Source organism: Nothoprocta perdicaria, unplaced genomic scaffold, assembly GCF_003342845.1.
Source record: "Nothoprocta perdicaria isolate Ctin4 unplaced genomic scaffold, notPer1 scaffold_1, whole genome shotgun sequence".
NCBI lineage: Eukaryota > Metazoa > Chordata > Aves > Tinamiformes > Tinamidae > Nothoprocta > Nothoprocta perdicaria.
The window spans coordinates 2,780,876-2,925,054 of NW_020454093.1; the positions used below are offsets into that span (position 1 = coordinate 2,780,876).

At 41.5% G+C, this 144,179-nt stretch overlaps 3 protein-coding genes and 1 long non-coding RNA gene across 6 annotated transcripts; 3 read left to right on the forward strand and 1 right to left on the reverse strand.

Moving 5' to 3' along the window:
• The first annotated feature begins 2,850 nt into the window (after positions 1–2,850).
• Positions 2,851–58,823, forward strand: FCHO2 (FCH domain only 2). The gene is made up of 25 exons (XM_026036276.1): positions 2,851–2,936; positions 3,893–3,967; positions 5,357–5,498; positions 5,587–5,739; positions 8,707–8,811; positions 14,470–14,568; positions 15,628–15,724; positions 29,576–29,620; positions 31,107–31,179; positions 34,069–34,093; positions 39,275–39,329; positions 40,475–40,653; positions 41,214–41,225; positions 42,168–42,192; positions 42,966–43,008; positions 43,681–43,775; positions 48,248–48,351; positions 48,796–48,925; positions 52,309–52,420; positions 53,000–53,155; positions 54,765–54,897; positions 55,224–55,423; positions 56,177–56,241; positions 57,391–57,555; positions 57,757–58,823. The coding sequence occupies exons 1-25, from the start codon at positions 2,884–2,886 to the stop codon at positions 57,777–57,779; spliced, it is 2,364 nt and encodes a 787-aa protein (XP_025892061.1). The 5' UTR covers positions 2,851–2,883; the 3' UTR covers positions 57,780–58,823.
• Positions 55,042–74,422, reverse strand: LOC112944775. 2 transcript variants are annotated; one of them, XR_003248833.1, is made up of 3 exons: positions 74,314–74,422; positions 63,966–64,176; positions 55,042–55,413 (listed from the first exon to the last, which is right to left on the reverse strand). It is a non-coding gene; the product is annotated as an uncharacterized LOC112944775 (long non-coding RNA). The 2 variants fall into 2 exon arrangements; XR_003248834.1 differs by lacking the exon at positions 55,042–55,413 and adding an exon at positions 56,787–56,913.
• Positions 74,423–74,673: 251 nt separating this feature from the next.
• Positions 74,674–84,665, forward strand: TMEM171 (transmembrane protein 171). Of its 2 annotated transcripts, none has more exons than XM_026038727.1 (5): positions 74,674–74,697; positions 78,725–78,849; positions 79,354–80,056; positions 81,224–81,365; positions 84,376–84,665. In XM_026038727.1, exons 3-5 carry the CDS (start codon positions 79,426–79,428, stop codon positions 84,605–84,607), a joined length of 1,005 nt encoding a protein of 334 aa, XP_025894512.1. In that variant the 5' UTR covers positions 74,674–74,697; positions 78,725–78,849; positions 79,354–79,425; the 3' UTR covers positions 84,608–84,665. The 2 variants fall into 2 exon arrangements, with proteins under 2 accessions (XP_025894512.1, XP_025894520.1); XM_026038735.1 differs by lacking the exon at positions 74,674–74,697 and adding an exon at positions 77,344–77,394.
• Positions 84,666–91,508: 6,843 nt separating this feature from the next.
• Positions 91,509–93,235, forward strand: TMEM174 (transmembrane protein 174). Its single transcript, XM_026035356.1, has 2 exons — positions 91,509–92,167; positions 93,124–93,235. Exons 1-2 carry the CDS (start codon positions 91,536–91,538, stop codon positions 93,233–93,235), a joined length of 744 nt encoding a protein of 247 aa, XP_025891141.1. The 5' UTR covers positions 91,509–91,535.
• The last annotated feature ends 50,944 nt before the right edge of the window (positions 93,236–144,179 follow it).

The following is a 144,179-nucleotide window of genomic DNA, read 5'->3' on the forward strand; positions in this document are numbered from 1 at the left end:
TGATTTGTAGAATTGTCCTCAAGTTAGTTATCAGAACTCTTGATCATGTAACGTGCAAATAACTGCACAGTTAACGGGCAGTTTTGAGGTCTAGACATGTGTGTTTATAGGTGGAGCTTGATAGTGGTAAAATAGTCTGACACTTGGCATTGTATTAGTAAATGAAAACAGGTTTTATGGCTGTGCTGAATTTAAACCACATCGTGTTTCGGTTATGGGAGTCTTGCTGCTTTGTTTAAATATTAATGCATCTTTCATGTAATTTCTTGTATTAATAAATATTGAAAATGGATAAAAGATGTGGCTTTCAGAGGATTTTTTTTTTAATTTGGAAAATATCTGTTCTGTTTCTCTGCTATGTTTTTTCCTGTTGACAAGAGGTCAAGAATGAGTAGGACTGACTAAAAAACTTCACTTAAGTGGAAAAAAAATAGTTTATTTGCAGTAAATTTCACTTAAAGTTAGGGAACAAGAAAAGTTAGGAAACAGGAAGAAGACAGAAGTTTGCTGTGCTGAATTGTGTCATTTTGTCAAGCTTTGCAAAGTTAACGATTGTGGCAGATTATCAGTTCTCAGGAAGACCGCAGCCAGACATAGGGTCATGGCTACGCTTCCCTTTCTGTATTTCTCACCAGGCAGGAAATTTATGGTGCTCCCGTATAGAAAAGAATAAAAGCTACTCTGTTATGAAAAGTCACTTTCAAAGTTTATAAGCAGTCTCTGTTCAGCACATTGTGTGCAATGTATTGGCTGAGGTAGAAGAAACAGGGAAAGAGAGAACAACTCATAAAGGAGCATTTTATTGTATTTTTCTGGAAGAAATGCTTAACACTTGATGGTAAATGTTTATCTCTGGATTTGGACACAGTAATAACTTCAGAGTGGCTAAAGAGGTATTTAGATTTATATCATAATTGAAAATATCCATAAGGATTAGAGTCCTTCTGACGTTTCAGTAATGTGATGCATTCATTGGGGTTCATATAGAGTAAATACAAAAAGTTAATATGTACCTGTTACTACAACAGTAACGAAAAGTATTGTGTGCCTCAAACTGTGTGGAAGGATAGTTAGATAACCCAGAAAGGGTGTTGAAACCGTTTTATTTTTGCAGAGATCTTACTCATAATAAAAATATATATGGTTACCCCAGACATAATTTATTACTAGTTCTTGGTTATATTCCCTGCATGCCCAGTATGAGCATTGGATTTGGTATCGTCAGTTGCTCCGAACAGTTTATTGAACTTTTTCAGGTATATTAGTACCTGAAATACTAAGACTACATAACATAAATAAAAGCACAATTTATATATTTCCTGCTAGTTTGTGTTCTTATCCTTTGTTAAACTGTAAAATCCATATTCTGTAGATAGCTTTCCTTTTTGTAAGTATAAACAGTATAGCTCTGCTAATATTGTAGTTTTTACAGATCTTTCTGTGTTTGCAGTTATGCTAAACTGGCCTGCATTTTGATGAACTTTCTCAGGTTACAGCTTCCTGCAACCTTAGAAACATTTATTTTAAAATTCCTTTGCTGCTGTTTTGTTTTTTAATGCTTGGAACAAATAAAGCTAATATTCTCATTTCTGGATAGCAATCTGAATCCGTTTACCTTCATTGACCTGTTAATTGCGAATTTGCTTGTATATATTCATGGTATCCTTTAAGGGAGCTTCTTATATTAATGATGTGACTTCTGTATTACCTAATATTCTTCACATCTAACATAAGTTGCAAGATCTTCCATTCACTTGTAGCTGCTTTCGCTTAGGTTGCAGATTGCTGCCTGTCCCGAGCTTTCTGCCCCTGTCTCTTCTGCTTTAGCAGTACAGCTGTTTATGTCCTCATAGTGATTTGGATCACTGAGCTTTATTTGCCAGCTTTGTTCTTCAACTGTGTAAGTTCCCTAATGATGTTGGTTGCATAAACATGTTGTTTTAGAACAAAAGGACATAAATGATTGGCGGGATGTATGACTGTATCATCAAGCTCCCCTCATTGCAAACATCCCATCTTTCCTTCCTTTCCTCTCTAAACATATGTACAGTTTTCCCAAAGACAGTATTCCTGTAACATCTGAAGATGTTGTAAGGGAGGAGGGAAATGGACTCCCTGGTAGCAGCAGTGCTGCTGTGCCTTGCCTTCCTTTAGTCCCCATTGGTGCTTTCTCTTTTCTGGGAGAAGTACAGCCTGGTGTCGAAGCGATAACCTGGCTGAGTTTGTTAGCTGGTGGTTAGGACAGTGTCTTAGTTTTACTGGTGCTTTGCCTTGCTAACTGGAATGTGTTGTAAGTTTTAAAAACAAATTTAAGAACAAAGTTACCTGTTGGAAAGAAGAGATTAGTGGTTTCACAAATTTTCCAGAAAAAAGCAGAATAGCAGTGAAGTATGAAGAACGGGGGAGGTGTTTTATCAGATGGTCCCAAAATTTGAATTCCACTGTATTGTGAATAAGGAAAGATTTGACAGAATAGAAAAGGTAGGGAGTATTAGATGTTTTCAGTAAGGTAGGGAGTAAAAGAAAAAAAGGAGCCGAAGAAATAAAGAAGATAAGTGGTTGTGAATATAGCCTAGAAGTATATGAGAGGAGCTGTCATTAGGTTTGGCAGAGAGGGTAATACTGGCTACTTAGGTTTTGGTTCCAGTATTTTTATGTAAGAGACTTTTGTGACTAAGGGAGCTATTGGAGGTGGAAGGAAGGTTGAGGAATTAGGCATAACCATTCTGTTCCTGACGCGTGAAACTTAATCAGTTGTTAAAGGACATATGTTTTATACTTTGTTCTGTAATTGCTTTAACATGTTGTGTTTGATGGTTCTACTTTCTTTTAATTATACTTTAGGGGGAAAGGAACAATGGCTTTGACGTCCTGTATCACAACATGAAACATGGACACTTGTCAACAAAAGATTTAGCGGAATTTATTAGAGAAAGGTAAATATTTATCTTTGTTAGTCCTGGCTCTAACATGCAGTTTGTGATTTCTGTTTAAAGTTTATTGTTATGTGTTGCAATAACATGCAAAATAGATATAGAAAGCAGTATGAAGTATCTCATACTAGAGTATCTAGGCTTATTGCATTCACTTATAACTAAATAGGAACTATTAATTATCAATTAATAACCAACTTCTAATTTAAAGGGTGATCTAAATCATAAATGTAGAAAGATGGAAATGTCAGATTAAGTGTTGAGCTGTTATGTTTAAATTGATCTCAGTTTTTCTTCATGTTTGGAAGAAAACGAATAATTTTTCAAGTAGTAAAAATTATCTCATTCCTTCATGGGTTTTGACCAGAGATACAGAATTAAAATATTAACAATAGTCAGTAAAATCTTAAAAATGATGCCATTGGATTAAGAAGGGAGAAAGTTATTTGCACATGATGTGGAACTTTATAAAAAGTGTGAGTTTAATGTGTAATTAAGTTACTGTGTTATACAACTTCCTTTGGTTAACATTTAAAAATAACATGCCTAATGCCCTTCTTCAAAAACTGACTGTCTGTTGTGGTGAAAGTTCAGTAGATTTAGATATGTGCTCCTCTGTCAAAGTTTCAGGTGACACTACGACTTCATTTCCTGTTTCAAAAGGAAATTCTTTGTGCTTGAGAAGTGTACTAATTATTGCTAAGAATTGTTAAAAATAGAGGCAAAATAACAGGGAAGAGAGGAAACATTTTATGCAAATTCTAAGCTCTTGGATTTTTTATATTTATATAAATATTTTAAAATCATATTAATGTGCTTTTGCATATAGCTTTTGTGAAGTTATTAATATGTTGCTGTTTTCAGCTAAAGTAAAAGTCCTATGCTCTGATCTTTTAAAATGCGTATCCATCTGTCTTCACAATTGCATTGATTATGCTCTTGATTACTTTCATTGACAGGGCTACAATAGAGGAGGCGTACTCGAGGTCAATGACAAAACTAGCCAAATCAGCAAGCAATTACACACAACTTGGGTAAGTAAATGTGTAAAAGCGGAATAATTCATTGCATGAGTGTTAGGAATCCAGTTTGATTCTCACTTTTTTATTGATGATGTTGAAGGATAAATGGGTACCATAACTTTACCTCTTTAAAAGCAATGCACCATGCAACTCTGACCAAAAAAAACAAGAAAAAAAAAGGAAAGAATGGACAGTACAGGTCTAAACTTGTGGTTATAAAAAGACATGTAGGAACTGTGAAAGAACAGAGTGATATAGAACATGACTTTCTATTCCGTTTACCCAAGCATGTGAGGAGAGAGCATATGGTCAGCAAGTGTGGCAGTAAATTTATTTCCATTATTGCTCTATTAATGCTGTAATAAGAGATTTTAAGAATGAGACTTTTCAATGATATTGAAAGACCTATTCCATAGTTAAAATTTTTTAATTCCTGAAAATCTTATACACAAGGTATGAATTTAAAAATTAGAATGATTAATGGATTTTTTTCATTAGAAAGATCATGCCAGCAGCTTAGTCTTCTTAGATGATGCTAAATATTTTTTTTATTATTATTATTTGTGATAATTCCTTCTGGAAATTTACAGAACCTTCGTCAGTGGGTAGTTTGATATGAGTTATTGCTGCTCTTCAAAAGTTCATTATCCGCATGTAAGCAGATAATGCTATAATATAATAACTATCAGTGCTGTAAAGACTATCCATGGTACTTATTTTTTAGCAGCATTGGTGAAGAAGCTATTGTAGGAGCATATCTGCAGAATTGTTGATGTAGTTCATTCAGTAGAGAAATTGGTATGTGAGGCATGACCTGACCTCACTGTCCTTTACCATATGATTAATTTCTCTTATTTAGTAAGTCACTTTTAGACACAAACCATCTTTGTCAATTTTTTTTCCTGCTTCTTGCTGCTGTGATGATTTAGAACAACTGGAAATCAACTAGCAATTTTGTCTGTGTGTCTTTGTGTATGCGTTATTCAAGTATATACATGGAAATATTTTTCCAGATTCAAAGTTTTATTTATATATGTGTGTGTGTGTGTGTGTGTGTATATATATATTTAGCTGATCTTGCATCATCTTGCCATTCACGTGTACTGAAGATAGGGAGGACTGCGTGAACTTCCCTGTTTCATTTGTACTGATTCCAACATGGCTAATGAGTGAGAAACAGCACAAACTAGTTGGAAAAAAAGCATAGTTGGAACTTATTCAGTAATGTAATTTATAGAAGTTTGGGATTGTGTCTTTTTTCAGTTTTAGGAATGGGCCTGAACTTCTGTAAAAATGTTGCTGAACCTGTAGCACTATTAAAAAAAAAAAAAAAAAAAAATGAAACTAATCAAAGCGAAAAGATCCAGATGAGCATTAAATGTATATGTTATTTTCCCCTAGGACATTTGCACCTGTTTGGGATGTTTTCAAAACCTCAACAGAAAAACTAGCAAGCTGTCACTTGGATCTTGTACGAAGATTACAAGAGCTAATAAAAGAAGTTCACAAGTATGGCGATGAGCAACTCAAAGCTTATAAGAAGGTTGTTGATTCTTCATATGCATGTACAGTCCCTTGTTAACAGTGGAATTAAAAATGTTTGGTTTTGACATCTGTGTGATATTTTACAGACTAAAGAAGAAGTTTCAGGAACATTGGAAGCAGTGCAGAATATTCAAAGTATCACTCAGGCCTTACAAAAGTCAAAGGAAAACTACAACACAAAGTGTGTCGAGCAGGAAAGATTGAAAAAAGAAGGCGCAACCCAGAGAGAGGTTGATAAGGTATCAATGCAATAATTGTACATCATACAATAATTGTGTTTTATGACTTCTACAGATATTATCTATAATTGTTTCAGAATTATTCAGTTTTTGGATAATTTTGCTGTAAGTACATATGCAAACACTTGATGCTCTTGTTTTTGAATTAAGGAAAAAAAAATGTTCTTTCCCTTCAGCTGGGCCAGTGTAGCTAATTATAGGAGTATTTGATGTCTGTCCCATTAAGGAGGAAAAAAAAGTTAATGTTATTTTTTGTTCTAATTTAAGATGTTCCTATTATATGCACCAAAATCCAGATTTTGTATTTAGAATTTTCCTTGGTTCACTGGGCAAATTTAATCCATCCAAGCAACATAGGTAGTAGGGGGAAGTGGTCTTGTTTCCCTGTCCCTGATTATAACTTATCTTTCTTTTTGAAACTTGATACCTCTGTATATCTCATTTTGATTTATCTAATCTGTCTGGAGACTCTGCCCCTGTTAGAATGGTTTAGTGCTTTTTTTACTGCTGTGTTCAGTAAGTTGATAAAACAGTTGATTATTATCTTTTCACTCATACTAAAAGTGATCCTTTTGAGCTTGTTCTAATTGTTTTCTTTAATGTAAACCTACCTTTTTTCCTATCTTCTGTCTCAGCTTACAGTGTTGGGTTTTAAGAATGAGACAGAAATGTGTAGGATGACAGTATTTTCTGGTAAACTATTCAAAATATATTTTTTCAGAATTCTTGTAAAAAGATTTTAAACTTTTCAGTTAAGAAAGGTTCAATTTACGGAAGACTTGTTTTTAATACAGAGTGCTATAATCTTTTGTCCATTAGAAAACAAAAATTGTTCAGTTTGGGTTGTCTACCTACTGCAGATAAAAAGAGGAAACATTGTAGGGTGACATACATGAAGGCTTTTATCTGCTCTTTCGTGTCTGTTCCCTCAATACTTTTGTCAGAACAATTAGGCCATAGTTGAGTGCTCAGCTGGTACTTCAAAAAGCTGTTTCCAGTGGAAGCTGTTGGCTTTGGCAATCTCTTTCTTTCCAGTTACGTTTTTACTGAAATTCATCCTCGTCGTTTCAGGGAGCCGGTAGCAGGTTGTGTCCTTCAATTTTCCTCAGCCTAGGATAGGGTTATTACTTTCAGCAGACCGTGAAGAATGGTTGTTTCAAAATCACAAGATAGCTACTTTATCACAAAGCATGGAATAAAATGATACAGTAGCAAATGCCTTTTAAGAGCTTATTGTAAGGCCAAATATTTGGAGAAATACTTTATTGTAGTCTGAGGAGGAATCTTACAGAAAGATATGACATTACATTAAACTAACTGAAGCTGAAATTTAGTGTTAGCTTGCATAATAATTTCCTGTTGTTTCCTGACGTGTCAACTTCTCTGTTTATAATGATTGCCAAAAAACTGTTGTGTGATGCTCACGTATTCAGTTACTGTAAGTCTGCTACAGAGAGTTCTGGCAATTGCTACACCTGAGAATACACACATCCTGTTTTCAGAAGAGATTATTGGTTACTCATGTGGCTTTCACATGTTTGACCATTTTGTGTGTCCTGCTGAATAATCACTTTCCGATAAATGCTCTTCAGCACATACCCTGATCATTCTGCTTATAGTTAGACACAGTTACAAGAGGTAGAAAATGTTCCAGTTTTGTGTCAAAATGTCTTGTATATGTGGTTTCAGTTCCATGACGCTTAACAAAAAAATCTGATTTTTAAGTCTTGTAACTTTGCGTTTCCTTTCTTTTCAGTGATTAAATTTAGAATCATCTTAACTGCAAATCAACCTATATTCTTTTTGAAACCAGATGGTTAATAAAGCTCTTTGTACTTTTGCTATAGTAAGTGGTATCTGGGAAACAAGACGGGACCCTTTTCTTCCCTAGGAATTCTTCTATGAGGAGGTGCAAGAGTGGAAATAAAGTTCAGGGGAAGTAATGGATGATTGTTACATCCTGCCATGCCATCCTTAATGGCTAAAGGATCCTTATGCACAATCTTTATATGGGGTAGTATTTTCAAGTTGCCTCTGTTGTTATGTGTTTACAAGGCTACATGAGTAAGCTTTGCTTAAGCAGTCTCTGTAACGGGGAATTTGCTTATGAAACTGCAGCTTCAGTTTTCTTTTGAAAGCCTGGTTGCTGTTTTCCTAGTTGAATGTCTGTTAGCCATGTACTATTTTTTTATGATTTTCAGTTATTTTTCTCTTTAAAACTCCAAAGAAAAATATCTCTTTCCCGAGGGCATCTTCATTTTAATTTCTCTCGGTATTTAATTTCTTACTGCAAGTGACAAATAGTTGCCTTTTTTACTATGGGACTGATAATATTCATTTGAAAGAGGGGGGAAGAGCTATTTAAAAACAGAACAAATAGAAAATATGTATTATACAACAATCTCTAGTCATGTCTTCTAAAACTTCTAAAAATGATCATTTAATTCAGTTTTGCTGTTAGTATAATTTTTTCCTGTATTTATTTTTGTCTTTTAAGAATGTTAAGCCCACAAAAAGATATTTTTGCTTTAATGTACAAAATTGTAGTAGTGCACTGTTTGTACTGTATTCCAACCCTGCTTTCTTCATTCTGTTTTCTGCATCTTAGACAAAGGAGCTAATTGGTTAAATTCAGCAGTGGCAGTTTTAAAATGTTGATACCAAAATATGTTATAAAACAGTCATTGCTGAAAAGCAGCCGGGATTTAAGTGGGATAACTAATTATTATACATAGCTATTATTTTTAGAAGTGGTTATATGTTTCATGAATAGATATCTTTCGAGGCTTGAACCTGAGTTACTTGGTTGTAAAATCTTGTTACAACATTTCACTGTTTTGATATGCGCCTAATTTTTTTAATATAAGTCATTATAGGCTAATTACTGATCATGACTTTACAAGTGCTGGAACAGAGTGGATGTGTAACAGGTGACAGTTTTTTCTTTTGTTTATTTTAATTCTATAGGCAGCAGTTAAATTGAAAAAAGCTACAGATACCTATAAACTATATGTGGAGAAATATGCTGGGATTAAATCTGATTTTGAACAGAAAATGACAGAAACTGCACAGGTAAGTGTGCTTTTAAAAGGTGCCCTTTAAAGTGAGTAATTTCATTGCCTCGCATTCAGAGTTGATCTGAAATCAAAGCTTTTGGAAAATCAATTCAAGATAGAATGTCCTTTGAAAACTGATGTGAATTACAATGTTAAAAGTACTAGTAGGCAAATATTAACTGACCATATATATTGTGTGGTGCAACTGTTGACATTGCTGTATAATTCATATAGGTTCATATAGGCATTCTAGAAAGTCTTTATGGAGTTTTTTTAAGAAGAAAGCAAAATGAACTTCTGGAAGTATTTTGAATTCGTGGTAATAATGTGGGAAAATATGTGGGTTGCTGGTGTAGCAGAATTCAGATAGGAGTTTTAGTACTGGGATCTGTCATCCTTTTTCGTTATTTTTCCAGTCAAGCCCTTCAGTTACAGCTTGCTAAAGCACCTTCCAAGTTGGTTAGGCGTTTTGATGAGAAATTCCTTTTTGAAAATTCTTCGTGTTTTTCCTTATTTTCAAAGGGTTATTTTTAGGTATGGAAAAATTATGGGGGAGATTCCAATGTATTTTTATTACTAAAGTAGAAGTGGAAAAGTGTTACAGTATTTTGTATGGCTATGGGAATGAAGACTTTGCAGCATGGAGATTGTGTAGGCTGGCATGTGAAAAGCCACCCTATCCTGAACTATAAACTGCCTTCCTGCTTCCAAAATCTCACAGAAAAAGATCTAGTTCATCCCTGAATAGACCTTCAAAACAGCTGTCATGAAGAGGATACCAAACATGTCACATACCAAACCCCCACCCCAGGCATTTGTACCAAGAAAGACGTCTAGCATATCGCTGCAAAATTCTTCCTTTAGATGACTTACATGAGCTCTTGTAAAACCTTTCATTGAAGGCTGTCAGTAGGCATCTTTTTCCAATATTCTGACTAGGATCTCATTGGAAGATTTGTGCCCCTTATGTTTCCCCTTTCCATTTGAGTTAAATTTGTGAAGTACATTATTTTTCTCTCATTTAAAAAAATGATTGTTTTTTTAAGTACTCTGTGAGTGTAGTATGTAATTGTGCCTTCTTTGCATAAGTTAGTGATGATTGAAGTTCTTCACTAGTATTGGAAGGCTTTATAGAGAAAAATTCACCAAGGAAAACTCATAGGTACCATGGTGGTCTAGGCTATATGGTTTGTTGTACTTCTTTCTCTCCTCTCTGATGTGTGAGACTGCTTTTTCTATTATATATTTTAAGTGAGTTTTACTGTCAAAAGCAACAGTTGACCTTGTGGTATAGTCCTGTCTTTGTCAAGTATGTGGAGTTGCGTCGGAGAACTACTGCTGATAAACATAATGTAGTAAGAAAAGTTTGCTGTAGCGCAGGGCACTTCTTGGATTCGGTTTAAAAGGTCACACAGTGTTTACGGTGACATAGAGGAATCGGCAACGTGGACTTGCATCTCTAAGCATTCGTGCTGGCTTCCAGTATGTGACATTGCGTCCTGTATACGCTTGAATAGGTGTCATCATTACACATCTGTTGCCGTAGGACTGTGTATGTGAAAGGTGATGTATTTGTGGATTGGTTATTGTAGGCAGTTTGAGACAGGCTGGCATTGGCATGTGTGATTGTGATCATCTGAGAACTTTGAGACTAGGCTGCGTTTTAAAATAACAAAAATACCTGCACGTATTTTAAAATCGTGATTGTTGGAAACAAGCCTAAATTAAGTTAACAAAAGAATCTCTACTACTGCAGTGTAACATCGCTTCTGGAAAGTTTCCTCAGTAAGAATAGGTGGAAGCACCCTGACATGTGAGCACATACTGCTGTTATCCAGAGTGGTGACTTTTTGTTAGTGTTCCTGATAGCCTGGCTATTGTAATCACTCAATAAACATTCCAGTAACTGCAGCAGTGTGCAGAATGTATACATTACAGTGCAGCCTGACTTTTGCTGTAGCTCCCCCTTCTAATACTAAGAGATAAAGTAGGAGCAGAAAAATACTGAGCTGTTCTGGTGGAATATTTTTCCAAATCCCCACTGAAATAGATCCTGGAAAGGCTTCTGATCCATTTCAAGTTCAGCCAGGTTGTCCATCAGTAATCTTCTAGTCTCACATAAACTGTCTGCTGTCATGTGTGTGCCCTGCATTGCAAGAGACTCTTTGTAGCAGTTGATTTTATTGCTCTCTGAAACAATAAGAAAATACTTAAGTAATACAACTTTAATAAACTAGCCTTGCTAAACTGCGCTGTAAACTTGTCTCCATTGAGCAAGAGCGCTTTGAGTAATGTGAAAGAAGTTCTTGTTTCGAACTGATGCAAGATAAACATGAAGAGTATTTGAAATGGCTTTCACTGTCAGTGAGTTACTGAAGGAAAATACAGGGGCTTTCAGCAAGCAAACCAGCTGGGTGTTCTTGGTGTGCTAAAAAAAAAATCCATTTGAACATCCACTACCACAAAAGTGATAGAGTTTATTTTGTACTTAGAGACAGAATATGAAGGTGCTTTTTGCTATTTTTTCTTACTTGTGCTATTAGGAGTGTATTATGTATTAAGTATATAAAACTAACTGGAAAAATAAGATTATGCTATTAGGTTTTTTTTTTTTTTTTTTGAAAAAGGAGTACAAATTACTTCTCATTACAATCCATATTTGTCTTATCTACTTAGTTCCTTGTCTACAACACCCTTTTACTCTAAATTAAAAATTTTAAATTAATGGACAACTAGAGTCTTTAATTTCCTGTCTTCCACACCTACTCATACAGGAAAATAAAATCAGAATTATGTCAATGAAAGCCCTGCCTACCATTATATTTTTGCAATGTAGGGATGTAGCTGCATTTGCAGTTTGGTGGAAGGATTGCCACTTAATGTACAATGTCATAGGAAAAATAGCAAAGCTCATGGAAATGTGGAAGCCCTCTTTAAATCAAATATACCATAGGTTATCTTAGTTTAGAGCTTGTTTCACTTCAAATTAGTAGCTCTGAAACAAAATAAATGAATGTGCTCATTCTTAGCTGTTTCAGTACAAAATCCTTTGGCTAAAATTCAATCTGTCTTAGGCTGTTCAGATAAAATTCTTCAAAGGACACTCACTAGCACCTTGAGCTGCTGTGTTCTGAGTAAAAATTTGCTAAAAAATGCGCTAAGGACACTTAGCTGTCCTTTCTTTGACTCTTCAGCCCTTTTGCTTCTGCTTTTTTTTCTTTTTTCTTCTTTTTTTGGTCAAAACTATCTTGTTTGCTGTTATCAAGAGGGAAGTGACTTGTGATGCATGAACTTGAAAAGTTGAATTGTGAAGCATGATCCTGCTAATCTTGAGCTAAATTGTAGTTTACGTTGCAATAAACATGGAATGTTTTTGTTTGATAATGTGCAAAAACATAGTTCGTTTTCTCTTCTTCAGAAATTGATACGACATTCTTCCCGATGAAAGATTTTATGAGAAAAGTTATAATGGTTATATAATTGTAAAGAAAATATAATGTTAAGGATTTTTTTTATGCCAGTTATCCCACGTGGCTAGAAGCTTTGTAATTTGTTTCTAATCATGTAGTACAATCAGTCACTGGAAAAGATCAAATAGCAGAAAGTGTTAAAATATTCTTTCAAAATGTTTCTGTTAACTGGACATATGCAGTCTGCATATTAAAAAAAAGTACAAGAAAGTAAGAACTCTCCATACTATATGTTTTAGAAGTCACAGGAAAATGTGTTTAGTAAAACAGCACGTTTGCTGAGTTGAACAACTAAAGATACTGCTTATGACTTTTTTTTCATTTTTATTATAGCTTAAAATACTAAAAAGTGACTTAAAATTGTGCTGGGTCATTGATATCAAGATCCATTTCAATACATCTTTTTTAACATGGACTGATTTTTCAAAAATTAATCTCGGATATGCTGTTCATATATGCAAGTAAACCATAATGATGATGTCCGTGGTTTTAATAATGTTCACATTATAGTTCTAGATACCTTTAGCCTTAGATCAGAGCCCTTTTGTGTTATGCACAGTACGAGGTCAGGTGGCTTCTACTTCTAAGTCTGTTAGCATAAAATGAGAAATCAGGAAATAACAGTGTGGGAACTACAGAAAAATCTGTGAGTGGCCGGCAGTGTAGGCCTTCTGACACACCTAAGGGAGAAGAGGTGGAGGGAAGATGGCATGTCGGTTTTGCAGGCTTTTACAGAGAGCTTGAACCAAACGTAAAGGAAGCAGCACTGGCATAATCTCTAAAGTTCAGTTGGAGTTTGAAATTCACGTAATGCAATGTGGATGGTGACTTGCGTGCAAGTGTTGATGGTGAATGAGATGATTTTATAGAGATGTGCCGGAGGAAGCTTTGAAAGCAAAATGCTTTATGTGATCACACAACTAGTAAAAGCAAGGTCAAAAAAGAAACTATAAAATTATGAGGGTGATTATAAGCTCTGTAGTCAAGGTAAGGGTACTGGAGAGGAATTTAGATCTCCTTGTTGAGGGCTACGGAGTCGTATAAGTATGGCAAGAAAAAAAAAACAACTGAGTTCAGGAGATAGGCATGAGAGAGAGACATTTAGTGTGTTTGTACAGAGCTGTTCTTGTGTTCGTGGATCAGAGTGCGAGGAGGTGAGAAAGATAGAAGATCCTCAGAGAAACCTCTGAAGGCAGAAGAAAGGATTAGTGGTGCTGTGAGGGAGACGCTTGGAGGGCATTTACTCAAGTAGGAAGAAAGCTAGGAGAGCAAGATTTCAATAAGATTATGGTTGCCTGTTAAGGAAGGTGAGGAGAGTATTAGTGCTGGTCTTTGTCCGGGAAGGGGTCTTTCGATTTTAAAATGGGTGTCAGATGAAAGTCTGGGAAAGATAGAGCTGGAGGACAAATTCCAGACAGTGTCTGCAAAGACTATTTACAGCAAGTGTGAAGATCAAACAGATGGATCATATTTAAAGATGCAAATGATGTAGATTGCTGAAGAAGACCAAGCATGTGTGTATCACGAGTGGGAGGAGGAAGCCTTCAGGAGAAGGTGCAAAGGAGATCTAGAAATAGGATTATGGGGATTAGATGAGAAAAGGAGATGAAAATCTTCAGTGATCGGGAAATTAGATTTTAAAACACCCTTCATCTCTATTTTCTTTTGAAAGAAATAGATGAGATTTTGTATAAGGAGGAAAAAATCAAGATAAGTAAAAGATTAAACAAGTAATAAAATTACAGCTATGATGGCTTATGGTATCCTCTGCTACACACAAGCAGAAACACTTTTCATTGGAAGTAAAATGCTCTATAGTATAACATTGTATATGCAAGGTATTGGAAATCTGTACTTTTAATATAGTTTACTTGCTCTTTACCTATTTGCTCATATTTGAATTAGCTATCTGCTGATATTTATGATTTTTAAACACAGCAGAATTTAGATTACTCTTTAGAACCCCAACAGTTGAACAGATTCTGTTCTAAAAGGAATTTTATTAGAATTGCAAATGGATGTTGTGTTTTTAAGTAACTAATTTAGTAACTTCATGAATTCCAAACCTCCCTTTCTTAATCACTGCTTGCCATGGCCAAGGTCTGAAAATGTAATTGATTATTTGCTTAGTATATTTCATAATTAAGATACTCTATTTCAAGGGTTGTTTTAATTATAAATAATGATTTGTATCTGATTTACAGAAATTTCAAGACATTGAAGAAACACATCTTCTTCATATGAAAGAGATAATAGAATCATTGTCAAATACCATAAAAGAAATTCATTTACAAATAGGAGAGGTAATTTTATATGAATATTTTTATTTAACTATAATATGTATTTTTCTGAAATATATGTTGAAACATTTCTTACTGTATTGACAGTATTGCACCTTTCACATGATAGTAACTTTTTAAAGCAGAGGGAGTTGAAGGAGATGAACAGAATTAGTCTAGGGGTTCAAGCAAGGTTTTGAAAAAGATATGGGTCTTTTTGCCAGGAACATCAAAGATTATATGGGTTTGGACGATATTTGGAGGACCTTTCAGTTTCTACTAAATTCATTTAATTAAATATCTGAATTAATAACGATGCCTGTATGTGCATCCAAACAAATTTCTGAAAGTTCTTGTGCTTTTCTTTAACCAAAAACTTAAATCACATCAGTTGAAAAGTTTCGAAGTTTTAAATATGCTATTTTGGGGAAAAAAAGTTATTCAAAACAGTATTTTTAAAAGCTTTTAGAGTATCATTTCTTCAGATGCAATCCTTTTTTTTTAAGTAATAATTCTTAAAAGTATTCTTTTCTGATATGTTGAAACATAGTTGTATTTGTGAATGTTCAAAATTGGAGTCACCATGCCGCTCACTTAATTTTGAGATTTTCTCCTGGCATGTGGTGATCACAAGGGTAATGCTGTTTATTTCTAAACCATATCTCTACCACACTGTTGGAAAGGCTTTGTGGTGTTAGCCTGTGTTTCCTTCCTTGCCAGATCAAATACGCTCCAGCAGGAATGCTTTTACTCAGGCAGGTGGGCAGGGTGATAATGCAGTGGTGAATGTGCACACCACGGTCACACCCATGCTGGACTGACTTAGGAGACTGTCTCTCTTTCTGACACTGGAGTGGGACATGGTACTGTCAGAAACTCAGAAAACTGTACATACAAAAGTGGTTTAGAGTCAAGAAATGGAAGTGTCCTAGACCAGCCACCTTTTAATATATTCTACAGGGCAATATTTTGAAGATTAAACCTAGAGAAAAGCATGTTTTAAAGCTAATCACCTTCTTTCAATTGCTGCATTTTACCTTCCTTTTTTTTCCTTTTTCCTTTTTTTTTTTTTTTTTTTTGAAGGTGCATGAAGAGTTTATTAATAACATGACAAACACTACAGTTGAGAGTTTAATACAGAAATTTGCTGAATCAAAAGGAACTGGCAAGGAACGACCTGGTAAGAGATTAAAAGAACAGGAAATGTTAATTTTGAAACTGCTCGTTTCCACTCCTAGTGCAAGTTCAAATCCTGTGTTACACATTTGCAATGTATTTACCAGCTGAAGTTCCCATAGTTTGTTTAGCTTTGATATTAAATGATTCATAAAAATTCAACAATATATAATTTATTGCATATGTGTAGAATGTGTGTTCATTAGGAGGGCAGTGGTTTGTAGAGCTGACTCCCTGTATATAAGCCTTCAAAGAAACTCTTAAAACTGCAGTGTTGGATAGTTCACCATAAGTTCCTTTCACAGACTTACTCTGCTATGTGCGTAGTATGGACTTTACTATGTATTACTCTACTGTACACAAAAATTACCTCCACATTTTATTTAAGAAGTTTATAATCAGGATATATTCAGATCAGATGACTATAAAGCTGTTCACACAACTCCTGGAACAGTTGCATCATTTTATTTTGTTAATACTCAAAATCCAGTATTTTAATACATTATACATAGATTACTCATTTTCTCTTTACTAAGAAGTAAATTCATAGCACTTGCTGAAAGTTTTGTTTATTGGCATGGTATATAAAACTTCCCCAGATTGGTATCAGAAGGGAATCTGATAGTACATCTGTCTATCCTTTCAGGAAAAACACATGATTCACTTTAATATCTGGACATGAGTACCTTGTTATCTAAGTATGCGATTACAGAAATTAGGTAGTACCACTTTTAAAGTTGGAAGTCCTGATTAGCATCTCTGCTTTCTAACACAGAAGCTCATAGGTTTTCTTCAGAGCAAGGGTAACATAACAAGGTAGATCTTGAGCATTAATGCTAAAGTGGTAAATAAGGGTAGTGGCTATCTTATTATGCCTCTCTGCTACAGTAGCTAACAGAGGACCTCTGTTGGGTTCTATAACCTGGCATTGTTTCTGTTCTCTCTGAAACCTGATAATGCCCATACAAGAGTAGGCTGAGGTAAGATTGTACACGACACTACTTTTTTAGTATTTACTGTAAATTTACCTTTTTTTTCCAATGAAGCATAAGAAAGAAAAAACATGAACTTTAGGGATTCAAGCTTACTTGAACCAATGACAGGACAGATATGAAAATTCATTATTCACTACTTTCGTAGTAGCTGTTAAATATGTTGCGATTGTGTACACAAGTACTTGCTGCTTCACAGAGTTCATCAAATCATATTTGTATTCTCTGCGGTCAAATTAAAGCTTTTTTCATGCCAAATTTAGTTTTTTTCAGCCATACAGCTATTTTGACTGCAAAGCATTTTAAGTAGAGTTTACATTTTCGTTGTGCAAATGTGCACACTTTTTTTTCTAGACAGTAACATTATTGTATTTGCATAAACATACAATAGCCGTGGTACAGAGGGAAAATATGGGTGAGTTCTGCAGAAAAAGAATATGTTCAAAGATAGGAGGTAAAAATACTCTAATGCTAATTTTGGTTGCTACTTCTTATTGTATTCACTTGATTCACTTAAAATCAGATCTACGCTTCAGACGATTACAAAGAATTAGAAGGCAAAATGAGATCCCGGTCCTCCAAGAAACAGAATACTGGTCCCTCTAAACAGAAACATGCAGTGTGGGAGAGACTGCCTTTTTTAATTCAATCTGCAATTAACAACTGTTGTTAATAGCAGGTTATTCTAACTCATGAAGCATCCACAAGGAGGCTTTCTGGGATGCAAATTAACCCATTAGGATGGAGAAGGAAGGGGCTTTTCTGTTAAATCTTAAAATACTCAGTGTGTAAAAATGCTGAGGTCTAGTTGATTTGCTACGTAGTGGGGAAAAAAAATCTTCTGACTGTCACAGTTGCTAAAAATTCAAGTCTTGAATCTTTTTACTATACAGGCATTCTTCCTTCAGCTTCCTAGATCTCTTTTTTCCTACCATATAATTTGTGGGCTAAAATACTGCATCAGTTGGTGGGTGGCATTCTGAAATACAGAATTTGGAGAACAAATTAGTAAACTAGAAGAATAATGGAAAAGAAAGTATATTTTATTTTTAGTACATTTTAGCTGTATTTATAATACTTTAAACCGGAGTTCACTTATTTTCATGTGTAAAAATAAGAATGAATCTGAGGGAAGGTACCGTAGGGGGGTTGTGATGTTGTGTGGATTGTGAGCAATTAACAGCAAAGCTCTCTGGATATAGGCAGCTCTTATCTGCATCTATGAAACCTCTCTGTTGTATGGTTGTAGTCTTTGTCCTTTACATTATATGGGCTCCCTCTGGTGGCTGATCTGTTGCCCGAAGATTTAAAAAAACACATGGGCTTTCAGAGTTTAATGCACTATTTTCTAGTACAAATAATGGTTTAGTTGACACCTTCAAGTCAGGCATCAGGTCAGAATTTAATATGTTTTCTGAGCAATTTGTAAAGATACACCTACTTGTTGGTCTATGCCATTTGGAAGATGTTTTTATCACTAATAAGGTGCTACAGAGTTGCCAGCAAACCACTTAGCCCCAGGTCTGAGTCATTTCAGATAAGTGAATTTTCTGTTTGTTCCAAGTTACTTCTCCATGCTCCTTGGAATATCCCACTGACAGTATGGTGCAAAGTGTCCATTTCTTCCATCTAGCATGTTTGTTTAAACAGAGGCAGAGCTGATTAATATTCCAGATGAGTGACAGACTGATGGCTTCTAGCTTTATTTACTGAATCTTCTAATCATCCATGAAGCATTTGGTTTCCCTGTTATTCCAGAATAAAAAGTTGATGGTGCATAAAATACACACACAGTGCTCCAAAGTGTGACCTCTTGTTCTTCTAAGATCTTCTCTCAGAAGTTGGCAGGATGTTCTATCATACACTGATGGTGTTTGCAAATACCCATGTAGCTGTGGCAGAGTTATGAATGATTTTCCATGTTTAGCTCTGGCATTACTGTGCTCTCCTCTCATGCGTGAGTCAGCTGTGCTTGCGTGTCCCTATGTAAGGTTTTGCCCACTGCAGTGTACCCAGAAGCCAACGTTAAGGCTGAATGTGGAGCCTCAGCTGTGCTGCGTTGTCTTGTCTCTGCTGCTTGCTCTTGTCCAAAAAAAAAAAAAAACCACCTTTAACCCAAAAGTTTAAGGTCATGGGTGTAAGTTTAAGGTTATGAGTGTTAAATGGATATACTGACTCAGGAAAAACTTTTTTTTTTTTTTTTTTTTTTTTTTTTTTTNTTTTTTTTTTTTGTCATTCTGAATTTCTTCTCTTGGGAAGACTATTTAGTATTTTAGGATTGAGAAATTAATCTGTGACCTAGGACAGCTATTGTCAAGATCTACAGTGCTTCACAGGAGAGGTCATATTAAAGAAAAATATACCACTTGGCATCTTTGTCACTGCACTAGTGATCCTGGTTTGTTCTTGGGGACATGTTGGGAACCTCTGTTTCTGGAGTGCTAGCACAGTTTGTGTTTTAAACTCATAAAACACAGCTTTTTTTAGTCCCAGCATTCATACTGAAAACAGTGTCCTGTTTTCACAGGCCCCCAAACTCTTGATAAACCATTATGTTTATCATTTGTATAACAGTCAAAACTAATCTAGATTCATTAACAAGTTCATTAATGCTGCCAGCATTTCCTGTAGCCAAAGTCATAAAGCAGCAAAGCTTCAATTCAGTAAGCATATAATAAACAAATTCTCCACTTTAATGCCACTGATTTCTCATTCATTTAATTCAATTGTGTTATGGTTTATTTAGTTAGGATAATGGATTATATGCTTGTAAGTCGTAGGGGTGTGCAAGGTTGAGGTGTGAATTTATGGCATCTTTTCAGGCACGCTCAGGCTGTTGGCATGAGCATTTCAGTCTCCTGAGTGCCTGGGCAGCCCGGCTTAGGTGTTTCTCCAAAGGGAACGCCGGAGCGCAGAGAAGGGCGGCAGCGCTGCTGGGAAGCTGGAGCTGGCAGCCACTGGCCTGCACCAAATTCACAGTTACTCTGTGTTAACGCCCCCATTTAAATTAGTATATGGTGTTAAACTCTATCTTCTAATGAGGAAGTTTAAAAGATGACTCGAACAGCAGAAGAGAAACAAAAAGGGTCAATTACTCCTGAGAGATTTTAGAAGCAATTTTGTCCTTTTCCCAGGGCTTGAGAAACAAAATAAGGGCCACTGAGTATCGGAACTTGCTTTGATTAAAGCTACTAGCTTTTCATGTGCTTGAATAATAAACTGTGTTTAGAGAGAGGGAGACTTGAAACGGAGCTGGGTGTGGTATATGTTCTTCTGTGGGTTAGTTTGATAACATAATAGTTTATGGGGTTTATGAAAACGTTTTTCAAAGAAGTTAAACAGCAACAAAGTAGTTAGAAATAAACACCAAAAACAATTAGTACGAGTTTTTGAACAGCTCTGCACGATATCTTTGAGCTTCTTTTCCTCAAGGAAGTATAACAAAGCAAGTATTTTATGTTCTTATAAATAATTTTCTTCATATTCTCTGTAAATATTTTGAATATTTTGATGCTGCCGTCACTTATGAATGGGCGCTTAGATAGCCGAAAGTCTCTCAGTTTCTCAAGAAGGAACAGTCCCCATAGTGGTTGATCTGGAAAGATGGGGGAAACTTACCTTTTAAGCATCTGTACTGTAGTTCGTTCAAGTTCTAGACTTGAATGTTGGAGTCAGAGTAGAGTAGCAGGCGGAATCCTTTAACACGAAAGCTTTTTAAGGAAAAATGTCTTAAAATAGAGCACTTTGTACAGGATAGGGAGGTTGGAGTTTATGTCCCACCCGTCTAAAAAATGAAGTAAATTTTGAACTATGTATGTAGTTACACTTCTTACACTTGTCATTAAGTTGCACGTGCTGAATTCGACTTCTAATTAACATCTGATTAATAATTTAATTGCCTGTAGTACTTTCTACCAGGACAAACTACCACTGGCCAATTTCTGCAGCAGATTGAGCATGGGGTAGAGTTAGATCTGTATGCCATTCTCCTTGTTGTTGTTTGGCTTTTTCCCTTGCTCTTGAACAAGAACCTCTGGCATTTTAAAACAAATTCCCACTGGAATTATTTTGACTCTCTGCATCCCTGATGGTTTTCAAAGTGCCGAATCTCGTTGGCTTTGTCTTCAGTATCTTTTTGATGTCTTCCTAATTGTCACAGATCAGCTGGGTGGCCTCCTGCGTACAGTGGCCTTCTGCATCAGTAATTCTGTCTTAAGTGATGGATATTGATTTTTCAGCCTTTTTGCAATTGAAGGTGCAGTGGAGCACCCCTTGACCTATTGCCTGAGTAGTATGAGGGCTAGAAAAGAAGGAAATGTCTAATCAGAAATAATGAGCTAGCTGCACAGAAATTTTCCCCTCTTCTTTTACTATTAAGGTAATTTGTGTGAGAAATTAAGTGTTAAATATTACAAAAAATCCCGGAATTAACATTTCCTGTTAACCATTTCTGTTCTGTTCTGTTTAAATTAACATTTCTATGTTAAACACAAGTATTCTCCCATCTAGAGCTTGAATTAAGTGATTTTTAGGCTTACATTCTTCATTCCTAAACTGATATTCAAGTTTAACAATGAAATTTCAAATTCTGATATTAATAGCAATTTTCACCTTTTTTTCTTTAATTTGAAATGGATTTGTTTTTAAGGTTTTTTTTCAGGAGAAAGGGAAGGCTTTTAGCATAGAAGTGTAGGAAATTTTTGATTACTTAAAGTCTCTATATCCTCTCGTATTTCAAGATTGAATTCCTTTGGCTTTAAACTAAAGGTGCTCTTTGGGAAAATTTGTTGCATTTTAAACCATTTTTTCCAAATTTAGTCTGGAGATGTATTAAATTTAAGTACATTGAAAATAATTCTTCAGTTGTCCTGTGTATAAGAACACAGTGATGGCGGCTCAACATGTTCTTGAAACAGTTGATACTACCATTAAACTTCTTTCTAAGTCTTGGAAATTTAGTTTTCCGAATGCCTCTGTTTTCATGTCCTAGCAGGTACAGCCCTTCAGAGGATCTTGGGTTAAATTTGGTACCATTTTGATAGCCCTTATTTGGTACAGGGAGATTAGACAAAATGGAAAATTTGGATCTTGTCTCACATACTTTAGCTTTTTTATAGCCCCTGACACATTTGCCTGCTACTGTTCAAATATTTTCAAAGTCCAATGCAGGGATCAAAAAAACTAATATGATGTGTTTTGTGCTTGTCTTAAAACTGCACGACTTAGGTTAAAAATCTTCCAAAGAAGACTTTGTGTCTATCCGAAAAACAGTCTTCTGGATTTATGGATACCATAAAATATATTAGCCTTTTTTTTTCCTTTCCTTCTCTTTTGGGAATGGATAACATAGAAAGTTTTAACCTCCTTAGATTTCATGGTTTTTATTCAAGAGTTCAGTAAGAAACCATATCCTTTGTGGTTTACAGTGGCAATGTGCAATTGCTGCAAAGATGTGTTTCCAAAGAGGGATATAATTTAATGTATTTATAACAGAGTTTTGCAAAAACTTACCGAGTATTCTTTAAGAAGCAAAGTACCTGAATGTCTCTGGGTGTTTCTTTACCCCTGCATTCTTGCACGATCTGCATTAGTAGGTGAGTTATGTTATGCAGTCCAGCAGAACTGCCACGGATGCTTCTATTTATGGGGTAGGTTTGTGCTGTCCTGCCGTTTCTCAGTGTTTCCCCTGCCCCACCTTCCTAGATAGATTTTACATGAACTGTCTACCTGCGACCCAGTTGGATGGAGAAGTAAATGTTACAAAGATATTATAAAAAAAATGAGATAAGCAGAGAAGAGCAATAGAGGAGTTAGTGCTGCCATTTAAGTGAGGCAGCGGACAGCTGAGCCGTGTACGTATGTGTGCATATGGCCAACCACTCAGCCTGTGGACAGTTTCAGATGAGCTATATCTACCATGATAAAATGAACTATATCCCCAGCTCATCTCCAAAGGAAATGTAGGTTGATGTTTAAGTGTAAAGCAGGAGCAGAAAAGGATGAGGAACATTTGAAAGAGACGTGGGAGTGCTGTGGAGGAAGGGACTTGCGGAGCATGGTGCTCTGCAGACTGCCCTAGTTCATATTAGTTTTGCTGTTCACAGACCGTTTGCTGTATAATCATGTATTACAGGCTAGTTGGATCTCTGTCCGTTAAGATTTGCCTTGTGTGTTTTTGTTGGGTTTTTTTTTTGGGCGGGGGGGGGGAATAAAATTATTTCCATTGTAACTTAAAGTGCTTATCTTTTCCTTTTACTCTACAAAAAGGAATCTGCTATGTCCTTGCTGCTGGTAAACATCCTAGTGGGTCATAATTAATTAATTTTTCAGATAGAAACGACTGGGGTTTTGATTCTTTCCTGCTTTGCCACTGCTCTGCAAGCTGTGGGGATGGCTGCCCCTGGAGAGCAGTGTGCCTGCTGCATCCATGGCCCTTGCATCCGGAAGATGCTGAGATGAATAACGGTTCTGTCATCTGCTCAGCTCACCACAGGACTGGAAGCTGAGGAACAAAAGCAGAGTTAGATCTTAGGACTTCTTTAGTGTATACGGTCCAAGTACAATTTACTTACATGTTGATTTATTCATCCAAAAAAGACCTCTCAAAAGTGCCACACATTGCTACTCACACCTGTAATTATTTATGCTACTAATATCACCTCTGTCTCTTCTTTTTGAAAGAATTGCAATACTCTATATTTTTCAACATGAATTGAAAAAAAGATTCAGTTGAGTGTTACGTATCTGTGTTAGGCTGCATATATAGGCATGAGGTTGTAACTAAGAGTGATCAAATTCACTGACAGCAGAACTATGTGAAAGTCTTTTTTATAGAATGGGATTTAAGGATGTAATTTTATCAATATTATTTTGATATTTTCTCTCGGATCGGCCTGTTATCAGGCTAATTGTGTTTTATTTCCTCTCCCTCCTCCTCTTTGTGGTGAAGTAGAGCTGACTGAATCCACAATTAACATTTGCCTGAGGCAGTCTGGTACTAGCATGGTAAATAGATTGCAAGTATGTGTTATTTATCTCTAAGGTGCTAATAACTATTCAGCTTTGTACTGCATTCCTACAAAAACAAGTTATGCTTGGATTTGATGTTTTCATTTTTTTAAATTTATTCTAGAATAAGAATTTCTGGACAAAAGGCTTTTATTCTGTGTCTTTTGTAAAAAAAAAAAAAAAAAAAAACACTGTTCTTCATTGGCGAAGCAATAAAAATGAGAAGTTGCTGTTAGAAAAATAATGCTGAAATTTTGGGTTCCAGATTTTTCCATTTGAGATTTAATTTTTTCTTTTTTTGATAAACATGAGACGGAATCGTATGATAGCAAGGAAAAGATTGCTTATATGTTTGTGTACACACAGAATTGACCTTTGTGATGCAGCTTAACATCTAAACACCAAGAGCAGTCATTTGTTATGACAGCAGAATTAATTGAGGCTAAAACAGTTGAAATTCCACTTGTATCAAGCTGTTCATTAGGAATTGCTCTCTGGCTTTAGTGCTGTCAGAAAAATAACCTGTTCTGCTATGATTAAATAGCAGAATGATGGTCGGTCCAGTGCATTTGAGAGAGAGGTTGAATAAACTTTCTACTGCGAAAACAATTCAGAAGTGACATGCTGCAAGGGGGGTCAGCATGTGCATTGATATCCAGCTGAGCTGTCAACTGGCGCTGAGCCAGGCACGCAAAGCTCTGCCATTTGAAGCAGCCTGTGAAGCATATGCAGTGGAAAAAAGCTGTCCTCCTTTCATGCGTGATTTCCTATCAAAGAGAGAAAAAAAAGCATTTTATTAAAAACCAGATATTGTTTGTTATCTTATTTGTAACTGCAAGTACATATTTACCTTTTTATTGTATTAAGCTTTTGGGTTGAAACAGATACTTTAGTGTTTGTGTGCGTGTGTGTGTGTAAGCTGATTCCTTGCCATGCAGGGGGAAGGGCAACATTTTCTTTTTTGAGTTCCTGAGTATTTCCAGTTACTGAAAGAGACACAGTGAAACATAATAAAAATAAAAATATATGCTTGGGAGGATAACACTTCTTTGTCTGTCATGCATGCTCCCTTTAAACTAGGAGACAGTTTCTAAAAGTAGATTTAAATGTAAAACAGATTATAGTGTGAAATTAGTTTGTGGAATTGATTTGTTTACCTTTTTAGCTGGGCAGGATTTTTCAGTCCATTGATGTATTTACAGGTGACTGATTTTCACAGTATGACATAATATCATGTTTTCTTTCCTAGGAATAGTAACTGGCTTTTGCATTTGCTTTCCTTCTTTTTTCAAAAATCCAGGCAAAAAAACTCCCTGTTTTGAGAAGGCCAAATGATTTTATTCTTGTCCTAGCTAAAATTGGTTTTAGAGGTTTTGTAGCTATTTTTAGGGTTATCGACAGAGCACTTGACTGTTTTCAAGAAAATTACTGTCACTTTGTAGATCAACTAAGTAGCATGTGTAATGTTGTTACTTACAAACCTTCTTTTCTCTGCAAGTCCTCTGAAATATTTTTTCCATAGACAGCAGCTAATAATCTGCTGGATCCTTTTTTATATTTAACAGCACCATTGTATCAATATAATTACATTTCTTGTCACCAGTCTTTGATTAAGATCAATATCTGCTTTTTGTCCCCTGTTCTGTTTCAGTGTCACAGCAGCCTTCATGTCCACATCCCTCCTGTACCAAGCAGCCCATGCGCCTGTTGCCCTTCTGAGCAGTCTAGGAGGCAGGGCTCACAAGCCACAGGTTCCCTCTGGGCTCGCTTATGCCAGTGCCATGGAAATAGAGGAACTAAAGTCAGAGTTGTCCATTTATTTATTACTTTTCCTTGTTACTATTCTGAGAAATTAAGGTTTGCTTAGTTCATTTCTGAAGATTTTGAATCTACTCTTGAATTGCTTGCTTTGGTCTGTAGCCAGATAGCAGCTTCCGTTTCTGGATGTCTGTAGCATCATCCCTTTCCTTTTTCTGCCGTTATCCCCATTGGTTCCTGCTGGTGGAATGCTGTTAACTACAGCAACTTGTCTTGTAAAGTGTTTTAGGATGTCACTTGGAGGAAATGTTTGTATACGATTAGAGGAGCTGGTTGATTTTAAGACCCTCTCCCTTTGTAGAATACCGAACATCCTAGTAGGCAGGATGTGCACTCTTCAGTGACAGAAATCTAGATCTTCCTACTGCCTTCAATTGCAAAGCCTACCTTCACTCACACACTACGCTGTATTTTTGCTATTCTCTGTGTATAGAGTATTATACATAACTTTCAAGTTTACATACAGGCATTGAGATGTTTCAGCCATTTATAGTTCACTATAAAAATAGGTAAGCAGGTTTTAAGAACGGTATCTTGAACCTGAAACTACTCATGTTTGGTCTGACAGAGTGTTAGTTCAGATATTTTTTTCCAGGAATCGAACTCTTGGTTATTGCTTTTTACTTTCTTAGGTAAAGGTTTTAATTTTCATAAAGATTTTTACTATCCTGCTTTAGTTTTGATATTTAAAAAAAAAAAAATGTTGATATGAATGCTTGTTTCCTTCCCAATTCTGCATTTCTTGTCTTTTAATGGGAGGAAGAATAAAGGAAATGCCAATGCTCTGACAGTAGTACTGCACATTTTTGCTGCTGTTTTTGCAGTGTGGCAATATCTAGATGGTCCTGCTCAGTGCTTGAGGCTACCGCGTTGCAAGGGCTTTAGCAACTTTGGCAAGAATGTGCTCTTCGGGGGATGGCTGTGGTCCCTATCATCAGCAATGTACCTTAAATGTGAAACAGCTCCCCTTCCCTGGGTACTGCAATGGATGGTGAATCTGTGGTGATCAGGACTTGCTTCAGAAATTTCAGAGGTCAGGCTGTGCAGCCTTAGGTTCTATAAACAAAATTATCAGTGCAGTTGAGATGATAATCTTCTAGATTTTTGGACTGAAATCCTCATTGGAGTTAACTCTTTGCCTACGCTTTAGTCTCTGGTCAAGTCTGTGACTTGTTAAGAAAACCCATTTGCCCCATAATGAATTGGGAATATATCCACATTAAAATGTCCACACAAGTGCTGCACATGCCAGCCCATGACCCCGAGTGCTTGGACCCACATCCAGTGTTACCCATGGGTAGCAGGCTGCAGTGGTGCTGCCAGCCCAGTGCGTGGGTTTGAGTAGATCACCTAATGACTAAGGAAGCGGGAGTCCTGGAGATGGATATCCAGGTTCTTCAGAGGAGAAGGCGCTTGGGGGCATTTTGGCGGTGAGGGCGCAGAGGCTGGTGCTCTGGACGGTGCAGGAGGACTTCCCTGGAACAGTGCTTGGTGGCCCTGGCTGCTCCCCAGGCCTGTGGGTCTGGCTGTGGGGGGCCCGTGAGGCCCCCAGCACGCCACTGCCTGCACCACTGGTTAGTACCTCCGTGCACACAAAACCATATCCCCTCAGGAAGCTCCAGCATTATGTGGGCTACCAAGAGCTCATCAAAGCAAGCCTGTTCTGTAAACCAGCTCACCGTGGAGTGCAACATAAAATGTCTATTTGTGGAGTGTTATTTTGGTTTCGAAGTATCGCTCCTCGGGCAAGGAGTGGTCCTCAGCACGGTAGGCACCTAGGAAGCAGCGCCGCTGTGTGCTCTTGTAACGGAGCAGAATGAAGCGCTCTGGAACATTCGGAACTGCTGAATTTCATCCTGCTCTGCTCAGAAGGATATGATTCCAGATGGTAGGAATCTGCCCTTGCTTCATTAGTACAAGCAGATAACACAGCATATAGCACGAGCAGGGGCAAGGCGGGTAAACACAAATTTAGAAAAAAATACTAGATTTACGGGGGAATTGAATGGTAACATTCATTTTCATGGAATTGCTAGTGACAGCTGTTACTGTCTTAAATTTATGAGATTTCAAAGCATTAAAGTCTATATAAAAATTTGAATTTATTATCCTATTGAAAAATAGGATAGGAATATGCTTTAGAAAATAAACTAATTCACAGATTAGAAGTGAAAGTAAAAAGGAAAAGTTAGATATTGATCTGAAATAAGGATTACTGTGAGTTATACCTGAATCTTGAATATTTATATATTGCGATGAGGAGTGTAGGACACTTAAAGGTCTGGATTCACTCTTAGTAGCTGCAAAGGCTGAAAAAAAAAAAAAAAAAAAAAAAAAAGGCTGGTATTCTGAGAAAGCAGGCATATTGCATTGCTCTAAAAATGTGCTTGACTGTATATTGTTTACAATATTTTCCTTCTGTTTTTGTTTTGGGGTGAGTTTGTGGTTGATTTGACTTTTGCTGTTTCCTTTGTTTTTCTTTTTTCCTGGCCAAATGCGAGTATGTATAGAAGCAAGGCACAGAAGTAGCTGAATCAACAAAGTGATGAAAAATGTATTGTGTGAAGTGCAGTGCCAAAAAAGTAATGGATTTGTCCTTCAGTCCCTGTTTTATGGTATTCTGAATTTCTTGCCCAATATGTCTTGAACAATAGAGTTTAAATACCTAAAGCAAAATGTCAATGAAATCAGTGCTGGAATGTAGATGTCTACAGTTCTCCAGTGTTTTGTTTTGTGTTGTGTGTTTGTTTTGTGACATGACCAGATTTGCTGGCTTGGGAGCACACTGACTTTGTTTCTTTGTGAGTTTAATGGAGAGCAAATGGTATTGGGAGAGCTGCCTAAAGAGCTTCTGATGAATTTACAGTATATAGTAGACTGATCTGTTTAAAATTTGTACTTGGTCTTACCATTTTGAATAATTGGAAATTGGAAAATTTGATTTTATTTAAAATGGACAAAATTTTGCAGATTTTTTTTATTGCAGTTAATACAAATCTTGCTTTGCGCACATTATTTTCATTAAATGCAAAATTTCACAAATGCATGTAAATGTTATGTAACATGAAAATTTGTTTAACATTAATGAGAATGAGCATGGAATTATATTGTCAGTTTTTTAGTTGTCTTTTTGGTGTAAGTGTAATGTCTCATTTGCAATTCAGAAAATTGCAAATGTCTCCACATTTCTTGTAGTTAAGATCTGTTACTGTTGGTCAGTTATTTTAAGACTGAGACTATGGTCCTCATTTTGAAAAGAATGAGTGAAGACCCTGGAAGATGCCTTCAAGTACACTTTGTTTTGTGTGAAGACACCCTGCAAACTGTGCAGCTCTTGTTTATAGTGGATGCTCTATGATAACCATAACTTCAAAACTAATAAAAAAGAGAAAAAGACGTTGCTTATGTGCAGATGTTTTTGGGGCAGGAATGAACGTAAGTTCTTTATTTGAGGTGTACACAATTACTTGGCTTTAAGTTGACTGTCATTGAGATAATCCAGATTCAAATCTTTCAAATCTTTCTTCACATCACTGTTAGCTGCCCAAATAAATGGCTATGATGATGATAAACAGGGGAGCTAACAATATAGAAGTAGCAAAAGTGGGAACTTCTAAGACCGGTAGCTTTGCTCTCTTGCTTTTTGATGTTTCTATTAATAGTTCTTTTCTTAAAAGCACATAAATCTAAAACCTCATACTGAAACTGCTATAGATGCAGTTTTGAAGGAGAAGAGGAAACTGTAATTAGATATGCTTCATGAAGTCGAAATAACAGGCAGTTAGATTGTACTTAGACAGCACTGGTATTTTTGTTGTTGTTATGAATGCGTGGAAACGTGATAATTTGCTGTGCGTCTGTGTGTTTGCCAGCTGACCACTTACAGAGCAACTATGGTTTTCACAGTTACCTAAGTTTTATATTAGATTATCTAGTCTCTTTAGGAAATATTGATAGTGTTTAAAACATCTTAATGAATGACCTTCATTTGAGATTAAGATTAGCCTAATATTTGCCTTAATTGTAATTTCTTTAAGGGCCTATTGAATTTGAGGAATGTAACACATCTAGTGCAGTTGAAGGTAAGTAGCTATCGTATAGTTATTTACATAAAAATGCTATGGATGAAATCTGGAGCTGAGGAATGAATGGTACATGAAATTGCATGAATTTGCAGTATTCTGATAGGCTCACAAGCAATTATTCCTTTTAAATATGCAATGTTTGAACTTCTACCAAAATAAGATTTACAATATAGTATTAACCTAGCTCACAGTTGTCGGAAAATTTTAATATTTTTTATAAATATACCTTGACTAGACCCTCTCACTGGATCTGGTTCACTGATGACTGTAACTGAATTTACAAGTGTACAAATATGGCTCAGACTGTGTCCATTGTTGCCATGTTGCTTATACCAATTTCTAACATAGAGTTCTGCTCATAAGGCATCTTTTATTGATGTTGCTGTTTTTCTTAAGGGGTTGTCATAAGTGGTTAAGAGCCACTTTATTACTATAAGCTGTGTATTTACTTTGGGACAAAGGAGTTGACAGTATAGCTGGAGCAGCTGACAACTCTTCAAGTTGCCAAGATTGCAGCTGAGGGACTTAAAATCATTTCTGACTGAAACAGAAAAGTTCCATCTTCAGAACTACTCCCATACTCCATTTGTCACTGATTTTGGCTGGATAAAGCACAGAAAGGAAATAAATGCCAGGCTCTGCATTTAAAAATAATTTTGGAGCAATGATTTCTGTCTCTATTAAAATACAAAATGTGCCTGAGTTTACAGCTACCTAAGAAATGTTTAGTTATTTCACACAGAAATTTTCTAACATTTTATACTAATTTCCACTTATATGTCCTGTGTAATGAAACCCTGTGCTGAGAGAGCCTGATGCAGACTTATTTTCAATGCCTTAAATGGGCATGAAAGAAAACTTTTGTTGTTGTTTTCTGCATTATAGCTATATGTATCCAGTGCTAAAAATGGGGAAGAAAATAGAGAGGGAAGGCATGTTCCAGGCTCAGTAGGAGCTAGTCTTGTGCCAGCTGTAGCACTGGGGTTTAATAAGCCCAGTGTCAATGGGAAAACCTAGAAAAGTTCACTTGTCCACAGGACCCAGGCCCTGCTTCTTGGGAGAGGCTGCAGCTCGCGGCGCCAGCGCCTCTCGAGGCACTGAGACCAGCGCGAGAGGGGCAACCCCTGAGCCCGGAGCACGGGCTGTAGCTCAGCAGCCTCCTCCTGACTTTGTGAGCGGAGTTTCTTCCCTCAAAACTGGCAATGCACCCGCCTTCTGCTAAAGAAGCTGCAGTCTCACATTATCAAAGTATTACTTTAACTTTTTTTAAATTAAATTAGTTCTTTGGGGGGTTGCTTGCAGCATAGGGCAACAGATATCATGTGCTCCCTTAATTGGGCCCCGTGTCTACCCCAATGTTAGACTCTTGTCATTCATAATACCAACATTTAGAAGGTATTTACATTGGTATGTTCTAGTGTGTTGCACTTTGCTAAGTGTTTGCTCATCTCTGATTTTTACGTGAAAAATGTTTGTTCCCTAGGGATAAAACCACGGAAGAGAAAAGCTTTTGGTTTATCAGGAATAATGAAAAAAGAAAAGGATACTGAATCTGTGTAAGTATATTTCTAGCTTGAAGCTTTCAGTCATGTGTAGAAAGGAATAAACACCTGGAGATAAGCTTTAGCAAATGATTAACACAAGTAGTGATTTTTATAATGCATGTTTAAAGGAGTGCTATCAATATGAAAACATTATAAATGTTTAAGATTTTTGTAACAAAAGATGTTGAGTATTCTTACTAGTTTACTGATATGTTTCCTTGTTTCCTCTGCATACGTAAGTAGTTCTCCCTTGTGCAGAGATTTAAACACTGTATAAAATATGATTCAAAAAATAGCTTATAATTAAAAAGAAACTTATATATTAAGAAATATTTTCAAAATGGCAATATTTAAAAACATTCTTTTTTTAAATACTCTTAATTTTTAAATAGCATGCTTAGGAATTTGTGATCTAAGAACAGCACACTGTGTATTTACACATAAAAAGTGCAAAAGCCCTATGGCTGGTGTTCTTTTGTTATTTGATTATACCAGTTACACTTCTTAACAATACCTTCCTCCTCTCTGTTTTGATGTTCTTAGGGCTCAGAGGTCCTCTCCACACGCTCTACCTTGCATACTTTAATATGCTCAAGTAATAATATGAGCAATAATCTGAGAATACTTTCCTGTTGCAAGGCCTTATTTCTTCTGATAATGATTTAGTTGAAATATTTTTAAAATGAGAGTGGTGTACAGATTGGAGGATTTTGGTGTTTTAAATGCTTTTACTGCACTACTTTAATCCTTTCTCTCTTGAAATGTAATTGGTAAAGTTTTTTTTATGTAATGCAGATATTTCCTATATCAAATAGCACACAAAAAGAGTATTTCAAATGTTCATTTGTTAGCTTTTTGATTTTTTCATTTAATTATTTGGAAAGCAGGCTCTTTGATAAGATTGAGCATTAAAAAACAAGCGATCTGCTTTTCTTGTCCAACAGAAAAATTGTTTTTGCCACAAAGTGGGGTGCTACTCACACTGATTTCATATCGTATATTAACTTGTTTGCAATCTGGGTGTTACCTTCTACACATTCTTTGAGAGATGATAAAATATTATCTGGCCCCAGCAAAGATATAGGGCAGCTAATATTATTTTTCTGGAGCCAGTAGAGGCCAGGAAGTTTCCAGTTTGACTTTTCCAGGTGTATCAGATAGCATATCTAGACTCAGAGATTGTTTTTCCTCTACTTGTATGAAAAGAATTTTGGGGGATACTGAGGGTTGCAGATTCATCTGTACAGTGTGAAACACTTCATATCTGTATATGGTGCTCCATGACATCTGGATATTTTCCCCAAAACTGCCTTTTTCCAAATAAATTTTATTTAATGATGAAAGGGAATATGGGAGGCTCTTTCTAGGAGAAATTGTCTCTCATGGTGCAATGATGTTGTCAATCAATATCGGTCAGTTCAGCTGTTCTGAAATGCGTAGAGAGTTGCCTGACTTTCTATGACTTGAGCTAGAACTTGATTTATATTATACTGTTTGTATCTGTGTGTGTATATATGTATGTGTATATATATATGTGTGTGTGTATATATACACACACACATATATATATGTGTATACACACACACACACACAATATAGAATCAAATGGGTACTAAGGTCAGAAAGAAAGCAGTATGGCTGCCTAATACTGATCTCCTATATAACACAAGCTATAGATTTTTACAAATTCTCACTTTGATCCCTCTCTAACTTAACAAGAATGTCACATATTTAATGTTAATTTTTTGAATAGTTGATGGTACATTTTATACCTAATTATAATAGGAATATAAGTATACCTCAGTATAATATATCCTAGTATAATAGTTATTTATCATCACCTTAAAAAGTTTTATTGCAAGTCTGCTTTTTTCTGACCTCATCTTCTAGTTAATAATGTTGTTATAGGCTCTATTACCAGAAATCTCCTCTGTGGGAGAAAAAACCTTCCTGTCTTAGTTGTAAGCTACAATTCTTGAATTCCCTTAGAGAGTCCCCACTTTATGGATATATCACCTTGTACTGGAAGTGTGAACTTGCTCTTTCACCTTGAAAGACAGGTCGTGCAGCCAGCAAGGTAAAAGCACTCCCACTTAAACCTCAGTGTCCTCCTTTCCCACCTCTCCAGCCTTTCTCTTTTGCACACATCAAGTCAGTTTTTCCAGCAGCGCCCCTCTTCAAGCTGTAAACGAGCTCTTGAAGCAGCTCTCTGCCCGGCTCTGAGTTTCTCGGAGCCAGCAGGGGGAGGTAGGACTCCAGCGGAGCAGAGCACCCTTCTCTCGCTGCCAGCTCCCTTGCAGTCTACGCAGTTCCACACTCATATTTCCACGTGTGCAAATTCTCATACCTGTTTTTAAAGACATTGGGCTTTGTTCGTTTAACCCATTTTGGCTCTCCCAGAAGATAGTTTAGCTTGCTTGAAAATGAATTGCAACTGCATGTGGACAGTTTTGTTCAGATTACTGACTGTGGTTTATTATACACATCATCCAAGGACTTGGCTCTTAATTATATTCATCTTCACAAAGTTGTTGACTATATTTGCCAGAAAAGGAAAGCATGATGGGTATTCACTAACAGAATTTGAAATACAGCCTGGTACCCCTGTCTTCCCTCGATTCCTCCCGTCCTCCAACCCCTCTTCTAGGACAGGTCAGGGCCATTTTGCAACTTCAGATTTTCAATATTTATTGTGCAGTTTTCTTCTATGGTGGTTTCAGCTTCTTTTATTTAATTCTCATGCTGTTGAATGTGTGTATATACTGTAAATTTTAAAAGTTTGAGACACAAATGAGCCAAATGTGATGTTTCAAATTGTTTGAAATTATTAAAGGAAGTACAAAACTAAAGAAATTAATTTTTGTGTTTTATAATTGTAAATTTTCTTTTTTCTTTTAATAGGGAATGTCCAGATGCAGACTCAGTTGTAAGTAGACTTATTTCCAACTTAAACACATAAGCTAAACTTGTCAACCATTAAGTCTAACTAAACTTGGCTTACATCCAGGTTTCGCAGAGAATTAGTATTATGATAAAGGGTTTACTATTTTGAGGACATAGTTGAAGCGATGGTTTTGCTCAGAACATGCAGCATGCACAAGTGTTTCCCTAATGCATTTATATTTCCCAGCAGATTTAGGTTTTAAAGAACATGTTTTTACTGCAATTATTTGCTATTTTATTTTAAAGGTTCACAGAGTTTGAAGTAACTAACTAATAGGTTCTAAGTGAGTTCATCTTTCACATTACTTTCTTGTGCATCTAACTTTGCCTCCTCATTTTCCTTGCTTTATTACCATCTCTTTGGAAAATTCCTCCAATATTAATGGAGCTCTGCATGATTGCTGACAATAGAATGTAGGAACACACATACTTAAATAGTGCCTTAAATGAAGAATTGCTAGATAGACTTTATTCATGGTCTGTTTTTTATTGCTATTTTTAGTCTGCAGTACATTTTACAGTTTTACTTATTGACTTCAAAGAGGAGGCAGTTGCAAATGAAATTAATATGTTAATGTGTTTTATTTTTGAATTGAGCCTCTTGTGTTTTCTTTAAGCATATATGTCATCTTAAATTATATGTACACTGAGTGTGACTCCATATGGCGACAGCAGAGAAATGTTTACAGAATGATCCAAGTGTTTTTCTGGAGACTGATTCATTTTTCAGTTGTCTTATGTAGATGTCAATTATATTAAACAGTTTAATTTTCCAAGTTCACTGGTTACTTGGGTTTTCTTCTTTGCATTCAATATCTGTGATTTTTAGGACCTAATATTAAAAGAAAAAAATAGAAATTTGGTTTAAAAAGATCTAGTATAACCATTTTTTTCCTTAAGAAGGAAGAATCTTAATAAGCAAGATTAACCAAATAATCAAGCATATGTATATAAAGAGCTTTGTAAAGATAATTTGAGACAAGCTTTTTATCCTGTACAGAGACAGACTAATTTCAAAGCAGAATTCTTTTCTTGGGACATTTAAAGAAAAGTACCTTAGAACTGTCAAGCCCTTAATGTCTTTGGACAGTTCAGGTTGAATCACTGGAGAAAAACAGCAGGCTTTGATTTGTAGTGTTTATTTTCTTATTTGCTTGTTTTGATTTTTTTTTTCATGATTAATTCAACAGTATTCAACAGTAAACATGTCTGATGTTGTTTGTGGCTGCGTGAGGCACACTGTATGAACATATAAATAAATTGTATTGTACAGTCTAGATGTAATTTATACATGGTAAAAACAAATGTAAAAAAGTTCTTTCATAGTGCCTAACAACAAAAGTGATACTTGCGCTCTCATTTGTTTTGTGCCCGGCATTTTATGGGTGCTTTTGGGCTGCAGAATATGGTCTATCGCTTCTTCTTGCTTTTCACAAGCAGCAGTATTATTCCAAATGGGAGAATCCTTTAATAACAGAAGCCATTAAAGTCACTCCCGTGAAAAACTGTGGCTGAGATTCATTCACCCTTTATGATCAGTTCGTCCCCAGAGTGCTAGTATATTTTAAGGCTGGCAGCCTTCTCTGGAAGGTCCCACCTCAGATACTTCTCATTTCCTTGTCTTTTACTTAAAGATTTCATTCCCATTTCAGTTTTCAAACTTAATGCCCATAGTTGCAGCTCGCGGTGTCAGTATCTCTATTATGATTTGCTTTGCATACATCTTTTAAATAGATGTACATTTCAGAAATTTGACCTTGGAAAAGTGTTCAAACTTGGAAACAGAAGTAGTGTCGTTAGGGCCTTCTCACTAGTTGACAATGTTTATTGCAGTGTATTCTAGCTCCTGCTGCTTCTCTGTTTTTACAAGCAAAACAGTGAGGTGGTCCTAGGATGTCTTTTTTAGCACATCTTAGGACCATCTTAAGAACTTCCATTTAAACTTAACTTCCACTTAAAGTGGAAGTTTTGGGGGTTATCTCTTGGAAACGGCCTACTTGTACTCATCCTGATTTATAGCTGCCAGATTATATGCATTGGAAAACAAAATTTTAATGCATATGAGTAAATTACTAATTCCTATCTGGAAATTTTGTAACAGCTGTGAGAGGTTTTTATTTGATCATGAGTAGGCACAAAGCAGTCGTGGTACAAGACGGGAGCATGTTGAGTACCTGCTTTTCTTGCTTCCTGCATCCCAGGCAGCGTGAGAGAGTAACTGGCCCCTCTCTTCTGTGTCTTTGGGGTTTACGCAGCCTACAGAGAGGAGGTTAAAAATATGTCACATCTCTGCCACAACCTAAGGAGGTACTGACATAAATTTACATGCCATGGATGTCTGAAGTTGAGAGGCCTTTTATCTCCCGTTCCAGGCCATCTTCATGTGCTTACCTTGAGGCAGCTTTGCTCCTCCGCTGGTTGCACAGGAAGTCTAATCTGGTTCAGCAAAATGGTAGCAAGTTAATCTTGTTTACAGAGAGCTGTTCAGCTCGGGAAGGGGGAGGGGAAATCTTGGAAGCACTGTCAGTATCCCAGAGAAGAGAAAATAAGCAAAAATCAAGGTGAAGTCCAGCTCAGGTTTCTCTCTCCTTGACCCTGGGACGGCCTTGAACCTGGGAGCTGTGTTAGCATTGCTGCTGAGGCAGTGGGAGGCTCCAAGTGCTGCCCTGCAGCTCTTGGTGTGTTCCTCCCAGGCATCAGCAACCTGCTCCCCCTGTGGCTTTGCTGGTGTTTGGACAGGGCAAAGAGTCTGACCCAAAGCATTGACTGGAATTCTAAAGTTTTGGGAACAGAAAGTTTAGTCCTCCAGCTTTTTGTGTAGGCAGTTTTATTTTGTATCTGTTTTGTCCCAGTGAATATATGCCTCAGCCAAATGGCTGTCTTCAACTGCTATTACGTGATGAATTAGTAAATAAAATTCTGATGTTTCACAAAGTAATGAGAACTCTTTCTCCCCCCCAAAAAAAATATTTTGAAATTCCTGCTTAATTTGCAAGTAAGTTTTTGAGGTACCATTTTGCTGGTATGACAGATTTGTCAATGCAAAGTTATAGATCTTTTCTACCCTTTCATGCTAGTAGTATACATGTAAATTCAGAAAATTGCCAGTTACTGTCATTTTTCCTGCATGTCCTCAGTAATGATATCCTTTACATATCTGACCTGGCTGGAAGAAAAAGTAAATGTGCTATATTTAAAGATTTTTTGTTGTTTTTTTTTCAATTCCTCTTAACCATGAGTGATCCTTAAGTATTGAAAATTGCCCATTGTGACAGCTAGAATTGGTGTAGAATTAAGAAGCTGTTCTATTGTAGGAACATGTCCCTACCCTCCAGCTATATGTTTTTGTTCTGTTTACTTTGATGTCAAGTTTCATTAGTATTTTTGGGTACATAAACAAGGTTAGCCTGAGGTCAAGCACAGATAAGAACTCTGATTCGAGCAAGTGGAGCTAAGGTACTGGACCGTGTGATCCTACTCTTAGTACTTTTTTGTGCGTTTGCTTTTTCTCTTTGTTTGTTTTTGTTTTTTTACTTACTTACTGATGAAGACCAGATCATCCTTTTTTTTTTTTTTCCCTCTCTCTCTCCCAAAAAAAGGAAATTGAATTGAAATGCTCCATATTTTAGGGCTTGCAATTAACAATATTTTTGTGTAGCTGAATTATACAATATTGTACTCTTGCTCCGCTTAGCAGAATACTTTGTCTGTATTTCAGTCTGCATTTCAATTTAGTTCAATTGATCTGTGTTTCAATTTAATTCACAAGTGCCACATTTAGAGAGTTATATGGGGAAAATCTCAGTAAAGTATGAGACATCCAATTTGTGGTATCTATAAAGAAGGCCAAGCATACTATTTGTTCTCTTTCTCAGTAATTCAAATATTATTCGGTGTGGACATTTCTTTAAATTTTGCTTCAAAATTTAGGTTAAGTGTCTGCTTCCTAGCTGAAATACCCTGTATAAGTCATTTTCTGTTCCATTCCCCTCTCTAAAATGTTTCTGTTCCCCGTTCTAAAATGTTTTAGACATTTTATGTATTTCAGTCAAACTGCCTCCTAGTGCTTACTTTCTAATAGAGTAAGGATAAACTGACATTTTAGAATAAATGACTTTTTATATAAATCTTGCCATTTTTAATGAGAAACTTATAGCTGGTAAGATCACTACATTCTGAAGAGATCTGATTTTGTGTTTTTTGTAATCCATTCCATACCAGCAGTTCATGTAGAGTGACTAAGGATACAGAGATATTAGTGGGCTCTTATTCTTCTCTTGCATGAGGGAAGCTTTCTGTGTATTCGTGCCTATCCATTTATAGGTGATGAGGGAGGCATGCTTTACATTTTTGAAGTATCATGTTAGAGAATTAGCTTATCATTATTAGAGACGGATTTTCTTTCTCCCCAAACACTTTTATGAATCTAAGTGCTTAGCCAAAATCTGCAAATGATTTGTAATGTAATTATCTTCAGTCTACCTTTAATTGCCCACAAGAGTGGAACAGCTGAACTCAATGGAAATTCCTGGCTGCTTAAGTCTGAAAATCCAGGACAGTGCTGGTCATGTGTAAGATCCAAATTTTCCTAAAGGCTTTTAACCTCATTTGAATGTTCTTTGCTAAAGCAATGGTACAAATGTTGCTGCCTTTTCAAGGGAGAAAGAGCAAGTTTTGTCCCACGTAACTTGGAATGCCTTTGCTCACATGTTGAAGTATTGGCTTCATAAGGTTTGTGCTCCTGCATCCCCAAAGCCGCCACGGGTTTAGCTGAAAGAATTAAAAGTAGAAACGAGGAAAATATTTGGGGCCAAGAGAATGATAGGCTTAATTAACATTTAAAAGTAAAGCCTAAAACATTTAAAATTGAAAATATAACATTTTAAAATATTAAGCAATATTTATATTTTGTATGGTATAATTAAAATGTATAATATCAATATTAAATGTTTTTTAGTCATGCTCTGTTCTGAATTATAGAGGATAATGTTCTGAATTACAGAGGATAATGTGCGATAACCATGAATTAAACTGTGGATTAATAATGAATAACCTGTTGTAGTCAAATTTTAAATTGTAAGTGATATAAAATATGATACAATTTAAGAATAGCAAATTTTTAAGTTATTTGTCAATGCCATATCTTTTTTTTTCCCCTTTCTAGAATATTCCTGATGTGGATGATGAAGGATACAGCATTAAACCAGAAGCAACACAGAATATCCTTTTGATTTTTCTTCTGTCTAGTTATTTTTTAGTTTTTACAATTCTCTGGAGAGGTGAACAAGTACTGATGAAAGTGTTAAGTAGAGAAATATGACTTCCATGCTTATGTTGCAACTTGGTCTGTTCGTAGCTTCCAGAAAAAGTGTCAAGTTTTGTCTAGGCTAGATCTTGTGAGTTTGTGTAAATACTGGAGAGACTTTTGGAAAGAATGTTAGGCTAAATGTCTTGGGAACTTTTAAGGGGAATTTTTTTTAACCTGAAGTAAAAGTAAAAAAAAAAAAAAAAAAAAAAAGCCTGAAGAAAAAATTAAGATGATCCTGCAGATGTTCCTCCATGAAAAGCATCCACAGAATTTGTAAAATAGAATTCCCTTTTAAGCATGCTGAGGCACTGCATGTTTTATAGCTGCACCCTCCTTTTTTTTTTTTTTCATGTTGTAAAAAAGATTGGAAGCTCCAACATCTAAGAATGGAGTTTCTGTCGTTTAATGAAGTTGTTCCACCACATGCTGATTCTAATTGGTGCTTTTATTGGATTTTTAATTTAATTGGTGCATAGAATAAGCTTTTATTATAGGCTGTTTTGTTTAATGGAGGCTCATGGTTTTCACTGCCCTTCCTTTGAAGGGTGAGATTCAAGGGTAAAATTTGTAGTGCCATCCTGCAAAATAGTGGTGGCCGCTGCTCCCTCTACTTCATGTCTATGAGCTGCCAGTGGCATCGCAGCGTGGTTCCAAAAGGTCAGTACTTCACCTCACTTCATTTAAAAATTGGTACAAAGCTTGCCTCTTCCCTAAGTGCAGTACAGTGCTTAGCTGAGCATTGCAAATCATAAAATACAAAATTATTGTTACTGTAAGACCCTTCTTTTATGCTGTTGCCTTCATCTATGTAATCCTTTGGTTATGTAATAGTGCGTCCCATAACAAGTACCATTATGAAGATGAATGGAATGTAAAGGCCAGAGTAGGTATAAAAATTGACCAGTGGTTATAGATGTAGATGTCTATAAAGGACACAAAGAGCTATGGCAGTAGTATTTTATCTGGGATGTTTACTTAATATGTGAATTTTCTAGATATGCAAGAAATGGATTAAGCAGATGAATTTGAAATACTTCTACCTTAACTGAGAAAAACATACCAAAGAGAACCACTTCTATTCATCCAGTGATTCTGACTCTGAAGATGATGAGCCCAGGAGGTTCCATGTAGAAATAAAACCTGTACAGCCAAATCATAGCTCTCAGTGCACAATGGCTTCTTTGGATGAATTAAAAGTATCTATAGGGAACATTGCTCTTTCTCCAGCAATATCTGTAAGTAATTCTGTTTCTCATATTTCTAATTAATATAGAACAGTGTTAAGGAATCTTTTGTGAGGATGTCCATTTTAATATTCAGAATTTATTCTAGGTTCAGGTTTGGTGATTATTTTTCTTGTTCACTAGGCTGTCTTTAGTGTACTCTATCATGATGTAGTGTTAAAAAATTCTGTCTTTTCTGATTGTAGTTTTCCTTTTGAGGAAAGCTGCTCAGTCCTTGTCTTTCTGCTCTTGCCTCTGCAATAGATTTGAATACATGTGGAATTAGCTGAACATTGTTTCTAACATAGTTTAATAATCAGTATTAAGTAAAACACAGGCCTTAAAATAGATCATATTCAGATTCCATGATTTTTACAGCACATTTTTATTGTAGGTATTTACAATAAGCCATAGAATGATTCTTTAAACTAAGCAATGATATTATAAACAAACAGTTTTAAAATATGTTAGTACAATAAGGATGGCTTAAAGATGTTTTAAAGGAAAAAATGCATACTATATTAAAATATTAATCATGATTTTCTCATTTTTTCCTCTTGTTTTGAAAGCAGAGACACAGTCCTGTAAGTACAGAATGACTTTTTATTGTTATTCGTAAATTAAATTAGAGTAAGTGCAGTCTGTAAGGGAATTACTGGGGAAAACTTGGGAATGTTCCTGTTCCTATCTGTCAGATATGCTATATGGTAGGAAAGCTGTCAGCTTTTAATGACATGTCCTGTAAAGAAATTTAGTAATACCTACTAAAGCCTTGTTTATACAATTTTACATTAATCTTTCTAAAGAACATGAAGATTCCAGCAAGAAGGCACTGTAGAAAGGTACAGAATTACATTATGTTTTGAATCCCATCTGAATAGAATTGTGTCAAATTCAAGGTCCGTAAGGGCTTCAGTAGCACTTCTGCCTCTATTTTCTGTACCTGTCTGCTTATTTCCATAGTGATATCTCAGGTATACCGGTACAATTAGTCAACTAAGATGCATATAAAAAATGAGCACAGGATACCTTTACTTTTGGCTAACCATTTGGGGTTTGACAGGAATAAAAAAGTCCAAAATGACTGAAAGTGGAGTGTAGCAGTCCCTAGCCACTAGGTCTGCAGAGCCTGTTGTGGTATTAAAATAGATAAGCCCAGGGATGATGGCTGAGAAGTGACCTAACACTTGCAGGGATATTGGCTGTTTCTCTGTTTGTTTCCCCCAACATTCCAGTTGGGGGAAGCACCCAGTGGCTGCCTGCAGTTGCCCAGGAATATTTGCATTTCCTGCTCCCTTCTAATGCTGCTGGCAGTCTCTGTTCCTGCCTTTCCTACCCCGGTGCGGGCTGCACTGCTTGCTCTGCCCTAGTTCCTGTTCTGGCCTTGCTTCTGCAAGTGCCAGAGGGTTCTCCCTGGCACCGAAAGCAAAATAGCTAATGGGAAAGTAAAGTAGAAGCATGAACTTTGCAACTATTAAACGTTCTAACTGACTAAAATTAATTTCTACTTCTTTTGTCTATTTCAGGCACAAATGAATCGAAATTCATCAAGTAAGTGTGAATCTTTAACTGTTAGTCTGGTTATGCTGGTCTTTTTGACTTAGCATAAATACATATATTGCTATTAGAGAATAACATTGATTTAAATGGTAGTATTTTAAATAGAAGAATTATCTATCAGTTCTAGGTCTCTTAATGATACCTGCCTTTGAACTACTCACAGAAAATCCAAAGGAAAAAAGTAAATTCTTTGGTGAAAGCTTCAGTGAGCTGTTAGAAGTTGTGAACAGGTCTCGCTGTATTCTGCACACTCAGGTGTTCTAGACAGTGATGAGGAACAGACCCAAAGGGGAGACCTCATGGAAATGATTGTTGTGGTGGTTCTTAAATTCCTGCATCCTCCCAAGTGTAGTATGATCCACAGACCAGTAAAGCTCACTCACTCACTCACTCACTCACTCAACTTTATGATAGAGCATTAGGCTCTATCCTTTCTTTGTTTTCCTTCCCAGGCCAGGTCAAGCAGTGGTTTATTGAGGAATAAAACTGATGAGAGCTATATAAGTTAAGGGAGAACCTTCAAGTCACCAATGTTTCCTCACAAAATGCATTACTTTGTGTAGTCCTCTGCTTTTAGAAAATATATCTGGAGCACCTGAATTTGTATCATCAGAAAGAATACAATTTTTTCCTTTCCATTTTAGTTATCCATGATTAATTTTAGTCTGCAACTGTTAATTTTTAGTAACTTTTTATAATGAAGCTAAATGCTTTTATTAAACAAATGGCTCATCTTTAATCATAATTCTGTATCTTTTGCTTAGGTGAAGAGTTAACGAAATCAAAGCTTTCTGCTCCAACTAATGAGTGAGTTGATTTTTTTTTAACTTTACCAAATGCACTTTGAAGGGAATTTGCTCTTATTTTAATCCAAGACTTAGAAATTCAGTATCGGCTGCCTGGGTTGGGTGTTTACTGGGCATTGTATATCTGTTGCCTTGTGAGAGTTAATGAGGAATTATATAGCAATGGAAAATTTTATTCTTCAACTTTTTTTTCCTCTATATTTTTTTCCTCTTCTTATGTATTTGCTTTATTCTCATTTGTCTTGATTGGTAATTACATGATTACTAATTATTGGTTTTAGTTCAAAATCTCAAGTTTTAAGTAAAACAGATACAGGTCTATCAACAATTTTACAGTGTTCCTTAAGATAATAAGCCCAAAATGTGGACAGATCTGTGTACAAGTCTCATACACTGGAAAAAAAAATTCATTTGCATACATATGCTTTGTTGATGTGAAAATGGACATTATGAAATACGTTTACACATGAACTTGTACCAAGGTAATAGAAGATAACAATTCAGATAGATTAATTATGTATAAATAGTTCCTAGACCTGCAATCTGTAAGTAGTTTTTATTTTTAGATATAAAGGCTGTTATTAACACAAGAGATGACTTACCAAAGTTGTCATTTGATTTTTATGAATATATCCATCTTTCATCTGTATTCCAATTGCAACTCTTTCTATAGAAAGGGGAACAGTGACCTACTGGCATGGGATCCACTCTTTAGCAGTTCTCTTGAATCTTCTTCTTCAGCCTCCTTGGCGTCCTCATCCTCCTCAGGTAAAATATTTGATAGCTGACCATGTTCCTGTGTGCCCTTGGGGCTGCTCTCTCCTTGTTGCTTTTTTTAAGCCATTGCAAAGGGATGTGCTCTGATTAGGAGGGTCTGGGAGTTAAATGGGGCTTCTCAGCAGCCGTGAGGTGGGATGAGCTTGCCCCGCGGGCAGGGATGGAAGTGTTTCCTTCTTCCAGGAAAACCTGTTAAGCCATGAACTGTCGAGTGCAAGGCTGCCATGGAGCTTGGCTGCAAGCCACTTGTTTCCTATAGGAAAACATGATTCTGTTGGGAAATGTTTTGGCTGGATCCAGGGGTGTGGGAGAAAACCTGGAATATGGGGAAGTTCCTGGCTAGGTGGAAGTTGGGGAGAGATTACAACAATGGAGTGGGGAGGGAGAAGGGAGCAAGAGGAAGATGCCATATGGGAATCCTGGTTGCAGGATTTTGTAGGATACTCGTGTGGGCAGTATAAATGTAAATGTTTGTGTATAAACCACTTGATGGAGAAGCCGATATTGGTTTTTGCGCTCAGAAGGGAGCAAGGGAGAGCGATGCCACTGAGCTCATGGGCAGGGGGATGTGTGTTGGAGAGGTTGGAAAGCCCTTTAGAAAAAAAGGAAGAGGAAGCCCGAACAAAAACACATCTTACTGCAATGTTAGGTCCCCTTTACTAAAAATAGTTACTTACGTTATTTGCCTTGATTGTCTTAGGGGACATAAGGTGGCCTACAGTACTGGCTAACAGCAACAGCTGTGCTGCTTCTGCAGTTCCTTACAGCTGCCTACTGCAGCTCTTTATTCCAAGTGCTGCACTTTGTGTAGAGAGCTTCTTTTGCTCTATGTCTGAGAAAGGAAGTATTTGCAATTTATTTTAGCTAGATATTCCTATCACAAAAAATATAAAATCAGTCTCATTTCTTAGTTAGTGACCTTGATTTTCCAACTCTTTTCCTCTGTAGCCAATCTTACAATCTTCAATCTGTAAGAGCAGTAAGAAAGAGTGCATGTAAAAATGGGGAATTCTGCACAGGAAATAATGCTTTTTCTCAAGCATCTCTTTAGCAATGATCAGTGTGACTATGCAGTCACTGGGATTTAAGTGGAAGTTATTCTTCCACTTACGAGTTCATGTTCCCTAAACGTTATGTTTTATAATAACAAATCTAGCTTACTTGAATCAATAGATCATCTCTTCCTCCCTTTGGTAGCCAATCAGAATATTGGCTAGGGGGACTAAATTTGTAAGGTATTTACATATATGTTAATGGAATATGTTGGGAAAAAAAAATAAAGGAGAGGAGGAAATGCTCATGCCAGCAAATGCCCCCTGCCAGCAGAGCCGTGGAGAGAGTATCCTCCAGGTGACAGGTAGCAACAGGTAATGGGAGCCAGTGACAGGGAGTTGGGGTCAGGGACAGATAGTTGGGGCCAGGGACACGCTCTCCAGTCAGATCAAGTTATGGCCTGTGCCTCAGAGCTGGAGGTCACTCATATGCACAGAACTTCATATTTCAATGAAAGTGTAAAAATAATCATAGTAAAAATATTTTTATAAGAATAAAAAATAGCTGAATAGTAAAAAATGTTGTTCTAGGACTTAACCAAGCCATCTACATTTGTAAAATCATCCATTGAGTTGAGTAGAGAGTGAGTTTTTTAAGGTCTGGCAAATTAGTAACGTGCGTTTTGGAAAATTATTGACTAAATCAGAAGTAGTTCACAGGGTTAAGTCAGGTTAGCTTCTAATGCTCAATAATCTGTAGCTCAGTTCTCAAGACTTCAAAAATACTCAGTTCTGATCTGGTGCTATTTACCTTGAAATCAAGGGGTTTTTTCTTCAGCTCAAAGGTGAATAAAGGTAAACTGCTTAAAACTTTTTCAAAAGTCAACCCAAAACATAAGTTGTTTATACAAAGAATAAATAACTTGATACAGATTATATATGTCATAGATTAGCATGTCCCACAGCTGTCCCACAGCTACTGTTTTTCTTCTCACTGTTAACACATTTCTTCAGATACTGTTTTGTAATTCTGCATTAATCACTGAGCACACAAACTGCATTGGTATTTGAGCAGCTTTTTATGGAACATAGACGTAAATTTTCTTTATCTGTGAATAGTCCCGCCTTATTAGAACCTTAAGCTAACTTTATTATCTTGAACAAACACAGCAAAATTTTTAGATGGTTATTGATATTGTACACATGCTTTTTTGTTTGTTTTTTTTTTTTATCTGGAAGAAAATATCTGGAAGAAACAGAGTAGGTGTGATTAAATGGAGAAGTTAAACCACGCTAGGAAAGAAGTTAAAAGAGTAAGCAAAGGAAGTAGGGCTTTAAGGGAAGAAATAGAGTAAGTGACATTTTGACTTAAGGAGTGGAAGGGGTCACAGCTGACAGTGTGAGTGCAGGGCGTGGGGGCTGTGGCCCGTGTTCTCCTTTCCTTGCAAGCGGCTTCAGCCTGGCAGAGCCGTTCGCTTTCCTGGTGGCTGCTGGGCATCCTGCAGTAGGTCATTCCGAGGGCGTTTTTGGAGACACCCTCCTGACATGGGTGCTGTGCTGGGTTTCACCGTCTCCCTCTTCCTGCAGCGACGCTGACGGAGCAGGACGCAGGCGGCGGCTCCGCGCCGCGGCCGCACAGCCGCTGGGTCTCTTTTGCCGAGGAGCTCCTCGCAGTCACACACACAGGCGCACACACCAAGGAGCCCCAGCAGTCGCATTCAAATGCCGGGAGCGCCTGCCTTGCCTCTCCTGCTTTGCTCGGGAATCCTTCCGACTGCTCTGCTTCTGAGGATCCGAGTGACCTTTGCAGTAACGCTGTGTGCCCTGACAAGTTATTCATTGAAGAAGCTGGCTCTGCTGCTGAGATCTCTTCCCCATCACCTTCAGCGCTGCTGGACTGTAGCTTAGTGCCTTCCTGTGCTCACACACGTACGGGTACGGCCAGGGTGCGTGGCGTGCGCTCCTCCCTAACCGCTCACCTCCGCAGCGAGCGCTGCCCGTCACGCTCTTGTTGCTCACCTCACCTTAATTAACTCATCTTTTCCTATAAACTGCACTAAGCTGCTTACCAGCACTGGCTTTTTTTCTTAGTTAGCCATTGAAATAAGTAATTAGCTTGAAAGAAAAAGGAAAAATCAAATTACTTAGCTAAAGGCATTGTTTTTTTAACAGCATGGAGCTTTGCTTTTCTAGAAGTAAAATACATTTTGTTGTGGAATGTCAGAGCAGTGCGAGATCTCAAGGATTAAATGACTGGATAAGTAGAAACGAATGCATTCTTAACTGGCTTTGTATAGATACTTTCAGATTAAATACAGTGAAATAGTTTGGAATAAAAACTGCCTTTTATCATTCAGTACTTTTCAATATCATTCAGAAAAAATCAGAGTTTTGATGATACTGTAGTAATACCACATACTAATAAAGCAAAGAAAATAAAAACATCTTTAGGGCAAGTGCACCGTGATTCCTGTAGCCGGTGCCCTGCAGTGGGAACCACTGTGGAGCCTGCCCCTCCACCTGCGTGTAACAAGGCAGGTCTTGAAGGGACAGCTGATATTGCGGCACCGAATGTGCCTCTGGTCTTAGCTTTGCAGCTCTGAGGGGGATGTGGTCAGGCTGGCCAAATCTGTTCCTACCCAAGTCAGGGGCCAAAGTCCCTTCCTTCAGCGAGAGCACAGTGGGGCTGAACGGCTGTGACAAGAGCAGCACTGTGCTTGATAGTGCTGCCACTGTCACCGTGTGTTCGGGTGTAAGCCTCTCTGAAGTGTAGGTTGGGCACACTCATCGGGTGGCATCTAACAGTTATTTTGAGGTACATTTCCAGTCAGAAAAGTGACCATGTGGAAGTGGCATTGTTCCGCTGCTCGCATCACCGTCTGTCCTCTGCTTTTGCGAGGCTGGGGAGGGCAGAGGGGCGGCGGCGTCTGCCTTCTCCAACCCCTCATAGCTCGGCTAGGAGGTAATGAGGAGTCGCTGTGTTCTTGTAATCAGCAGAATCATTTCTTAAGTTCTCTCCGGTGCCTACCTGTTGAAGGCAACAGGATTTTTGTGGGCATAGCTTCACATAAACAGTGTTGCCATGTCAGCCAAGACCAAGTAGTCCTCTGAATTGCCCATTTATGGTGAGACATGAAGGACTACCCCACATTCTGAATCTACACAGATTATGCAGAAAAGGGAGCTGAGCTAAAACTGTTATTTAGCACACAAACCTGTGAGGGAAGTTCACACAAAATCGTTTGAGAGCAACGAGAAAGCCCATGGTGCCACTTTTAGAGTCACTTTTCAGGTATCACAGGACCCCATTTTAAGAACAATTTTGTTTTCGTGGTGGATCTACAAAACAGGGCTTATAAAACAGGAGCTTTAACAGAAGCACAGTTTCCAGCGATTCTGTTCCAGTGAGTATATATTCACGTTCCATGTGACTTTTCTAACGTTGGTTTCCTTAAATTTGCTGTCTTGCAGCGAGGCCCACGACTCCTCTTTCAGTGGGCACAATCGTACCCCCTCCAAGGCCTGCGTCGAGACCAAAGTTGGCTGCGGCAAAACTCAGCGGCATTACAGAAATAGTACGTGTGGGCGTCCACTACGGAGGCGGCCTGCGCCAGCACCTCGGCCTCCCTGCAGCCCTGTGCGAGGCCTGGCCTCCCTGCGTTTCAGCAGTGTGGGGCGGGCTGTGGGGCGCCCCATTTCGGGCCGTCAGGGCTCTCCCTAAGCGCTCTCAAATGCCCTGGGCACACAGGGCTTCGCATTCAGCCTCACACAGCCACTGACCGGCTGCGGCGGAGCCACATGAGCTCAGCCTGAGTCCCGGCCTTGATTCCAGGGCGGGGGAACGTTCCCTGCTTTGCACTCAGAACTGGCTTAGATAAAGCACTAGAAGTAGTAATGCTACAGAAATGCTGTGGTGTTGAGTGGGGAATTAAATAGTCTTCTGTAAATTTTCAGTCTTTTGTTCATCCTTTAAGATCTCTTTCTGTCTGCCTAATGCTCTTGTGATGTCTTGTGTTAAGCCCAGGCCGTTCAGCCCTCCCCTGACGTCCAACTCGAGCCCGCCGCCCGCGGCTCCCTTGGCACGAGCAGAGAGCATCTCCTCCATATCCTCCTCCGCGTCCCTCAGTGCAGCAAACACCCCCACAGTGGGTAAGTTGCCTTCACCATTTTAACTTCCTTCCAAAGGAGTGTGAATCCGCGCCAGCTTCCAGCAGAAAGTTAGGGAAAACTTCCTGTTGGAGGAGGCAGCTGCAGCGCGGGTCTGGCACAAGCATCCCTTGGCGCAGCCACCTCCAGCAGACCCGGGGCAGGTGGCAGATTTGCCTCGTCTGCTGATGCCATTAGAGCACGTTCCTAGTGAAGGGACTCCCAAACTGACCCGCAGTGTGGGTCTTACCTGGCGTGCCACGCTCGTGTTCATCAACCACAGCATGTTGTCGTGTGTTTTTTCTGAGAGATGTTGTTGTACTCGGTTTATGCTAGCTCTGCTGCACGTGGGTGACGGGCAGCCCTGCGTGTCTCTGTATGTGTGTGTGTGTGTCCATGTGCACGTGTATATGTGCGTGTACCTGTGTGTGTGCATGTATGTGCATGTGCACACACTCAGCACCGCAGAGGAGCCCGGCAGCCCCGGTAGCGCCTGCCCTGGGGCAGGAGAAGCAGGATGGGGCTGTGCAGGCGGAACTGCACCCACAGAGACCTGGAAAGGGCAGGAATGGGGCCAGCAGCCATACAGGGCTGCACGAGGGAACCTTGGGACACTGGGCAGGGTGAGGACATGCCCTGCACACAGGTCTGTGCTGCTTGGTTGGTTGGTTGGCTGGTTTTAACACTCCCAACATTTTCCTTGCCCCACTAGTTCTGAATAATGGGGAGGTGACTATAATTATCTTGTGTGCGTATATACAGATAAATATATATATATATCCACACACACACACACATATCTGCAAGACTATAATTGTCCTGTAGACTTGTACAATTATATTTCTGAGAATATGTCCTTATGCTTTAGTCTTATTTTCATTTGCATATTATTTTTATATATATGAAATGGTTTGACATCTGTTATTGCTTGAAGTATTTTGTTTTCTTGCAATGTTTTGTTTGATTTAAATGTAATAGAGGATGATCTTTTGGTTGGAACTCTTCCTACCATGGAAAAGCTTTGTGAGACATCAGCAGGTATGGTACCAGAAGCAGACTTACATGTCAACTAATCATCCTAATGCACTACACCCAATAACTCTGTATTTCTTTTGATCCAATATTCCAGATGTTTCTGGTGTGGGACAGATATAAGTAGCTTTCAAGTTCACTTAACAATGTTAATGTTGCTGTAATCATCAAAAGTAGCTAGAGCCAATGTTACAGAACAAAGTCTGCATCCGCCACCACCAAAACAAGGTGAAACTTGGTCTCGTGTCCTCAGTTTTATCACGCCTTTCATTCAAGAAAGAAGAATATATTGAGGTTACTTTAACGGTCTTTGTTCTTGTAAGACAAGTAGGTAAAACCTCATTATTCTTACATCTAATTCAAAGCTGAATTGAAGATTTCTTTTATACTTTTTATTTTCAGCTGCTCAACAATTTTGCTATTTTTAAAACTACCTGAGTCTTTGCTCCTCAACTAAACTGAAACAGTTCAACCCGTTTATTGAGTTCCCCTTTCTGCCTTCGACGTGACCAGCAGTGGGTTTGTTCTGCCCTTGAACTGCCCTGTCAGCTGGAGCGGTGGCTCTGTGGGCCCGGCTGGCACATCCCGGCTCCGGCAGCCCGAGCCGGAGCAAATCCAGCTGCGCGGCTGCGGAGTGGTGGGAGCAGCGGTTGCTGCCCCGCACGGCTGCGCGCGTGTCCCCAGCGCCAGCACAGCAGGGTGGCGGCGCCGCTGCAGCTCCCCTGAGGGGCAGAGTCGCGTTGGTTCAAGCTGCTGGTTTGTAGAGCTTGGGTCTTTCTGGAGCACGAAGGGCCGGGCAGGAAGCGGGGCTGCCGCGTCGGGACGGCGCCCGGGCTGCACCTTGGGGCGACGCGCGCGCCTGCCGATTCTGGCGCTCGACAGCCCTGTTCCGGGCACGCTCGCTCCGAGGCAGCCCAGCAGCCCCTGCCGGTGTCCTGCCCGTGGCGATGCCGCTGCTCGGGGTGTTACTGTGCTGCTGTGTTAGCGCTGCCGCGACGGCAGGCAGAGCCTTCCTGCAGTTCCCTGCTTCTCTGAACAGAGCGCAGTGAACACGCGGATCGTTATCAAAGCTCAGTTTCATCACATCCTTGTTCTTTGAAATCCCGATTTCTGACATCATTGAGAATCACAGCTTCTACTGCTTGTTTCCCAGGAAGACTTTGGAAACAAGACCCACGAGTGCTCTGAAAGAGCACACGAGAATGAGCTGCTGCTCTTAAGTCAGTGCTTTGTGGCCAGTGCTGCAGTACTTCTCCCATCTCGCGTTTTCTGATTTTGAACACATGTGGCTAGGGAGTCCAGTGCATCTAAGAAGGCCTAAATGTTCTTTCAAGGTGCTGAGAAATGCTTAAACATTTTACTGCGTGAAACAAGAAAAGAGGAGCGGAAAGTAAAGGATGGTAGTAGCAGGTGGGACCAGGTCCCCTTTTTATCCCTCACTTTGTTACTTCTACCACTTAGCCATGACTTCAAGCATGAAGTCTATTAGACCCTGAAGAGCAAACGAGGTCTCAGCTTCCTCTGTGCTTCTGAAAGAGCTCAGAAGAGGGCCCAGCCACTGCTCTGGAGTAATCTGACACTGGCAGTCCTGTGCTTCGTTTCTCCTTGATGGTGCCAGCTAATATATCTTAATTTTGCCCATGGAAAGGTTCTGCCTGCTTTGGGATAGATGCGTGGCGCGACACGGGGCAGTTCAGCAGCAGCATAAGACGAGTGTAGGATGCTCTGCCCATGGCTGCTGTGCTGCGGGGACCGGGAAGAGGGGCCAGGAGGCGCCGGGTGAGGCGGCTCCTCTGCGGCCGGCGCCGCGGGGCCTCCCTCCCGCTGCGAGCGTGGCGGGGTGCGAGGCGGCGCCGCGGGAAGGGCGCCCTCTGCTCCGGCGCCGTCATCCCTGCCGCTGGCTGGAGCAGTTAGCCAGTGCTCGGTATTTCACTGGGGAGCAGCGGTGCTGCTGTGCTTGCATTGCCGTTCATCCATGCCATAGTGAGTTCCTTGGTGCTTCCCTGACCACTTTGTCATGTCTGTCCACACAATAAGCATACAGTAGGGATTTTATTTAAGTAATACAGTTAACATCTAATTTCCTTTGGACCTGTTGACAGCCTCCTGTGCATTCCCTTGTGTCTGTCCGTTTTCCAAACGTCCCGCCGATGCTTCCGTTTTCTTAGGCTGCTGAGCAGCGTTGTCAGGCAGTGCCTGTACTGGGCTGCCTTGCTCCTTCTCTGCACACACTCCGAGTGATGCTTCAGGCTCTCCGTGCTGGTAGAAACCTTCCAAAATGACGGCGTGAAGCACTTGGAGTCTCCTGCTCAGCTGCTTGAACATTAAACCTGTGACCTGTGTGTGTATTCTAGGTGTCTCGCGTGGCCCCAGCCCCGTCAGCCTCGGAAGCCAGGACACCCTGCCTGTTGCAGTAGCGCTCACTGAATCTGTGAACGCCTACTTCAAAGGAGCAGACCCCACCAAGTTAGTTACAGAGTGAATTGTTTTGAGTGTAACAAGTTTCAATGAGAAAATACTCCGTTTATACTTCATATACTTGGGGGGGGTGTATATGTATGTATACATATACATCTGTATATATACATACATATGGGGAAGGGGGCTTCCCTGCTTGTGTCGGTGCTCACACCCCAAGGCTTTGGGATAGCCCTGCTCTACAAGAATGCACCGAGTTCGCAGAAATAAAACTGGGATTTTGGTGTGGTTCAGTAGGTGCTGTATGTAAACTCAGGCCTCTGAAGGCACCTCATTCCCTTTCTCCCATCCCTGCTCTGCGAGTTAGGCCTGGCCTACACGCGGTCGTGCCATGTTTTCAAAGCCTAAAAAGCATCCCCTCCCCACTACTGTATGCTTAACCAACTCGTTCCATGTGCAACTCATCTGACTTCGAGTTGAAAGTCATAGTACATTATCACAGTGCCATATTACCCCATCTAAAGTTAAAATTCGTGTTTTAAGTTCAGATTCTGGAAGTGCAGTAATTTGCTTTAAAGTTACTATTAAAAGTTGGCAGTTAAAACTGATGTCCTTGTACTCTTGTAGGTGTATTGTGAAGATCACTGGTGATATGACAGTGTCATTCCCAAGTGGAATTATTAAAGTCTTCACCAGCAACCCGTCTCCAGCCGTACTTTGCTTCAGGGTAAAGAACACAAGCAAACTGGAGCAGATTCTTCCAAACGCACAACTTGTGTACAGGTTTAGTATCTCTTGTTTTATATATATATATATATTTATTTATTTATATTTATATTTAACTGTAACCCACATGAGCTGCTAAATGTGACTTGCTGTGCACTTCAGTCAGACTGCTCTGCAGGCTCTGCTGTGTGTAACCAGCAGCTTGAGTCCACGCATCTTTTTTAGCTCAGTTTCTCTCCACTACCAGTTTTGGAAAATCTCAATCATGACTGGACTTGAAACTACAACTGACTATAACAGGAGATAAAAAATAGTTTGCAAATGCAGCACTATCACATGCATTTCATAAATGAAATGGTTTTTATAAACAACTTGTTTAAACCATTTTTTTTTCTTCACAAACAAACTATAGGAACAAGCAGCCTAACTAATTACAGATTCAGAGGAAAACTACATGTCACAACTAGGACACTCTTAGGTTGGCCTATAGATTTCTTTAAAGAGCAGTAATGACAGTAAGATTAAATGATGAAAAAGCCTTAAATGGAAGACAAGTAATAGGAGCAGGGCCTGTTCGTGTTCGCACTTCCTGGGGAATTTTTTTGGAAGCTACTGGATCGTTTTTATGGTAGGGGGGACTGTTGTGTAACTGAGTCTCTGGTGGATCCCAGCAAGCCTTGCAGACTCGTCAGAAGCAAAGAGATTCTACTGCAACATTTGGACACCTTTTCAAAACCTGAGCCACATGCATCTGTTCCTCTACATTTTTATTTCATTTTGATCACTGATACTTCATGTTTCATCGTGCAAAACTATTCATCACTTTTTTTGACATAACGGTTTAGCAGAACCTTATGTGTGACTTATGTTGAAAAAGCTAATTGTGGAGAAAATGTGAAAATGTCCACTATTATTGTCAAAATGTGACATTTCACCTTTAATTAGGAAATGCCATGGATAAGCAGCTAAACCCGTATTGTAATAATTTAACTTTTCATCAAATACTGCAAAGCTTCACCCGTGTACATCTGATGCACCAGTACAGCTCAAAACCCAGATTCTTCATGAACAGTCTTAAATACACACAGAAATAGGAAAATATGTAACTAACTTGGAATGCAGCTATCACTAATTTGATATTCATAATAAATTGAAAATAACTTTCAGTTGGAAAGTAACATAGAAAAAAAAAAAGAAGCCTAATATGTAAAGAGATGGCAATGCATACAGCACCGGTCTTAATTAATGTTATGCCATAATCAAAGCAGATAATGATTTTTTTTACAGCTTACTGCAAATTGGCTAATGCTCCTTTTCAAACACTCCTTTCATCCTCCCCTCTCACACATCCTCACAACACCGGTTTGTACTAAAAAAAAAAAAAAAAAAAAAAAAAAAATCAGTTTTAGTGACTGTAAAGCCAAAGGCAGCAGTAACTGTGTGGGCTGAGGCAGGAGAGCGCCCCGCGCCCTGGCGGGAAGCTCCTCTCACACACGGCAGCCCTTAGGGTGCCTCGGTGTGGAGGCAGGTGCAGTTAGGTGGGGCAGAGCATTAGAACAAAGCCTTACTTGAAATAGTGAAGAACTGGAAGAGCTAAGATTAATGTTAGGCATTTAAATTAATGAAATTCAATGTTGCAGTCTGACTCCTGTCTTTTTCTCCGCAGTGATCAATCACAAAGTGACTCCAGCACTAAGGATTTCTGGATGAACATGCAAGCTATAACTGTCTACCTCAAGAAATTGTCAGAGCAGAATCCAGCTGCATCCTATTATAATGTGGATGTTTTAAAGTATCAGGTAAATACATGGGTGGTTGTGAGTTTTTTGGGTTTTTTTTTTTTTTTTTTCAGCTTTATTTAGCAAAGCAAGGACAGGAAACAGCCTCAAGCACCAGAAAGATGTTAATTTTATTAATTTTATTAATTTTATTAATTTAAAACAAAAAAAAAGGCTCCATTTTAGCCTTTATCAGTTTTTAGAATTCTGAGATAAAGGCCTCAGAAGCTGGTTGTTCCCTTGATCTTGTGTCTCTGTTTGGCGTTACACTTGTTACCATAATTCTGCCCAGAAGGACAGAGAGTTTTAATTAATAAAGTTGCTTTTAATGGTTTACTCTTTTACAGGTATCTTCCAATGGCATCCAGTCCACGCCGCTGAATCTTGCCACGTACTGGAAATGTAACGCCAGCACTACGGACGTGAGGGTGGACTACAAATACAACCCCGAGTCCATGACCGTGCCCAGCGTGCTGTCCAACGTGCAGGTTGTGGTGCCCGTGGACGGAGGAGTAACCAACATGCAGTCACTGCCACCTGCAAAATGGTATCATCAGTACTTTTATTTTATTACTTCTGGTCATGTTAGTGAATTTGTTTTCGTTATAGAGAGCCTGAAAAAATCTCACTAGAAGAAAGAGCTAATACTTTATTCTCCTGCTAGAATATATAGTAGCTGATGTTTGAGACATTGCTTTGGTCCCAAACAGATCACATACAGTCAACACATACAAACCAAAATAAGTCTGTATGCACATGTACCAACTTGTATAATAACACAAGCCCTTACGAAGTTCTCAAGGTTTATTTGATCTAATAGACAGAATAGGTATTTTTAATAACACGATTTGAAATCAAAATTTCTTAACAGTCAAAAAGTATGTGTGTGTCTGTATGGCTTGTCAGAGAAAGACATGCAGGTCGTAGACCCACTTCCCGATGATTTTAACTTAAATCCCAGCCGCTAACTGAACTTGTTTTGTACAAAACGCGCGTGAGCGACGAGCTCCTTGCGAGCAGCGTCACCGAGGCCTCGGGCGCCTGCGGGTCCACGGGGCGCCGCTGCGGCCTGTGCCCAGCCGCGCTGCAGACCGCAGGGCCCCTCATGTGGTCAGTTTTCCACAGACTGCTTAAAATTGCTTTTAAAAGATATTAAGAAGTTAAAATGATAAAGTGTTTTCGTAAACCTTCATTTAGAGCATGTAACTTGTGCATACACGGTCTGTAAGGTGTAAATCTAGGGAATTAATAAAGCGGCCCTTACCAACCCAATAATAACCAGCCCAGCTTTCCCTTACAGGAGTGCAGACCAGATGAAAGCTTACTGGAAAATATCCAGCATTTCAGAGAAGTCCGAGAATGGAGGCAAGTTTCATTCCTTGTCCTTCCTTGCACAGGAAAATGTTAACAGTAAAAATGTCCTCGTTTCTGCCCCCGCTGTCATGCCTGCTGCCACTTCTGCTGCTGCTGTCCTCTTTGCCACCTCACCATCTTCTCCATGGAATTCCTCCCAGGAGATTCCATTCACAGAGACATCAAAAAAAAAAAAAAAACCCACTCACTATTTATTAATTATAAAAGGAGAAATGGTCAAACTACCTGAAAGCCATTTACTAGTTGTAAAATAGGACTTCGAGATGTTATTCAGAGAATACATTTAATACCAATTATTTAAACCTTGTATTTTTTCACACCTTATAGTGCAAGAACAAAACTGCTTAGAACAGAAAGAGGGAGCAGTGACTTTTTTTATATTTCAGGTTTGCCTTTATTTAACTACAAAAGTGTATTTAGCTTTGAATGCTGCTTAATGCTGGTGATGGAGGTCAGCTTTGGCAGTTCATAAAAGATCAAATGAAGGTTTAGGACCATGTATTTAATGAGGCTCGTCTTTATCAGAAAAATAAATACCAATAGTTTTTTGCTTCTATGAGATGCGCTACTTACAGGTACATTTCTTCCTGTGGGGTTGGTTTGGTTCATGTAGGCTCAGCCCGACAGAGTACAATAGTTAAAAACCGGTGGCCTTTCAGGTCCCTGGATTAAAAAGCACAACCTGAGATCTAAGTGGCCTTCAACAAAAACTTACAGAGCAGCAAGCATCAACAATAATAACAGGGACCAGTAAGGAATGCCCTGTAATAAAAACAGACATTTCCTTGGTTGTCTGTTGTACACACTCGGCTCGGAGCATAACCTTGTAGCAACATGTGCTTTGCACTAACCCCTTCCTAAGGCCTTGTCTTAGGCAGAGTAGCAGAGACAAATAAAGAACAGCTCTCTTCTCTTACAGCAAGGTATGTAGGCTGGCCTATAGCAGCAGATATTAAAGATAATTATAAAGATAAATGATGTATACTATATAGATGTAGTACATATATTATCGTATAATACATAATTATATATATATGAAATATATTATAAAGATACCCTGTTCATTTTACTTCTTCCCCCTCCCCGTTTGGGGGGCAGTGTTGCAAAGCGCCCAGCCTTTCCGTTGTGCTCTTTTCCCAGGCTCTGGCTCGCTGCGGGCCAAATTTGAGCTGTGCGAGGGCCCCAGCAAGCCGGCCACGCTGGCCGTGCAGTTCGTGAGCGAGGGCAGCACCCTGTCGGGGCTGGACGTGGAGCTGGCGGGCAGCGGCTACCGGCTCTCCCTGCTCAAGAAGAGATTCGCCACTGGTAAGAGGCGGCTCCCGCCCCGCTGCGGAGCAGGGAAGCGCAGATAAAGATAGGGATAAAGATCGGGATACAGAAAGAGCTACTCGTCCTTAAACTGTGCCCGAAAACGGCCTCACGTGCCAGTTAATGACGCTGATCCCAGAGAAATAGGGACAAGCTGCTGTATCTCCTGAGGCTAAAAAAGCAACCTTTGTTTTTCAGGACGATATATGGCAGACTGCTGATGAACCCGTGAAGGTGAATGGATCAAAGGAGAGCAAGTAGCTCACTCTGCCCGCTCTACTTTTCAAACACTATTTTAACATGCATTAATTTTTTAAACTTTTTTACTTACTTTGAGGCTGACTACAGACCAGAAGATGCACTTTTAAAAGTCATTTTGCAAACTTTTTATTATTTTATGATAGCACTGAAGTGGATTTCAACACTGTCTGTAAATGATCAACTGCAATATTTGGGGAAAAAAAGTTAAAATTTTAGTAAATTTATATAGATGAAATCAAAATAGTAATCATTAGTTCTAATGAAAGTATGAGATTGTATGTTATACTGTAAACAAAAATGTAGAAGAGCAAGCGCTTTCCATAAGTAATACTCATTTTTCAGATTCTTTTAATTGCTGATGTTTAAAGAAAAAAAAAAAGTCTCACAAAATTCTTCCATCAACTCAATGTGCCATGAAATTGGTTGTTAGAGATGCATTAAAAAAAAGTAACTTGATGTCCATGTATCACATATTAATAACATGTAAGTTTTTTTAGTTTTTTTTTTTCCTAAGTGCAATGTGTTACAAAATGGCAAAAGACAGAAGAGATTTACTTCTGCAGTTAGTACCTTGATGGGTGTTGTGATTGTTTGAGTTAATGCTGTAGAGTTAATTTATTTTTATACGAATTGCATAACATTTGTGCCTTTTTAAAAAAAAAAAAAAAAAAAGTGCCTCTCCAGTTGCTTATTCCTGTGCCTGACTTCCCTTTGCCGAGTTTGGCCGTTCCCTAAAGAAAGCATGTTGGGGTTTCATACATACAACTCCTATAAAAATTCTTCTGGCTGGGATTTAGAAGGGAAATTTATGATAACTGGAGACTTTCATAAGAGGGTTAAACAACTGAATTACTTCCTTATGGGGTTACTGCAATAAATGCAGCCCTAGTAAAGGGAAAAGCATCAAACAAGACTTGGAAATTTCAGTACGGTTACTTTAATGTCACCGAAGTGGAGAACCACAGAGCAGCAAAACCTGCCTTGCAAAGGCCAAGAGCATTTCCCTTCACTTTGCCTGTAAGGCTTTGCAGCTCAAGTGCTTTGGGGGTTGTATGACATGAATGGAAATGCACACATTTATGCCTTGTTATTGGAAGAAATAACATTTTAGAAAAGTAATTTTTGGCAGCAGGATGGCAAGTACTGCCATTTATATTTAAATTTTATCTGTAATCATCAGTTTTATTATTTGCATTGTCATCTATCTCCTTTCTACAACTTAAGCACAAGGAAGTGACATAAAGGTAACATTTTTTAAATTCATTTTTAATGACTTTAATGACAGACCGTTTTATTTTTTTTTAATTAGAAACATCTTTTTATGTATTTATACTACTATTGTTTTCTCAGTACAGAAATCAGAAAGTACTGGGGCAAAAGAATTTAATAACCTGTAAATTGAAATTTTATATTACCATTCTGCGTACCAGCATCTATTTCAAATAAAACTTGTTTGAACTAATTAATAAAACAGTAATGAATTGAGCTGTTGAAGCTTCACAAAAAATAAAAAGAAATAAAAAGCTGTGTAGAGGCTCTGAATTCTAACATATACTACACACGTTGGCAGTGGGGTTTCCACTGCCAGCACTAACAGCTGCTGTACAGTAGAGCTCAGTGGGAGGATGTACAGCCCATAATTTGCTAACCTTTTTGAATGGTGAAAATAACGTTTCTAACGCCTCTCAAATGGTACCGTCTTTCCTGGAGTCTTAATTGTAATCTGCTTTGCAATCAAACTGTGTTTAACACAGCAACACTTTATTACTGAAAACCCCAAACCATGATACCGTTTCTAATCAAGTATTACTTTCATTTCTGCATTAAATGAAGTAGTTGTGTTGCAGCACTTTTAAACTAGCCTTCATTCAGGTGATTAAACATACATTTACATTGGGTGCAGGTTACAATTTTGAAGCCATACAAGTTTATATAAACTTTTTGTAAAGAAATTCAGAAACAATGTAAAAAGTACATGTAGCTATCTGATGAAAAGCCTATGTAGCAAGCTGGTTCTTGCTTGTGTATACAGCAGTACCCTTTGTAGCTGCCTCCTCTTAGGGAAACTAATTTGTAAACACAATTCTAAAGGATCTGAATTTTTATGGATTGTTACTACGTCAGACTGTAAATTAGAACATACAAGTTTATCTTACAAAATTGTAAATACTTCTGATTTTTCATAAAATGTAAATTTTAAAGAATTTTGCACCCATAATAAACATGTAATATATAATTTAAACACTGTCTTATGTTGTTTATACTTTTGAAATCCATGCCATAGAGCTTCAAAGCAGTGAGATCCCTGTATTTACCAAATATAAATATTTTTAAAGTGCTGTTTTGCAAGTGGTAAGTGGTGGTAGCCATAACGTGAACTGTTTCATGTATTTTAAAAGTACAACAGCTCAGGGGGTAGATGGCTTCTGCAAAGGCTTGCAACTGCACTACACTGTTACGACCTACCTAGTAAGTTACATCAGGCAAAACTGCAGTTGTTGATCTGAAGGATTTGGTAGACATCAGCTCGCTCCAGCTGCTTTCTCTAAACTTCCTGATGCCATGAAATGCTGTGTGTGCCCTTACATTGTCAGCATCGGGAAGGAAAACATTAGCAAGATTAAAGTAATTCTTTCAACTCCACATACTGCATCAGTCAGAAAGTACACATGCCATGAGCGCTACTTTGACACTCTGTGCCAAGTGTCAACCTCCCCAGGTCCAAGCACAGAAAAGTTGAAAGTTACAACTGAAGTGGGACAACCAGATGTTTGCTTCCCGCTCGCTGAAAGAGCCGTAACGCGTTAAACCGCCTTCCTCAGCCGGCAGGGCATCGTGTCCCTGAGTGCCGTCCTCGTCGTGCTGGAGGGAGCAGCCCCAGGCCTGTTTCTGCTCTCCTGCTGCAAGGCAGGGAGCAGAACAGGGAAGTGCCAACGCCCGGGCCCCTGAGCCCAGGACTTGGTGCCACCGCTGCAGTCTGTGCCACCCCTGCAACTGTGGCCGGTCGCTGCTGGGGCCGTGGCAGGGCTCTGCCCAGGCCCCGTGCCCCTTCGCACGAGGGCTGCTGTGCGGGCGGCCGAACCGGCTCCGAGTGACCTTTGCTACGGGGAGCGAGCGCCCGGTGCCACCGGCGGCTGCCACCAACTGGATTCACACTGTCCCGGCAGCCTGCCGCTATCTCGCCCCACCATCAGTTGGCTTTTCAGGGACAAGCAACCACTTCCACCATCGCCAAGTACTGGTTATGCAGAGCATTTGAAGGAGCTAAAATATTTGATTATCAGCAACTCCGACTGCGTGGGAGTAACAACTGTGGTGATTTGTCATCTGACTGCAAAAAGTCTGGCATCACACCAAAAGCCATTACACTGCAAGTCTCGCATGTTTGGGAGGACTAAGATAGGCATCTTAATATCTGTGTACTTTTTGTTTTCTTGGAATTGCTGTTGATAATTGGGTTCCATTTCAGTTGTCATGAGAGGGTAATTTTACCTCAGAGCATGCAAAAAAAAAAAAAAAATAACTCAAGAAACTTCCATGGCCAGACTATGCCAAAGATAATTCAAGCTGCTAGAGCAGCAAATAAGCGTATTGAGCTGTGAGGTGCTCTGACTGCACTGATAGCCACAGCGCTTAGTTGAAAACCTAATATTTATCCCCAACTTCTTGCATGTTATTGCACTAGTATTTTTTCCTCAAATTTAACTTGACCTCTCTCTCTACTGACACACTAAGTTCACCCTTAGTTAATTCAATGCCAACAGAAATCACACTCCTTAAAGAATAAAACACTCAGACACACAAGGCCTCTTCTGGATTGATACACACATGATAGACAAACTCTTCATTTCCCCTCTCTACTTTCACTTCATTTTGAACCCAGGCACGGGTGTTTCTTTCCATTTTTAAATCTGGGATGACTATTTTCATTATAATACCCTAAAACACGATTTTTATCTGCTACTGTTTCAGTTCACATTTCTTGTTTAAAGCTTTGTGTTCTATGAAGCGTCCTTTTTTTCCATTCCTAAATAATGTTTATTTAAGAAACAGGGTAATAACACATTCCCTCCCACACCCTATGTCATGGCAGCTTCACCATCACCAGCATCCACCAGCTTCCCTCTGAATGCACCTTCCAGGAAACATGGCTCAGGAATGAGCACTTTGGATGCAGGAAGCTGAGAGCAGCAGGGTGTCAGGGGAGGCCCCCCCGCCCCTGCAGTCTCTGCTCAGCTCTTCCTTCACCACGGCTAAAAGCAGCAGCAATGTTTCTCCAGCAGTCGTTGCTGTTTTGCCCTCTAGCCCCAACCTGCCTTTGCATCAGAGACACTCCCTGTACAGAATCTACAGCTTCCACAGCCTCCCGTTCACCACTGCTCTCCTTGTTAAGGGCTGTGAACGGTCACCACTAACAGTGCCGTTAAATGTCCAGTGGTTTGTGCTGAAAGCCCCTTGCTCTGAGGCAAGCTGCACAAACACAACTTTTAAAGCTGCTAGTTCCCTTCTGTGCTGCACTTTGCTCCCCCAGAGCCTAAAAGGACTCTGGCTTTTGACAGAGACCCTAAAGCCAAACAGGTACCAAACACTGCTAGAGCCCACCTAAGTGCCAGGCCTTGTTCCTGAACATATTTCTCCACCTTCCTTCAGGAACCCTCTGCCTCTGTGACCCAGGAGCCTTGTGCTTCTGAGCAGCCCCTGCACTCAGAGCACACACTGAGCACTTGTGTCGCACTGAGCTCCTTCATGGGACAGTCATGTTCTGTGATGTGCCATCCTCACAGCTAGCTCACGCTTGGAAGTCTCACCAGCCTCTTCCCATCTGCGGGCCAACTGCTGCAGTAGCGCTGCTCCTGAAATCACTTTCCAGGGCTCTGAGTCGCTCAACATACTGCAGACCCACTTCCAGTAGAGAAAAGTTACGTGATAACCACGTGACAGAATGAATTTAGATTTATTTAATAAGCTACATGCAGAAAATTACTCAGAACACTATAGGATAAGGAACAACTCCAGAAGAAAACAAGAGTATCCTTGACACATCTGCTGCATGGCAGCAAACATCATACTCCCAGCTGAGAGAATGGGGAGAACATGTAAAAGAATAAACAGGGAATCCAGTGCTGCCTGCAGCTTTGCCCCTTTAGCTAAGGGGATTTTTATTGTTACTGCTGCTGTTACTTCATTGAAAGAATAAGCATGTCACACGCCTCACACACGCCTCACACACGCCTCAAATAATGATTCAGATGAGTGTGATCAAGCACACCAGGTGCATCTTTCCATGTTCCTCCCAAACTTCACTGTTTCTGCAGAGAATACGCTTAATATCTTGCCAGCACTACACTGGTACTTCTGGAACCAAAGTAGTAATAAAAGCACAGCAAGGAATGTGTTAGAAACAGATGTGGTGATATTTGTGAGCTGAATAAACTGGTATTTAGACTGAATAAACTACCATGTTTCCAGAACTTGGACATTCAAGTTCAGTGTTTGTATGAGAACTGCACAGGGCTGACAGTAAGGACCACGACCCAACTGTTTCTGGTCTGCTTAAATCTTTACCTGGAAAACATTACCATTTGAATCCTAGGTTCTCAGCAAGACCTCATCGCGGAGACTCCCTTCCATTTAACCATTTCCTGAATTCAGAAATCATGCTCTGATAAACCTGAATAGCAGCTGCTTTCCTCCAGGAGGGTCTTAAACTTTGCCAAAGCCCCTGGACTTGCTGACTGTAATCAGATCATTTACAGTGCCAAAAATTCAGCCCAAAATTCAGAACGAAAAGGCTGCCATAACATATAAGGAAAGTACTTTCTCATGTTGTCACTGAACAATCATAAACTAGACATCTTAAGATGGCTACCTGTGTTGCAGAATCATGTATCAGTGAGAATAAAGTCAGCACAGTTGATCACATTTGTTGTTAATAACCAGGTTTAAGCAAGCAGGAGGGGCACGTGATTCTTCAAAAGGTCAACTCTTTGGTTTTCTGGATGCTTTTAAAGCAACAATCTCATCGTTGAGAGGACTCCAGTAATTAAAAGCAATTAAACTGGCTTCACGATGGACTGGTTGAACAGCCCAATATTGTCAAAAAGAGGAGGCCATGCTCTTCCTCTTCACTCCACCCCCTGTCTTACCTTGCACCAGCACAGCTGCGCGATGCATCTTCCTGTGAGTCAACTCACCAGCCTGACATAGGCCTAGCCCCGAAGCTTGGCTGGGTTAGCCAGCTGAGGCAGCTTGCAGCAAGGGCTCGCAAACACCAAACACGGGAAATCCCACAGAGCAGAGAAGGGTAGGGAATGAGATGTCTCCTTGCGGCAGCAACATAGCATAAGCCCAGCTCACCTGTTCATAAAAGAAAGAAAGAGAAAAAAAAACAAAAACACGGAGTGTAAGTAGTCAGTTCACATTATAGTCATTTTCAATAAAGTATTTCATTGCAAAAACTCATTTAGTTATAACTGTAAAAGATTAATAAGATAAGCAAATAAACGCAGGAGGGTAAGGAAGTCGATGGTGGCTGGTAGCAGGTGATAAAAATGAGTTTTGGGGGGAGCAAAACAAAGCAGAATAACTCCCACTCTGTAGAATCAATACTACAAATTACAACACAATGCCTAAAAAAAAAAAGGAAAAAAGGAAGTGTTCAATAAATATTTTTCCTGTATTTGTTAAAGAATTTTTAGATTATGTAATACACAGTAAAAATACTTTGCATTCCAGTACTATCTAACAGAGATGTGAACTACACTGCCTACTAAAACTAAACTAAAACTAAAACTAAACCTGTAGATCAGATAAACAACATCCAAGAGCTAAAGTTGGCTAAGCCATGCTATAGACCACTTTTATTTCAGTCTTAAAATGCTGGGAAGTACTAGATTAGGAGAAAGTGAAGACTACACTATTACAACCAAAAAAAAAAAATCTGTAACATACAAGTTTGTAACAAAATTATTTGTAGTTAAGATAATTAACATTAGTCATGCATGTACTGAATATAGGCCTTAAACTAATCTGAACTTATTGTGAGACTAAAAATTTGTATTGATTTGTACTGTAATATAAATAGGGTCAAAGGAAAGAAGCATTCTCTAAGATACTTGATTTAGTAGTGCACAACACCTTGGGTTATAATTAGAAGAGCAGAAGAAAGTGACATTACAAAATGGGTCCTTAGATGCAATAAACAGAGAATCCCTTGTGCATTTCTGGTCAATTCCTGCAGGCTTCATAGCTTTTAGTATTTCACCAATTACCTGGAAGTTAAAAAAAAATAAATAACCCATACCTAAAGGTCTACAGGTGACAAAAAGTACCCTCACCCAAAGTAGCTTGGAAGAAATTTCAGACTCAAATGGAAGGCCAAAATGACCTCTTTCCTAGGACTAACTACAGCACTACTGACAGAAAACTTTCTTCTTCAGTCAGCTCAAAGCAAGGTCTATCTCAAAGCCAAGTCACACTGCTACTTGTCCACCCCAGACAACACTCAAGTGTGCAGAGTCCCTAGGCTCCCCAGTTAACCCAGACCAATGTTCACTTACCCTTACTATGAACTTTTTATTCATGTCCAAATACTTCTACTTATTTTTAAATGTTAATTACCTAGGAAATAGTTAATTTGCCTCTTCGCTGGTTTTACCTATTTGAAGGCATGCTGCCTTCTTGCTCTCTTTTCCTCTTCAGAAAACCAGGCAACCAAACACAACATCAGTTTTTTTTTTTTTAAAGGATGAAAAATTTCATCCTAATATATTAAAACTAAAAAGGACTTAAATTTTAGTCAGTCATCTGCTAAGCATAAACTCTCAGCCTAACACTTCATGAGATAATTAAATTGCACAGAAGTAAAATCTAGTTGCCTATAATCCCCCCACTGCTCTCCTCTTCCCCCAAAAAATCAGCTCAAGGTTTTTTTCAAGGATCATCAATAAAAACCAGACACAGATCCATGCATTTATAGGTCATACGTGACAGTATTTGTCATGATTAAACTGACACTTCTTTCCTAAACAAAATGCACTACAATGAAAAGTACACAAGTCCAGACATTGAAGATGGTTCCATTTAATTAATTTTAAAGCCAACATGGATAACATCAACAAAAGCCACTAGACTCCCAAAGTTTATAGAGCTGGACACAAACAATGAGAGTCTATTTTAGCCTGCCAGAGACACTTCCTCACAGTTAAGATGAACACGGGCAGAAAATACAGAGTAAAAGGATTTGTGCTTTGAAAGAATAGTGAATTCAACCTGGGTGTCACCAGCAGAGGCCATGGTGGCTTCTCCATATACTTGACTTTTAAACAGTCTGCCTGAACTTCTGGGATATATATTATAATTTAAGGAGGAATCAATAAAGAAAAGTCCTATGACCTACATTTTACAGGTTGTACTAGAAAACCACAGTGGTTTGTGATCTGCAAGTCTGATTTTTTTTTTTTTTTTTTTAAAGAACTACCTTAATTGCAATTATTTTCTAGTCTATAAGTTCCTTGTCAAAGGACTGGAAAAATAATATTAAAATGGTGGTTTGGGGAGGATTTAAAAAAAAAAAAAACATGCAGATCCATCAGAATGCAACTCACTCTTACTCTGAAATTCAAAATCCTTTTCCTTTAATACCCCCAAAGGTTACTCAAATAACCAGCACTAGCAAGCATCCCTTGCTCATCATAGTTTGGATCAACTATCTACACAACAGAAATACCTTAATAGAAAAAATGGTCAGATGCTCTGCAAACACATCTGCCTCCTTCAGATCAAAATTAATTAGAAAAAAAAATGTGGAGGACATAGTATGTCAAGATTGTCATTAGATGAAAGTAAACACCTTACCTGCAGAACACATTTTCCCTCAGCTGTATCCAGTTAACGGTACCATTAAACAATGCCAGGGATTAAAATGATTTCTTGATGCTCTACATGAAAGTGTCTCCACTGTGACAAACAATTTACAGCCTAGTTAATTCAGCAGATAAGCTGAACTCTGTATAGCTTATTTTATTTATCCATAAAAATCAGTTAATCTTGCTCAAGTAAAACATAATGAAACATGAATTTCACTACAAAAAAACTCTTTCAAATTCAAAGTAGCCTTGTTAAAACTTTGAGAACAAAATTACACCTATATGTCATTATGATAACTTAAGCAGTAAATTGCATACAGAAGTCTGTGCTGTTAAGAACTTCATAAGCACTAACAGCTGGAAGCATGAAGACTTCTATAATCATTAACTGCAGGGACTTGCATCCAAAGATCCAATTTTCTATTTAACCATACTTAAAAATATCTCTCCAAAACATTCAGGATTAGATTAGAAAAGGGAGTAGTCAAGAAAACAACTCAAGAAAAGCTTTTTCAAAGGATAACTCACAAGACAGCATCTCCTTTAAGTAAGCTAACATGCTAAATTTCTAGCAGCATCGCAGCCTCTTATTTGAACTCTGCTGTTGTGATAGCCAGGCTCTTCAGAGAGACTTCACTTCACTGGAGGCTGGGGGGCTTCAAAAGCAATAAGCACCTGATTGCCTCATCCACCCACATTCAGTGTTGACCAGTTTAATCTTTTCAGATAAATATAAGCCTCAGTCTTCAAAAGATTTAAACCAAATTCAAATACTTTTTTTTTTTTTTACAGAAAAGGAGTAGCAAAACAAAACTATATATCCTGTAGAATGTTTTCAACACAAAATTTACTTAGAAAGCAAAAGAATTTCTTAGAAACTAAAACAGTGAGAATCTAGATGGAAAATGTATAGGTAATTACGGTATAAGTATCAATAATCAAACATAATAGTCTGGCAGTTTACATCTAAGAAATTTCACCACAAGTAAGGGAAAAGACTCCTGAACTAATCACACAATCCATAAAGACAAAAATACTTGTGATTCCTCCAGGAAAGTTTTCCTAGTCCAGAAAGTTTGCCTTTTCTGAAGCTGCAATATCTTGACATCAAATTAAGTCTTCCAATACCTGTGCCCAGAAAAAGGTTTAGTCTTTGCTAAGGAAACGAATCAGCTGTGCAGAAAGCCTCCAGTATATTGTGAACAGTACGTAAAGAGGTTTTCATATCAGCACATAAAATCACACCTTTTCAAATGGGTTTCCAGACAGAAAACTGTGCAGGCATATGTTACAGAAGTAAATTTATCTAGTCCAAAATTATAGCCACAACACTCTACTGACAGAAGAAAAAATGAAGTGGAAGAGCACCATTTCAAGTGGGCACCACTTCAACTTCTGAATGAGGAGAGAAAAAAAAAGTGTTTTTCAAATCTGTACTCAGAAGGTCACTTTGGTTAATAATAACCAAGCAAGATTTATTAAAGGAGTGCTCAGAATATTCATCAAGCCAATAATATTTGGCACACAACCTGGTCAGGTATGGCTCTATAACACTGCTTAATCTTTTAAGCTTATTTCCTCTTCAGTCTGTGTCAAACCAAGAGGACTAAGTTGCTGCATATCCCCTGTAAATACAGAACTTTTAAAGACAGATACTAGATACCACACTGACCTTAAGCAGGTAGTTCAAATTGCAAAGGGGCCTGTCTTGTCGTGTACAGTGACAAGGGCCTTGTCATCTACTTCCAAATGCAACCTCACTTACAAACATCTACACATAACCTCCCTCTGAAACCTGCCCCTAGCCCGAGAAGTTCAAGGCTTCTCTCCTAGACAAGCTCCACTGTAATTCTGAAAGGCAATACACAACCTGTACCTCAGCCCCAGAGAATATAACAGGATAGGAGGACAAAAACACATGGAGACAGACCTCCAAAAAACCAAAACTACAAGATCTCAAATGACAGAAAGCAAGTTGTCTGATCTGCTAGCCTAGAAATGAAGACACAGCCTTTGGAGTCCTTTCTCGAGGTCTGGGCCATTTACTCATTTACCTTTAAAATTTAATTGAACACGGTCAGTGAGACATCAGCCACCTTCATTGTCTTTGAGTAAGAGTATTGGTCACACACTCTTCAACAGATAATTACAGGTCTTTTAGAACGGCTTCAGGAGCACCTTACACTGGGAAAGTTTTCCTCCAGACCAGGTTAAGAGTGTGTGTGCACTCTGAGGGCCCAAAATAAACAGAAGAGGCAGAGAGAAATAGACCAAAATCTCTCACTCCTCCATGACCGAAAAGCTAAACAGGAACAACATTGTACTACAATGGCAAGGGACTTGCACAGGATGTGAAACACCTGCATGTTAGGCTCTGAATCACATGAAATTGAGTCCAGGAGTCCCACATCTATTCTGAATGTGCCAGGCACAAAGCAATTAACCCAAATGACTAAGAACACAGATTCATCTATGCACACCACCATTTTCTACACTCAGCATGGCCTCACCAGCTCCTATTCTCCAGACTTTCATTTCTGGCCAAGAGGTAGCACAACCTTCTATTACAGAGTAAGCATCCACAGCAGCTGCCTACGTGAGCAGATGCACAGGTCAGGAGCACTCAAGAAGAATACGACCTTCGCTTCTTAATCCTGCCATCACAACAACTTAGGGTTGGAAGTAAATGGTCACCAAAGTCACCAGCCAGAGCATCTGTCACATCATTTTCTTAAAATCAAATGCAAGTGTGATAAGCAAATCCAACAATATTAAGATTCAGGTGTGAGATAAGGTATTGCCTTTACTGGCCTAAAACAGTCGCTTGACTTTTATTAGGGCTAATATTTAACATCTTAGAATTTTGGTAATTTTTAACCACATGACCACTTTTCTCAAAACATCTTCCTTTATTATTCTAAATCCTAAATTAGAATACCACTTTTGCATACTAGGCGAGCAGTGGGAAGGTCAGGGAAGATTTATGAAGAAGCAGAAATGACAATCAGCTAAGGCACAAAAGCTCCTAGCATGCCCAGGTCCTGAGGGAAGTGGTCACCTTGGTTTTACTGGGTCCTTTCCAGCTATTCCCAGAGAAGGCTTCTTCAAGGCTCACAAGGGTACAGAGCAAGAGTGCCACAGTAAGGCAACAAACCCAACAAACCCCCAGAGTTGCTGGGGACATGCCACTGTTCAAGGGGGTATTTTTATGTCTAACTCCTCCTTTCCCACTACAGCCAGTGTAACATTCTCTTCTGTGGTTATTTTGAAAATATCTGCCAAAATACGTAGAAGAACTATTTCAGAGTTAATTAATTTTGGTTCAAAAGCTTTCCGACTGTTAGCACCAAGACTTTTGTCATTCCTGAGCCTCTGAATTGACAATTCCAATAAAACAACCATTTTTTACAGCCTTGTATTACTAAGTATAGCCTTCTGAATCTACCCGTACTTAAATAAACCAAAACACACAGTTCTTTGCTATTTAACTATGCTTTTCAACTACTGTGCACACAAAGTGCTTGCTGTGTATTGCCTGTACTGATCTCAGTGGAAGCTGAGGAACCGAATCACTCACTTGGTCCTCACCATTCCAGTGAGCAAGTTGCAGTTTTTAAAAATCACAACCTACTCTGCATTACACCTCCACAGGCTCCTCAACAGCTCTGGCTTCAAAGTACGCCATGAAAAGGGCAACTCTTTCATTAAGGAAAGCAAGCAGTACCAGATCCTTATAAGGATCCTAAACGGTTTCAGGGATGGGGGGGGGAAAGGAGAGGGGGGTAAAAACAAACCAAAAAATAATAAAAAAAAAAAAAGAAAAGCTTCCAAATGTGGTATAGATTTGCAAATTAAAAATACTAGATGCTTCTTTACTGACTTTGTTCATTATGCTCCTGTTAAACCAGATTAGGACAAACTGTATTCTCTGCAGTTTCAAGATTACATAAACAGGTTCTGCAGATTATAGGTAGCATTTTTAACTAAAGCAGAACCCGGCATTGGCACATTATGGCACCTGGCAGTTATGATTTTATTGACCAGACTCATATGACCACTTAGGCAAACTGGCCACTCAAAAATCTATGGGCCCAGATGGGATGCACCCAAGAGTGCTGAGGGAACTGGCCGAGGTTATTGCTCAGACTCTCTCCATCATCTTTGAGAGGTCCTGGAGAGCAGGGGAGGTGCCCGAGCACTGGAAGAAAGCCAACGTCACTCCAGTCTTCAAAAAGGGCAAGAGGGAGGAGCCAGGCAATTACAGGCCGGTCAGCCTCACCTCTGTCCCTGGAAAGGTGATGGAGCGGTTCATCCTAGAGAGAATCTCCAGGCATATGGAGGAGAAGAAGCTGCTGAGGAGCAGTCAGCATGGATTCACCAAGGGGAAGTCATGTCTGACAAACCTCATAGCCTTCTATGATGGGGTGAGAGGCTGGCTGGACGAGGGGAGAGCCATGGATGTTGTCTACCTTGACTTCAGCAAGGCTTTTGACACTGTCTCCCATAACATCCTCATACGGAAGCTCCGGGACAGTGGGCTAGACGAGTGCACGGTGCGGTGGATTGAGGACTGGCTGGATGGCAGAGCTCAGAGGGTGGTGATAAATGGGGCCAAGTCCAGTTGGAGGCCTGTGGCCAGTGGTGTCCCCCAGGGGTCAGTACTGGGCCCAGTGCTGTTCAACTTGTTTATCAATGACCTGGACGAGGGCACGGAATGCACCCTAAGCAAGTTTGCAGATGACACCAAGCTGGGTGGAGTGGCCGACACTCCGGAGGGCTGTGCTGCCATCCAGAGGGACCTGGACAGGCTGGAGAGTTGGGCAGAGAGGAACCTCATGAGGTTCAATAAGGACAAGTGCAGGGTCCTGCACCTGGGGAGGAATAACCCCAGGCACCAGTACAGATTAGGGGTCAACCTGCTGGAAAGCACCTCCACGGAGAGGGACCTGGGAGTCCTGGTTGACACTAAGTTAACCATGAGTGAGCAGTGTGCCCTCGTGGCCAAGAAGGCCACTGGGATCCTGGCCTGCATCAGGAGGAGCGTTGCCAGCAGGTCAAGGGAGGGGATTCTGCCCCTCTCCTCAGCTCTGGTGAGGCCGCACCTGGAGTACGTGTGCAGTTCTGGGCACCCCAGTATAGGAGGGACGTGGAGCTTCTGGAGAGGGTCCAGAGAAGGGCAACCASGATGATTAAGGGAATGGAACATTTCTCGTACGAAGAGAGGCTCAGTGAGCTGGGCCTGTTTTCTCTGGAGAAGAGAAGGCTCAGAGGGGATATGATTAATATGTATAAGTTTAGGAATGGAGAATGCAGGGAGGAAGGGGACAGGCTGTTCTCACTGGTGGCCAGCGATAGGACGAGGGGTAATGGCCACAAGCTGAAGCACAAGAAGTTCCGTCTCCAGGTGAGGAGGAACTTCTTTACTGTTAGGGTGACAGAGCAGTGGAACAGGCTGCCCAGGGAGGCTGTGCAGTCTCCTACTCTGGAGGTCTTCCAAACTCACCTGGATGCTGCCCTGTGCCACATGCTCTAGGTGTGCCTGCTTGAGCAGGAAGGTTGGACTAGATGATCTCTAGAGGTCCCTTCCAACCTTAAATATTCTGTGATTCTGTGATATTGCTCATAATAGATTCACTTATTTCTCTTCTACATTGTGAAATTTTATTCTAGAAGTAACTAGCATTTTATCTGGAGATAAAATTTTCTTAATCTTACATACTGTACTCATGCTTTAGTTTATAGATAGTATCACCATTAGACAAACAATCCAAACCATAAAAATGGCTTTGCCATTTATAAATGATTGCTATTAAAAATAAATAAAATGAGGAACACAAACTTAGTTAAGTAATTTTAGTTTATATTTAATCACACTGTTGCTTTAAGCTACAACTTCCATCAGAAGAGTCTTAACTAATTCCCACTCAATGAAATATTAACGACGACATTTCCCTGTATGTTCCCAGATGGGAATCTGTCTTTTCAGGGTCTTTGCAGGTGTCACTCAGGGCAATTCCAGAAATTACTTTAAGAACAACCACTTTCTGGCTCGCCGAGAGCACACTGTAGCCTTTAACACCTGCAGGAGGACTCTTCAAGCCTTTGCACCAACATCTAAAATATAACCTTCTTAAAACTACGTCCAGACCTGCCACATACAACACTCTCAGTATAGAGTCTTTAGCTCCTTTTAGGATCTAAAATTAAGATATGCATAACTCACAGTAACGTCCAGTTAAAAAATACAATTCTTATCTTAAATCACAAGATATGGCTCAAGATGGCAAGTTTTATGGCTGCAGTCACATGACAGCAATTAACATCTACTTAAGCCACTGAAAACTCAAACCACACTGAGTCTGAGTCTCATGGACTAAAGAACGAACTATAAAATAATCTTGAAATCACGAGGTCAAATCCTGAAGGCCAACACCACAAAAACCTCAAGCTCTGGATGAAGAAGAAAAGCTGATGACAAACTTCAGAGAGAAACCATCTGCAAGCAGATGCTAGACAACAACTTGTTACCTTTTGACGTGAGTAATGTGAGGTTAATATGGTACTAAAGTATTCTATATAAAGGGAACACAATGCAACATAACACAGCAATTATCCTCTCACTTCAGGATCATAACAGACAGCTGAAGATAGTTTAGTCTCACAAGATACTTACTATAAAGTGTTTTATTATTAGAGCTATATGTTCCAAGAACAAAAGATCTAGATATTTGATATTAGAAAAAGGTCAATGTAATGAAATGTTAGTGTCACTGTTTTCACATATCATAAAATAGCATAATCATGTCTTTTGATGATCCTTCTCCCCTTTGCAAGACTTCAGCCTCAGCTGTTGTCCATAACAAACAGTCCTTACTTTATTTTGTTCTCTTCAAGCACTTTCCCCCCTCTTTGCTTCCTTTTTTTGCCATTGAAATACATCGCCCTCCACTAAATTCAAGTTGTTGCAGTTTCCCCTTGTTCAGGGAGGCTTTTTGCTGCAGCCTTCACCACGTTTTACACCTGAAAAAGTCAAGTTGAGAGTTAAGACCCTAAGGACAGAGGAGAACCAGTAACATCCAGGAATTTCCAACACCAACCCGGACATGTTGAGCCCTCCAACTCCACCACCAGCTCCTGCCTCAAAGTCTGTTCCCCTGCTTAACAAGTCCCCACTAAGGCTTAGCAAAGTGGGAGTAACTTGATCTAGCTGTAAGAGCTTGCAAGTTTCCCAGGGTACTGAAGAAGTTTTTAAAGGGTTAAAGTGTAACTGGCTTGTGTTAGCCTTCCAGAGAAAGGGCAAGCAGCACCCAGGCCTCAGAGGCACTGGGTTCACAAGCTCCTGCTCCGGGACACTGTGACACAGCCCCACAGAGGAAAAGTCACCAGACCTACCCAAACAAGGTCAGGAAGGCAAACACGGCTTCACCTCGTCTCACCCCTGGAAACACCTCAGTGCAACAAGTCAGCTCAGGACAATTCAGTGAATGAGTCCATCGGTAACAGGTGGATAAAGAGGGTCCCAGCACGGGAAAGGAGATGCAGTACCCCCTCAAGAGCGCCGCTCCCTGCCACAGCCTTACAGGGAGAGCAGGCCTCGGCCACATACACAGGTGCCTCAGTGACTCACCAGCTGGCAGCACCTCAGCCCTGACGCAGACGAGCTCGCCTTGCCGCACTTACAGCTTAACTTGCGTTACAGACGCAGCTCACAGCGCTCCCGGGCCCGGCCGGCCCAAGCGCAGGGCGGCGGCGCCCTCGGGCTTCGAGCTGCGCCACCAACATGGCGCCGCCCCACGCGCCGGGCCCAGCTGCGGCCATGGCGGCGCGTGCGCGCGCGAGGCGGCAGCGGAGCAGGAGGAGCCGCGGGCGGGCACGATGGCGGAGGCGGCGCCGCGGGCGGCCCTGCCGCTCCCTCCGCCTCCCGGCGCCGCGCGGCCCGGCCCAGGTGCGCGCGGCGGCGCAGGTGCTTAAATAGCGGCGGCGGCGGCGGCGCGCCGCGCGCCTCGGGCAGGTAAGGGGTGTCCGCGCGGCCCTGGGGGAGGCGGGTTGGGCGCGGCCGGCAGGGCAGGCACCTGCCCGCCCTTGCTGCAGCTCTAGCCGCCCTGCTCGGCGGCGGGGCGGGCGCCGTGCCGTGGCCGTGATGGCCGGGCCGGGCCGGGCTGGGCTGGGCTGGGCCGGGCCGCCTCGCTGCGCGGAGCCGCGCGCACGGCGGGCCGCAGCCGCGGGGCGAGCCTGAGGACGTGCGGGGATCGGCCGCGGGGCAGGGGGCTGCTCGGGAGCCCGGCCCGCCGCGGGGCTGCCCTCACGATGTGTCTGAGCGTGCCGAGCAGCCGCGGCAGAGGAGGCTGCGGCTGCTGTTGCGCGTGCCGCTTATGTAGGACACGGGTGCCCTGGAGGGAGAGAAGCCTCTCGCCGCTGCCAGCGGGCCCGGCTGGCCTCCCTCCGCCTGCGGCCGGCCCTGTGTGCCGCTGTCCCGCGTGCGGGTGGGTCAGTACGTGCCCCGCTGCACGCAGTGCTGGGCTGCCCTCCCCGTGCAGGGCTCCGTGTCCCTGGGGCGGGCTCCCCCGCTGGATGCACCTGCCCTCATGCAGTCCCTGCAGCGCTTGGAAGCAGCACGCCTGGTGTGCTGCAGCGTAAGGAGGGGGCCCCCGGGGAAAGGCGCTTTTCCCAAATGCCATCCTGCTTAACTGCTTGCCCAGGGGCTGGCTGTGCTCAGGGCCCGAGCTCAGCTGCACAAACAGTAGATGGGAAGGCTCTGAGGAACATCCAGGCCTCTGTTGTCCTCATGGTCACAATTGTGTCCTCTCAAAGATCTCCAAGTCTTCTTGCCTGCGTCTTTTGCTACTCCTGTGGGACAGGCTCCTAGAAGCTGCCAGAAGTTGCTCTGTCTGGTGCTACCTGTTGGAAGAGGGAGAAAAGACATCTCTGGTTTTAACCATGTGCATGGGCCTCACCTCTATCTACCTTTGCCCCAGCAAGTCAGTACTAGTGTGTGCTTCACCAGCGTCTCCGTGTAGCCTGTCACCCTCCTGGGCGCTCGTGTCCAGCACTGCATCATGGCCACCCACCAGCGATGGAGCGAGGAGGATTGAGGAGATCGAGTGAGGAAGGGCTATGGACCAGCCATTTTTCTCTTGTGGTCTGCAGGGCTAGTAGCTGGCAGCACCTTGAGGGAGTGTAGCTGTGTGCTTGGCAGAGCTCCTTGATGCTTGGCCATGTGGTGGTGAGAAGGACCCCTGGTGCAGTTGTCTGGAGACTGGCAGGATCCATCCCCCTTCCTGGAACTTCCACTCCAGCTGCTTCCTTGTGCTTTTCCTGATGTTCATTCCTGTTCCACCTGCAACTGTTATAAATATCAGTGTAGTGTTACCCTGTTATGCTGAGCCAATATCATCATTTTGTCAGCCCATTCAAACCGTGTTGTCTGACACAGCCACTGGCTCCTTAGGAATCTTTGTGCCAAGCTGCTAGATTTTGAAAGTCTTCCCTGTGGGATATCAGAGTTTCATACTGCATGTGATGAATGACAGGCAGTAATTAGAGGCTGAATACACAAGATGACAAATTGAATATGTTTGGCACCTCAAAATGTCTCAGTGCTTGTATTCTTAGTAATTTTATGTCAAGCTAGCTGGCATTTCTCCCATGTCTTTCATTAAGTGATTTAAAAACATCTTGGAGGAAGGGAGGTGTGTGGTGAAGGAAATAGCAAACTCCACTTTGTTTTTAATTTGCCCAGCTGGGCTTGCGCAAAGATGCGCTCGCTGGCTATCGAGAGTGTGATCCAGAGGGAAAACTGTGATACACTAACAAGCAGTAACTACTCTGAATGAAGAGGATTTCTCCCTAGATGGAGATTGTCCTGTCGCCGTTCAGGTCTGAACTTGGAAGAAAACATTGCAGAATGGTGGCAGCAGCAGCTTCCCAATAGTAGTTAAAAATCGTAAGGGGGACATTTTAATAGAAAGCCACGGGAAAGAATGGCTTGTGGCTTCTAATGGGGTTGTCATTATGGACTAAAGCAGATTGTGTGGGGCTTTTTTGCTTTTCAAATGACAACAGAGATTAGACCTTTTGTTAGCAGTGATCTGGGTGCTTTTTTTGCATGCAAGAATGGGGCCTCATCAGGGAAATGTAAAATGGAAGGACAGAAGTGTTTTACTACTTCCAGTACTTTTTTTTTTCCTTCCTTTTAATCCTCAATTCCTGAATTCATATGACTGCATGAGGATCTCAAATTTCATGTGGGTAAAGGAGAGTAAATTTATAGCCCTGCTGGTTGCAGTAGAAATCTTGGCAAATATGATCTCTGAAGGCTCAAACTAGTAAGCCAAGTTCCAGTTTCAGAATTAAAAATATATTTTTAAATTCCTGGAGTTGCCTGTAGTGTGAAAGTTAAACTGTTATGCACAAAAAAAACCCAACAAACTAGGCTGTTATTTCCTATTCTACCTACCTGTCATGGGCCAGAATTAGAGAAGCACAGAGCACTGTGTGATGCCAGTTAAGCTCCTAAGCAGGCTTCCCCTGCAAACTCTGTTTCCATGTCCCTATCCCTCATGCTTAACTGTCTCCACTCTGCTGAACTCTGTCCTTGCAGCTCCTGACCTGGAATTTCCATGCCTGCTCTCAAGCTAAATATGGAGGGAATATTCTTATGTGTGCATGTGGAGGCAGTTGATCTAGCAGAACTATTTCAAACATATAGGTAATACAGGGCTTACTGCTCTTGCAGTATTTTTTTTTCTTGAAACTCAAGAAATAAAAGTTAATCTTTCCTTGGGTTTACTATTAAATTTTGGTGGTGGCATAAATGGAATTAGTCCTCCTTTGGACTTTGCAGCATAAAATTTGTCTCTTTCATCTTCAAAGCCACAACAGGCTGTTCTCAATGTTCTTTTTGTGGCTTGAAAGAATTAAGAAAATATGCCCATGCTTCATTTCTAATGTGTGTTTTAACTTAATCTCATAACAAGAAGACTAGTGGAAGAGAAGCAGGCGCTGTGTTGGAGCAATGAAAACAAATCTCTGGCTTTTGGGGCTTTTTTGAAGGGCAGAAACATTGAATACTCTTTCACTTCACATTGTTTCCTTTTGTCCTAATTAACTTGTACTTATTTCCATGTTTTCTTCCCTAGAGGGAATTGCAAGGAAAAGGATTCAGATTTCCCTCTAATTATAGTGTGTTGCTGTTAGAAGGGTTAATGTGCCTCAGCTGAAAGACATCTTAGACAGCTATGTCTGAAAATGCAATGTTTGTATTGAGGCTCTTTACTTGGTTCCATGGTGGTAGCTCAGTGCCTTTGAACCACATTAGATCAGTTATGAAAATGTTGAGAACTTTCTAGACATTGGGGCGTGTATGGAGTACAGCTGATAAAATTGCTCCTGATAACTTGGGAAAGAGCAGTAGAATAAAGGAAGGAGAGGTGACCAACATAACGCATTTTGGGTTCAGAAATACAGCCATTAAACTTTCAGCTTGAAGTTGCCTGAGTTAGGAGCAGGGCAGTAGAAGCCAGTGAAGAAGAGGCTGAAGCCTGGCCTCCCTTTGGGTTTCTGGTCAGCTTCTTGGAGAGGTGTCTCCTTGGTTGTCAGCCACTGCAGTATGGGGTACAGGTAACCAGCCGATCCCTAAGCCACAGAAGTACCAGCTTCCTCCTAGGCAGCAGCAGAAATGACTTTGCTTTCTTTGCATGCGCACTTCCCTGACTTTCACTCAGGCTTTCCCTGCCCTTGTCCACGTCCAGCAGGCTTCTCATGCATGTTACCCTGCATACTCAGGTTTTAACCTTAGCACTGGTTTGTTTTCTTTTGTCTTGCTTTTGAATCTAGACTCTTATGGGCTTAGAAGTCTTCTGGGAACTGCTATATTACTATCTAAAGTTTTCTTTAGGTAGCCCATACAAAGGATTTGGGAGTAGGGAAAGTCAAAAGGAAGTGTGGTAGCAATATGCTTGCCAGCTGTGATTACAAAACAGTGAGACTTGAAGTGTGCAATCTTTATTTAGCATGGCTTTCTTTTTTTATCTTTTCAGAACAGGACCAAAAATCTTCTATGTCCTTGCTCTTGTGGTTATATAGGACAGAAATCTATTTAGGGAGAGAGGCTGAAAAGGCTCTCGCCTGCTGAAGGAGAAGCGAGACTTGCATGCTTTGAAAGGTATGTATTAGATTTGTTTGGTTAGAGTCCAGTAGCAATCAGTATTCATTTGGACTAAGGTTCTTTCAGCAGTATATTATTTTCCAACTCTGCTTCAGTGACAACTGTCACTTCCTGCAAATTCACGATACAACCTTCTTCTCTTCCAGTGTTTTTGTTTTTCCCCCTCAAGAGGAAAGCTAGTCTCCTTGCACAGATTCAATGTTTTAAAATAATGTCCATTTGACTGTAAGACTGTATATATACAAAAACAATTTAGGTGCCCAACAGTATTTGTGAGCACTGTAGTTGTTTTCAGTCTAACCATAAGGCAAAAGATGTCCCTTCCTCTGTAGTCAATGACAGCAAACTCAACCAGGCACTTTATTCCATAACGGGGATATTGCCAAACAGTAAATAGGTCAAAAGATCCAGCTGAAATGGGCTGCATAGTCTATTCACAAGAGTGAATGGTATGAAGTAGCTAGCACCACTGTTGACTCCTTTTGCTTTGTGTGTTCCCAGATGTACTCCAGTTTTCTGTGACTGAATGTTATCGAGGAAAAAACCTCATCTACTTGAGGAGATTCTCTTGTAATGTATCCAGGGGCTGCTCCCGTACCAGGAGGTGAAGGAATTAATGGACGCCATGGAAAACTTATTTTTTTCCTTTTTGTTTTTGGAGCTGTCCTGCTCTGTGCTGGCTTCCTGCTTTCAGTATTTATCCTACAGTCGTGCCCGTCTGGAACCTTCAGTGACTGCAACGGGGTCCTTAAGGCTGCTGGGCCTCTGCTGGCCATAACTGGACTAGTTTGTGTTTTATTGGCACGATCAAGGGCCAGGCTCTATATAAGACAGAGACAGTTGCAAAATGAGCAGGTATACAGCCTTGTGTTTTGTCGAGGGAGCTGCCAGTTCGCCCAGTTTCTTATCTTTGGGTTCCTGTTCTTAACCAGTGGAATGCTAATCAGCATCCTGGGCATTTGGGTTCCTGGCTGCAGCCCCGGCTGGCAGGGCACGCAGTACAACCACACCAGCAGCTCTGAAGTGGATCTGCAGGGCTGTGGCTTCCTGTCGCTGCAGATCATGGGCCCTTTGATTGTGCTCACGGGGTTATGTTTCTTTGTGATAGCTCATGTTAAAAAGAAACAAAACTTAAATCTCAGTGAAGAATCTTGTGAAAATGAAGAACGTCCTCAGAGTCCAGAATCCTTTCAAGTTACAGTAGGTGAGTAAATAATGCATTATCTCTGGGACTTTTTTCACTAACAGCTTACATCTGTGCCTTTTACTCATATGGGCTCTGTGTCTCAGCTCTGGTGTGTTAAACCAGACAATCTTGCATGTTTTCCCCAAAGGTCACTTCAGTTATCTCTCTTTCCAAAGGATAAAACTGCTCTTTTGGCATTAAAAGAAACATTTAAAGGTCTGTGCAAACAAAACCATGTTGTCTGGCACAAATGAGTCCAAGATTAGTGTCAGCTATACTCTTTGAAAAGGAAGTAAATCACAGGTTTAATGACTTCTATAACTATATTTGATACTTGTGGAGTTCTGTTGAACCATTAAACGGGAGAATGTTTCCTATACAGTATTTCCCTGAATAATGGTCAGATTTTCCATCAGTCAGGTATAAGTGCAAGATGCCACTGTTAATGCATCCACTCAAGCTCTATGTGATTGTTAGCAGGATGTGTTTCCCTGCATATTGCATGTCACTGAATAGCCCATGAACTGTATATAGAGATTACTCTTGGTGAGAGCTAAAGAGCTATCAGTGATGAGTTGGGCCTGGCATTGCTCAGTTGTCACCTCACTGACTAGAACTGAGCTCTGTTATGCACGGTTCTTGCCTCTTCTGCTGGTCAAAACAATGTACAGGCCTGTAACTTGACTTGCAGAAATGATGGTTAGATGTCTCAGAAAAGTTAATGAATTTAATAATCTTATCCACACTGGAATAGATGTGCATGACATAAGCAATGTCCCATTTCAGGTTTGTACAGAGAACTAAATACTTGCATATCCTTGCATAAGCCAACAGAAATGTGGTTCGAACATCCAGCTTCTGGAGACAGCCAACAGTGAAGAGACTAGCATCTTGTAGCTAGATGGAATTTTTTTTCCCCTTACCTGTATTTTCTAGTGAAATATTCTATTTATGAATGTGATACATTTCTCTTAGGATAACTGCTTCTTAATGCACTTCCCATGTACTTTTTGTAGCCCAGAACATAATTCTATGTGTGGGATCACTGTGCTAAAGGTTGGTACTGCAATATCTGTACGTACCTGAGACAGGGAAGCTTTCTTCTAGGATACAGTGAACGGAGGTACTCATTGTTTTTTCAAGAGCAGTAATTGATGCTTGGGGTTTTCTTCTCCCCCTGCCCAGGTGATGCTGTAATGGTATTCCCACCTCCTCCACCTCCTTATTTTGCTGACCCTCTGTCACCAACTGTGACTCGTTGTCTTATGTCGAGTGGTTTGCCAGCAAGTGAAAACCCTCCACCATATCACACTATCTTCAGTGATGGGTAAGACTTTTCTTGTTCATATCTTGAGAAGTATCTTAGATATCTTAAATAAAACTGAATTAATTTTCTCTATTAAGCACTATAAAGTCTACTTATGCATCACTTCTCAGATACTTTACTGTAAAATACCTTACTGACATTAAAATATCCTGTGCAACAGGGGAGTCAAAACTAGTGTCTTCAGGAAGGTTAAATTCTAGATTATAACTGAAAAGAACTCCTGGAGTGAAAAAAACTTAAATTACTGGCCTTATCTACATATTATTACATATTGCTATCATGGACTGACCAAGAGAAGGTGCCTGTGACAGCAGGGCCTCAGTAGCACAGTGGCCACACTGCTGCATGTTGGAAACAACCTAGCTGGTGGAGGCTTCAGCATTGATAGTGCTGTCCAGGCCCTAAACCCCTGGGAGAGCTCTTCTAGCAAGCCCCATTCCTGCTTGGTTGGCTTCTGATGATAATGCCATTACACTGAAGAGCAGGAGGTTCTGTGGTACTGGAGAAAGGGGGTTGCAATGCCCTTGCACGTGAAGACATACCTTACCTCCCATAACCACCCTGTGCAGCTACTCTTCTTAACATTCAACATAGATGATGAGCTAGATGCTGCTACCATCAAATCCAGCTGGCAAGAGCTGCAGATTCAAATTTTGTGTCATGGGGACCTAGAGGGCCGTTTTTCCCTCCCTCACTTGGGGCGAAGGGGGAACCCTACACAATAAAATACTTCATCAAAGAGCAACTTATTCTCTGACTACCAGTGTGAGATTCTCCTAGTGTGAGATAGACTCCAAGCAAGAAAGGAAAAAAAAAAAAAACATATATAACATCTAGAAATGGTAGGAGACACTGACTGCTCACGTTTGATTGAGGTTCAGTTTGAAGGTGATTAAACTCTAACTACCCATATGCTTCATGTCTGCTGTTTTTCCACTTAAAATAGTTTGAGCGAGTGTTTTGTTTGTACAAAGCTAAGGGGAATCTGATTCTTCTACTGGGTGCTTTACACATATGCTAATTCAGGGTGATGAGGGCAGATGGGAATGTGAGAGGGATGGGGCTGATTAAGCAAAAAACACTTTCCAGAAGCCTGTGCCTCCTGTGATGAAGCATGAATTGCTTGAGGGAGGGGAGGAAACAAACTTCATTTTGTCAAGTGCAAAAGCCTTTGACTGTTTTCAGACTGTGTGAATGTAATATGTGAGCTCTGAAGTGTAAAATGTAAGTTGTGTTATTGCAATGTACAGACAATGGGAGCTAGCAAAAAGCGGGGCGAGAGTGCGTACCTGAAAAAGAGCACATAGCACATCCTGCTCTGAAGAAGGAAAAGCAAAGGGAGGAGAGAGGCAAAAATGTCCTGTGACCCTCAAAGTTACTGGGAGCTTCTTGCTGCTAGTGCCTGTACTAAGCACCCTTCTCCCTTCATCTCTTCCTCTATGTGATTCCCTCTGGCTGAATCAATTGCCTCCCCTCAGGAATGTCCTCCCTCTGCTCAAGGTCTCACGTATGACCCCATTAATTCAGTCATACCTGTGTGAACTTCTCTAGGTCATGAACATATGTACCCAAGGAGGTAGTTTGCAATCTAACATGTTGGGGCAATTTCTAGTGGGTTAAGTGTTTCTGGGGGGGACAAATCACTTCAGCCTTGGATGTGGGGACCCTGGAGCTCTTGCTTTGGCAGTCTGTGGCTGAGGAGTTCCAGTTATCACTCTTTCCTTTCTCCAGGGCCATCACAGATACCCTGTGGGTTGCTACTGCCTCTGGGTGTCCCTTGGCCATGCTCTGCCAGAGTATTATCTGCACATGGTAGCAGCTAAGGCATCATGAATGCAGCAAACGGGTTCTCCTCCAGTCTTGGAGAAAAAGCAGTGGTCTCATTCCTCCTAACCTAGTGCCATAGCTGAAGATCCCCATCTTTCAAAAGCAGTTCTGCTTTCACAGCTGGTGGTTACTGGGCAACTGAGATTTGCTTCTTCTGTGTATTGCCCTGTGTGCTGTCAGCAGGAACTGTTGAAGCTTGCAGGAGGGTAGGTCATGGCGTGATCCCAGGAGTATGAGGATCCCAGGAGTGTTTCAGCACTGTGTCCTGTAGCATTCCCTCAATGGGCTCTGCTCTTTCTCCCATAAACACCCAGCAATGACCGCACTAAAGATGACGTGGCTATGCTGCGTTCCTGCTCTTCAGGCAGTGTTTGTAGAGGCATAGATGTGCACAGAATGAATCAGCTCTAGGAGCACATTATGAGGAAAAAAACAGATTTCTTCTTCCTTTTCTTGGGAAGCAGCTTAGGTGAAATGTTGAGATCTTTTAGGCACCGAGTTCCTGATATTGCCTGGCCCCAAGCTGACATGAACAAGCTATGAGGGAAGCAGTGGTATGGATGTTCAGTACCTAGTTATAATAGTTAAGAGGAAGGTAGTGAATACCTGGCTTCTGTCCTTGAGTGTCACTGTGAGCTTGAGCAGTCCATTGCTGCCTAGTTGCTTCTGTTTCTCCAGCTCCAAGCAGGAACGCTGCTGCTTATGCTTCTCATGGATTGCTGTAAAGCTTAATGAAAAATGCAAGTAACTTTTAATTTAAGATCTCAGATTAGAAGGATTGTGATTTTAGTGATGTAGTTCTAGGACTAGAAACAGTATATTGTAAGAGAAGAGGAAATCACGAATTTTGTAGACTACGAAAAGGAGGCTATGTTAGGATCAGAAGAATTAATGAGATTGTGAGATAGCCCCGCCAGAAGCAGCTAATACCCTAAGCCATCCTGTGGTTGATGATGTGAAAGGTTAGCAGGGAGATTGTTTGCCCGTCCCCTCTGAATAATGTAATTTTTATATGAGTCATAATAGAGCCCATAGTATGAAATCCAAGTGCTTATGCAAGTTCTCTGTGTATTACATGTATTACGGAATGTGTGCATGTGTGTATGCTTATGTAAGGCAAGTAGAATTCTGCTTCCTATAAAAAAAAGTGAAATATACTAATATGCAGCTTTATGTTTTACAGATTACAACTTGCAAATGATGAAAGAACAGTCGCTACTAGAGACTATGAAACCATATACACAATTTCTGGCAGCAGTTCACCTTCAGATATTTTACCAATGCTGTATCCTTCCTCTGAATCGCCTCCAAAATATGAAGAAAAAGAAGCATCAATGACAAATAATGAATATTCTCCATCCTCGTCTTCATCTTCTTCAACTATTTCCTTAGCCACATCTGACACCAGCTCATAGGGAACTGTGAACTAGACTTCATTTTTAAATGAAATTGTACACTCAGACTTAAGATTTTTGATTTTATTTACATTTTGTAATAAAAGCAATAATGTTGGCTGTGTCTATTTTTTCATCAAAAAGCATAAATGATGATTTGGGGTTTCAAGAAATACTAGATAATGCTAGTCTGAGCTAATGGTTTGAAGAGATTCAGATCACTGCAATAATGTTAAATGTTCATCTTGTTCTGTTACAGCTTTAGTATCTATTTTTAGTTGTTCTTTATATAATGGAGGCACTAAGTAGGGCCATTTTTTGCTTATTTTAATTAAATCTGTTTGGAGCTAAAGAAAAGAAATAATAGGGAAGCGTTTTTATTTCTATTTTTGTATGACTTTTCTGGAAAATACTTGTTTGCAAAGTTACTGACTTTGTATAATAGTCTGACAGCATTTGCAAGAGGAGGAGCAAATATCGAGAACTTAAATGCGTGCTTTTTGGTTTGCCTGGTAACAAACACAGCTTAATTTAGACTTTCTCGGTCATTACGTAAGTATAATCTCTCTGAAAATCAGTTTTAGCCATCAGTTAATAGCCCTAAGGCAAAGCTGAGGGTAGTAAATAAGCCAAGAACAGTTTAACTGTGGTAATGAGTGATTTCATGGGGATTTTTACTATTATTATATATCATCACTCATGGTTTATACAAGCCGCCCTGATTTATTTTTTGACAGTGAGCTCCATTTAACAACAGTATTTTCCAGCAGCAGAGATTATTTATCAGCAAATGGCTCTTTCACGGAAATGCAGACAATGCACATTTTTAACTGACGCAGCATTTCTCAGGCCTTTGAGAAATACAAGCCTCTTCTAGAGCATCTGTCTGTACAGCCCCCTAAGTTAGCGGCAGCTCCCTTTCTCCAGGATGAGTGAGAACAGGTTCCACTTCTACTTTATAAATGTGTACACCCATTCCTGAACTGAAGGATTTTCTGCTAGTAGATAAGTTTAATTTGCAGAAACTGAGTTGCTGCCGCCTTTGGTACTCTATCAGTTGATCTGAAACCTGTTGGAATCCCCTGAGAAATTACCTGGTTTTGTTCCCAGAAACAGAAGGTGGCAGAGCTACTATGTGGGCTTGGTTCTGCAAAGTGAACTTAACAACATGAAAACATCTTGCAAGAGAGATGTTGGCCTTGTTTGACCAAGTGCCTTGGTCAAGCACTTGCATGCTCCTGGATCTCAATTACAGCAAGTCCCTGGTGAATTTTGGGGAACCTGACTGCAACAGAGTAAGATTTGAATTACGCACTCAGTTTCCTCTCTGTACCTCGTGTCATCTGCCCTGAATACGTTTCTGCAGAGATGCTCCTGCCTTCGGCCACTTACTTCCTCTGTTGTGCTGGGGGCCTCTGTGGGGCCATATAAAACCAAGCAAGCCAGGGATGGGGGTAAACTGAGCCAGCAATAGAGCTGAGGGACTGGAGCACACAGAGCAGTGAGCAGGCACACCAAGGACAGAGAGTTAGCCTGGGGGAGCTGGTTCGACGCGCATGACTCAGACATGCAAAATGCCCATGGAAGGACATTGGAAGACAGGCACCTACACAAGCCAGCATCCTCTCTGCCCCTTCTCCCTTCCCTCCAGTCTTTGTAAGGAGTTTTTTTTAAAGGTTGCTGGATTTAAAATGCCTTCTGAAACAAAACTCTGTGTGTGTTTGTTTGTTGTAGTGTTTATGTTTCTCACCTTGTTCCTTACGCTGGGCAGCCGCATGCTTCATGCATATCTTGCACATGTAAAATTCCAGTTCTGTCATACTATTGCATAATGAGTGCAGAAGCTGGGGGATTTTACCTTAAAAATCATACGCAGACAAACACCCATGTGGGCTTTGTTCTGTTGTTTACATTACTGATGAACACTCATTTATTGAAAAGCAAAAAATCAATGAGTGCTTAATGAAAACACGGATTTGTTTTTAAAGTATGCTTAATCTTTCTTTCTTAAAAAAAAAAAGTCATATCTGATTCCTATCTGAAATGTTATTAACCTTTTGTGTTGTCAGCAATTGTGTTGTCAGTTGTCAGTTGTTCAGAAGATGTACCCAAGAGACCAGAGAAGTCAAGTAACATATGTTGACTTTGAGCTGAGACCTCGGGTAATGAAACGTAACCTTCCTCTTCAGCATTATTGCTTTCACCTTCTATTGCGGAATCTCCAGCATGGCTCATTTTCTTTCTAAAAACAAACAAACAAAAGCCCACCTTCATGGAAAGCAGGCTTTTTAAAGCTGGTGGCCTGACTCTTCAGTCAGCTCTTTGCATCTGAATTTATGGAGAGGGGTAGGTATTACATACCTCTGGGGAAAAAAATAAAAACAAGAAGAGGCTCCACAGAATTTCTCTGTATATTGAGAGGATACTTAGTGAACACTATAACTTGCAGCTGTGTAAGCATCTTTTCTTTTTTTGCATATATGGAGGTCATTCCTCTAAAATTCATTGGATGTGCTGGGTACATCTCCGCAACCAGCTTAATGGAAAACTAACACAGCCGGGACGACAGTGTCTGTTTGCTGTGTCGAGATCTATTTGAGTAAGGTTAGAGAATGTGATTAAGAGGCTGGCCAATCTGCCGCCACCGCTAGCACTGGATGAACAGCATTAGTAGAAGGAATTCTTGATGGGGGGAGCAGAGGGTTAAATGTCCATATTAGAAGGGAAGCAACACCTTGTAAAACCGTAAAATTAGCTCAAAATAATACCGAGTAGCATTTTCATGGAGGAAGTGACATATTTTACTATCACACGAATGGTGCTATAACCTTCTTCCTGCCCTAAGGTTAGCTGAAGCGCTTGACATACAAATGCCAGGGAGCAAATTAAGTTAGTTACTGATTCCCACTTACTTAAACAAAGTGGGAGGTCAGGCCTGCTTACCCTCTGCAGGCGAAGTGGAGGTCTGTCTTCATTGGTGACTCACTGACATGGCTCTGCTTCTCTTTGGAACATGACAGTCATTTGGACATGAAAGGGGTTCACAGATAGGTAAATAAATGCCTCTAAAATAAATCTTTTTTCCTTCATCACCAGCATTTCTAATTGCAAATCTAACTTACCTGACAAACTGTCATTTCGCAGGTCTCTACAGCGAAGCTGCATTATCAGGAGAGCTGCACACAGGCCCTGTTAGATTGCACCCACCCCCCCAGCCCCTTGTGGGTTGTAGATCTGTCCTTAGGAAGCAGGTCTGAAAGATTTCCTGAGGCACAGGAGGAATCTGCATTCCTGCTTTACCATTAGTCAAACTTCTAAATAAAATCCCAGGTACTTGGCTGTTTCCTTAAGTCTTCCATGGGAAAGGGAGGGTTGCTATCCACATTTATTGCTCTGCGCACCTCTCCCACTATCCCTTTTCCACTGCATCTTTATGACCAGGGATTGTCATGGTCTATATGCTCATGGGCATTTCTCTACCCAGGCAGTTTCTTCTGTCAAAACCAACATGTTTCTGCAAGTGATGTGTCAGTCTTCACCTAGATTGGTGCTCCTTCATATTTTTCAATACAGATGCCAAATACAGCATACTTTCTTGAGGAAAAAAGTCCTTCCTAATAGAATCTTTGGTTTCGATATCGTCCTGCAAGTGAATATCCCATGACGGGGGGTTGGAGGGATAATTTCATTTTTTTTTTAAAGCTGATTAATGTGTAATATTGTAATACAACATAGTTTTATTTTATATGACATCCTTTTAATGCTGGCAGGTCCTTGGCTATATCACAGCATGTAAGAAAATACAATCTTACTATGACAGACTTAGAATGTGAATGACTAAGTGAAAATTGATAGCAGAAGGAAAGGAATAAAAATAGGATTAAGTGAAGCCTGTCAGTGTATATTAGAATGACTCTTGAACCAGGTTAGAGAATTGAAGAAGTGCAGAGCACTACAGAAAATCTGCTCCCAACAGCGAGCGCTGCAGGGGAAGATTGCATTAGTGGTGGAAAATTATGCTGAGCAGCAGAAAGCAAAGCAGTGCCAGCCTGAGAGGCGTAAGGTCCCTGAAGCAGAACTGAATATCTGATACTGCAGCAGTATCTGCCAACAACATCCATTTGGAAAAAAAAGATCCTGAAATAAACCAGGGAACCACTTGAAGATAGTGGAGATGTAATTTTGTCTGTATGACAAAGCAGATAAAGATTTTAGAAACCTAATCAACTCAGTCCACTTTGTTCCATTTTACAAAACTGCTTCAATTTGTTCAGCAGTTATTCCCTTATAAAAGGGACTCATTTAGGAAATCGCCATCTTAAGTGAATTCCAGAATATCCATTTACTCAGCAAAACAAATGCAGAGTAAAAAAAAAAAAAAAAAAAGAAAGAAATGTGATCTGTTAAGTCTCTTAGATCTTGACAGTGACCTGAATGTAACACTGCTACAGTAATGTAATGGGAGAAACATGGGAAGCTTGGAGTACATCAAATCCTAAAGACAAAGGGATACAGTTTACAAGAAAAAGTAGAATTTAAATTTAGATCCAACTGTACAAAATATTAAGAAATATTTTTCATTCTGTTTTCAAAGTCAAGTGACAAGGGGTGTTGGAAGAAATCCTTGGTACTCTCCAGCTGTCCATCTTGTCAGCCAGTAAGATAGGTCCTAAGCCAGAGACATGGAATGAAAGCCACGAGATACTGCAGCACCTGGCTTGGAAAACACCGACTCCAGTAAGCACCCAGCGCTCCTTGCACAGGAGAGCAGAGGTGCTCCGGCTCTTGGTTCAAGGAGAGTAAGCAGGTGATATTACATCTCTTTATGTCATTGGTGAGACAGCTATAGTGATATAACACTGCTTTAAAAGGGATGTTGGAAAACTTGGAAGACTCAATGAACAAAGACAGGAATGATTCATGGTATGGATAAAAAACTGACTTTCAGAGAGGAATAGCAAACCTTTAGTTTACCAATATAAAGTTAAGGTGACTTCGTTTGGGCTATTATTATTCATAATGGGAGCTTATCTGACAATTCAGAGCTTTTCTGTATAGCTGCAGTAATATGATGCTCTTACATTGTGAGCCCTAATGCTTTGATTGAGTGGTGTGCAGTGCTTTGGCTAGAGCTGGTTCTGAGGGAAGGCCTGATCTTGAGTACATTTGTATGAAGACTTTAGGAACAGCCATAACAACAGGCTCTGACAACTTCCTGATTATGTTTTAAGGAGTCCAGCATTAGATCCAGCTGCTGACAAATCAGAAGAGAAAGATACATCTGCAATTGCATTCAGCATCAATACTGGAAACACTGAATTCTGTGAGCAGTAGCTTCAGAACTGAACACATATCACGCTGTGTGATAAGCATGCACAATAGAGTAAAAGCACCTTTACTAATTCTGAAGAAGCAGCCTGGAAAAAAAAAAAAAGTGTTATCTAGATCTAAGGCTACTTTTACTTTTTAAATCTCAGGATAAACTTGCTTCCACAGAGCTACTATTAACAAAAATACGTTCTACTACCTGAGGAATAATCTCCATTTTGCTTGTACTCCCTTACTAAGCAGATTGTATAGTTGAAGATTTTTGCTTGTTAAGGAATTACACATTCTATAAGAACACTGGGACAGCAATTACTTTAGTCTGAAACTACTAGTAAACAGAAAATCTCAATATCCAATTAATCAGCCTGCTTACTATATGAGATATGGGAAAGCAATCCTAGTGTATCCTTGCTTAGGGCTTGATCCTGCTGAAGTCTGAGGTATTTAAATTAGTAGTAGGAGATCTGTAAGATTCTGACAACAGCTTGGGTTGTTGTGCAGATTGCAAACTAGCTGCAGCCAGCATGTTGTATTAATCCTACCATTATTGCAGGGCCTGTTTCAAACAGGAAATCCCAGGAATTAATGGAAAGCAGAGAATATATTATCTACATATTTTTGTCAGAAAGGAATTGAAACTGAAAAATTTAAACTGAAAAATAAATATTCTGAACTTCTGAACACAGAACTTACCTTCTTCAAGGTAACCTTCTGCAAGGTTTAACATTGTAGGAGACACTTTCTCATTCCTGCAGGTGTACACCATTTAGGGAATGCAGGCATTGCTCAATCTAAGCTCTAAGGAAAGGATAGAGGTCCTCTGGGAAATCTAAATGTCCTCTGGGAAATCACAGAGTAATTACGCTACCTTCCTACAGCTGAAAAGCTTCGGCTTGCCTGAAGGAACTTTGTTTCCTGTGACCTGTCAGGCTGCTCCGTACTCCCCACTCTGTTTCTGCTTACTCTCCCGCTCAAGCCACTAGCCCTTACTGGCAAAACATCAGAAAGCTTACCTGGATATTTTTCAACCATGAAAGTTCTGGACTGCAGAAAGAGCTGCAATCCAGGTCCAGATGTGACTATAAATGCCACACTTCAGAACACTGTGAAGTGCTCACCATGATGGCCATGTATTTTCCTGCAGATCTGGGCTGTCAGTGACTGCCCAAAGACAGGGAGGGAGGGAGGGAGGGAGTCATCGCAGTGCTATTGACTAAATATATGCTGTCCATATGTTGGACACATCAGCTGGCACGGGGCCCAGGAAAAGCTGTGGTGTCTGCAGCTTCCTTTCTCTCCTGTCTGTCATGGGCACAGGGAGGAAATATCAGTGGGTGCCAAATTAAAGAAGAGGATAAACAAGGGGACAAGTAACCATGCAAGGGTGAAGTTGTTTCGGAAGCATTGGTGGTAATTCAAGAAATCTTAAGTGATCACTTCAAGCCTCGCTTCCCAGACCTTTATTCTTCTAAGCAAAGTTTATTCTTTCACATGATGGACCCTGTTAACCATACACACACAAAGTTCTTGTATAATTAACCTGAACCTTTGACTTTATATACTCAGCAGAGGCCCTTACAAACACTCTTCTGTTGAGGCTGAAGATAGGTTACACTTAGGAATGGAGCAGAACAACAGCAACATAGAAGATTTCTCCCTTAATGTATTTTCTGTCACTCCTTATCAGCCTAACAGATCTGATGTCATGGTGTCAGATGGTGATAAAGCTGGTGCCACTTTGCTCTTTTCAGGTGTGTTTTTGGGGCTGGTGGGAATCACATTCACTGTGATGGGATGGATAAAATACGACGGCATTACTCACCTGGAATGGACTCAGTTACTGGGGCCTATTCTGCTCTCTGTCGGCGTGACTTTTATTCTGATTGCTGTTTGCAAATTCAACATGCTTACATGCAAATCCTGTAAAGAGAGAGATGAGAACACATCAGAAGTCGACCAGACGGCAAGTGGACAGTCCTTTGTTTTCACAGGAATTAACCAGCCTATAACTTTCCACGGTGCTACAGTGGTACAGTACATCCCTCCACCATACCCAGTGCAGGAAGGCGTTGCTGTGAACCCCCCCTACCTGCACCCCATGCTCAGCTGCTGCAGTGCTGGTTCCTCTGGTGCCTCACCAGTTCCTAGCCCAGACTCTCCTCAGTTCTGCCCTGCCTACCCTCTTGATAACCCAGCTTTTACACAGGATGAGAACTACTCCCCTTATCTCACAGACGACACGCGGACTCAGAGGTATGTCTTCTGAAATGCCTTAGAATACGTGGACACAGAATTCTGAATATTTTTAAATACTAAACATGATTTCAAAGGAAACAAATCATACTGCAGGGGAGGGCCTAATCCTTCAGACTTTTTTTTTTTCTTTGTTAGTAGCATTTCTACATTAAAATCTATGGAGAGCTTCTGCAAGTATTTTCACCCAAATTAAATTCAATTCTGAATCTCTTTCAATTTTCAGTGTACTAAATATCTTGTTATTTTCAAAGATATTACTATATAAGCTTCTGTCTGTATATTTTTATGCTTATATTTCTTACATATATAAAATATATTTCTTATGTTATTTCATGATTCTTGACCTGAAGGTTACATGTGTGGATAGATGAGTCCACCTAAAAAGAATTACAGTACAAGACCTAGTGCACAAACAGTGTTTTTGTGACAGCAGAAGATTGGTTCAGCATCGGGTGTTATCCTTGCTAATTATGTACTCTCCTCTCCCACTGTAGCAACTTTTATTATATTCCTATTTGGGGGTATATACAGATCACAGATATTACAGAGCAATATCTATGAAACTGCTTTAATCCGATATAAATATATATAATTTATAGCAATGTTTAGTAATATGCTTTCTAGAAAATAATTCATTTAATTCCTTTGTCAAAGGGTACTTGAAAATTTGTTGGCTAACCCATTGTGCTCACCACCATGGGTGACATACACAGGCAGGGTGCAAATTTTGACATTGGTGTGACAAGGTGTCACATTTTGACATTGCTATACTTTGCACATATAATACAACAAATGGTTAGATTGTAGTAAAACTTCATCATTTCATCAAGCAAAACTCTCACTGAAACCAGGAAGTGCCTGGATAAGGCTGACAGGACACACCAACGAGGCTACTGCTATGTTTGGTGTTTGTTACATTTTCTTTCTGCTCCAGCTCCTCTTTCTACTTTCAGGTCAGAAGACAGTTTTGATGAGCCAGAAGAATTTCTTGAAGACTATGCCTGCAATGACCTGTCACCCCCCCGTTACGAGGAAATCTACCCACTGTCTTCAAGGAGAGTATAAAATAAGCACGGACAATGGACTGCACTTCTGAGAGATGTCAGCTTCTTGACTCCTAAATATCTTTCTTTTGTAAACACTTGCAGGCTAAGTGACATCTTCGTCCTGATACGGAGTTCAGTGTCACTGGAGATGTTTAAACAACCCCTTCTTACATTTTCTCCCTCAGAATTTGCTAGCCCTTTGCTATGCAGCTTAATAGCAAAGCTATTACACTAAGGGACCTAAATCCATATTAGGGTTCCTAAACAATGGATCCTTTCAAGAGGTCCTGAATTTCAGACCTATTGAAATCAGTGTGAGATGTGAATGCACAAGGGGCTTGTAGAAGGTCATAATTGCTCCTCATCATTAGAAACCACTTGATTTACTCCTGAGCTATTTTGCCTCTTAATTGCTTGGGAAAGTTCTAAAGTGCACAAAGGTTTGATCTGCCTAAGTGCCTGTAACATCTTAATCCTGCCTAATTTTTCAGTCTAGTTCACTGGCGAGTAAGCCCAGTCTGCAGATCGGACTTCCTCTGCTTCCTTCTCCAGCAGCACCCACTCGGGTAAGCACCTCCAAAGCTCTCTGCTTGAACCAGGGCATCCTACAAAAGAGATTAAGTAGAAATAGGGCCCTCTGTCCATTTCCACACAGACATCTACAAGATTCTGCATGCATCCAAAATGTAGGCGCTACAAATTCAGTTCTATTCACTGCCTGACAGGATGTAAGCCCATCTCCCACTGAGAACCCTAATGATTAATAATTTAAAGTCCCAGATGAAAATAGGGCTTTCCTGAAGCCGTGAGAGAGATTTGTCCTATGGGTTTTGAGAGCTTTAACAGCCATAGCTGCTGTCTGCTGCACACGGAGGCAGAGCAGCAGCTGTGGTGCTAGCCCTCCTGAAGGAGGTGGGGCCTAGGAACAGCACTCAGAGCTGGAGGTGCCCCCTAAAGCAGCCAGTGAATTTTCATGATCGAGCTCTCTCTTCAGGACCAGTATCATTCCAGGCACTGTAGACACAAATGGATTTACAAATAGATCCAACACAAGACGGATATGCATAAGCTCTAATCCAGAGTTGTGGTCCTGAAAAGCCTTGCTTGGGGCGGGTCTAAACGACGGGGCAGTGAACAAGCCGTGAGTCTTTTAATTTTTATATTGTATTTCCATGCATGCCTGAAGTTCAGCTTTGGAGCGTGCCTAGAAGTGCCCTGACCCAGCTGCCCGGGTCTGTACCTGCTGTGTGCAGGAGCCTTGCTGGTATTTCCTGCCTGTCTCCTTGAAGGGCTCAAGCCAAGCGCTGCTGGAGGGCAACGGTCACAGTCCAGCGCAAGAGAGCTGCGTGACTGGAGTGCGCTCAGGCCGCTCTCCAGGCTTCAGCTGCACAGCTGAAGGCAACAATCAATTCCTGAACGCGCGAGCTCGCCAACGCGGCCGCTGCAGTTCCAGCCAGTTGTCGTTAACGCGTGAGGACCTGCTCGCTCAGAAGCAAACTGCACGCAGAGGCCTCTGCAGCTAAGGTGCCACAAAAACCATGTGGCAAGCACTCAGGAGGGCAGGTGGGCATGAGACCTGCCAGGCTGCACACTGAGCACCCACCAGCCTCACCTGCCACCAGCTCTGGGTGCAGAGAGGCACTCACACCGTGCACCACTTCTGTGACCTCCCCGTCCTGCTTGCTTAGAAGTGCCAAGTGCTAGAGCTGGCAATTACCCCAGCAGAGGTGACTTTTGGGACAGGGCATTCAAACTGGCTCAAAGCTGGATTAGCAACTGTCAAACAGTGACTATTAACCAAGCACGAGATTTCCTCACCAGAGGAACATGGAGCGTAAGGCATTTAGCACCAATAGGCCTGATGTTAGTAGGTAGCACATGTAACTGGAAAAACACAGGTCTTCTGCATCCAGCATGATGTCCGCAGGACTGAGGGATCAGCAGACCTAAAAATAAATACAAGGCTCTTTCCTGAAATATCTTGCTCCTCTTCCAGATGTTACACAGACGCAAACTCATCCTCTGCAGCAGCAAACTGGAAGGTCCCCACTCCCTGGTTAGTTCCACATGGACAGATCCCTGCCCTTCGTCCGCAGGTTGCTGACTCCAGCTAGTGCTGTGGGAGCAGAGGTCAGGCTTGATGAATCCTGCGGTGGGATCGAGCTTTCTGTCTAATCCCCTCTCCTGCAACCGGAAAATGCCCCCAGTCACCAGCCAGAGGCTTCCCCCCATTGCCCCCCCCCCCACAAACGCCTGGAAAAGCACGTTTCACAGGGTAATCATGGCATTGTTTTTATAATGTCAAATCTTGTGGTCAGGGTAAACGTGAGAAACATAGAAGGCTGCACTGCAGACTACATGTGAGTTTCAAATTTCACTTTTGTAGACACTAAGGTCATTAAAAGAACATTGGGTTTCTTTTCAGAGCAAAAGCTGAATAAATAAATTTACATAATTATATATTCAAATTTAAATAACTATATAGTTATTTGAACTAAATAGTCTTTGGCAAATGATTGCAAAAGGATTTTGGATATTGAGGTCTGARAATAAAATAAAATAAAATAAAATAAAATAAAATAAAATAAAATAAAATAAAATAAAATAAAATAAAATAAAATAAAATAAAATAAAATAAAATAAAATAAAATAAACCGGTGGCAAGGCAGGTTCAGCCGCCGCCCCTGCAGCCGTGGGCACCCCTCCCGCCGCGCCAGGGACGGTGGCTCCGCGCGCCTCGGTGCCTCGCGGGGAAAGGCGCCGCCTCGCACTCAAGAGACGTTTCCACGCAGCAGAGCCGCCACGCGCGCTACGCCAGGGCCCGACCCATCTTCCCATCCCGGCGCGTCGCGTCGCGTTCCGTCCCTCCCGGGCTACCTCAGCGCCGGGCTACCGCGCCGCCCCGGGCAGCCACCAGAGGGCGCCGATGTGTCACGGCCGCCCCGCGGCGCGCAGGGAGCGCCCCCAACCGCCGCGGGGGAAGGGGGCGGCGTAACGGCCGTAACGGTCTCCCGGGAGCGCGGGAGGGGACAGGACAGAGAGAGTGTTATTTTATGGGTATTTTTTTTGCCTTTAAAACGCCCATGATATCCCCTGGGACCGGTGACCTCTGGTCCATGTGGGACAGGCGCTCTGCAGGCACAGGCGGGGAGTTGTGGTCAGTGGCTTGTGAAGGACAGGCCATGCTGTTGTTTACTGCACATAAGATAATCTGCGTGTGATGCAAGTATCACTGTAGGCTGCACTTTAGCTGTCAGGGTGAATAGATGTCAGTGGGATGTGCTGCGTGTCACCACTGCTGCTCTGGCCCTGAGTGTGCACTGGAGTTTCCAGGAGAGGTGTGTGGCACAGCCCGGGGCATCATAGTGGCTGTACCTGCCCCAGCCAAGCAGAGGCAGGGCATCTGTGATGGCAGAAAGATGGCGTTGGGCACACTAGGGGCAGTGTCCTTGTCCCAGAGCATTGAACAGGCTTATATTTCTTATCTCTCATACATCGGACTTAGTTCTGTGGACAGGTTACCTGTTACCAACTCAAGGGTGCTACTTGTGTTCCTGGAGCAGAGCTTCTAGTTTATTTTCACCTATCAGAAAGCGTTCAGCTTGCATGCTTTCAAAGCCACTTGTGACATGACGCAGCGCAGGGCAAGGGGGGATGGAGGGTGATTCCCTTCAAAAGTGTCATCTCCAAACTCAAGTGCTGACTGAGAAACAGCCGTGACTCGGCTATCATGAGGTAACTTGCAGCAGGGACAGGAGTCACGTGTGGTGGGGCAGTCCCATGTGGACCACAGAAGAAGACTTACCCCAGCTGCTTGGTACCACCTCCTGAGAGAACCTTCCCCAGAACAGATGGACATTGCCATTATTCTCAAGAAACTGACACCTTTGAAAGGTCTCAGGGCAAGGTGTCACCACATCCAAAACTACTTGGCATGTAATTTTGAGATGCAGGTTTGTGGCTTCCTGAACAACATTTGCAAAGTAATAAGCAAGCCCACAGGGAGTAGACAAAAATGGTACCTTGGGTCATGTGAACAACTAGCAAATGCCCTCGGTGCCCTCACTGCACCTATATTATCACAGCACAGGGTCAAGGGGAATCAGTAATGCCACATTTGCTCACAGCTATGCCATGTGTGGTAACCATAATGAGCAATCGATTGCAACTTCCCATGTTATTTAGCAGATGTCACGGAATATGCTCTGGCAGAGAAGCTGTTGTGTACCTTTTGAAAAACTCTGAGAAGAGATTATTGCTCTTCTGTTTGGTTAATATTGTCAGATTCATTTAAAAGAAGTGGATTTTGTTTGGTTTTGCAAGTGAATTATCAATCTATTTGATTCTATGATTCTGTGATTCTATTTGTGAAAATCTGTGCTTGCTACTTAGGAAACATAGTACAATAATTTAGCAGCCCTGGGTAGATTGTCCAGTATTTCCGTATTTTGCTTAGCTACAGCCTTCTGTTTCCTTACAATTTACTGGATAGTAAGTATCCAGAGCTTAGCTTTAATGCAAACACAGAGTTACGTCAGCCTTGAAACCTAGCTAAGGAAAAATTAAAGAATAATGCAATTGAAACAGGTGACCACCAAAAAAGAAACAGCTGTGCATTTTAACATCGTAACCATAAAGCTAAAATGAAATTACAAGTTAACTGCAATGCTAGTGGTATTTATTGCATGGAGTGCCTTTCCTGTTCTTCCCTGCCCTCTGCCTCCTCTCCCTAACCTTGGCGTGGGGCTCTCCAGCCCAGCTGAGGGGCTGGTGGTACCCTGGATTCTGTCCATCTCCCAGGGTCCCTGCGCAGGGTCCCAGGGCAGCCAGTGCCCCAGGAGGTAGCGCAGGGCCCCACATGTGGGACACCCCAGGCAGGAGCCACCCTGGTCACGACCATACCCTGTGGGGTACAGAGCTCGGGCAGTATGCCCTGGCCTGCACATGATGCCCTGCAGACCCTCCAGCATCCCACGGTCTCGAGGGAGCAGGGCCGCTGGGGCAGCCCAAGCATGGGGCACTGCTGGCGGTGAGGGCTGGCGCCCCCCTGCAGAGAGCAACCAGGCAACGTATGACACCACAAGCCCCCTCACCTCTTCCCTTTGCTGCCCGCCAGCTGCCAGGGAGGACACGTGAGGCCCATCCGGATGAGTCGCGTGAGCACTGCTGTGCGATCGAAGCTCAGGCAGCAACCAGCCACAATAGCTTTCAAGGCAACACTGAGCTGCGTGCACGTTGTCTTCCCATATCAAATACATACGTACTCCTGCAGCCCATGTCCTTGGGCACCCACCCTGCCTGGCTGTGTCCAGGCCTTCTCAGGGGTCTCTCCCTTCTCTTTGCACGGTTCTGAACCAGAAAACAAGCAGGATGCTGGGACTTGGAAGTACACCTAGAGAAACACACTACCGGAATGCGGTTTCATTGCCCAGGCATACATACTGAACACACAGATCCTCCTGACTCCCTGTTCCTCTGGCTTTTCCTTCTTTCTTCCTCTCTGCCCCAGCCTTAAGGGTGCAAACGGATGCCCAGTGCATTTCACAGCGCACTGCCTCACTCCGAGGCCTGGCAATGGCTGGTGCTCCAGAAGGCTGCAGCTTGCACCTCTTCCTCATTGTGATTTATCGCCATTTGTTTTTCATCACTGAACATGCTACACTCCACATTTATGTAGATAGTAAGAGAAATATTAACAAGATAGCAAGTGCCACAGTATATATATCATGGTAACTGCTTTGTTGTCTTTTTCTGAATGTATTCTTTAAATAATCAGTTGTGATCTCTCTGCTTATAGCATCCTAATGGAGGGAAGAAACAGTTCAAACCATTAAGACTTTGAGAGAAATTAATTGCAAAACTACAAAGGTAAAATAGATTTTTGCCACAAAGCAGCAAATCCCTGCAACATCTTCCATAGAAAGGGACTGACAAGGACAAAGACATTATTATAAATAGAGAAGCCACATAGCTAGTATAAAAAGTCACAGCTCCAAATATGTACATGTATAATCCATGAAGAGTCAGGTTTTACTAATTCTGACAAAGCATTAGGGGAAAAAAATAAGATTATTTTTACCATATTTGCTCAAATAAGGCTTACAAGTTAGTGTTCTCTAGATTAGCCCTCTAAATCAGAAGTTCAGACATGTCTTAAGCCTTCTGTGAAGCACCAGTGCTCTGCTTTACTGCAGAGCATGCTACGCCCTTGTGCTCAGCGGGCATTTTTAACAGACAGAATGAGCACAGGTTTGTCTGTAAAGCCATGCAAATATGCACATAGTCTATCATTACAGACCAGTCACCCCAAGTACAGACTTTGGTATTTTAAAATCTTTGAATATGGCCTCTATTTGGGCAAATATAGTATATAACAAATCCCTAGAGGCTCATGATCATAGAGTCCTTGCTCGAATGGATAAAGTCAGTACTATGAAACATCTAAAGCTTCCTGTGTGCTTTTATTTTTGCAGTGTTCAAGCCCCATCCATTCTAGCTACTGGATGATGGTTTGTATTCCAAAAAATCTTGTAAGGAGAAAGAGCAAAGGAAAAAAGAACAAGTATTGGAAATAAGTGATGGGGAGGGGAAAAAAATGGACAGAGCTCTCCTGTCCTCACTAAATGACATAAGTGACCACTTCTCTAAATAAAGTTTTGATAGAAAATTATTTCTTTAACTCTTCCAAATAAAGATGTCTGGGATTTCCGCCTAGAACTCCATTTCCAAATCAGTTGTATTACGGTAAGAAAAACAGCAGATAAATGTTTGGAGCACAAGAATACCGAAACAAACATACACACAAATGCATACACACAGACTCACCAAGTGGTTGGTTTAAGATCACTGCCAAAAGGCTGTGTCAGTGAGAAGTGAACTAAACACAGCAATTGATAAGAGACTGCAGCACTGAGAGCATCTGAGTGGAAAAGATTTGCAGGGCTCCTGCTGTGGATGGCAACTGCGCAGTCCCTTTCATAGACTGTTTAAGCTCCATGTTAAAATTAGTTAGGGCATGCATTTAATTTGCCTGGAAGATAAGAGAAAGCCAAGGAAAAAGAATTAAACCCAATTGAGAAGAAAGAGAGAAGCAGGTAAACACTTAGGAAAGAAAATAACTCTTTTTTTCTCATTGTGCTACCTGTTTTAAATGCCTCCACCTCCTCAGCCCATGCTCTGTATGTTGCACTCAATACTGGTAATAAATCAAAACTAAGCAGCAAACATGCTGATGTTTAATGTTTACTTAGCCATGCAGAACAGGAGGTGGTGACCCACAGGGTAGCATTAGTAAGATGTCTTGGTTTTACATTAGGTGTTCAAGTATTTTATGTTACCTTTCCCTTATTTTCACACAAAAAAAAACCCAATCTCCCCTCCATCTGTGAAGTAAAAAAAAAAAAAAAAAAAAAAAAGCTGCAAAACTATGTCCCTGCTTCCAAAGAAATAATGAAACCTTAATGTGAATAAATATGTGTTCTTAATCAGAGCCAGACTTGTGATCTAATTGGATAATATTGCACTTTTAGTATCATCAGTGCAAAATGAGCATCAGCCTGAGCCTTGTTGGCGCAGGTGTAGCCGTGAATTCCGGCTCATCTGAACTGGCACTCAGCTGCTTACACTGGTGTTGGCAGCATCAGGGCCTTCCATTTTTCATAGCAGACAACAACATTAAATGGCCACAGAGCAACATAAATCATAAATTTTCTTGGATCCAAAACAGCTAACAAAACTTTTTATTGTTGCCAGATTAGTCATGTGCTTTTTGCATATACAGTAAACAACTGACACTAGCTATTTTTGTTGAACTATTATTTTTTACTTTCATTTTGATAGTGTATGAAAAAGAACTTGGAAAATATATGTAAAAAAAAAAGTTTAGTTTTGAAGACCTCTCTATCGAAGTCATAGATATGATAACAAGAGCCTCAGTGCTCTGCTTAGACTCTTTTCTGCCATACTAAGACTTACACTGTGGACAAGATGCATCCACAGCAGGGGCAATGAAGGCAGAAAAGGGAGAATGTGATAGAATTAGGTCATGTGCCCATTTAGAGTATGTTGGGGTGTGTGAGTGCACAGCTGATACACGAGTATGTGTAAAACACACAGATCTTCTTATAAACTAGTCACTTGCTTCTGTATTAAGCAGCTGAAGAGTAGACAACAATATAGGCATATTAGATGAAATTTATCCTTTGGTATTTTTCAGACTTCAGTGGTATTCATCGTTTCTCAAAATCTGCACTATTTTAAGCATGCAGTTATAGTAGGAATTAGAGCCCCCTGTATAATAACAGTGCTTCAAATTTTGTATCTGGCATATACCTTTCCCATCTTCTATTTATTAAAGAGTCACCCAATCTAATTTAATGCCGCTCAACAACATAATCGGATGTTACCCTTCTCTCTTATCTTTCACCAGCATGAATAATTTTGCCTAACCTGGGACAGTGAACTGAAAGACATCAATCTGTTCCCAAAGTGGAAAATTACTGATTGTCTTTTGTGATTCGTGCACGGATACATTTCCAAGGCTTCATTAAAACTTCTGACTTGTTCATTACATGGACAATTCAGCAATGGTTTCCTGGTCTAGACTGTTTAAAAGAGTGGTGGATGCCCCCAGTTATGCCAGAGTGGCTTGATGCATCTGAAAAGCAGCTATCTTCGGATCAGGTGTTTCCTGGCACTTCACCCACTAGCTATAGTTGTTGAAGAATATAATGACTTTTTAAATCGATTTTTAATAACATAACTGACAGGAAGTGCCCAAAACATGGATCTTTGTTGGTTTTATAAACAACATGGAATTGACATCTGAAAAAAAAAAGCATATTTGAATTTCCCCAACCACTGTTTTCCCAAGGAAACTGCAGTTAAAAACTGAAGTGAATGTTCCTTTAGAAAATGCACTTTGTTTATAGAAATAGTCTTAGCAGTTAATGTCTGGCAAAGCTTCAAACTCAGCATTACACTACATTGGTAATTTCAAGTTTATCATCCTAAACAGACCCAGTTTGGGTGTATGAATGCAAGCAAAGCAGGGCAGCGCTCAAAGGACTGCCTTTAAGCAGCCTTTATTCCATCCCATGAAGCTTTGTAATTCCTGGTGTTATTATTAATAGTTGTTAAGTGCTGACAGGCTGCTTGGCAGGGAATGAAACGCAGGAGCATACATGGTTCTTGTTAAGGGTGGCCCTCGGGAGGCCATTTACTGTGTGCAACAACAACAACAACTTTATTGAAGCAGTAACCTACTCACAGGGCTGCAGCTCGGGTGTCAGGAGATGTCGCTGTTTAGACGAAATAGCGGAGCGCATGCATATACAGGCGCATATAACACTTTTACCTATTAATTTTGCCTTAATCACAGCATTACTGAGGCTCTAATCTAAGCAGATAAGATTTTTTTCAGGTTGCCAAAAAGAACCGTAGCCCAGAGTGCCAGTTTGGCTGGTGTTTATCCCTCAGAAATGGCTGTACAGAGCTGGGTGACAGGCCAAGCACCTGGGAACCTCACGGGTGCCAGAGGCACTTGTATAACACAGGAGCATGAAAGGAGGCCCTCAGGTGGCAGCCAGGGACACTGACAGAGCCCATGGCAGGTCCAGCTACAGGATGAAAAGAAATGTTGGGGAAGAACCAGCACAAATCTCAAGCAGAGGAGCGTCAAAGTTGTGCTCCATGGACAGCTTGATTTTGAGCCAGGAGATGTTGAGGAAAAAAAGAAAAGAAAAAAAGAAAGCTCAAAGGAACAAGAGAGAAGACATGGATGGGAAAGAGTTGCATCTCAGCTGCCAGCATCAAGATGTCACTGGACAGCTTTAGCCTGGCCGAGATCAGAGCTCTGCTACACTGCCATCTGTGGAGGGTAGAAGACAGAGTGGCAGTGGCACAGGAACTGCTGCAGAAGTTGATGCTGTAACATGTACATAGGGCAGCTCCGTGGGGGACGTCTACTGCCCAGGGGGCTGTGCAGTGCCCAAGGGAAAGGGACCTGGCTTCTCCACCCGACAGGACTGCCACCCACTTCCACTGCGGTGTGGGGCTTGGCCCGTGAGCACCACAAAGCCGGGGTGAGGGGGTGTCCTCTGCAAAGGCACCAGCGAGGGGAGAACTGCTTGGTACTGGTAGCTGGTAGATGCTGGTAATGGCCTGGCAGGGCAGCATGGAGGGCTGTGCAGACCATCTGCCAAGGGGAAGGGATCCTCATCCGTTCATCACAGTGCCACAACGGGACTATTAGAGGTGTTGAAGGTGTTTCTGAGCAATGCTGCAAGACATTGTGGTGGCTACACAGTAGGTGTGAGTGAATTTGCCTGCCTCGCTCCTGCTCGTGCTGCTTCTAGAGGGGACACGTCATGTCAGGTGACAATTCCTCATGAACCTCCCAGCTCACCCAGTCCTATAAGCAGAACTTTAGCCTAAGGAAAGATAAAATACACAGCATGCCGGTCACTCCAAGAGTGGATCACTTTCTAGAGGATTTTGCTTGTGACAACAGAAGTAACGTATCTGTTAGGAGATCATGAATAGGATCATGAACGGTGGCGTGTGGCTATGTTAAAATCAGTATTTGCAAATCCTTGTTTTCTTCCTTCTTTCAAAAGAAACTTTGAATGAAAAGAGACAACTCCCCAAGCTCACTGCTTACTACTGCTCACGGCATTCAATGGCATCCTTGTTCGTTAAGCCCTAGGCACTCAGTCTGTCTCAGCCTCCCTCCTCAACTGTGCAGCCACTTGAGGTGTCTCCTATTGCTGCTTTTTGTTCTCATCTGTGCCCTAGTGCACAGCATGCTCGACTTAACCGGTTCCTAACACTAATTCTGCCATCCTAGTAAGAAGAACAACGTAGTGAATCTACCATATAAAGTGCCTCTTTATCTTGCTGTTTTGTCAGTAAATTAACCAGAACTTCAAGGTTATGTTCTCACTTCTCCAGGATCACTGCAAACAACATGGTCATAAAGACATTTCCAAGGAGGCTTTGAAAAAAGAAAATTAACCATAAAGTTGCAAAGCATCCTAATTAAAGCACAAAAGAGGCCTGGCAATCTTCATGGTACTTAATATGTCATCTTCTTCCTATCTCTTAAACCCATTAATCTGCAAACCACCACTACACTGGAGAGTTATATCTGCTGTAAGTTATGTCAACTTGGATCACATCCCCCCCCTCTTTTTTTTTTCTTAAACAATGTTTGGCAGCCAACAGAGTGTGGAAAATAGACTGTTTTACATTAGTCAGCAGTACATTTAAATCATTCTTACCAAATGATTTACTGTGAATTACAAATTCTTATATGGCATTTTAAGTTAATGATTAGGCAAAGTAATGTATCACTGAAATGATTGGGTGCATATGTATTTTGCTTAGATGACTCTAAATTTCTCCTCATTTTGGAGGATTTATATACTCTTCTTCCAGCTGAAAAAAAAAAAAGGAAAATACATTTTAAAAGACAAGGGCAGAAGTCACCATCTTTTCTGCCTGTCTTCTCCAACTATGGCTTAAATCAAGAGGGTTTTCCTCCCTGCAGGACACACCGTTCATGACGAAACTCTGCCAAGTTGCTTAGTGCTCTCTAGACAGATATTGGCAGGTGTCAGTGTTGCACAGCATTTCTCCACCTTGCTGGGTCCCAAAGGCAGGAGGAAAAGCTGGAGGGAAAAGGATTAGCGCTTTATTTCAGATGAAACAGTGGAAAAAAACACTGACAAATAAAAAAAAGTCATACCAAAAATGTCATATAAAAATATGTAAAGAGGAGTATCTCATCAGAAAAAAAACAGTGATTGTACTCATTTTCCAAGTATAGACATTTATGAGGGCTTTAAAAAGAAAACTATCAATGTCACATGGCAGCAGAAAAAGGCAGCTTGCCGGCTCCGTGTACCAAGTGGACTTTGGAACCACGGCGAGAGAAGTGTAGAGCGCACTGAGGAAAAAGAGAGCTGTTGTCCAGGTGCTCACAAGCCACTAGAATCTTTAAAAAGACAGTGTGGCATAAAATAAATTAATTGTTTATTGATTGGGTAGGTTGCAGGATGCAAGCAGTGGAAGGTAATGAGTAACTTTGCACTTAAACATAAATGAAGCAAGAAAGGCAGGTCTCTCTGTCTCAGAGGCAATAAAAATAAAGGAAACTACTCAGCAGTGCGAAGTTGTCTGTGTGAAACTGCAGGCAGACCAGGACTTGTGGCTCTACCCCTGCAGGTGGCTGCATGTGAAGAGTTCCATAATTACTGTCCCATAATTATAATTCAGGAGGGCTGTGAGGAACAGCTCACAAAATCTCATGTTGGCATTAGCAGGAATAGGCAAGATATTCTTTGCATGCTCATTTTGCCAGCAATCAAGTCTTTCATCTGCAATTTCAAATGACTGACAAGCAACAGACTGGATTACCACACTATTTATTTCCTTTATAAATTCCCTTAGCTTTTGCTTCATGCACATAGCTAATAAAAAATAACTGCCAGAAATACAAGAGTGACCTGATATTTATTATTAACTTCTCTTTATCCTTTCCTATCCCTCCCTCGAGTTTCCAACACATTCTGTAACCAATCAGAGACTCTATATATCCTTCAGAGAAGTCTAACCCAGACCATAGTGGGGGAGGAGGAGAGGGAATTGATTTCCCACATAATGGCTTCTCATTGAAAAATAATTGTGGAAAGGCATATTTCCTTCCCCCCACTGAAACCAGAGATGTCAGGTCCTCTTCCTTGGCTGATGTCAACAGTCAAGACATTGCATGAGCTGAGAAGCAGTTACTGGAACGAGATCTCCCCAGACCATCAGAGGAGGCTTATGGCTGGAGTTGCTCCTAGGACAAAAGCAAGAACCACTGCAGATCTCAAAGAAAAGGCACAGTGTTGTCTGAGGGAACAGTAGATCAAAAGAGGGGATATTCAGCAAGAGAATCCAAAAAGAGGGCTCGAGACAAAACTAATCCTGAAGTGAACAAGACAGGAATAACTACAGTGACCTATTTGGAAAAAAAAGTCACCGATTCTCATCATGTAATTTGTGAGAATGAGGTTAAAAAAAAAAAAAAAGTCACAAATTAGAAGCAACACCTAATTTAGGTTCAGACTGAAACTCAGAATTCAGCCTGAAATGCTCAAGCCTTTTTAGGTGTGTGCGCACACCTAGAGAGACCAAAGCAGTTTGACCCTGAGCTCAGGGCTGCTGAAAACAGGCTGACAGGAATGCATAGGGAAGCATCTCTCTTCTTCGGCAGCATAACCCCCTGATGAATATCTCTGGGAAGTAATCTTCATCTACATGAGCGACACACCCTAGCACCTCCACTGGAAAATGTGGTCTTTCTCGGTCTGTAAAGAGCAGGAGGTTTATTTTACCTTGGGTGAAAAAAAAGCTCATCATCTGCGATTGAGTATTTTAAAATGTGGATTACAGTAGTAATTTTGCAAAGGAAAGTGTTCCCTTCTTGTCTTAGCCCAGTGGATGGTGACTCCCAGCTACACCTGTCTCGGCCATAAGAGTATAGACATTCCTTGCTCCTCTTGTGAGAGCTGTGGCTTTACAGAGTGAAGAGTTCATGATAACACAGTGAAGGAGCATAAAATGGCGCATATCTCTGTAGTCTCATACCCAACATCACTTGGGATGCATGGAAGTTCTGGTTCTTTGGGTCCTCTTCCAAAGATTTAAAAATAAAAACATTGGAAGGTGTGAACAGACAGGGAAGTGGCTACCAGAAACATCATTGGATGCCCCAAACACCAGAGTCCAGAGTTGTTTTCCAACCCATTGATTTCTGCGTCCATATCCACAGTGTGACTCAGCTTAAGTAAGAAGAGGAGTGACTTTGATAGTTCCAAAATGAAGGGGAAATGGAGATTTCTCTTTGGATCTTTCAGCCTTGGAGGCTGAGGAGGGCATTAAACCCAGGCCTCTTGCTTCTGTCACCATCTTACATAAACAACGGGCTTCAATATTTTCCTTAAAGATAACGGCACACAGCAGAGTTTAATCTAAAATCAGTTCAGGCCCAAATTCACATCTTCCTGGCATGTCTTAGGGAAATTTGAAGATCAGATCATCTGCTTTATCAGGCAGGGAAGAACTGGTTAGTGAGAAATCTGGTGAAAATATAAATGACTATTTCAGGCTGAAGCTGGGTGCTTGGGATCCACATTGCATTCACCTGCCACTGAGGAGGGAAACAGGGGAGAGATGCTCTGGGCAGTAATCTCTAGTGAAGTAGTACAAGGGTGCCCATACTACCTCAAAAAAATCTTTTGGGCCACCTAAACCCACCTCTGCTGAAACCCTATTTCTGAATTTTAAAAAGACTTAAATAAAAGTGATAGTCTCAGGGTTCAGAGAGGAATTATTCTGGGTAGGGACCATGAATGTAAGCATCTGGAGAGCTGCGCAGCAGCTGCATTGGGATTTTAGGTGACCCAGTGGGCATCCAGTTCTTTCAAAGCCCTCTCTAAACACCTGTGTATTTCATGGTGTTCTACCTCAAGAGATCACATAAATTGCCCAGTGTTACCCAGCAAGACAGTGATGACAAGACAGCTCTGAGCATTACATTACATTACCTCAGCTTCCAAGAAGGTGAAGTCTGGTTAAAGTTTGTATCTACTGCTCCCTGAGTTAAAAGAAAAGACAATCCTTGCTAAAGAGTCTCCTTACAAAGGCCGGGGACAGTCCTGATGGTTTGGTTTTTTTTTTTTTTCCCTGAACTAAGACAGCAGGATCAAGCCTTGAAGTTGTCTTTGTTAAACTAGTTAATAGATTATTGTCCAAAGTAAACATATTTCAATAAGTGCAAGACGGCTTTTTTCCTCCCTCTTTCCGCCTTTTGTTCAACTTCAACTCAGCTATTTATGATTCATTGCATGAGACACTAGGTTTTCTCTGAAGGCACTAAAAAGGGCCAGAGCTATCAAACAGTTTTAGTGACTAGTACCAACAAGGAACTGTTTTCCTCCATGCTATAAACCAGGCACTGTCAATAGACTACAACCGGCAATAAACTATTAAAAAAGGAATTTATGATGGCTACTTATTATCCTCCTGAAATAATGTTGTTACAAGGCTGCCCTTTTCAGTCATCTGCGGGGATCACATGCCAGATGCCTAACAAAGGGAAGGGCCCAGATCCGCAGGCACCGGCTGCAAGAGCCGAGGAATTGCCCCGCGCTGCACGGGCGCGCACCTCGCCGGGGCGCCGCGCGCTCCTCCTGCGCTGGGATTACCCTTGTTGCACCACGGGCTCTTGAATTAAGGTGGGATCTTAATTAATCATGTATAGGACGCATTGAGGCATTTTAACAGCCAAGTATCAAATTACGTAGGAATGACTATGATTGTTCCGTGAGGAATTGGTAAACCACAAGAACAAAATAAGAAATGGTACAAACCTCATATGGAATCAGATCAGCCTCCTCTTACAGCTTTCCAAGAGTCCTAGTGAGCAGCCACCCTCCCTCTCCAGCCCCGTAACAGGCTTCCTGCTTTCCTGCTTGGCTGGTGTCTGTCCCTGTTAGGTTGATGCTTGGCTCTGATATGGATCTGTAATTGCTATCAATTGTGGTATATTCCTGGCATCAACACAGCTATGCTGCCTTGCTTCAGCTAGTGAACTGTGGTGTTTAATACATAGCCTAGAAAGAAAGAAGAAACGATGCAGCTCAGTCTTCCCAGGCACTTGGATCATCCGTTGCTTCGTCTGGTCCTCCATGCCATGTGTCTCTGATCAGGGAACTGGCTCATGTGTGAACCTGGAGTCTCAGGCTGTGGTCCAGGCTCAATATACAGTCCCAGGGAGATGGCTCCTCATACGCACTGTGCTTGGGGACAAGGGAAAGGGTCCTAAAAGTGTGTAAGGAAAACAAAGAGGTAGTTTGAAGAGCTTTATGAAGAAAAGGAAATGGAGTTTGGAGACTAGAGAAGGGAAAGTTAGGCTGGGCTGAGAAAAGGAATAGAAAATGAGGATTGGAAAAATTAGGAAGGGGATTGTCACTGAGATTCAGAGGAAAAGAAATGAAGCATGACTGAATAATGTAGCTTTCTGAATATGCTCATTCCTCAGAGTGGTCTTATCTGCTGGAATCCTCTCCCCCGTGTCTCTGCAAACAAAATATAGCTGCCTGATATCCTGTTACCTTCGCACTTTATTTAGGGGAAAGAAGAACGTTATTTTCTATCCTCAGACACCGATTTATTCTCAGAAAGGTAGTATTTAATCTTAATCTTAAAACCCAGCTGTGCTGATTTTATGGACTCCGCGCGAAGGAAGTGCACCACGCAGCCCCGGGAATGGCACGGGCGGAGAACTCCAACGAAAACGAGTCATTTTGCTAAGCAGAAATTGTTACAAACAGAGCCTCTGTGCCTGGGGCACTGGAGAGCCCGAGCTCAGCCGCCGCAGAGCTCACAGCGCTGGGTTTACAGTGGGTGCAGTCAGAATTTCTCGGAGCAGGAGACAGCCCTGCCCGGGACTCGCCTCTTGACTTCACAGCTCGGCTATGTCAGGACCACATCCCTACAGCAAGACAAGCAAGAATTAAAATCCCGAGACCGTGCGAGAAGCCATATCCCACAAAGGCACCGAAACCGCGAGCCACTCGTTTGCGCCGGGGACTGCCTGCTTAGAGTTATACTGCTCAGTAAGTTCAATCGTGCTAACAGTGATGATGATGATGATGATGATGATGATGATAGCAATAATAGCAAAGATAGCAGCGCTTCTGTCCGCAGCTCGCTCCCAGGGGCCGCTGATGCGGGGAGACCGGGGGCGCCCGCAGCGCAGCCCGCGGCCGGCCCCGCGCGGCACAACCCGCCTTGCCCGCCAAAGCTTGCGCTGCCACTCGCTCAAACGGCGTTACCGGGCGCAGCTCGCCTGCGTTTCACCAGTCCAAAATGAAACGATCACCTTACATTTAGCCTAGGGAGAACTACACTTAAAAAAAAAAAAAAAAAAAAAAAAAGTTAAGCCCATATTGCGGCAGTATTTTTTTTCAAGATGTATTGGAAGCAAACGAAGCAAACAAGCGAAGTATGTAAATGTGCACGAAGAGAGAGACATTTAATTGAAAGCATGGAATAGGACGAAAGACCACAGTCGTTCCTGCTTTTCAGTAACATACGCCTATCCTATAACTGCCTGCAAATAGCAACTGCAAAAGCAATTCGCATTAGGGCTTTCTGATGAGGGATGGAAACTCTGACGGTTTTAGCTGTTGAAAGCTTACGTGAACTTGTACCGCACCAGAAAAATAAAGCCCTATAGGAACGTTGCCTTGCGGGGAGCTTTTTCCAATTATCACCTTGGCAAGATACAGCGCTGCCCTCCCAAAGCCGAGCTCTCCCTCTCCAGTGCGGCGCTTGTGCTTCCCTCTCTGCCTTCCCGGCTCCGCTCCCCGCGGGCTTTCCGCGGGTTTGTACGCAGCGGCCGCAAAGGAGCCGCGAGGGTCGCTCCGCGGGGCGCTGCGGGGCCTCGGGCCGGCTCCGTGCCCACAGCGAGGGCTGTGGGAAAGAGGCCGCGCAGCGGCGCGGAGCCCCGCGCACGCAGAGCTGCCCGCGCGCCGCAGCGCCTCTGCCTTTATATACACACACATGTAGAGAGATTTGTATACTATATATATATTTATATATGTGTGTGTATGATGTATGTATATACATATAACTCCAAACGACTTAAAAATATTGCTTTGGTTAGAGCCTGCTAATGCTCTCTGCTTCCACAGCGCCGGGCTGCGATTTTACAAGTCGACTGAGCCAGGAGACCGGGATTTACACCGAATACTGTATGAAATACAATGTTTTATCCCGAAAAAAAAAAAAAAAAAAAAAAAAAAAGAAAGAAAGAAAGAGAGAAAGGGAGAAAGGGAGAACGGGAGAAAGGGAAGGGAAAAAAAAGATAAAAAGAAAGAAAAGGGGGTGGGAAAAAGAAAAGAAAGACGTGATGACACCGACCCTTTCTTTCAGACACCGCCATTAAGCTGATGAGCTGGCACAGATGCTTCCCTCGACCTGCAGCCCTCCGCTTCCACCGGCCCTCGCCGACGCTGAGGGAAACGTTTGCACTTCGGTTTCAGCCCCGCGTCTCCTAAACCGCGTCTCGCGCTGCCCGGGGCTGCCCTCGACTCTCCCGCAGCCGGGAGCCGCTGCCCGGGCCAGCTCCTCCTGCCCCGCACAGCGCCGGGGGCACCGGGCAGAGCCGCCGAGCAGGGACGCCTCCTTTGCACCAGCCACCCACGGAAACCTGCTCCTAAATACGCGTGTGTATTCGCAGGACTGAGTTTTCCGCTACCTGTCGACAGGGAACACGCCTGTAAAGGAAGCTTTCCGCACAGCGCAGATTTCCCTCACTGTTAATCCCACATGTTGCAGACAAATTCTTGCCAGCTGGGAGGGCCAGAGCAGTAAAATCTAGTAATTCTGTTTCATCATAAATCAAGTTTATGAACTGTAGTACAAGGTATATAACTCTGGAAGCTGTTCTCGTTAGTGGTAAATGGCTGTTGAAATATTCGACTGTGGCATTGTCAAACTCCGTTTTCCACCTAAAACCTGACACAAGCTAATTCTCGCAGCGATCGGCGTCTCTTGCTTAAACTGAAGGAAAACAGTCTGGCAAAAAATGTGTTAGACAAATAGAAACGTAAACCTCAGAGCGTAACATTTAGGAGGACCCCCCGGACGCGGGTGCTGCGGGCAGCCTGCATTCCCCACGCGCATATTCGTAATCAATATGTGCAGGCGTCTGGCCGCGCAGGCTGCCCCGCGGTTGTCATCAAAGAATAAGTAACCTCATCTCAAAGAAAACCTGCAAGTTCTGGTTTCAAATTCGTTTTTAGCGGGCACAAGCCCCCTTCGTGCTTGCAACATGTAGTGTAAGATGGGGAGAGGACGCTAAGCGAACGGTGTAACAGGACTCTTCTCATCCCGCCAGATGTGGTATTTTCCCCTGTCTTTTAATTTCTTGGTTATTCTAGGGGCTTTTAGGAAAAGAGGAGCAAAAGGAACAAATCCGCACCGTCCTGGCACTCTTTATCGCAAGCTGTTCGGAGGAGACGCAGATGTGTCCTATAGCTCCCCTTTAGATCGCCACCCACCCTGTCGTTACACGTGTCATGCTTTAAGCCTGATCCTGCCTTAGACAGGCTCCCCACGAGTAAGGTAGTTTAGCACATTATGTCCTCTCAGCTTTTCCATAACGGTAATACTTCTGACTCTAGGATCTATTCAGAACGAACTGTGAAGTGTAGCAAAACTCCGATTGCTGTATTACTGTTGTTATTAATACTGTTGTTACAATTATTACTGTTATTATTATCATTACCGCTCTGACTACTGCAAATGAAATACATCTAGGTAGCAGCACAGAATATCTCAGGTACAACAAAATAACACTAAAAGGTTTCAGCAGTCGTCCGCCGGTCCCAGGAGACAGGGCAGGGTCTCTGTCAGGGTTCTGCAGCTCGTCAAAACTTGTCTCATCAAAGAAGTGAAAGCGGGGAGAAAACGCGCCGGGCTTTTGCCGTGGAGCCGAACACGGGTGAGCGGAAGGGTTTTTCCCCTGCCGTTGTGCCGGTAAGGCTGCGGACGCTCTTGGAATGGGAAATACCACTGATGCATCGGCAATTTATCTCCATAAAATCAGGCGAAAGACTCTCGTGTGAAACCTCTGTCAAGATGTTACCCTTGGGGGAAAGAAGAAAGAAACCATGCAGCTCACACCCCCGCACCCACACGGACCGCACTAAATGGCAACCTGCTAGGAGCGGGGGACCCCTGGCACTCTCAAAGAGGGGTCGCCTGCGTTTGAACTGACTTAGAGACACTTCAAAATAATTATTGCTCGGTTTAATAATGGTTCGGTTTTCTCATCCGGTAGCAGAATATTTAATCATAGTAAAAGCTCCATAGATATTCCCAGCCGCCTTAAAAATGTGCTCCAAGAGACGTGCTCTAAAACCCTCGATGGGACTGAGCTCGTATTTTATATTGCAATGTTCTCATTTAAGGTTTTTCTGTGCAAACCACCGCTCATTAATTTTGTACGATTAGGGAAAAAAGAAAAAAAAAAAAAAAAAAAAAAGAGGAAAGAAACAGAGAGGGAGCAGCCCGGTGGCGGCGGTGTGGCCGGCGCTGCGGTGCGTGCCCTGCCGCGTCTCCTTCGCCTTGCAGGCTTCGCTGAGGATCCCCGCGATCTCCCTCTCCCTCACGGAGCCGCGCGTTGCAGGCGAGCCCCGCGCAGCCCCGCGAGGAGGGCACGCAGAGGAGCCGGCTCTTCCTCGGCGCCTTCCCCGGCTTGCGAAAACCGGGGCACTGATGGGGGCCACTCTGCGGCTCTGCATTTTAGAGCTGCGGAATTGGAATGGTTTTATATATGTGTGTGTATATATATATATATACACACGTGTGTACGTGTGTACTTGTATGGGTAAAATGTGTGTATACATACATATAAAATATATTTCATATAAATAATAATTAAAAAAAATCTTTAAACGGACATCTATAGATGAGCCGTTTAGAATTTTTACTTCTAGAATAAGTGGGAAGAAAGGAGCTTTAAAAAATCACCATGATTCTATAAAATAAAATCAGGAGATTGAAATTCTCCCAAGCAATTTGTTCATTGGCATACTTTGAAGTCAGTCAACTTCTGGTTATCTGGGATTCGAGGGATATAAACAAATATATAAATATATTTATGCACTTTTTTTTTTTTTTTTAGTGGGTTCTAGCAGTGGATTCTGCTCTTCTGGAATTAGGTGTGTTATTATTTTTAGTGTCTCGTTTCACCCACTACCCTTCAGAGCCGTTTGGGCGATGATCTCTGTCAATCTCTGACAGTTCTGTCCGCAGAGGCACCGCAGCACCTATCCCAGAACAGCGCACTAAGACACAGCCCGACTCATGTTAGCAGGCGCCACTTCCACGGCAGCGATCACGCTGTTAAAAAATCTCGTTTATAAAATATAATTATGTCACAGCGAGAATGTTTCATTTCCAGGAGGAAATACTCCTATATATCACTTTCAGCGGAGAGATGATTGCCTTGCTTTACTTCCCAAAAGCAGAAAGCGAGGCGCACAAAACCAACTCCCGTTCGGGCTCTTCTAGTATCCGATGCCTTCATGTGATCACACTGACCACCAACATACAAACCCATAATCTTTTGCTACAAAGTCCATCCCGTCCGCTTAGCGGCGGGTTCTGGCTAAGCCTGACTCAGCGCGAGGCAGAGGGAGCAGGCGAGAGGCAGGAGGAGACCGGGAAGAGCTTTATTAGATAAGTGCATTAATCTGGATCCCAGCTGTATTTGCAGCGTTTTCCAAGATTCCTTTCAAAAATCTTTCTTGTCGGATGTGGGTTTCCCTAATTAATCACTCATGCCGTTGTATACATTACAGCTCAAGAGTGTAATTTTAGTCAGTTGTTTTGAAGCGCTTTAGTGCTCCCATCTGATTCGCATTTGCCCGTTCGGCGCACCAGAAACGCAGCGCCCGCAGATAGGAGCCCCGAGACCCGCTTCCCGCGGCCGCCCCGGCACCGGGCTCGCGGCACAGGCCCCGGCGGGGCGGCGCGGGCTGCGCCCCGGCGGCCTCTACCTTGGGCGGGCTCCGTCCGCGCCGCGGCGGCTCCCGGTGGCAGCGCGGGGCAGGCGGCGGGACCCGCACAGAAGCGCTTGGCGCGGGGTGAAGAGCCCTGGGCGGACGGGCGCCCGCCATCTCCGCGCCGCCCTCGCCTGCCGCCGCAGCCACGGAGCGCTGGGCGAGGCGGCGGCGCCCGCAGCGGCCGCCTGTGCCCAGACCCTGGCCCCGCGCCTGCCCCGCCGCTCCCGCTCTCATGTCCTCAGGCAGGGACCGCGAGCAGCCCCGGCGCCGCGTGGGGCAGCCGCCCCGGGCCGCGCTCCCTCCTTCACCGCCCTGCCCCGCCCGGGACGCCCCGGGACGCCCGGCGCGGGCTCGGCCCCAGGCCCTCCGGTTAGGCGGAGGCGAAGCCGCAGGGGGCGCAGGGCCCTTTCACCCCTGCCGGGCACCGCCCAGGTGCTGGCGCGGCGGCGCCGCGACCGCTACCGCCGCTAGGGCCGCGGCCGCCGAGCGCGGGGCGGAGCCCGCCCCGGGGCGCGGCCATTTCGGGGCGGTGCCGCCATTTCGGGGCGGTGCCGCCATTTCGGGGCGGTGCGGCGGGCTCCGCCTGCGAGGGGCGGCCGTGAGGCGGGCCCGCCCCGGCCGCCCGGCCCGCCCCGCTGCGCCACTGCTGGCTGGGGACGTCTCACTTCATCTGTCACCAATTCTGCTCGCCTGCCCAGCTGTCAAAACAGGGGGTGTCTTTTTCATTCCAGCTCACAAAGTACCAAAGGGGAAAGGGGCTTTAATGCCTGTGTTTGGACACAAGCAATTATCCCTAATTATTGTTTTTCTTTTGAGCCTGCCCGTCCCACTGGAGAGCCAGCAGATGAGCGTGCCCTAATCCTCCCCAGTCGGTTGATCTCAGTGGGTTTTGCGGGACAAGTCGGGCGAGGAGGCTCCGCGGCTTTCATCTCGATGTGAGTTTTGAACTGATTGAAACTCGTTGCGATGGGAGAATTAACCTCGGAGCCCAGGCTTTCAATGGCCCCTGATAAGAGATTATACGTGTTGATGGCAAGCTTTTCTTGGCAAAATGTTTTCAAAGGGCTCGGAGCTGTTAAATCAAAGCACTATTGAATCGGCGGTAGCCCCCTCCAGAGCCCCCTGCTCCTCCTCCTTCCCGGTGCTCCGCGGTGGTAATTACCGCGGGGTGGGAGCCGGGACCCCCCTCGTCCCCCGGGATACTCCCAGGCACACACGGGAATGATCAGCAATAAGCAATATCGGCCGGGGAACTGCAGGGAAGCCGGAGGAAAAATGTCTTAATCCCACAAAGGATAATTACATACACACGCACGACGCTTCGCGACAAATCCTGTCCTAGTCCTCCTTTCTTACGTTTCTTATGTTTCTGGCTTTTGCATGGCAATCCACGGAGCCAGAATTCAGGGTTCTTCCATCAAGAACTCGCATGGAAGGAAGTAAAGAAGGAAGGAAGCCAGGAAAGGAAGAAAGGAAATCTCACAGAAAAGGGAGAGGCTATGTAGACTTTCCACACGTGAATGTGTGTTTATGTGATAAGAAAAGGCAAGTAATATTTAAGAAATTTTGATGAGATTTCTTTAAATGGGTACCAGTTATTCCTTGAGTTTGTTTCTGTTCCCTTTGGGTAGTTTGTGTCCTGCCTCTGGAATAACATGTCCCATTAAAGAATTATCCTAATAATTAAGTTTGGATCAGTTTTGGCGTATACTTTCTCTTCTGCTGTCTGAGAATGAGGCTTTGGAAAAGCACGCGTGTCTAAGTGAAATCAGTCAGCTCCCCAGCTCCAGGCCTAGGGAATCTCGGTACTGCCTATCCATCCTAGATTTTTCAAATGAGCGTGCACTTGTTCAGAGACAGTTTCAGGACAATGGAGGTGGATCCGATTGTGGTGGTGGGAGGATGATTTAGGTTATTGCAGGAAGTGGAAGAGGAAATAATCATTTTCTATTGGAAAGATAATTTGCTTGAAGAGAAATCCTTACAAGGGCATGGCATCCACTGTAGAATGCTGTCAAGCAGGAGATAAAAATATTCAGCTCTGCTTTGAATTCGGTGTTGGTATCTGTTGGCAGGCAAGGAAAGGTGTTTGTATGGGCCAAGGCTTGTTCATATGGAAGTCATATAACACCCTGAGACTTCCTTATTAAGATGACATTCAGGTTTGATGCTGAAAGAAATAAAACATTGGCATCAAGCCTGGAAACATATGGATAGAAGTTTGCCCATAGGCAAAGGACACCCTGCTCAGTATGGTACTCACAGCTGTAGACAGTGGAAGCAGTGGCAGCAAACAGCTGCAGGGCAAAGCAGGCTGCGTATGAGCAGAGAAAGCCTGTGGTTTGAGGACGTGCTTGGATTGAAGGCCCCTGCAGAGCCAGCACTCCTGCACAGAGCTCCCTTCCTGGCTCCAGGACATTCACTTTGCTGCTTTGATAGAAGGACACCTGGAAAATGTCTTACAGTGAACAGAGCAGCCTGACCAGGAGCTTGATGGCTCTAGGCCTGGGGAATGAACTATGCCTGCAGGAATATGCCTCTATGCACTACGCCCCAGCAGCCTCTCCTGGTAGGAGGAGGAAGAGGAGGGCTGGATTCAGGACTCTTGCACATGTACACCAAGGGCTTGCTACTTTAATCATTATTTTTTTCCAAACTGATATTTCATTACGTTTACTTTTTCTCTCCAGTAATGCTCCCAGTCCTTTAAATCTCTACCCATAATGAAACATCATTCAGCGTTCACCTTAGGGCACTCTGCTCGTGTGAGCTGGGTTCCCAGCTCCTGAGCCAAGCTTGTATCCAAGGATTCAAGCTCCTGAGCCAATATAACCTATATGTTTAACAGAAATCTCCCAGACCTTGAACTCATCCCTTTTTAATGCCTATAAATGTTTAATAGATGGCTAACATGTAGTATATTTATATATTAAATCTAAAAGCTATAATTATTAAAATATTATGATTAAACTGAAATTTTGGGGGGATTCAGTTCCTACAAAACCATTCAACTTGTACTGTATTATGGAAGTTTCCTGACAGCGGACAATTTAATGGGAGATTTGTTGGTAATCGGAAATACATTTTTTTTTTTGAAAGCTGAAAATTGGTAAGGGTTTTTTGTTTATTTTTGTTGAACAGTATCACAACAACTGCAATTCAAAAATGCACACTTTGGCTTATTCAGTTCTTACTGTTGACTGGGTCTTTGAGTATTGTGGAGAAACTGGGAAGAGTAATTATCACTTTATGTCTCTGGATTGGTTTGCATGTTTGAGTGCTCTGCAAGAGAGCCTACAGAGTTCACAAGCTGTGCAGGGTCTCAGTAGAGCTTATACATTGTACAGGATCTTTTCTTCTTTGATGAAGTGCCTGAATTGTTAGTAAACTGTTGCAAAGCTTGTCAGGAAAGCGTACTTGGAGAGTTTATACTCTCCATAGAACAAACAGCTACAATAATGGGGAAAAAAAGGCCTGTGGGTCTTATAGCTTACATTGGATGAAAGAAGCCAACAGTAAGAGTGTATAGAATAGAACGGCTCTATATACATTTTAAAAGTCTCAAGATTCATTTGAGGCCAAAGAGCTTTCATTAGTCATTGCTACTTCAGCAATGTGCACAAGTCCCAGCTAGAATGTTTACTGCATAAAATAGTGTGGATCCAATTTGTAAAACTAAAAAGATGGTTCCCACCTTAAAAGCTCTATATTCATTGAGGAGCAACAATTAGACCCAACAAGCATGTGGCAGAAATAGGCTGCAACAGCGACAGCACGCCAGTCCAGAGGCAGCCTCAGCACAGCCACAGCTACAGCAGCTACAGCCAGCACAGTACAGAGTCACCACTGCTCAGCACAGCCACAGCTACAGCAGCTACAGCCAGCACAGTATAGAGTCACCACTGCTCAGCACAGCCACAGCTACAGCAGCTACAGCCAGCACAGTATGGACCAGCCCCAAGGCAGGAGCTGTCTCTGCTGTTGGAGGAGAGAAGCCCATGGCATCCAACACGCTGACAAACCTTGAGAGGCTCCTGTAATCAGCGAGGTACAGAAGCTCAGTGCCTTCTGTGGCTCGATGTGCCAGAGTTTGGGCTCCAGCAGTCTCTGCCCCAAATTTACGACATAAATAAAGAATAACTTATTCATACCCCTGCATTTATCTATTGCTATCTGATCTGCCCCAGTACTTTCAACATCTCATCCTCCAGATTGACTGAATCTGTCTTCCTTAGAGCTAGAAACATCTACATTTCCCATCCAGACACCTAGACATCACAGGATAAGCACTAGACATCACAGAATCACCACTGCTCACAGCATCTGATAACAAAACCACAAAGAGTTTCCAACCCGGTGCCCCACATGGTGCCAGCAAAGGAGCTCGTACCCACTAAGCGACACTGTCTGAGCCCATTGCCGTGTGCCTGCACACTGCCCATGGAAATCAACTATTTTCTCTTATACAGATTGGCTATTGATCATGCACATAGCTATACAGTTCATTCCCTGCCCTTGCATTATGCTTTGCCATAGGTCAGAAAATACTTAATTCTTCAAAGCAATAACTCAACCATGTAGAATTTGACTCAGTTGTTGCTCATTAGGAGCGAAGAGGAGCTATATGGGAAAGCATCCTGTGGGCCAAATCCCACAGTCCTTATTTTTACACACACTAGTTGTGAATATTCCTGTAGTTGTTTTCAATATTTATTATGATTAAAGGATGAAAATAATTAGAATATCATAGGTGCTTTGTCAAGGGTCAAATATATGGTGTTGCAGCGGCAGTTTCTTTTGTATCTGGCATCTAGCTGCAAAACATGCAATCCTTTTTAGCAAAGTGAATTATGTATTTAATAATAAGATTATTTTTGAACTAAAAGATAAATCTTTGGAATGTTATCACTTTTTTAAACAAAATGTTGCCAGAGAAGGTACTAATGTTTGGGTATAGCTTGATGCAATGTAGTCATTTTAAATCAAAACATAGAAACCCCTCTCACAGTCCACAGTCACTTAAGAAAGGACTTCTATAGCAGTTCATTTTTCTTCTGTATTATGAGACTCAAAAGCAAAAAGACTTCAGCCTGTAGCCGTTGTCACAAGCCATGGAGGAGAAATTACGAAGGGGAAAAAAAAAAAAAAAAAGGATAACATACAAATACTGCAAGGAAAGAAAAGTCAGCTAATAGAGTTTAAAAAAAAAAAAAAAGTTCAGATATTCAGCAGCTGGCAATGGGCGTAGGCATTATCACCCAGTGGCTATAAGCTCCTGTGCAGAAATTACATTATGCTGGGCACTGCGTTCATTCTGGCACATTGCCCATGGGACATCTTGCTAATATACAGAGCTATGTGTGCAGAGTCAGATATTCTTCAGAGGCAGATACTTGGATTAGCTCATTTTTATTATGCTACTTCCCATACCCCTTTCAGAAGAAAATGTCAGTGCTGCATCTTTTCTATAATGCCCCTTATATGTAGCTTGGTTAAACCAATTAAATTCATTTTACTACTATTTTTATCAGTTGTTTCCCTTACTATTCTGCCATTGCTATTTTAAATAATACTTATTTTCAAATACTTCTAAATACACAGTCCTTAGAAATTAAGTACCTTCCTCCTGGCAAAGCCCCAAAAGCACGCGCTTTCCGGCTCAAAGTCACAGGTGTCCCCCAAAGGCAGCACCTGCACACAGGTGCTCCCCAGGGACTCCTACAATCACAACTGCACAGCTCTTTCCAATTCCTCATCTTTCTGTCAGCTCCAAATACACTATCTCTACAGGTACAGGCAGACACAGGTACAAACAGAAATCTTTAAAGAAATCTTTTTTCTTGGTTGATGCTAGGAAAGTTTTGTCACCATAAAATTCTTTATCTTCTTAAAAACATACTAAACTTTTTAGTGATTTCCAGTAGCATCTTGTTATACCTTTTCCTTTTTAAAAAAGCGGTGAGCATGACAAACACATCTAATCTAAAATCACCAGGACTGTGAGAGACATTTTTCCTTAAATGGACTTAATACTTACTGAAATGTTCATCTGAGTCCTGAGATTTGATTTCTACCCTTACTTTGTGTTTTGGCAGTATGCCTTCCTCTCCCCTGACAGCTCATCTTCCAAATATACCCATGCATATTTTCCCTGAAGCCCGTGAGAGCAGAACGGAGTGCCTTGCTTGGGTATGTGTCTGCAGCAAGTACTGAGTGGTTAACTAGACACCTAAATTTCATTTGTGACATACAATTAAAATATGACTGAAAGTGGCAAAAAGAAAAAGAGCTCTGGGCTGCTTGGGAGCACTCGGGGAGAGCCTGCTCCAGCCTGTAGCTGGGGCCAATCTTTGAGAAAAATGAGAAAAACCCATGCCTCTGAAACAAAACATATATGCTGTAGAATTCACTAAAATGAAAACAACAACAACAACAAAATCCTTATTTTTCCTCTGCCGGCTCCTTGCTGAAGCCATAAAGCCTGACATGTCTTTATGAGTTGAGTGTGGACAAATCTTTTCAATGAATTATATATTTCGAACACTTTCACTAGATTTACTAAAGAGAGATATGAGAAAAAAAATTGTAGGTAATAAAAAAAGAAAGCCTTGGGTACTTGAATTTTAACTAAGATGCGTATCCGTCCTGCTTGTGTGTCATGTTTCATTTGCCTCAAGATGGGAGAACACTTCTCCCCCCTTGCGGTCCATAAACCAGAAAGAAGTGCCCAAGTGCACCGATAAAAACAGTTTCAAGCCTCCCAAACCAGTGACAGTTGATTTAAAGGATCTGGAAGGCAAAATTTTTCATGGTAGATGTTAGGAAAAGATTCACAATGATGCTATTCAAATTTTCAGCCTTCATCTTCAGTGTCCAACAGATGCTTTTGTGGAAGTGCGAGAAAGCTAAGTTATAGCTCACTGGATGAATAATCACGACAAATAATTTATATGACTAATTTTGTTCTTTTATCTCCATTCTATTAGAGTTATTTTAGCAGATGTCAGCATTTTAAATGCAGTTGATATTGGAAATGGCTGAGTGTGTCTTCAGAAACAATCGCTGAACATCAAGTCCTTTCTGCTCAGCTGCAGAGATCATGTGCTCTGCACTAGAGCCTAGAAATCAGGCTCTTGCCGGCGTGTTCAGCTTACAGATGCTGCTGTGTTAGTTTTTGGTGTCATAAAGAAAAGGATCCAAGGCTATGGAAAACAGCTGTCTCTCCTGTTCATGCACCGGATTCTTATCTTCTTGCTCTATATATCAAAATACCAGTGTCAAAATTTACCATTACTGCAAAAATTGAAGGCACTTTGATCTAAAGACAAGATAGAATGGATCAGCCTGTATTAACTAGTGGCATCTATGAAATGAAATGAAATGAAATGAAATGAAATGAAATGAAATGAAATGAAATGAAATAGGACAGTCACAAAATAATTCTAAATCAACAAATTATTTTGAAATTTCCAGTGTATTTTTTTAAAAATAATTTCTACGTAAGTATTTCTACATATTTGGTTCTCAGAGAATTCAAAGTATTTGGCTGTCTTTTTTAATTTAATGGAAGCAAGATTCAAAGCCTGACAACCTGTAAAATAAAACTTCTGAATGCCAGATGGCTTTTAATGCTGCCTGGGCTGCATGGATTCTTTGAAGAAAAGTACCAATGCGCAAGATGCAAGATACAGAAACCATACAGGACTTTCAAAATCCATCCGTGAAATGACAAGAGATTCTCTAAAAAATGCAAGTGCAACTGGAAGAAAGGAAGGAGGAGAAAGGCTCAGGGCAGCAAGAGGAGGAAGGCGACCCCTCCGCCTCAGGTCAGAGGAAAGGATGTGGACCGTTAGTCGAGAAGGAAGGAAGTGCTGCCCGCCTGGTAAGCTCTGGCCAGAACGTCAGCTGCACCTCCCAGCAGCCCGTGGCCATGGCCACCCTGTTCTGGGCATGGGCACAAAGGGGCTGCGCACAAACGTGGCTGTTTGACACACTGCACAAACCCATTTGCCAAGGATTCATCTCCCAGGTGCCCTCCATGCTGTGTCCAGGCGGCAAAAAACGATTGCCTCCTCCCCTGGGTCAGAGAAGGCCCATTAGAAGCACTGCTTTCCTACCCATCTGCTGAAACTGTTATCTGCGGCAGCTGATCCTGTGTTTCACTCTTTCACTCCCAGAATCACATGCATCTCTGAGACTCCATATCATTGATTACATTAACTGGAAATCTTGACAAGAAATATAGACAGCAAATTTTACTTCCCCTTGAAGACAGAAAGACTACTTTTTGGAGGGCTTTTTTTTTTTTTAACTTTCTAAAATTTCCAGAACAGGAAGAAGAAACGGAGAACAAATCTACTGCGGATAGAAGTCTCTCTAAGTGCGACTTACAACAAATGTCACATTTCTGAGAAAAGTGCACATACTTTCATACCTTACCACTATAATGGTGTTTAAATTTATCATATGCAATGCTAACTTTTGGTGATTCCTTTAATACATATTGTCATGGTTCTTGTGCTAACACAGAAAGAGGCTGATCTTACATCTTTCAGATGTAGTTTGAACAAACACTTCTCAAGACTGTGACCTTGCAAGGTACCAGCACTCAGTGTGGGGCCATCCCGGGATAGGAAGATCTCCCAGTGAGGGCCACTGTGTCGCCACAAGCAGTTGTCAAGTTTTCAAGAAATGCAGAGCTCCTCTTTGGGCATTGGCAGAGACTCTACTGCTAGCCTGCCAGGTGATCTAGTACCAGCGTCCCTAGGTAACCAAGTCCCACACAAAGGAGTTGCCTAAAATCTTGGGAAAGATGAGCTGCATTGTTGAGAGACACTCTTTTGGTGTTAAAACACAGCAAGAAGCCTATTCGTTCTTACTGAAGTTGGGAAGATGTATTTTAGAAGATGGAAATGGTTCTCCACATGGCCTGGCTGCAGTGGGGTTGAGTTTTTGTCTGCTATTCTGCCCCTCTGCCCTCCTTTTCTTGTTGCAGCATGGCACTCAGACCCTTTCTGCCCCAAGCTTCTCTGAACCGCTAGGCTCACTTCCTTTCACCCAATGGCATTTATGGTGCTGGTCGAGATGCCTCTGTGTAGTCAATAGCCTGACATTTGTGCTTTCAAGTTCAAAAAGGCAATCAATTTCTGTAAAATATATATTATATTTATACATTTATCTATATGTATTGTGTTATTGCTGCAGCAGTGAGTAGCAACAGGAGGATCTCTGCCCTGCACGAGGCAAGTGCTGCTGCAATGCCCTGCTTTCCCTGGAGAGGGGCACCAGTGGTAACTTAGTGATGCAAAGTGTGTGCTGGGGACACATTTTCAGAGGATTGCAGCAGCCACAAACAAGCAGACAAGAGTAGTGGTAAAGCCACATCACTGACAATGCACTGTTGGATGCAACTTAAGCCACCAACAGGCATTTTTACCAATACTGTATACTTTAACAACCAAAACAGCTTCTCTCAGCAAGAAAATAGTTTTGCTGGCATAGCTGACTCTACATGAGGAATAATTAACCTTAGTTCTCAAAATATTGCTTATGTACTTTCAAAAAATCAAGCTTTATAAGACAACAAATCCTTAGCATAACTTCATTCAGCAGAAGTTTGTGCATACATAACATGTTTTTCTCAGTGGATATTATCTATACCTAGGCCCATTTGTAAATGGGGGAAATAACCTTATTTGCAAGGAATATATCGGTTCTTCTCATCATTTATTACTACTCTTGGCAAAAGGTAGGGGAGATGTAACATGGATTTGCTGTTTGTTGTTGTTTGCTGATTTTGTTTGGGAGGAGAGAGTTCTCTTTCAGTAGGGGCAATCTCAGCTTCATAGAAAATGCCAAATTGGAGGTAATAAGGAACCAGAAATTATCTGAAGCCATTGTTATTGGACTTAAATGAGATCAGTAAATTCAGATAAAACTCCTCCCATTTATGCTGGATGCTCTTAGATTGAATTTACAAAGCTCATAACTCTTTTTACTCTTTTTTTTTTTTTATAGTCTTTTCCAAAGTTTTGTGGGTGTTTCTGTTTTGCATGATCTGATAGAGTTTTCATATAAATTAACAGAAGAGAGGAAGACATGGACATTATTTTGTTTAGGAAGCCAATGTTATACACCTTTATATAGACTCTAATTTAGAAACAAATATTATATGCGATGTTCTTGAAATTCTTTAAGAGAAAACTAGAGAAGACGCTAGGAAATCTCAAATACTCATTGGCTTATTCTTTGCATTATGTTAGAAGTGGTTGAAATAATTTGGTTACAACATACAAGTACCAGGACCTTTATGGTGTTAGAAGCTTTTATGAAAATGAAGTATATGTTGTATGAAATGCAGAGTGGTCTCCTGCTGGATCTTCAGAAACCACTTCTAACATATTATGTTCTGAAATACCTAGCTGCTTATAAAACCTGCTCACACTAGAGCTCATAAAAACTTGTTGCATGCAGCGGGAGCAGGCTTGCTAGGTAGCTCCCAAGTTAAGGGGAGGGAGAAGCGCAACTCCCTCCCGTACAGTAGAGCAGAGCCGCAGTTAGTCACACAGACAAATTTTCTTTGCTTATCTGCTGCTAGATGTTTGTGTTATCAGCCGTGAAATTGGTTGCAGTGCTGGAAATAATGACTTTCAGAACAGGCTTTGTATCCCTGTTCTCTCCACAGGAATTTTGAAAATATCCTTTACCTGGCTCTTGACAGAGTATTTGTAATACTCTGCTAATACACTAATAAAAGCACACATAAAATCACCTCAAAGTCCTAGGCCAAATTTTGCTCTCCCCTATACTAATGTTAAGAATAGAGTACAGACAAAAGCTACTGAGTTTCCACTTGTGTAACCAAAACAGAGTTTTGCTTTACGAAATGTAAGTGCAAATAACAAGATATTAAATACACAGATAAAGATCCATGTGCGGAAACGGTTTATATTAAAATGCAGTTGCTGAAGCCAGTGAGAGTTTTGCCCATGTAAGGCCCATTTAGCCAAATATTTTTCTTCATGAGTAGTTTTAGAGAAATCTTTAATTAAGGCCATTCATTCTGCTTAGTCATTAATCCTTTCGATCACTTCTCCTCTCCTCCCATGCACTTTTGTTATTTTGCTGGACCGATGCTAGGCCAAGCCTGAATTCCACTTTGGCCATGGACACAACCAAAGTTAGCAGGGTAGCCTTTTTTTTTTTTTTTTTTTTTTCTTTTTTTTTTTTTTTTTTTTTTTTTTTTTTTTTTTTTTTTCAGTAGAGCATTATTTGCAATGAATCAGAAACCTTGTCATTTGTGATAGCTGGCTGCACAGAATACATACGCCTTTTATTTTGCCTTTGCATTAAAGGCCTGCTGAGTTCTCTGTACAAAAAGTTATTGTTACACCAATGAGGTTTTCAAAGAGAAAGATTTAGTACAAAACAAATTCAGTTATCCTGCTGTTGCATGAAGATGATGGAAAATATTAAGCAAACTAATCTCAGTTTGCCATTGTCTGCCAAGCAACCTTGTCACCTGGCTTCAGCATTTCTAAAAATGGGCTTAATAATACATGAATAGCAATCCAATAATGGACTAATGCTCGAATAATGAGTGAGTAATATTGTGTTTTAAATTTTGGTTACCAGGATGTGATAAAGATTTGTCTTTTGACTCCTTCATTCCAGCTGGAAAACATAATTACAGCAATGTAGTATTTATTTCAAATACAATCCCTTCTCACCGGGAGCATACTAGCTTGTAGAACCCAGCGTTGCTCAGACGACTCATAGCAGCAGTGAATGGTATCCTACGAGGTCTTATGTTTATTATCATTTGAGCTTTTACATTTTTGCGCTGTTTTTACTACTTTCAGCAGTTTTATGTGAGGCTAGAAGCAAGGAGGGATGTGGAAGTGATTTTTTGTGCTGTTTTTAGTAAATTAAATTATAATGAATTACTAATTAAGTAATCCGATCTGTGTGGCTATCAGCCTTACCTTTCGAAGATCCACATCTGGTCATGGCCACCAGAGTTTCTGAGTCCTTTATCAAAATAATCTTCTGGATCTGGGTAGACTGTGGAAAAAAAGTGTCAGTCATGCAATTAATTACTTATAATGATAGTAAATCTAAACATTTCATTTTTCTGCTTGACTTTTCATCTAATTTTGACTTTGATAAAACAACACAATTAGCTTTAAAATATCCTCTGCTGCTTCTCCAGATACAGCACACCATGCTATTTCCAATGACTCAGCTGGGCTTAAAGTTCTGACAGAGGCAGAAGTTACTACATGATTTGTGTTTTTAGAGACTGAACCAGTGCTAATGTGCTTTGCATTAAAGGATGCTGTCATGCTTGTGATATAGGTGGATCCCCTGTTTTTTTTAGTGCCAGACTGTGTTTGGGTGTGTGTGTGTGTGCATGTGTGTGCACATGAAGCTTGCAGAGCTCAGGGCACATGATGGAGAACCCTGTGTTGGGTTTCTGACAGGACACTCTCCCCTAGGAAAACAGTATAAAATTCCCTTGGAAGCTGTGTACAATAGGAAAGTTTCATTCATAATAAATGTAAAACAAAATAAATCCAGAGGTTCTTTGATAGTGAAGGAGGAAAAGAGGCAGGTTTGGGAAAGGGCAGCCACGTTTCTCTTGTTACTTAGGTCTTGTTGGCTCTGCCTTTTTTGTCAGAGCTGGACAAACTCGAAAAGGCCTGAGATGTTCCCACATCTGCTCGGTGCCTGCACACTGCCCTAGCTCCCACCAAGCACCTTGGGCCCCTGCAGTAAGTGGCCTTCTGCTTGTGAGGCCATGGCAGTGTCAGGTGGGCTCGTCGTTGATGAGGACCAGCCCACCTGACTGGTGGCTTTATTTTTGTTTAATTTATCTTTTTAATTTTTAAATTCATCTGAGCAAGCAGCCAGAAAATTCTCAGCCTTAAATAAGAAAGAAGTAAGAGTTCTGTGAGTTCCAGATATCCATGTTGGTATAGGCTGTGCACGTGCATAATAATTTATTATTGTAAAAGGCATAACCTACTAGCATATGCAGAATTGCTCATAACTTAGTAGATTCAATAAAGCTGCTGTTGTTATTCCTTGCAAATGTCTTTTTGAGTGTGTCTCTTAGCATGGCGCCAGAAGTGAAATAAATTTCCCCACTTCATTTCTTTGCTGTGGCTGACTGAATAACTTGAGGCATGGCTGTGAGCAATACTTGGCGCTCTGAGGCAATGTGTATAGAGGGTTATTTGTGAAAACCAGAGGCTCTTTCCAGGGCAGCTGGGAAACCTGTGTGAGATAGGCAAAGGAAAGGCATATTCTGGAGGCCACCCTGTATACAGAACATACAGCAACGAGTGCTTTTGGACTTCTATATTTGGAACTAAATTAAAGCAACATCCAACAAAATCTTAAATACTTTGGAAAAATAATAGGTGCTGAAGAAAAATAAAGATGCTTTTCATTACCCTCACAGACAATGATATTCAAAACACAAGTAAGTGCAAGGTTTCTGCAAAAGCTTGGCAAACTTGCAGATAAAATCAGATATTGGACAGTGTTAAGAATCATTGACAACGAAGCTACCAGGCATATATTGTCATGTTGCAGTTAGAACTTGACTGTTCCAACTGATCAGGAAACAAGCGAAAAAAAAAAAAAACTAGGACTAAAGCAGCTGAAATAACAGATGATTCATATAAGGTCAAGTGCAGACACAACCATAAACTGAAAGAAACCAAAAGAGGTTTTGTGCAGAGAATGATGAGCAATTTAGATGTTACGGGAAAACACACGACAGTTGCTTTTTCTTGTTTCTGGAAAAGAAATTGTTATGTAAAAATATACACATAATGCTATAACTATCCTCCTGTATTGCCCACCAAGTGGATGGTGAGAGTAACACCCCCTAATATATTAGGTTTGCCTTCACTAGTACCTGTTAGGTGAACCCCTGAGAAGCAAAGATTAAATATGGTGCATAGGTACAACTGGAGCCAAGCAGCCCATACTGCGCTGTAGGAAGCTCTAGGAGTAGCAGCAGGAAGGTTTCAGTGAAGAAGTCTCCCTTGCAGACCGGCAAGATGTTCTGGGAAAAAGTTACTCAGTGCTAACTGAGTACTGCACAGGCCCCAAAAGCAGGGCCTGTGGAAGGCACCTTCCCTGCTTTTGGTAGAATGGACTGAAAAGATCTGGACAGCGCAGTGTGATAATAATGATAATGATAATAATAATAATAGTAATGATAATGATAATGATAATAATAATAATAATAATAATGTGCCATGTTCCATTCCAGCTAAGTGCATTTCACACAAGGGCAGATCATTCATTCATACAGAGGTGCTTTCAGAGGTCGTTCCTATTTTCTTGGAGAACATCATTTGGATATCAGCCCTGCAACCAATGCGACTGCCACCACCGAGTGGCAATTCCCTTGAAAAAGAAACTTAAAAAAAAACAAGCTGAGAACTGTGTGGCAATGAGGAATCTTAAATAAATTAGACAGCTAACAGAATGGATGAGCAATATGGTATCTATTAAAAACCAGACAAACCCTACATGTTTATTGTTTAAATCTAAAATGAAATCACATGATGTGGAAGAAAAATAGAACTGCCCTGTAATCATACTGATAATTAAATGTGTTCAGTTTCATTATAGTAAAAGAGAAGTATACTAATTCTATAAGGCAAGTTCCTATAGCCTAACATATGCATTGTGTAGTTCATTTTCATGTTAACTATTGACTGACCCCAAAATTATGTAGCATAAAAATTGTAGGCTAGGGGAAGTTGCAAACAGTTTCCTGAATGTGTACGCATTTCCACTATTTTTACAATTTCTGAAGGGAAAAAATATGCAAAAAGAAGGAAAGAAAGTGGCCCTAATGCCCTTCCCTATGCCAGTAAGGGAGCATGTGTGCATGCAGTGTGGAAGTCCAAGCACAGGCTGGCACAGGACAGGTGGCTTCAGCCTCTGCTTGTACTCAGAGGGCAGCCAAAGGGAAACCACCAGAGGCAGCAGGGTGGTTCCTTCCCAGTTGCTGCAAATGAGGCAGCTCACAGCAGGTGAGGCAGAGACCCGAAGTGAAAGCCTGCAAAGGGGGAGCTCAGGAAACTGAGCCACAATGACACGCTCATGGAGGAGGCTGTTGCAGAGAGGCCACCAGCCCCAAGTGTGAAGCTTGGCTGTGTCTGTGCTCCTAGATGCTCTCTGGCATCTAGCACCTTCTAGGGATGCAGAGTCTTCGGCTGCCTAACTGAGCCAGCCTCTTCTATTCTTAACACGGCCATGGAAGCTGCCTCTGGCATTTTGTAGCCTATGAGCGAATGAGATACTCATGTGCAGCCTATGAAGAGAGATGTCCACCTCTCATCTCTGCTCCTGAGAGCAGCCAGAAAGTAGCTTTAACCTCTGCTCTAGGAGCATGTAGCCTGCACAGCCACTGTGTAACAGAACTACAAGATCCAGGGCACATTGGCTCCTACAGCATGGAGGTTGTAGGAGCAGTAAAGTGGTATTCAATCACTCAAAGCTCGTCAGCCTTGGCAACTATTGCAGTGTGAGCTATCCGAATTATTTCCTTGGATTTAAATATCTAAATTCTTCTTCAGTATCATATTAAATGCCAAAGTAGCCTCCTTGTCATTAGTCCCTCTAATTACATCTGCGCTGTTCCTTGGCAGTCATGCAAGGGAACAAGCTGAAGACCAGTGTTTTCTGACCCGGCTCCTGTACCCATACGGCAGCTGTTGGGATTCAAGCAGGTCCCTCTGTTTCCACCCTGCATGGCCCTCACACACGGTGACATTACCAGGCAGACACTTACCTGCCATAATGCCCTCCCTAGCTTACTTAGCTAGGAAACTCTACTGTGAGGAGAGACTCCTGCCCCATCTGCTGCTGAATGGCAATGACATTCAAATACCGCATTTAAAGACATGATGCAGACTACAGAGTCATGCAACTTTATTACTTGTTTAATTTGAAAACAACCTAGAAAAAAATTTCATTCCACTCACTTGTGGTTTCCCCATCTGGAGGACATTGAGCTAGTCTCACTGAGAGAGCTGTCACAAGCACATCGGGCGGATCTCATCCCTGTTTATGTCAGTGGGATGTGCACACTATCACTCGTTGATTCTACTGGAGTTTTCAGTATGAGCACCAAGGAGGGACTGTGTCCTTCCAACAACTGGCATTGCCATAAAAATTAGGATCTCCTCTTTTCTGCATAAGTTTTTTAAAAACAAAAAAAACCCCAAAACACATACTGCTTAGCTTTTTGTTTTGGGGATTTTTTCCCCTAGGCTAGCAGACTAGCAGACTAACAGTCTAACAGAACCAGAAAGTTGTAGGTACAAGTCCTTGAAGCAACAACTAGCAGAGCATACACTTCAAGCACAGTTAGAAAAGCACAAGAAGTAGAAGAGCAAAGACGAAGGGACAATTCCACCTGCTGCTGGGGAGAGCCCTGCAAGAGGCTCACGTCCCGTGCAGCAGGAGCCGGGACCCAGGGCGTCGCAGAGGCTCTGCCGCTGCAGCGCGGCACCCTGCTCCGGGCACTCGGTGCCCTGTGATGAGCTGCGCCCTCGGGCACCGAGCAAACCCTGAGCGGGACTCCCCCAGCTCACTGGGTATTTCTTAGTGTGTATCTGCATCCAAACTGTACATCTAGGCTCTTCTACAGTGAAGGGAAAGATGAAAATTTTGGAGAGTAAAACAATTCCCTATTTTTTATTAATTAATTGCTTTCAGCAAATGTTTCTCTTGCTGTGTTTTTCCACTACTGTAAAGGAAACCTAAATGATTGCTTGCTGTACAGTCTATACTTATAAACCAAAGAAATCTCACGCAGGATGCATTCATTTTCATTATAGGAGAGAAGCCAGATTAATGGCAGGAGAATTAAGAGTTTACCAGAAGTATTGTCATCTGTGTACTCCCTCCTAGCACTCACTTGTGAGGAGCAGATCATTCCCCAGACCTCCCTTACTCTGATTTGGAGTGAGGACTTAGCTCGGCTCTCCCATATCCCAGGAGAATAGATCCACAGCCAATCTGCTGTATAATTGCTTGCTCGCTCTCCTGTAGAAGCTGTTCTGTTGTGTATGAATAATTAACTACTCATTGCAGGAGTGGTTTGGACCTGACTTGCCCACCTCTCAGATAAGCACACTAGCCAACAGGCTGCAGAATCACTCTTCCACATTTCCCATTCCCCCGTCTGGCTCAATGAACATTTAATTATTTATACAAAGGCTGTAGTATAGCTTGAAGAGACAAAAAGGCTCATTTTAGGATAAGCTGGAGAGTAGGAGACCTGGATTGAAGTCTTTGCTGTGAACCAAGCCAAAAGAGAATTTGACAACTGGTCTTCTCTGTCCTCAGGTAAGTACTTGCTCTCAGGAATATTGGGCTAAGTGTGAATGTGTATGCAGCAGGGCACAGGGAAAGGCCTCCTGGATATCCGAGCAATGAGGTCTAGGTGCCTATTTCCAAAAAGGGGGTCATAGCTGAGAAACCCCACTGGACATTGCTGGGAGCCACGTGCCTGAACACCTGAGGCGCTGCTGCTCCTAGTGTTTCACACCAGAAAGTTGCCCCTCAGGTACCGTGGAAGCGAGCATACCTGCTTTGGCAACAAAGATCCCAGAGGGAGCCTACGCGCCTGGGAGGGCCTGATGCGCCTTCTTTCACCATGTCACCCTTAGTTCCTCTGCCTCCACAAATTCATCCCAGACACTCCATAAAGTTATAGCTGAGTCTTTGGGAACAGTTAGGGGTAGTACCTGATGTGAATTTAAATTCTTCAGCTGAATCAGAGAGCTTCACTTGCAGCAGTAGTGAGTAGGGCTTCTTCCACACGTGCCATCTGTGTCCCTGCTGCAGGGAGGAGGGGGATCCGAGCGTAGCAGGCCCCCATCCCGCTCAGGTGCCGTTGTCAGCAGGGTCGGAGAGCGAGGCCAGCGCAGCGCCTTGCTGCCCGCGGCCCGCGAGGGCGCTGGGAGGCTGCGCTCTCGCGCGGCGAGGGGCACACAGCCGGGCCGCGGCCAGGGGGGCCAGCAGGACACAACAGTTCTTGCTGTTCACAGGCACCCTGACACAACAGCTCAACAAACGTCCTCCGGAGCATTCACTGTGTCTTGTGAAAACTGAAGGAGAAAAATGTTTGTGATGATGTGGCGATTTGTTCTTCTGAAAGCTTCCATTTGGAGTTCAGAAAGATGTGAAATTTCCACTGAATCCGAGTTATTAACTAACGAGGACTAAGTGGTGATTTACAAATAAAATGCAGTGTCTTGTCATTCGATCCCATCAGAAGTGTCTGTGCCAGCAAAGAGGTGGGACAGACCCATAATTGCTTCTGAGATAAGAGCATGGTCCTCAGATAGCTCTCAACGCTGTGTATCACCTGCCTCCCCCACACATCACTGCGGAGGGGACTGCACTGCACAGTGAGGGGGCTGCTGGTTTGTCTGCACGTTCAGATTCCCTGACGCAGAGAACTGAGCCTCCCGTGCTAATGGCTCCTGAGTGAGGCCAGATCCATTGCGCTAGACTCCAAAGAACAGCAGTCTGCTTAAGTGAATGGAATCTTTCTCCAAGGTTAGAGAAAGCCGAGGAAGAAAAACCAGCCTGGAAGTACAAGTGTTCTGGAAGGTGTTGGAATTACTGTGGGTGACTTAGAAGCTTGCCAGGTAAATCCTCTATCTGCCTGTTGTGTTTTATAGTATTGACTTGTCATTGTTCTCTGAAGGAGTCAGGCTTTTCAATATGAGTGACTTCTGGGTTGGCCAGCTTGCACTGGTAAGGCCTTGTGTCTTTAATGCAGAACATGTTACAGCTAACCTTGAAAAACACTCGGAAATGAACACAGGAATGTGCAAAGAACAACTACCTGGCTGCTGTCCACTTTATCATGAAGGCTGAACCTGCCAGTGATACTCTGCAAAACCTGAGCTAGCACCCACCCAGCTGGGCAAGAGCCACTTTTTCTTTATGTTATTAGGAGAGTGAGGATCTCCTGTGTGGTTGTTTTTTTCAGTCGTAGTTTTGTCGCTCTCCCTGGCGGCCTGCACCTCTGAAAGCTGCTCCCTCTTGTGGCCTAGTGAGATTTATGGCACAGGATATGAATCACACAAGGCCTGACCCTTCCCGTAAAGCGGGCAGGGGGAGAGAGAGGAGAGGAGAGGGCAAGAGAGAGGTTTATCTACCGGAAAGGGGGTCGCTCATAAACTTGATTTGTGGCTGATTTTTTTCATTGTTGCAAGGTACTGACATTCACCTTCTTTAGAGACAAGTGATAAATGTAAATGGCTAACTAAACATTTGCAAATTGTTTTGAAAGAAATTGTATTGCCCTCTTGATTCTCCTCTGAAGGAAACAAAGTCAGGGTTCCAATTCTCATCAGTATAATAACAATAAATGGCATTTACAGGTCTGCTTTCCTCTGTAGGAAATACGCTCACAGCAGTTTACAAAGGAGGTCAGCATCCTAATGGCTTAGAATGCAGAAGTGAAGGAACTGCTCAACGTCACAGGGATTTCTTTTGACTGCTAATTCTGTGTGCTGGTCTAGTGCCTCTATGTAAAGCATTTGAAAAGCCTGTTCCCAGAGGAGCTGATGCCAGTAGGCTGAGACTGAACTTCTATTCTGGCTATCATCAGTATTGGTATCTCCAGATGCTGCTGATTTTGAAGTATGGTAGAATATCTCACTGAACTTTAATATGTATCATATATCTTGGTCCAACAGCAGATAACTTAAAATCAAAGAAGACTTGCAACAAATGTGTCTGTCTCAAATATTCCTTCATCAATATTCCTTCAGAACACTAGTACTAAATGTCTGTGGGGTCTTGCTTTGTCTCTTTCAACTGCTTTTTTATCAATATAATAGGGGATTATATGTCTCCCTTGTCCTTACTCCTGGAGGGCTCTAGCAAAGGTGCTGTGGGGCAAGGGGCAAACTGGGGGCAGTTCCCTCTTCCCTTTCCTCTGATAGTGCCTAAAAGATTGATCCCATCTAGGCTTTCCACTCCCAGTGAGGTGGGAGTGGCCAGAAGTGTCCAGCTCTGAATTATGCCCCTTCTCTCCTCCTAACACCAGCCTAGCGGTTCTCATTCTAGCATCTTGCCTTCTGTGAATCTCACATCTATATTCCATTACCTTCCATCACTGGGTAACCTCTGTGCCCGACCTGTGCTCTGTTTTGCATTTGGGTATCAAGAAATCCCTATCCTCTTGGCCCTCTTCATCTCAGACCACACCGTCTGCAGAGTTGAGGGTTAGAGTGGTCTTTTTAAGCTCTTCTCCCTTTTACTGCATGACCTGTTCCTGGCCCTTTTCTCCCTTTATATTGTGGATTTGGCCCGATGCCCACTGATGTTGGCATGAGAATTCAGTTGTTGCCAGGTTGGCCCTTTCCTTTCTTATGCAGCTACAGGCAGTTGCCCTGGCCTTGCAGTCCTCCTTTTCTGCATGATCTCCGGCACCTGCCGATCTCTTTCCATTCTCATTATTACTTTTATTCCCAAGTCGTTACTACTTCATTCCTGCACTTCAACAATCTACACTTATCCCTTCTCTTGCATTATCACCCTCCAGTCTTTCCATGTGAATCACTTAGAACCATATGTGCTGTCTGTGGCTAGGCCCTTCTCCTCTCCTGTCAGTACCTTCCTTTAGTTTTTCACACCAAATTCTAATTTCATGTCTCATTCGAGGCCTGCAATGCCTGTCTTCTGGATAGGCACTTTTCTTCCTGTCACTTCTCATCACTCCATGCTGATCAGTGTACCCACTGTGCCCACCTCACCATTAGCCCTTCTGTCTCTCTCCCGCTCAGGTTCCCTGTCAATCCAGGTCATATCTTCCATCTGCTGTTTCCCCACCGCTTCCGCTAAATCTTCCTGTAAACATGCAATTCATCAACCAAACCAATAAACAATTCTCTGCTCTTCTCTTCAGCCATAGAAACTTTAAAGAAGAAGGAACATCTCAAAGATTGCAAAGTTTAGCAAAACAAACAAATGAGTTTTTATTTATTATTATTTCACATTCAAGTATGTCCCAGGGCCCAGTCCTACAAATGTTGTTAGACAGAGCGCCTGATACATGACTCTCTAGGCACTTCATCTGGAAATAATTGTTCCCAGGGCATTCCCCACCCTCCCCAGGACTGTAAGTTCTCCAGGATCTTCAGTTTGCCTGTGGAGTGCACAGTTGTGATAAACAGCAAATGTGATGCATAATAATATCTTAATAATAGTGATGTCAGCATGATGATGATGAACATCATTACCTCAAGCAATTGGTGTCTGTTGTAATAAAGGAATACCTGACTTGAGATGAATAGCTTATGTTTTGCCTTTTGTTTTCACATACTTCAGCTTTAATCTGTGAAAATCCTGTTTAACCTTGTCTGTTCCAGACATTTGTGGTGCCTGACACAGGCTACCTGCTTCTACTCACCGTGGGAGAGAAACATTTACAAGCTGAAGGGTATGGAAGACAGAAGGAATGGTTCATATGAGGTTACAATTTGGTTTGAGTCATCTTAGGAGCCTATCACTTTTCACTTTAAAAACAAAACAAAACCAAAAAGGCTTATCTTTATGCTTTTGGTGCAGAGATGAGGGCTTCTTGTGTCACTTTATGTAGCATCACAAAATTAGTTGTTCGTTATCCTCAAATAACCTGAAGCAACATGATGCTCTTAGAAATGAAATTGCACATGGCATTTCATATCCAATGCGTTAGGATTCCTCAAATGGCCACAAAAAAGGTCTGAAACATTTTTGTTATGGTGACTGAGCAGATTTCTAGTGGACAAATTTAGCAGAAGCCTGAGGTATTCTTTTAAAATGCTTTTCACCATTCTTGGTGTCCCTCATGACTTTGCCATAAAAAATTATATCTGTACATGTCTGTCGGACCAGCATTTTGACAACTTGCAATGCAGAGCATAGAGAGGCATTTTAGATACTCTTTTTTTACAGTAACATGTATACATGAAAGAACAGACTGCTCAGCCTTCAGCATCACCACGTTTTCAGGCAACACATACCAGTGTGCTCTTTTCTGCACTGAGACATAGCTCGTGTGTATTACTCGCAAAGTAAGTCTGAGCCGCCCAGGGTACTGCGGGTCTGTTTTAGTGCCCCCTCGATGATCTCTGATGTTGCTCAGGTCATTAGAATTGAGGCACTAATGGATCCAGCTGCCGGCTTCACAGACCCATCGCTGCTGAGCTCAGCCAAAGAACCCTTGCTCACATCAGCTGGTATAATGGGGTGGCTCCAGATTATGGCAATTTTCGTGTTTGCCTTCAGAAAGGGGGAAGGGAGGGATCCATAAACTTCTAATTAAAACAAACTGAAGTAACGAGAAGAGCCTTTGGGGATGAACGGGACAGGAAGCCTGCACTTGATCTACCATGCTCTTGTCAATGGGTTTCACTGCAGTTGATTGGCATTACTAGAAGAAGCTAATGCAGCTCACTAAGGCTGTCAGAAGATGTATTTGAGTGAATTCAAGTGAAAAGGTGTACAAAGCATTTTATCTGGTTGTACTGCAGCACTATGTTAGAAGCAACCAAAAGCAATACATGGGAAGATGTGTCCCAGAAATATTTAGAAAATACACAGTGTGCCCTTTGTACTAGTAAACATTGTCCAGTAGAGTTATTGGCTTTCAAAAGTGCAGAAAATAACATTGAACATGTGAGAAATCTTTTCTTTGAAGCTGTTAGAATCAGTCCAGGAATTCACATGTTTTTGCAAAATTGCCTAAGTATACTTTTATATGATAGCTCATTCAGAAACTATTACAATTTGTTGAGTTTTACAAATACTCAACACAGTTGTCATGAGTACATTCAAATTCCCAAACAGAACAGTGGCCATTAATATTATAATTATTGCAGAAATATTCTTTTAATGTAATTTAGCTATTTTATGCACTCTAAATGTTCATATATATGTATGTAAACATTTGCTTTTTTCTTTTCTCTGATATTTACATTTCAGGATGTACTTTCACATAGCAGTGGAGCATTTTTGCAGCTCAATCAGCATTACTGAATTCAGTGTTTTTGACTGTCTTTTGTCTAACCTTTTTGGAAACCTCCCCGCTCAGACACCCCAGCACCTTCCCTTTGCGAAAAGACCACACTGAAGGCCCACCCCTAATCCCTTGTCTCATTTAGCCTGAAGGGAAAGTCCTCCCAGCTCCAGAGCAGAAGCAGTGCTGTTTCTCTTCAGAGCAACAACTCAACGGTGCTGTGGCACATACTGTACACTTAATCTAAGACACATTTTTTAAAAACCTCAAGTTATATCCAACATGTGGCAGAAGATCATTATTTTAAATCTTTAAGTCAAACCAGATATCCATTTGGAGGTGAATCTGTCATGATTTGGTAATATTTTCTTTAAGTGCTCAATTTTAACAAGTTTTAAAAGGGATTAAAACTTAGACTTTGAGCTACAGCAATGCACTGCAATGGTCTCGTGAAGGCTTCTTGGTTGCCCTTTACTAATGTCCTGCTACTAAAACAATGGGAGATTGGGATGGTTTCTAAGGAAACCATTTTCTGCCTTCCTCTTGTGACTCTGCTAAAGTAACCTAGCCAGAAATGCTGTACAGATTCATAAAAATAGTCCTGGAAAGCATTCCTTTCTTTAATAAAAAAAGCTCATTGGTACAAGCTGGTTTGTACCAAGTGTCAGGTATACACTCCTTCCATTTCATTTGACAGAGGAGGAACAACATACTGGCGTTATGTTTCGGCCTTCAATTCCACTTCCACTGAATCTGCTTTACCATCTGCCATCTGTGCTTAAGATGAACCTCTTTGTCCTGTAATTCTGCCTGTCCCCCACCGCTGCATCTGATTGCTGTAGAGTAGGTGGTTGAACAAGGAAGATAAATAGGTGAGTTCATCACAAAACTCTTCTGAAGCATTACCACCCATCATAAGAAACGATAAAATATATGAGACAGCTGGTTCCGATTTTGAAACACAAAGCTGATTAAGATGCTCTACCTTCCCTAAATAGGCTTGGAGCAAAATAGAAATGAACTTTAATAAGGTATCTAGAGAAAGAAATGACCCCACACAGGCCCAAGATGGTTGAGACAGGTGTATTTACCTGAAATCAGAACTATGCCCTTACCAAGTGGCAGCATAAACAGCCCTAGTCTTGCAACCACGTAATACCAAAAGACAATTTGAGAGAGAAACACTACTAGTGTGGAAAAGGGTTTGGGAATGTGATACAAGTGTATGACAACTGTGCCTTAAAATCAGAGGTGTCCATCAGGCCCATCTACTGCCCTCACTACAGTGCTTGGGTTGTACTACCCTGTTCTTGAATTTGAGCAGGAGAGAATTATTTATCAATTAAATCTGCATCTCACAGGGAATTTTAATTTCCTGAAAGTACAAGTGATCTGGGCTCAATTTTTCTAATCCAAATTTCTTAAAATGCAAAAAAAAGCCACCCCACTTACTTTCAGGACAGTGTAAGTAATAGAAGCTGGAAAACAGAATGACTTCTGATTGGACAGAAGAATTATTAAGAAATACCTTGCAAGTTATGTTCTCCTTCCAAAAAATATTAACTTTTTTCCCTTTCCATTTTTAACACTGTTGCTGCTTAAACAATATTTTGAAGAAAGTAAGTTACAAATGCTCCTAGTGCTTATGTTACAATATTTATTTTCTGTTAGCAATGATAATTTTATACTCTCAAAAATTTTCTTTTTAAATGCAAGCTTAGCATTTGAGGCAAGTAAATATTGAAAGAAATAAAGGGAAAATAACAAATGTTTGTAGTGGTTGCCTGACTTTAGGCAGCCAGGCTCAAAACCTATAATAGATTCAACATTATTTGTTTCTCTAATTTGAGTATTACAAATACAACCCATTCAGCAATTTGGGGAGCTAGGCACACAGACAGATTTTTACCTTTAGGGAAGAAATTCTGGTGTTTGATCTAAGGGCTTATGGTTAAGTAAAATCCTGCTGCTGCGCTGAAAATAATGCTTCCAGGCTGGTATAAAGGACCAGAGAAGATGAAGGACATCTCTGTGGCAGAGTAAAGTTTACATTGTATTATATGCTCTGGTTCCTGTATCAGATGGCTATTATTAGTCCATCTTTCCTCTTCAGGCTTGTCTAAAATTTTAGTCATATAACTTGTTGAGAGGTCATTAGCAGTGTATGTAGACTGTGTGTTGTGTGGCAGGTGTCTGGGTTTATTATGAAAAAGTCATTGCAGATTATAAAGTCTCAAAACTGTCTGTCTCTGCTTGCAGCTTGGCCTCCGGGTAACACGATGCTCCCGACCAAGCAGCTGTTGGACTCCCCCAACTGGAGACCTCAGCGAGGGGCCAGGCTCTGCTCTCACTTTCTGCAATTTTGTTATGCCACGGAAGTCTCTGGAAGTCTAAAGCACATGGGAGTTTAGTGGAGTTACTGGAAACCTGGGGGATATGAGAGTGTTTTTTGGCACTGGGGTCTCTGTGAGGTGATAGCAGACAGGTATGTTTTCGCTGGTGAGCAGAACAACTCGGATGCTACGGAAAAGGCAAACTGCCATATGGAGGTACCCAGCAGGCTCCAGCCATGCCACAGGTTATCCTTTTGTTAGCATGACTGCAACTGCCAGTGCAAGAGGTTTTTTATTTTTCCTGTATGCAAGCAAAGCACAGTGGTCTATTGGGAATAACATAATGCACTTGGTGGATGCCTTTCACAGCTAGAAATTCCTTGCATTTAATTTTTATTTTAAGCCTTGGTTGAAACAGTGTGCAGGCCAGAAGGGCAGTTCAGGCAGAACAAGAGACTCGGCAACCACCTCTGTTGGAACCCTTAAAATAATGTTTTTCTTCATAGAAACACTAGCTTAATTGTGTACTCCCTATATTTGATTTTGAATGATCCTTTTCCTCCTCATTATTAGAGATGCTTACAAGATTTCCACTTGTGTGAACCATTTGAAGTAAATTTGGATTTAAATTTCTTTCCCCTTTCCTCTAGCTTAGCAAAGCAGAAATTATTTCATATGCATGAATCTCTCATTACATTCTTACAGTCTATAAGAACTGTCCCTTGCTTCCATGAGAGTCCTTGGAAGAGCACATTAGAGGCCACTGGCCTTCGACAGTTTTTAGGAGGGGAGCTAAGAAGTGTCACGCATGGAGGCAAAATACAAGAAAGGGAGAAATCAGGTTAAAGCAAACACAAACGTTTGTTTGACAGAAATATACCACTCTGTTAGAGCTTTGACACTGATGGCAAAAGTTTGCCAGCAGTCTCTGCTCGAGGTGAACTGCTCCACATCACTTTGTGCTAGGTAGTGTACAGTGCCAGAGTAGTCTACACTGAATAACGTGCCACAGAAGTTGGGGGCTAGACAAAGTGAGAAAAATATAAGATACATTTAAAGAAAAGCAGTGGAGAGCAGCTAATAACACCTGCACTATTTGAGCTGTGTCTATGTTTGCTATAATACCAAGGAAAGTTGTTGTTGTTTCTGGAAGCTTTATGATTTTTTGCTAATTTTGTGTACACAGGAGTGATTTCCACATTAATGTTTATGTGTAGCTGTGAGGACATGGTAAGTTGTCTATGGAAATGCAGTATTATAGAGTGCTTTAGAGCACTAGAGCTTTAGAGCAAAATAATAGAATTCAGGTAAGCTTGATGACAAGAGAGCAGAGTGGTCCCTTGTCACTGAGGAATAATAATGGTCTGATGGTCTAAAAAATTTGGAAGCCTTTATGGAAGATATGTTTTCCACTTTCTGTTGTTTTCCAGTCCAGTAATACTGAAGATGACTACAGATACCTTTTGAAACAATTTGTTTTTCTCTTAAGAAATGTTTCCACACAAAAATAAATTTCACACTTTACTATTTTATGTCTTCCATCCAATTTGGTCAAGTCATTTCATAGTTCTCAAGAAAAACTGTCATACATAGGTTATGATAATATTAATACAAGTTGAGCCTAGTAATATGTAACAGATCTCTGAAGGAAAAAGATGATCTCAGCTTGATGATGTTGGCTGTGCTGTTTGTAGTGCTAGCATGCTGGGTATAGAAAAGATTGTACCTTCCAGCAGTCCTAACCAAGGGTGAAACACCAGATTTCTCTATAAGAACTTCACAGGTTTGAGCCTTCTCTTTACAGAACCCGTATTCCTCAGTTACCTTGTATATGTGTAGATTTAAGTCTGACAGTTTCTCAAGGTTTTTCAGCCCTGGAATCATTAAAATCAAAGTCAAGGATGTCAGTGACTTCGACTTTAGTGACTTTTGAGGAAAAGAAAACCTTTTAAAGAGAAAACCTTTTCTGTGTTTCCTTGTCCTCAAATCAAAAGGATCCTCTTGAAAATCTGGAATATGAGGAGGCCATTTGTTAAAGAGCAGAAAGTTTTGGAGCTCAGTAATAGAGAGGTCTTGAAAGACTGTTCAGAGCCATAGACCGGAGCTTCAAGAAGGCAATACTCTCATGCTCACGAGCAGCAAAAGCTGAAAGGCAATACATGGAGCACATGATCATCAACACCACAGCTAAACAAGGAAGAAAACAGTTTGCAGAAAATGAAAAGGGAAAAGAAAGCACATGCCAAACAAGGAACAATGCCACTGATGTGGCAGCTGGCGTAAGAACAGAAAACATCCTGCAGTTTGCAGATCCTCCACTGAAACATGCCAGCAAAGGAACACAGAATACGGTCACAGTGTGGAGACTCCTTGAAAGAAAAAAGTTGTTCACAGAAGCACAAGCAGAAAGCAACAAATGCAAAATAAAGGTTGATTAAAAATACTTACAGCCTGTCTATACGTGGTATGTAAGTGAAACCCAACAATACAAGTGAAGTCAACAACTGAACTGCTGGAATAGAGAGATATCGGTAATGCACTGAGTTTAAAAATTCAGGGTGAGAGCATGTGGATCTGGAAAGGAATGAATCCCAGCCCTAAGGAAACACAGCTTGAGTATTGTTGCCAAGGGGAATCAGAACTTGTGCAAAAATGAGCCGCCTTCTACCTCTGTTGAGCAGAGTAACGACCCATGTGGTGAACTGGAAGCTGTATGTCCTGCCATGGGAAAGGGATTGCTCAGGAACCAGGACAGTGAGAAAACAGGATGATGCCGCTTGTCTGCCAGATAAGCCACAGTGTTTGCTAATATTTTGAGGAAAAAAGGAACATCTGAAGAGCTATAAAACGTGACAGCAGATGGCATTATTTGTAGAATCAAAGAACGAGCAAGCGGAGCTGATTCCTTAAAGTCTGTAGGGAAGAAAGGGGGCAGACTCAGACTCCACATTGACCCCAAGGAGCTGAGCAAGAACATTAAAAGGAAATATTTCCACTTGCTTACAAGTAACAACATGTGTGCTGCGAGAGCAGAAGCCAAATTCCTAAGCAAATTTGTTGCATTGGCAGGGATTTGGCACTTTGTCCTGGATACAGAAAACTGAAAGTTCTGTGTTTTCAGTAAACTGCTTGGCAGATCTGCTGTGGCTTTTGGCATGTCATCAGTACCGATAATGGTTCTGCTCACACCACCCAGGTACCAAAAGGCGATGGTTGCCAAATCGCCATTGGAACAACTGTTTCCCCAGGACTCCTGAGGTCACTGGAAAAAGGCCTCTCACACAGCAAGAAAGAGCGGCAAGAAAGAACTGAGAAGATATAGACCCATTTCATCATGTATTTCTGGTGTGACCTTGCGTGTCATGTAGCCTCTGTGCTGCCCTCTGTGTTGAAGTCCCTTGGAAAATTGAGCTGCAAGGACAGAAATGAGCCAGAGGGTGAGGAACTCAAATACTCTGCTGAGGGAAGTTGGAGAAAACACCGCCCTTCTCCTCCCCTTCTCAGCTGCCATGCCACAACTATGACAAACAGAAACATGAATGACATTTTTCCTGACTACTGGAGGAATCACCAATATTGAGAGGGGGATTGCCAGCTGGTGTAAACTGGCCCGAAGCAGCTTTGCTGACTCACACCCATGACAGACTTAGTCATACCAACATTTTAAATGAGGCATTAATTAGATAATAACAAAAAACTCAAAAAGCTGAGTCTGGCACAGGCAACATCCCCTGGCGCTGTACTCTCTTCCTCCCCAGAGGCCGTGGAGCTCTGAATAGCAATAGCTTGTAAATCTGTGTGCCTGCTCCTTCCTAGCACGGGCTACCCCGGCCAGCCCTTCGCAGAGCTGCCGCCCATGCCTGCCCCACACGCGTCACCCATTCACAGCGCCTCTGCTTCGGTTGCTGGCGGGTGCTCCCGCTTCCCTTCGGCTGCCTGGGCTTT

Bases quoted from the DNA above. Each gene is read 5' to 3' on its own strand.
- FCHO2 (XM_026036276.1), top strand. From the start codon at position 2,884: ATGAAACATGGACACTTGTCAACAAAAGATTTAGCGGAATTTATTAGA. The intron at 8,812-14,469 runs GTAAGTGTGCTT...TCTGATTTACAG, and splicing joins AAATGACAGAAACTGCACAG to AAATTTCAAGACATTGAAGA. The intron at 42,193-42,965 runs GTAAGTGTGAAT...TCTTTTGCTTAG, and splicing joins AATGAATCGAAATTCATCAA to GTGAAGAGTTAACGAAATCA.
- TMEM171 (XM_026038727.1), top strand. From the start codon at position 79,426: ATGTATCCAGGGGCTGCTCCCGTACCAGGAGGTGAAGGAATTAATGGA. The intron at 80,057-81,223 runs GTGAGTAAATAA...CCCCCTGCCCAG, and splicing joins ATCCTTTCAAGTTACAGTAG to GTGATGCTGTAATGGTATTC. The intron at 81,366-84,375 runs GTAAGACTTTTC...TATGTTTTACAG, and splicing joins CACACTATCTTCAGTGATGG to ATTACAACTTGCAAATGATG.
- TMEM174 (XM_026035356.1), top strand. From the start codon at position 91,536: ATGGAGCAGAACAACAGCAACATAGAAGATTTCTCCCTTAATGTATTT. The intron at 92,168-93,123 runs GTATGTCTTCTG...TTCTACTTTCAG, and splicing joins GACGACACGCGGACTCAGAG to GTCAGAAGACAGTTTTGATG.